Here is a 144179-nt window from a genome sequence, read left to right on the forward strand (position 1 = left end):
GAAAACATAAAAAAAGGGAAAAACAAAAAGGGAATCGGTGGTAGCTAATAGGCCGGTGACGACGACCGCCGAGCGCCACCCGAGCAGGAGGGGGCGCCACCGTCGGTAGGAATCGTGACAGAAAGTCAAGGGTTGTGAATACTTTCTGAAAGCACTGTATAGCCATGTTATTTTTACTTGTTATTTTTATTCACTATTCACTTTGTATTTATTCCTATTTATATATTTATATATATATATCTTATCTTTAACTCTGCATTGTTGGAAAAGGACACCTAAGTAAACATTTCACTGTTAGTCTTCACCTGTTGTCTACGAAGCATGTGACAATGTTAATTTTTATATTTGATTTATTCCACGTTGTTTCAATGTCATAACAACATTGAATCAACAAGTGTATGCCCAGTGGGGAATTTTGCTGTTTTAGAGCACATTTCTTGTAATTTTACCAATATTGCCATGGGGCAATCTTATCTTATTTTTTGGTTTGGGTGATCGAACCTATCATGTCCCCCATTGGCCTTGGCTTTGTCCCAATAGCTTTTTATTTTCCATACTGTTGTGTCACTAAAAGTGATACACCTGAGCAGGGGTATTCCTATCTTACCCTATGATCGAGGTGGGGAGTACTGCTGGTTCTGTTCTACCTGATAATGAATTGCAACTTCCTGGTGTCCCAGGTCTAAATCAGACCTTGATTAGAGGGGAGGAACAAGAATAATAAAAGAAGCAGTGAACCTGCTTCGAGGTCTAGATTATAATTTGAGGGACCTAGAGTAACTACTAATCATTTTGAGAAACCTTTTGTATTTGTTTCCAGAGTTTTCTGAACACTGTATTGGACTACCATGCCAATTGCTCTATTCATGTTGATACCAGTTCAACAAGGACTGGTACATGTTGAAGTGGCCAGTTTAAAGAATAATAATAATGACAAACAGGGAATATAAAACAAGAAGACTGGAATATATGTTGAAGTAAGGAGTTTTATTAGAAGGCAGACTTCAAAGTATTGCATTTGAAAGAAATCAATTTACTCGTGAACTACACAATGTCAACCTCAACTAAAACTGGCGGTGGAAGGAAAAAACATACTTGGAATGGAGATTTGTTTATTCTTTATGCAACATCAAAAGTAGCATCTTGTGTTTCTCTTGTATATATTATTGATGCTTGAGTCAGAAGGCGCATATACATTTTAATCATTATCTTTTCAAATATAAAGCAGTCACAGAGTTCCACCCCCATTAAAACCACCCCCATTAAAACCACTCCCATTAAAACCACCCCCATTAAAACCACCCCCAATCTCCTGTCCCATTTTGCCAGGTTCCAGCTAAATGGAACTCAATCTCTCAGACATCGACAAATGTGAAAAGTCACTTCCCACTGGGGACAAGCATCAATTTAACGTCTATTCCACATTGGTTCAATGTAATTTCATTGAAATGATGTGGAAACAATGTTGATTCAAGCAGTGTATGCCCTGTGGGTTGTCATAAAGGCCTAGATTTGTCAAGTAAGCTAAGTTACCCCAAAGTGCTGCTCTAGGATCAACTTAAACTATCCTCATCCTGACCATGACATTTAGGAGTAAAAAACACAGCAGGTCCTGGATCACAGGTCCTGGATCAATCAGGTTCTCAGTCAAATCTACAGTAGCTGAGAGAGGTGCACCGAGAACATGCAGTTGCCCAGGCAACCCTGAGGGCCAGAGTTGGCACTGCCACAGGCCTCCGTTTTGGAGTAGGTAGCTCACATGGACCAATAGCAAAGCTGGAAGCAACAAGGCAGGAATTAGCAGGAGCCCAGCTATTGATGACACATCTCCCATAGTGCAGGTGGGTCTTTCCTGTTCTGATTGTCAGTGCTCTACGAACATGGCTTTAAAGGTTGCTCCCAGAGACTTAAGACTGTCCTCCAACCTTCACTCTTACATTTTGAAAGATTTTTTTCTTTTATTATTTCTAAAGTGCTGGCATTATGTTCAAAGAGAAACAAACAAACTTAGTGCAGTTATTTTCCGAGTCCGTCTATAGGTTCACATGCACATCCATTACAGTAGTCAGTCTTACGATACCTCAAGCCTTACTGTAGTTATTACAATTTCTGTAAGCTGGGTGGGTTTATGCAAACGTTCAATAGGAGGTTTTGTATCGGTAGACAAAATGCACTCAAATATGGTCGTCTTCTTTGTCCTAGGCTCAGAGCCGACCATAGCAAAGAGCCTGATATACCTTTGAAATGAATTGCATGGTGCGTCTGTATCATAGACTTCAGTTACGTAGGCCTAATTTAATGGGCGTCTCACAGTTTTCGCATGCATTATATTACAGTCATTGAACAAAGACCTGTTGTTATTTCGTCACTGATCCTAAGAAGAAACACACAGGGATTTCCTGATGGATTTCGTCATATCGGCAATCCATATGAAATGACCTGTAGTTAGTGTAGAACCTCTCCTTCCAGGACCACCACACTGGAGGAATGAGCACTGTATAAGTGGGTACTGTAGGAATTGGGTAACCAAATGGCACACAAAGCAGTTGGTACGGGGAACACTTAACAGCTCAGTGTAGGCTACTGCGTGCAGACCTTCCACAGCGCGTTGTCAAATTGGTGGACCTCAGCACCCACTCGCTACAATCCCACAATCTTTCCTGCTCATTGTGTTCATACATTTTTGTTGGACAAGTTGAACTAAAATGCAGTTTCAGATTAGGCTTCTATTTGAAGAAATAGCAAAGTGCTACACTAAGTAAACATTGTAAACTAGAACATTATATCATGTTACATACATATGGGACAGCATTCTTTTCAGCCACCACAAACACAGAGCTCACTCTCTTTAGGTTAGCCACAACATTCTCTGAGTTTCACTCAGTTTTCTAGCGCAGCATCATTTCATTTCTAACTTCGACCTCACAAAAAGTGGGGTTAAGTTATTTTTTGTTGTGTGGCTTGGAAAGATTTAGGTACAACAGATGCAGTAAGGCAGGCAGGAAGTGAATCAGATATAAACAGGTTGAAGCATTAAACAAAGACAATGTATAAAAACAAGGGTTCCTATGGGTAAAGTTTGTACTACTGTAGCCTACTCCACGGCTCATTCGAAGCCTTTCCAGTCTGTAGTCATTCATGGTGATAACTGTTGAGTGTGTGATATATATTTAAGATTGATCAAGTCTACGTGTTATTCAGGTGGTTTTGAAATAACAAAGTGACACCAATAACTAAATATTCTGCTACTCAGGCAGTATAGATCACTACTGACAAGAAGTGGAGTAAACTTGGTTGCTATTTGATCAAGTAGCATGAATCTAACAAAGGTTTCTAATCTACTGTGTATGTGATAATATGCCACTATTCTAGCCTGTCAGAATCGCTAGACCTATAGAAGCATGCCCATGCAAAACGTCACAGTATAGTGTTTCTCGTGTTGACACACATTTTGTCCAGAATATGGAGCGATTTCAGTGTCAACAGAAATTGTGTGTGAATTCCATACTTTTGTATTTGTATTAGGATATTTCATTTAAATTTAATATTTTTGAATGTGTAATGCACAAATTGAATCATTGAATTCATAAATTGAACTTGTATTTCAAGATTTGAAACTGAATTGAATGAATATTGCATTCTGTTTTAAATTCTATTTCAATTGAATTGAATATTTAAATTCAATATTTATACATTCAGTTTCAATATGGTAGATATTGCATTAATTGTATGTGTATCAATTTGACAAGGTAGCATTTCAAGGGTATCAAAGTTTCATACATTCAAATGATCAGATGCATTCAGATTTAGTTTTCAAATTCTGTTTTTTAATTTAATTTTACCTTTATTTAACAAGGCAAGTCAGTTAAGAACAAATTCTTATTTTCAATGATGACCGAGGAAGAATGGGTTAACTGCCTTGTTCAGGGGCAGAAGTTCTCTAAATTCAGATTCAAAACCAGAGACAACATGCTGGTACTTTCCCAGCCAGGAAAGGTAGAGGAGAACAGATAGAATCAAACACTCTCTGTGGTAAACGGAAGCTTCTAGAGCCAATGTGAATTGAATTGATTTTCTTTCTATGAATTTGGCTCTAGCATTTGAATAAGATTTGGTTATAAGCTATTATGACTCGGTTCTTGAAAGCTAAGACCGTCTGGAACATGGACGTGCCTTCTGTTCACCTCTATAATGATCACAGGCCGCGCAGGACAGAAGGGAGTGTCACAAAAAACACAATTTGGCCCCCATAAGAATATAGTTGAATAGCCCCGGTCATAGCCCCGGTCATAGCCTTCCACTTTCTATTTAATATTGCTCTTGTGAGTGAAAGGATTCGAACCAGATCTCCTGCATGTCACAAGACTGTGTTAGCCCATTTAGCTAAAGCCTAGAAATTTGAATAGATTTTGATCTGATTATAGGTATAAATTCAAGAATTTCATGTAAAGGATGACTCGCTGCTTGCTTAAAGGAAAACTCTACCCAAAATATTTAGGATTTTTTTTATTAGTCCACTGTTCATACAATCCCAAAATGTTTTGCATGTCAGCAGTCAGGTTTACAAGATATAGGATTTTCATAAAGCAAAGTGTCACTTGCCACGTCTTTTGTGTCATATGATGCATTTGGCATCATCATGATGATGTGGCAATTGACACTTTACTTCTTGAAAGTCCAATATCTTGAAAACTTAACAGCTGACATGCAAAACATTTTGGGACTGTATTAATGAAAAAAATACAAAAATATTGTTTTTAGGTGGATTTTTCCTTTAACGTTACTGCTTCCCAATGATTCAGCTCATACTGAAACTCAAACTCAGGTTACTCATGAAAAGAGCGTGTTTGGTGGTTCATGCTCATTTGATGAGCCACCTTGCCTGAGACCTAAAGATTTGTTAGTTTGACATGTCTGAGTTTGTGTTAGACGTGTTAGTTTCAAGTCTCTGGCAAGGATAGTCATTACAAGAGTAACATGTGATTGACTGGGTTGACTGTGTTAGCCTGCTGAGCTAAAGCCTAGACATTGGTTCTGTGACTTGGAAGGGTCTCTTCAAGGAGGAAGTGAAAGGGGGGTGAAGTGTAAGACAGGTGGTTTGGTGACCACGCTCGCATAATGAGTAACTTGTCTGAGACCTGAAAAGTTGCATTGTCTGGTGCATAGGAGCCCTGGGTTAGAACCCCATCAAACAAACAAACACGTCATTAGGTCTCAGGCAAGGTCTCATCACATGCATGGATCACCAAACCAACTCTGCTGCACTCTCATTAAATGGGGTGGACAGATCCTTCTGCTTCTGTTTGCCACAGAATGTGTTGTGCAGTAGGCCTGATTTCGAACCCAGTTAGCTATATTGGTGCCGTGATCTCTGAGTATGAGGTCAAAGGGGGGTGAAATGTAACGGAGGTGGTTCAATGAACCACGCTCTTTTGATGAGTAACCTTGCTGAACACATTAAGACTTGTGTTAGCTTCCTGAACTCATCCCTTTGAGCTTTAGCTTAGAGGGCTAACACAGTCTTGTGACATGCAAGAGACCTGGTTCTAACCCAGTCAGTCACAAGAACAATAAGAAATAGGGAGTGGAAAGGCTATCCTTAGAAGGGCTATGACAGGGCTATTCTACTATATTCTTATGGGGACCAAATAGCATTTATTTGTGACACTCCCTTCTAACGTGTCCTGTGCACCTGTGATCATCATAGACGGGAACAGAAGGCATGCCCATGTTCCAGAGAGTCTTAGCTTCCAGGAATGGGGTTATAATAGCTTATAGCCAAAACGGCTGAGACAAATTCATAGGAAGAAAATTGGCTTTAGAAACCGCCAGAAGCTTTGGTTTACCACAGAGAGCATCTGTTCTCCTCTACCTCTCCTGGCTGGCAAAGTACAAGGATGTTGTCTGTAGTTTTGAATCTACATTTAGAGAACTTAATTTGAAAACTAAATCTGAATTCCTCTGAGAAATTGAATATATAAAACTTTGATGAACTTAAAATTATAGTTTGTAAACTTGATAAACAGACAATGAATGCAATATCTACCATATTGAAACTGAATGAATTGAAATATAATTTTAAAACGGAATGCAATATTCATTCAATTCAGTTTCAAATCATGAAATACAAGTTCAATTTATACATTTGTGCATTACAAATTAAAAAATATTAAATTCAAATGTAATATCCTAATACGAATAAAAAATTATGGAATTCAAATACTATTTCTGTTGACACTGAAATCGCTCCATACCAGAGTCTTAATATTTGTATTATTTGCTTACAGGAGCACACAGTAAATGGGGTAATTTTCTAAGAAAAAGAAAGTCCCCTCCCACATTCTAACCTCGCCTGCCAATGTATTCTGTGAAAACAAAGCCTATTTAACGCCAGCACTTATTTTACCTTAGCATTCAGAACTGTACATAAAAAACAATACCTGGCTCTCCATTCTGTCATCATGACTCTAATAAAGCTAGTTTAATTATTTGTCGAAGTCCCAAAACAAACAGATGATTAAGCACAATACACTCTTCCCCTGCAGTCTCGATTAAGGCACTGATCCCCACCCCTTCTTCAGAACAGGACACGCATCAACACTTCCCATCACAGGGAAACCCCCTACCTGATGACAGTATTGCACTGGAAAGCCATTTCACTTCCCCTTAGAGCCAGTAGTGGTTGCACATGCAAATCGACCAAAGGAGAAAGCAGTTATTACCTATATTACAGGCTTGGTATTCAGACCGTCTATCTTATTAATGAGTTGCAACAAGCAGGTTTAATTATGGATTAGATAAAGAACAAGGAACATAATTGGTTTCTTGTTGGGGATGTATATAGAATAAGTGAACAACCTATCAATAGGCCAACAAACATGGCAAGTTTGACTGTATATTTGGGTATTCACTGACATCGGCAGACATCTTCACAATCCTTCTTTATTGAAATCACACAGCAGCTCCAGTGCCCTTAAGACGGAAAGTCAGTCACCTTTCTTTCAAATAATTGTTAATGTTATTCCATTCTCCGGCCCACTTTATATGAGCAGATACAACAGTGTACAAGCTGCTAGAAAATAATTGTATCTTGTGGCACCAAGATCCTGTACTTTAATGTACAGTACTGTTCCTATGCTCTACCAGGGCTAGAAACCAGCTGAAGCAGTGCTACAGTTTACATTCACCCACAGTCTCAAACAACCATTCACTCATCCCCCTTCCCTGCAGGTCACATCTCTCCAAAAATACTCTTGTAAACGTATTTGTTTTCTCATTTCCTAGCTAGTGCAATTATAAATCTGGGCTCCTTATTACAGAAACAGGACCATGCTAAAGCTTACCCAAAATAACCATACGACAGGACATTATATATATTAAACACAACACAACTGGCCCAATCTTGAAAATGGCACATATAATAAAGCATTGGAAAGAGGAAATGTGATCTTGTTTGTCCTCTCTTGTTTCATTGTTATGTTATCCCAAGCATGCCAGCGTTTTGAAAGTTGGCCCAGTGTTGTTGAATGACATTGGGGACAAAAATAGATTTGTTTCTGAAACCAGATTAATCTTGTTTTTTAGTAAATATAGAATAGATGTTTCCAGAACAATAATATCTAACAAACATGATGTGCTTTCCCATCATGCAATTATAAAACAACAAAAAAAGGCTGTCCATTCAAATTACTGTTTTGGGAGTTGATTAAACCTCATGTTTTTAACCAGGTGTTAGATTAAAGTACACATTCTTAAACTATAACATACATACAGTGTGGGTGTCTGATAGGCCTATCAATATGTTACCCCAAGCAACCCTTCCATTTAGACTCCCTACTTGTGGCAAAAATGAACAGCTAGAACAGACTAAATATATAAAAAGAAAAAGTGCGACAAAACTAGTAAATGCCGCTGTGCAACATTTTGTCTCTCATCTCCCTAACTGTCGTCGTCAGCATGACCGACCGTCCAAGTCCACTAACCTCAAACCTTCCAAGATAAGGGGGCAAATGTCAGTTACTTCTTTAGAACAGTAATATCTCAGCAGCTCCATAAGTTTACCATCAATCCCTCCCTATAACCTCTTCAAATAAGCCAGCAGAAATGTCTCATATTAGTTTCATTCAATAATTTACAACAATTAAAATTGTCGGAGGATGAAAGGAAGCTGTAGGCTGGGTGCTGTAGTCTTAGTGCCAATCCTTTCTTCTCAGCATGTCTCTAGCATGCCTCCACCCCAGGCCAAGGCCAAACCCAGGTTACACAAATCTGGGCCAAACGTAGGCCAAACGCATGACTCTGAAGAGAAACACGTATACTAGTCTCTCCTCCTCGGAGTATTAATGATATATCTTCAGGCAACTGCTGATTGTTTTCTGAATGCAGATTCATAAATGGCTCTGTTTTGTTGTTGTTGTTGATTCTCTGTATTCATTTTGCATGGAAGCTTTGTGTTAGTACATGTTTGTGTCTCTGGCATTGTGATACTGTGTGTTTTTTTGTAATGTATGCTAAATGATGCAAACACTGTTAAGCTGGTTGGTCAGTGTCTCAGATGCATCTGTACTGTATCAGATGTTAAAATCACAAGGTGTGTGGGAACAGTGTGTGTATATACGTGAGTCTATCCGCCAAAAGACACAGGCAATGCATTGACTGGCTAATAGAAGAAATCATCTTGTATAAGGATGATCCATAGACAAAAAAGCCCTTCATATTTCCAGATCACTTGTTCAATCAGTTGGAAAACCACAACCCTTAAGCAACAGGATGAGAGGTTAAAAGTTTCTCCTCTCTGTCACAAAATCACATGCTTGGTTTTTCCCCACATGCAATTGTTCAACTGATTTGTTGCTCTGTATGTTGAGATGAGATCATATGATTTCTTCCAAGAATTTGTGTGGCACTTAAAGAAGGAATATGGTCATTTGTATTAAATACACTGATCCATGTTGTTCCTGTAGAGAACTGTATGTTCAGTCTCTCACACAGCCAGTGCAGTGTAAGCTGCTTCAACGTTACTGAGGTTATTTTCAGAACCCATTCTGCGTTCCTTTGAAAAGCGCAATACAGGTTAAATAATAACGCATTAATTATTATTATATCTGTAACCCAAGTATGCCTAGTAGTTTAGGTGTACTGTGTACCCTAGGATTACTATGTTTATGTTTGTTCATTTATTTAAGAGGATCACAATGGAGAACTTCAAACTTTTTGGTGACAAACTTGATGATTTTAAATGCATGTTTTAAATGATCAAATACATCTATCTATCTATTCCAAGAAAGAGGGCTATCATTTTACAGTCTTATCTGATCCATCCCATAGATGTACAGTAAACTGTTGTGTAGCAAGTTCTACTACTATGCAGGAATGATAACACAACAGCGTTACTTTGTTCAGTTTTCTACAATGGGGTCTTGAAGATGAACCAGAACACAAAACATTATCTGGAGAAATAGTAAAGTAATGTTTTTATATGTTTAAATGAGAGATTTCTTATATTCGCTAAGTCATTCTGCTTGTTCCCCAGCAATGCCTGTGTCTATTCAGCATAAAAATCTTGTACTTCTTGTACTCTCTGCCCTGCTAAAGAATACACTGCAGTGTGTGTGTTTTTGTGTGTGTGTTTGTTCATTGCACAGTACTGTAAGTTCTGCAAGCGTGGCTTCTCGTGCTGAGAGGTTCCCTTTGGAGAGCATGGAGGAGGACAAGAGATGGAGGAGAAAAGAAATAGCAAGCGATAGACAAAGTGTGGCGGTGGATGGATCGGAGACAGTAGTCAGGGGATGTTCACTATCAGGCCCTCTCAAAACTCCTCCCCTTCCTGTCCCGGGGCCATGACACCCCGCTCTCCGGCCTCGCCTCCCGGCATCATCGTTCCCTCCACACCATCCAACCCCATCTCCTCCTCCTCCTCCTCCTGCTGTTCATCCCCCTCTGCCTGGGAACCAACGATCTCCGCGTCCACGTCCTCCCCTACAGCCACCCCCGATCCCGGGCTGCCCATGTCCAACAGGGCGTGAGTCCTGAGCGGGTCCTTGAGTTCCGGGTACAGCCTCTGGTCCAGGGAAAGGCTAGAGGGGTTCAGGGATTTGAAGTCGGTTTCGAAGGGGAGCACCACCCCGGGTCCGGCGGCTCCCAGGGCCAGGCCCAGGCCAACGCCAGCGGCCACCCCCACACCGGCCCGGTAGACCTCCATGCCGTCGGGTAGCATGGACTTGATCTTGGGCAGCCAGCGTTTGCGGACGCGCCGCGCGTTGGTGCACATGTCGGCGGCAATCACGTTCATCTCACTCTCCTTGAAGTTGGGCGCAAAGTTCTGACAGTAGACTAGAGAGAGAAAGAGAGAGAGAGAGAGAGAGAGAGAGAGAGAGAGAGAGAGAGAGAGAGAAAGAGAGAGAGAGAGACGGAGAGAGAGAGAGAGAGAGAGAGAGACGGAGAGAGAGAGAGAGAGAGAGACAGGGACAGAGAGAGAGAGAGAGAGAGAGAGAGAGAGAAAGAGAGAGAGACAGGGACAGGGACAGGGAGAGAGAGGGGGAGTTGGAAGACATTCAGATTTGAAAATCTGTAGCCGTTTTGCCTGTGGCTCAGTCTACAGTACCAGTCAAAAGTTTGGACACACCTACTCATTCAAGGGTTTTTCTTTATTTTTTATATTTTCTACATTGTAGAATAGTAGTGGACATCAAAACTATGAAATAACACATATGGAAATGATGTAGAAACCCCAAAAAGTTTTAAACAAATCAAAATATGTGCTATATTTTAGATTCTTCAAAGTAACCACCCTTTGCCTTGATGACAGCTTTGCACACTCTTGGCATTCTCTCAGCCAGCTTCATGAGGAATGCTTTTCCAAAAGTCTTGAAGGAGTTCCCACATATGCTGAGCACTTGTTGGCTGTTTTTCCTTCACTCTGCGGTCCAACTCATCCCAAACCATCTCAATTGGGTTGAGGTTGGGTGATTGTGGAGGCCAGGTCATCTGATGCAGCACTCCATCACTCTCCTTGGTCAAATAGCCCTTACACAGCCTGGAGGTGTGTTTTGGGTCATTGTCCTGTTGAAAAACAAATGATAGTCCCACTAAGCGCAAACCAGGTGGGATGGCGTATTGCTGCAGAATGCTGTGGTAGCCATGCTGTTTAAGTGTGCCTTGAATTCTAAATAAATCACAGACAGTGTCACCAGCAAAGAACCCCACACCATCACACCTCCTCCTCCATGCTTCACGATGGGAACCACACATGCGGAGATCATCCGTTCACTTACTCTGCATCTCACAAAGACACGGCGGTTGGAACTAAAAATTTCACATTTGGACTCATCAGACCGAAAGACAGATTGCCACCGGTCTAATGTCCATTGCTCGTGTTTCTTGGCCCAAGCAAGTCTCATCTTCTCATTGGTGTCCTTTAGTAGTGGTTTCTTTGCAGCAATTCACCCCTGAAGGCTTGATTCACACAGTCTCCTCTGAACAGTTGATGTTGAGATGTGTCTCAAGTCAATTTCTGAGGTGCAGTTAACTCTAATGAACTTATCCTCTGCAGCAGAGGTAACTCTAGGTCTTCCTTTCCTGTGGTGGACCTTATGAAAGCCAGTTTCATCATAGCGCTTGATGGTTTTTGCGACTGCACTTGAAGAAACTTTCAAAGTTCTTGAAATGTCCTAAACGCAGAAGAAGGAACAAAATTCCACAAATTAACTTTTAACAAGGCACACCTGTTAATTGAATTGCATTCCAGGTGACTACCTCATGAAGCTGGTTGAGAGAATGCCAAGAGTGTGCAAAGATGTCATCAAGGCAAAGGGTGGCTACTTTGAAGAATCTCAAATAGAAAATATATTTTGATTTGTTTAACCTTTTTTTGGTGACCACATGATTCCATGTGTTATTTCATCGTTTTGATGTCTTCACTATTATTCTACAATGTAGAAAACAGTTACAAAAAAAAAACTTCAATGAGCAGTTGTGCCCAAACTTTTGACTGGAACTGTATTTGCATAGTTGACTGTTGTTTTATTATAATAAAACAAATATTACACTTAAACAAGTGATGTTAAAATGTACTTGAGCTTCCATAAATTCACACCTCTTCAGTCATAATCTCATAAACCATCTACAATAGTTTGACTCTTAAACAAGAATCATTCAACCGAGGCTGCCACCCCCATGAACCATTATCCTCCATTCTAAACAAACAGATATTTCACAATGTAAGATCAAAGTTTGACCAGCGCCAGACTCACGTTTGACAGCATTGAGCACACGGCTGTCCAGAGGTTTCCTACTGGGGTCACTGGTTGAAGAACGGATGCCAGTTCCACAGCTGTTGGCCAGGGTGTTCCTGCAGACACACAGAGCCAACACCAGAGGGCAGCGGTAACACCAAACCCATAGGATTACATGTCTCAACACGACTGACTGTGCTGCACTCCAAACCATAGATTTATGCTGACTTGAGAATATACATTCATACATATATATTACACTTTGAAAGCAAGAAATATAAATGTAAGTTGGATATGTGGATGGATTTTGAGTATGAATATGACCCCACATGAAACAGATCATTATAAAAACTATACTGATAAGGTTAACATCATCTGAATCTGAGTCACACCTAAAACATGTAAATAATGTCATTATTAATCAATACCCTTAGACTAGCTTTGACTTACCTGTCGAAGAACGTGGCGAGCAGGCGACGCAGTAGGACTTTGTGTTTGATGCCAGCACACAGGTGACAGTTCATCAGCTGGCCCCGTGTCATGAACACAGATGTACCTTGGGTGGTATGATAGAGAGCTCCCTGAGTGAAATAGGTTTCCCTATCACTAATTCATTACCCTGTGTTTCTATCACTACTCCATTACCCTGTGTTTCTATCACTACTCCATTACCCTGTGTTTCTATCACTACTCCATTACCCTGTGTTTCCATCGCTACTCCATTACCCTGTGTTTCTATCACTTCTCCACTACCCTGTTTCTATCACTACTCCATTACCCTGTGTTTCTATCACTACTCCATTACCCTGTGTTTCCATCGCTACTCCATTACCCTGTGTTTCTATCACTACTCCATTACCCTGTGTTTCTATCACTACTCCATTACCCTGTGTTTCTATCGCTACTTTAAACATTTATGCTGTAAAAGTACTCTATCACCCTGACAGTGCTATTTCACTCCATCACTTATTTTGTATCCCTTTATTCGCATCACTTATGTGACAACTCTTATGAATACGATTTCCAAAGTATTTATAGCAAATGGCAAATCAACTTGAACTTGAACATTTCATACAGCATTTGATCTAATCTCTACCTGACTAGGCATCCCCCTTTCCATTCCTTTTCCCTCAACCCTTTTACCAAAGACCAACAGAGACCTTGCACATTTGACCACTATTCATCAATCTCCCTCTCCCCTCCTGCAGCCTACCTCCCACCAGCTCCAGTTTCTCCCCCGGGTCTCCCTCGGTGTAGAGCTTGGGGTGGCAGCGGTATCCGATCTGGCTGATGAGGCTGGCGGGCAGGGCCACCAGGTCCCTACGGACCAGCACACAGGAGCGGTTCTCCAGAGACAGGGGCATGGCTGCCATCTCTGGCTTGTCCTGGACTGGAGAGGGACAGGTGAGGAGAGGGGGAGGGTTAACTCTGTAGTGTAGGAATTCATAGGGAAGAGTTATGGATAGAACTATAAACCCTTTCTATAGAGAGGGAGGCCCTACGTGAAATAAAGAGAGACAGAATGACAAAGAGAGTGAGAGTCACACACATACACACACTACTATCTAGTCGTGAGGGTGTTTAATAAATGCTAAGTTCCAGATAAGCAATGTGCTGTATCATCATCTTGAGGGACACAGGAGAGAGAGTTACTGGTTTCAGACTTTGGATTCTCTCCCAAAAACTTCCCATTAACCTCAAGATACTGTACATACAAACACTTACACCAGACACGTCCACACACACCAGATGTGCTCTCTCACACACACACCCGTTTCTTCTTCTATCCTTGTGGGGACCAAACAATTGAGTCCAGTTCAAAATCATATTTTCCCTAACCCCTAACCTTAACCCCAACCCTAATTCTAACCTTAACCCTATTTGTAACTCGAACCCTAAACCTAAGCCTAAAATAGCAATTGTCCTTGTGGGGGACAGCAAAATGTCCCCACTTGTCTGAATTGTACTTCTGGTCCCCACAAGGATAGTAAAAACACACATGCGCATGCACACGCACGCACGCACGCACACACACACACACACCACTCTCAAATATCCCACAATGTCACCCTGGGGTGCTCTGACTGATTGCAGATAGAATGCTGAAACTCTAGACTTTGACAAACCTGTCCAATAGCAATGCCTTGAGCAGCGAAAAATATGAAGCACTGCAGTAGGGACAGTGAAGTGTGTGTGTGCATTAGAGTTGTGATAAAGGAGCTGTTGTTGGTCACGATGTACAGTAAAATGTATAACTTCATACAGCATTCCCAAATGCCTATATAAAATCCCATGTACTATAAGCAGTGGCGACCTGTCATTCAGTGCCTGTTTTGAGCCCCACATTTTTAGCAACAACATTTTTCCATTAATACGTGTCACATATCAGTTTGCAAACAATGTAAAAAAAAATTAAAAATACATTTCATTGAGTTAATAAACCCTCCATACAAACATGGTCTTTTTTATGCTTTCTTGAGTAAGGCAGCTCCAAAGTGCAGGGGTTTCAGCCTTGCTCAGTGCTTTCTGTGGTGGTGGGGCAGCCAGCGGAAAATAGAGCGTAGGGGTTGGTAATGTTCTCTAGTTGCGCCCTGATTGGCTCAGTGTTCTGTCACTCAAGGTGACACTGCGTCACTGCCAAATCTAAGGGTAGAGCTCGAAAATTCAAGTCCCTTGGGTGCTGCCATAGAGTTACATTATAAGTGCCCATCCAAGTAGGCTCAAGATCATTGGCCACAGATAAAATCACGTTATATCTACAGTAGCTTTGTTCGGACTGATCATGTCAACATCATACTTTCAAATTCTTAGCTAGCAGTCATCATCATGAATCAAGTCAAATCTACTGGCAAATCCTTTTTAATCCTTGTCATATGAAGATAAATAATGGCAGTTCTAAACCGCAAATTCAACTATAAGTGGTTTGGAAGGAATCAGTGGCTAACTGTAAGCATCGCAAAGCAATCACTGGCCTGCAATTCAGTGGAGTGGGTGTGTGGTCCCAATTCTGGGTTTAAGGGTCTCTTTTCCAAGCTTAAAATGATAAACATTCAACATTAGCCATACTGTCAATCCAGCATGATTTCTGCCTCTCTCAAAACAACTGTTTACTCGGAACTGGGAAATCAGACTTAAGTGAGTTCAAGACAACTGGGAACTCAGGGAAAGAACGAGCTCCGACTGGGAAAATAAGTTTTGAACGGTCATCCAACTCGGAATTGTAAGTCGGGAACTCAGGACTCTTTCTAGAGCTACGACCTGAAGATCACTGACGTCATCATGATTCTACCTTGTTTCCCCCCCCCTCCAGAGTTCCCAGTTGTCTTGAAAGCACCATAAATTCAGAGAATGCCAAACTTTGATGACAAACTTTGATGACAAAATTAGTCCACGAAGGACGGCCGCGCCATCTTCCTGTTCCAAGTGAGCACAGCACCACAAGGTAAGTCAAAAAATGTATTGTATGCTGCTGCATAAATTATGTAATATGCCAGGGAGATATGTATACTGTAGATAAGAAAGTAATACCAAGTGTATGTTGTGTAGTAAGCTGTCAGTAGTCCATGTGCCTCACACTAATAATTTGGTCTATTTTCCTCTCTTAATTTCGCCTACTGTTCTGACTTGGTGGTGCACATGTAGCCTATAACCTGTTTCAGAGAAATGCAATCATTGAATATTTTAAGAGCTTTCATTGTCTGCTTATATGCCCCCTTTATTTATTCTACGGTTCTGATTTGGTGTAAAGGGAGAATACTGTAAGAATGGCCCATGTTCTGAATTCTGTCGCTGTACATTTCAAAAGTGCTGAACAAATAGTTATATTGACTACGTTCGTCCTAACTCGCTCATTAATGTCTTAATCGAAATTACAGATTGCCTCTTATCTGCTTGTTGTCCCCTTATGCCATAGTTTGTACATCTCAATTGTCAGTAGAAACCACATTTGTTTAAGCAAGTCAGCCATATCATCTATGTTTTTTTTCAAAGGCAGTAAATGTGGCTGAACCGTTTCGCTGCCAAACAAGGCCCCGCTGATAGCCAGGTGAAACAGTGGTAAGGTGTTGGGACTGCTGTAGGGACAGCTTTATGTAGGCCCTAGCAGTGTGTGGGCACCGTTTGTCACCGTTATAGTGCAATTAATCTATTGTTTAGTGTTGTATAGTGGCTTTGCTGGCATGCATCCCCCAACATTGTTTTGGGTTTTCCCCACCAAGATTTACATGCTAAAATCACCACTGACTATAAGCATGACATGATGCAATGCTAATGTTTAGTAGGCCTAAATGATGTATATCATTTATAACATGCTATGAGATAGATGCATTATATGAAACCCATTTTATGAAGCCAACGTGACATTATTTATGACACATCCATTCATGATTTTGTAAGAACAATGTATAGGACAGCCTACAAAACTGGCACGCTTGGCTATCAAATGTGTTACCTGATACAAGAATACTAACCTGATGCATTCTCCAGCTCACATGCAACATTTAGTAATACATTTCTTAAATACTGCCCCCTAAAACCATTTTTCTACATGGCTGTTTTTGTCTGTATAATATGCAACATATTCTTCGATTCTTACATTTCAAAATGAAAGGAATATTGCTTAATTTGACTCATGAAGTGAGATATTGCAAGGGAACCTTTGCTTTGACATCAAAGGATATTCTCATGCTAAGCGGTTATCAGAGAATTGGGCAGCACTTTATGTGATGCAGTCCTGGAAAGTATTTTCTAGAGAACTACAATTGTTAGCATGTAGTTCTAAGGTAAATACCAGGTAAAAGATATATAGTAACAGACAACTGCATTATCAAGCAACAGTTGATACTTACTTCCGTATGGGTTGGCTGAGCGCCCATAGATCTGACTGTAGGCCTCTTCCGTGATCCCGTCATACGGCTCTTCCTCAAACTCCTCATCCTCGTTCTGGTAGGAGGTGGGGCTGTCTGTGGTGGGCAGGCTGGAGGCCCCAGGACTGGACCTCTCTCCCCCGGCCACTGGGTAGGGCTGCATCCCCGGGAAGATGGTGGTCCCCACCGACCCTGTGTAAAACAATGAGCTCCCCCTGGAGAGCCGTCCCCCCAGCTCAGATGAAGAGGACCCTCTCTTATGATGACTCAGGCCGGGCAACCCCAGTGGGGTCGGATCGCATCCCTCCAGTTTGATCTTCCGTGTGGGCAGCACCAGGGAGGGGGACCAGCCCTGCGGTCCCAGGATGGAGGTCCCTGCCCCAGCCAGGGTGTTGTTGCTGGGACTCTGGGGCTCTGAGCCTGGTTGCTGCTCCTCCATAGCGGCCGTTTGGGAGTCGCAGTGGGGCGAGTTGGCCTTGAACATCAGGTCCATGCCACGCTCCACAATATGCTGGATCTGAAGATACCCGGCGGTGTACATCACCACCAGCTGCTCGCTGGCTGCCATGGTCAGCTTGCCCGTGTAGCAGAAGGATAATATAAGCTGGAAGCAGGCGGGAGTCACCGATGAGGGCAGCTCGAACTGGCTCTTGGATGAGCCGCTGAACAGGTCTCGGAAGTAGAGACTGCTGGCGGCTAGTACAGCCCGGTGGGCCTTAAAGGGCTGGCCTTTAACCAGGATGGAGACATCACAATACTGGCCCAGCAGGCGCTGCTCGTTGAGGGAGACCAGCACGGTGCTGCCGAAGCTGGGGATCTCCACGTGGAGCAGCTGGGACATGGTGGTGGAGGAAGAGGGGCTTTAAAGAGTCACCACAGACAAGATCAGTGAGAGGTACATCTGTAGAAGGAAAGGGATGGATTAGACAAATTGGAAAAGTTGAGAAGAAAGGAGGATACAGTTCAGTGTGTGAGAGACCGAGAGCAAAAAGAGAGGTGAGACAGACAAGTGAAAGTGATGTGTGAAAGAGAGGCTAGAGTGGGCTAGGGTGAGAGAAAGAAAGAGTGAAGTGTGAGAGAGATCAGAAAAAGTAGGGTCAGAGAAGAGTGTGTGAACAAAGAGAGAGAGAAAAGAGGGTGGGAAATAGACAGAAAGAGAAAAAGGCAGAGGAAGCTATTTAAACACATGAACATCGATTCATTTGAATGAGGGCATTGTAAATGCCAATTTTGGTTAAGATGGCTTGATTTCACAGAACTATAAAAAGCTGAAATTCTTAAAATAATACAAAAACAAATAACATTTTCTGTGAAGTATGAAATAATTAAATGATGTCATCACTTTGGCAGACCTCGCTGAAAACATAGAAACTGCAGAAATATGGTATAAAAACATGAATGAATAAATAATGTTCCGTTAATATGCAAAGTAAGAATTCAAAGTCGTAGAATTCAGTGATAAAAGGAAGTCAATATAACCAGTGTAATGATATAATTGACACATATTATTCACACTCGTAAGTATGATCCCTTCACTTTGACTGTATAAACTAAAATGTAGCCAGCAAGGAAACACATGCATAATTCCTGGAAACACATAACTTCATAGACACAAATAAATATAACTTTGATAGCTCCCTTTACAATAACAACCAGTTACAGGAAGACAAGCTCCCTGGACGTATTTACATATGCTCCTTCATTCCATGAACCTTATCTTTGTGTTTTGCTTCCCCACTCACTTGCCAGTTTCATTATTGAGCAATGCTACAGAAAGGTTTCCAGGAATACAAACTGAAAAGTGTCATCCCTCTCTCCCACCTCCACAGACACACACACATCCGTCTCTTCTCTTCTTTCTCGCACACACATGGATGGACACACACACACACACACACACACACACACACACACACACACACACACACACACACACACACACACACACACACACACACACACACACACACACACACACACACACACACACACACACAGACACACACAGACACACACAGACACACACCATCCATCGCAGACAGCTCTGACCTGTATAACCCAATCCTCAGGAAAGGAGAGTGGACACACCATGAAGCTTTCACCGCCAGCACCAGAAAAGAAAGCAGGAGGAGAGAGAAAAAAGCACTCTGTTGCTCTCTCTTATTCTCAAAGCCTCACTCTCTGACTCTATCTTGCTCTCTGTCTCACTTAGAGCTCGGAGCTTTTCTCTCTCCCTCTGTTTTCATTCTCTCTCTCAAAGCTTTTCTCCGTCCCTCCGTTTTCTCTCCCTGTCAAAGCTTTTCTCCCTCGCTCTTTTCTCTCTCACTCTCCTTTTACTCTCCCTCACCCTCTCCCAGGGCTGAATTCAACAAGTGCTGCTGCAGCTGGAGAGAGCGCATCAATGATGAAAGGAGTGGGAGGCTCTCTGTGTGCAATCAATGCAGCATCTATACGTATGTCACAGGGAGAGGGAGGGATGGAGCGAGAAAAAAAACAGGGTAGAGTTACAGACAAACAGAGACGGAGACTGGGTGGAGGGGGGAGTTGAGACATAGGGAACGTAGCAAAGAAAGGCAATTGCGTTGTAGCAACTTCAGCTCCTACCTGAACCTAAGCAATGGCCAAAAAATAGAAAACGTCATAAAAATTGCAAGTTAATAAAATGAGAGTTGAATGAGAAAAAAAGGAAGGAGAGAAAAGGAGTTAATTATACTGTCTGAAATGTGCAGTTGAAAGTAGCCATGTCATTCACCCTGAAATTTCCAGTTTGATGCAAGAACATATTGAGAATGTGACTCATACTTAAACAGCTCATACCATTACCACTACTGATTCTGAATGATGGAAAAGATTAAACTTACTAGCGTTTGTGCAAGTATCACATTGGGAGTGTCTGTTAAAACGCTGTGACTGTCTCTTGGGGGATTTTAAACATGAGTGAGTGACTTCTCCAAGTGAGATGTCACTGAGTTCACTATGTTAGCTTGTTCAGGTAGACAGCTCCCTCTGTTGTCTGGTTGCATTTTTGGACAGGCACTGAGCAGGTCTCCCGGACTGCTGTTTGTCAGTGGATTAGAGCGGGAAAAAGGACCCCAGACTTCATTGAGTTTGACAGAGGAAAGCCCAGGAAAACATTAGACAGCAGCTTACTGTACAGAGAGTGTCTCTGCTAAGGACTGTGAAGGAAGCTGTGAACATAAAACAACCATGACACAGATTGACACACGTAAGAGAGAGAGAGACAGAGAGGGAGAGATGAAAGGGAACAACAGAGTGAGAGGGATAGAGAGAGGGAAAGAGGGAGAGTGTAGTGTGTGGGCAACATAAAGTGTGTGTGTGTGTGTGTGTGCCAATCCTTTTTTCCCTCTTAACATTTGGCATATTATGAAAACTTTTAGATTCACTGGTAATTTACTCACTGCTTAGCAATGTAAATAACACCAGCTAGAATACACACTGTAGGCGCAATGACGGCACAAATACATGAATTTACAGATAATCGGAAATTAGATAAAAGTATCTTGTTATTCTTGTCATGTGGTATTTCCTCTCTCTCTCGCCCTCTCTCTCTCTCTCTCTCTCTCTCCCTCCCTCTCTCCCTCCAGCCAGACAACAACCCAGCCTGCCAAATGTAATGCAAATAGAGATATCCAAACTGGGCAAACTTCTCACTTCACATCCCCACAGGGAAAGACATCACCCCCTTTCTCTTCCCCCCTTCCTCTCTTCATATCACAGCACTTTCCCTCTGAGCTGCTGTCTTTCTGCCAATTAATGCACACAGGGCTGCAATGCAGTGAGTCCCACGCGCGCCACAGCACAGAGAGAAGTGAAGCATGCTGGGTATAGAGTCTACAGACATGCATGTACGTGCCAGCCTGGGCAGAGAGGGGGAGGGGGATCCAGAAATATGTTGAGTCAGGCAGACGGGAGGACACAGCACTGCGCACAGCACACCAGCTCTGAAACAGCCCACTACATTTAGACTTTGTACATCTCTGATAACAAATATAAAGAAATTAACTCCATCAACCGGCTGTCTATGTCTGGCCAATCTTGGTTAACCCAGAACTAAAATCTCATGTAATTTAGTCAGTTTTATGTTTACGTGGTCTGTCCACGAGAGATTAATGTTTGGCTGTCGTGTGCTCTGTGTGTGTCTATTTGTGTCTGTGAAGTTGAGAGAGGGAGCGGGATAGAGAGAAATATACATATATATATTTTAATATATATATTTGAGAGCGAGAGAGCGAGAGAGAAACAAATAGAGTACTTGTGTCAGAGTGTGTGTGTGTTTGTGTGTGTTTGTGTGTGTGTGAGCAAGTGTGTGTGTGTCCACGCCCGCACACTGCTGTACGTCAAAGCCTCATTGACAGCTCCCTCTCTTTTTTTTTTTTTTTTACTAGGTGTGTTTTTATAATCATGTCTTTATGTGTCACTGTGAGTTATGAGTGTGTAGGTGTAGTTTATGGAACGGGAGATTTGAATGCTGTTACTGCTCCTACCAACTGTATTGGAATGTGTTAATCAGGGCTGCACTCTGGTTTCTGCTGCTGATTATTTGTAATAGCAGGCTGGAGCATCTGAATATGCAATGCAGGCTTATAGACCAGATGGTATAGGTCAACCCTACTCCCTACTCTCCACACACACAACACTGAAATTATACAAGTTTAGAGAATATACACAAAGTGACAATATAACACAAAACATGTTTAAAAGCACAGAAGCACTTTTCAATGTTTGTAATGGGAGCTATTGTTTAAACCTGTGATGATTCTATGTCCCTTTGATGAGGCCATTCAAAGTCTATACAATATTAAACTGAGGCAATATATGCTAAAAGCTTTCCAGTGCAAAGTCTATAGCCACTGCTATAACGGTGAGGCTATACAATCTCAATAAGAACAATCCATCTATAAATATTCAGATACTGCAGTTGTTCTCATGTCAAAGTGTAACAGACAACAGATTCCATCCACGTTGTTGAGACGGCCGACTCCCTGGCAACAGTTCCACCAATCGGGACGGACTGACGGAGTGTCTGCCACGGCTCTCGTTGATGCATTGAGAGAAGAGAGAGATTGAGGAGGGAGAGAAACAGAAAAAGACAGACACAGACAGAGACAGAGACAGAGACAGAGAGAGAGAGAGAGAGGGAGAGAGAGAGAGAGAGAGAGAGGTGTCTGAGTGCTTATAGCTGCTTATAACACAACATCAGGCTTTGCTTGACTTCTCCCCTGGGATAAGTTGTCTATACAAAGTCAACGTCAGATCATTTTTGTTTGTCGTTGGAATCGGCTTATGAATCACCGGCTTATGTAATATGGATATAGTGATTTATTTGTTGGTGATATGATATTGTCTATATTTTTTTTCTAACATTGGATGGAAACAGCCAAGTTCCACGTTTTTTAGCTGTCTCCAAGCTCTCGTTGTCATCACAACGGGTACATATACAACACAACGTACAGTGTAAACGTATAGTGCATAATACAAATGTATCATACAACGCATCATCCACATATATCGTACCTAGTCTGGTGCATATGCTTATTGCAGTAACTAACTACCTTCAATTCCCTCAACCTAAACACTAACATTTCAACCACCCTCCACTTGAGTCCCTCTACACAGGTTTCTGACAGTGTACTCCTGTAGTGGTACCTGTCTCAATCCCTCAGTAGCAGAGATGAGGGGGTAGACTCAGAAGAGGGACTGCCAGTGAGTTCTAGGCAGGCAGACTGGTGTTAGACTAATGGACTCCAAGTGGGCGTAGGAGGTAAACAAACAAACAGTCACAGCAGCTGCGTCAGCCCCACTGACAATGACAGCAGGACATCAGGGCTTTTAGAAATACAGCATGAGAAAGAGGGGGGAGAGAGAGAGAGAGAGTGAGAGAGAGCGAGAGCGAAAGAGGCACAGTGAGGAATGAGAATGATTGAGATACAAACTGTAGTAGGCTATACGCATATCGAAATTGGAAAGTGAGCGAGAGAGTGAGAAAATTGTATTATATAATAAACACATACAAATTACAATTGGCTACACTTAAACTCTTTTAACACCATCCTTAGCTCTGGCATCTTCCCCTATATTTGGAACCAAGGACTGATCACCCCAATCCATAAAAATGGAGACAAATTTGACCCCAATAACTACCGTGGGATCTGCTTCAACAGCAACCTCAAGTAAATCATCTGCATTATCATTAACAGCAGACTCCTATATTTCCTCAGTGAAAACAACATCCTGAGCAAAAGACAAATTGGCTTTTTACCAAATTACCGTATGACAGACCACGTATTCACCCTGTACACCATACCTGACAAACAAACAAACCAAACCCAAAATTATTCTCATGCTTTGTTGATTTCAAAAAAGCTTTTGACTCAATTTGGCATGAGGGACTGCTAAATAAATTGATGGAACGTGGAGTTGGGGGCAAAACATACGACATTATAAAATCCATGTACACAAACAACAAGTGTTTCTGTTAAAATTGGTAAAAAACACACATATTTCATTCCTCAGGGGTGAGACAGGGATGCGGCTTGAGCCCCACCCTCTTCAACATATATATCAATGAATTGGCGAGGGCACTAGAACAGTCTGGTGCTTCTGTCCCCAACCAAGAATGGTATACAGCAGCACCTAGCTCTTCTGCACAGATTCTGTCAGACTGGGCCCTGACAGTGAATCTTATTAAGACAAAAAAACATGGTGTTCCAAAAAAAGATCCAGTTGCCAGGACCACAAATACAAATTCCATCTAGATACCGTTGCCCTAGAGCACACAAAAAACGATACCTACCTCTGCCTAAACATCAGCACCACAGGTAATTTTCACAAAGCTGTGAACGATCTGAGTGACAAGGTCAGAAGGGCCTTCTACGCCATCAAAATAAACATACATTTCAACATCTCATTTAGGATCTGGCTAAAAATACTTGAATCAGTTATAGAACCCATTGCCCTCTACGGTTCTGAGGTCTGGGGTCCACTCACCAACTAAGAATTCACAAAATGGAACAAACACCAAATTGAGACTCTGCATGCAGAATTCTGGAAAAACACCCACCATGTACAACATTAAACACCAAATAATGCAAGCAGAGCAGAAATAGGACAATACCCACAAATTATCAAAATGCAGAAAAGAGCTACAACCTGCTACAACCTTCTAAAAGGAAGCGATTCCCAAACCTTCAATAAAAAAGCCATCACCTACAGAGAGATTAACCCACAGAAAAGTTGGCTCAGCAATCTGGTCCTGGAGCTCTGTTGACAAACACAAACAGGACAGCAACACAAATAGACCCAACCAAATCCTGAGAAAGAAAAATTATTACTTGACACATAGGAAAGAAATAACCAAAAAACAAGGCAAACTGGAATACTATTTGGCCCTTAACAGAGAGTAACCAGTGGCAGAATACCTGACCACTCTGACTGACCCAAATTAAAGGAAAGCTTTGACTATGTACAGACTCAGTGAGCATAACCTTGCTATTGAATGAGGCCACCGTAGGCAGACCTGGCTCTCGAGAGAAGACAGGCTGTGTGCCCACTGCCCACAAAATGAGGTGGAAACTGAGCTGCATCTCCTAACCTCCTGCCAAATGTATGAGCATATTAGAGACACACAGACCCACAAACAATTTGAAAACCAATCCAATTCTGATAAACTCCCATATCTATTAGGTGAAATACAACAGTGTGCCATCACAGCCGCAAGATGTGTGACCTGTTGCCACAAGGGCAACCAGTGAAGCACAAACACCATTGTAAATACAAACTATATTTATCTGTCTATTTATTTTCCCTTTTGTACTTCAACTATTTGCACATTTTTACAACACTGTACATAACCAGTAATATAACATTTGAAATATCTCTATTCTTTTGAAACTTTTACTGTTGTGTATGATGTTTACAGTTCATTTCTGATTAATTAATTAATTTAACTTTTGTTAATTATCTATTCCACTTGCTTTGGCAATGTAAACATGTTCCCATGCCAATAAATCCCTTTGAATAAAGCCCTTTTAGCGAGAGAGAGCGAGAGAGAGAGAAAAGGCATTAGAGTGTGGGCTATGCCACTGCTTATAACTAACTATAAGTTAAGTATAACTATAAGAAATCTGAGACGTGTCAAATAAATGATATCCTGCTATGCATTTTGTTTGCTAACTTGCTAGCTAAGTGGCTAGATGTCAAGATCAAGCTTCTTGGTTACAGCACAGACATTAAATCCCCTTCCGGTAATACTGTATACCTCGGTATGAAATGGTATGACGGTATGAAAATCTGGACACCTCCCAACCCTAGTGTGTGTGCGTGTGTGCATGTGTGTGTCGTGTGTGTGCATATGTCCTTTGTGTGTGTGCATGTGTGTGTTGTGTAGAGTCACTGTGATGTAAGTGTGCACTTAATACTTGCGTGTGTGTTAGAGAAAGATGCAAGTCAGCATTTCACGGTACTGTTTACACCCTGTATTCTGTGTATGTGACCAATAAACTACCATCTAGAAGGCGGAGACAGTAGAGATGCATCAAAGCTGGGACTGAGAGACTGAAAAACAGCTTCTATCTCCAGGCCATCAGACTGTTAAATAATCACCACTAGCCGTCCTCCTGTACCCTGCCCTGAACTTAGTCACTGTTACTAGCTGGCTACCACTGGTACTCTACCCTGCACCTTAGAGACTGGTGTCCTATGTACATAGTAATTGAACATTGGTCACATTAATAATGTTTACATACTGTTTTATTCACTTTATATGTATGTACTGTATTCTAGTCATGGCTCATCCTATATAACTACTGCTATACACACCTTTTCTATTAACATACTATCTATACACACCATTATAAACTTATACACCGGCCAGTTTATTAGGTACACCCATCTATACTAAACAAAAATATAAACGCAACATGTAAAGTGTAAGTCCCATGTTTCATGAACATAAATAAAAGATCCCAGAAATTTTCCAGATGCACAAAATGCTTATTTCTCTCAAATTTTGTGCACACATTTGTTTACATCCCTGTTCGTGAGCATTTCTCCTTTGCTAAGATAACCCATCCACCTGACAGGTGTGGCATATCACGAAGCTGATCAAATAGCATGATCATTACACAGGTGCACCTTGTGCTGGGGACCAAAAAAAAGGCCCCTCTAAAATATGCAGTTGTGTCGTACAACAAAATGCCACAGATGTCTCAAGTTTTGAGGGAGGGCGCAATTGGCATGCCGACTGCAGAAATGTCCACCAAAGCTGTTGCCAGATACTAGCACCCCGCTCGTACAGGGCTACTAGTTCCAGCCAGGACGGGTTGTGCAGGAGGTGGGATCAAGACCGCCTGTGCGCCTCCATGGCCCGGTGTTTCCAGTTCCTGTCTCTCGTGCGGACCCGGAAGTGCGAAACCCCAGTCTGGCACGTCCAGTACCAGCACCACGCACCAGGCTTCCAGTGCGTCAGCTCAGTCCGACTCGTCCTGTTCCCGCTCCCCGCACTAGCCCTGAGGTGCGTGTCCCCAGTCTGGCACGTCCAGTACCAGCACCACGCACCAGGCTTCCAGTGCGTCAACCCAGTCCGACTCGGCCTGTTCCCGCTCCCCGCACTAGCCCTGAGGTGCGTGTCCCCAGTCTGGCACGTCCAGTACCAGCACCACGCACCAGGCTTCCAGTGCGTCAACCCAGTCCGACTCTGCCTGTTCCCGCTCCCCGCACTAGCCCTGAGGTGCGTGTCCCCAGTCTGGCACGTCCAGTACCAGCACCACGCACCAGGCTTCCAGTGCGTCAACCCAGTCCGACTCTGCCTGTTCCCGCTCCCCGCACTAGCCCTGAGGTGCGTGTCCCCAGTCTGGCACGTCCAGTACCAGCACCATGCATCAGGCTTCCAGTGCGTCAGCCCAGCCTCGAGAGTCCGGCAACAGTGTGCAGTCCAGAGTATCCGGCAACTGTGTCTAGTCAGGAGTCGCCAGAGCTGCCCGCCAGTCAGGAGTCGCCAGAGCTGCCCGCCAGTCAGGAGTCGCCATGGCCGCCTGCCAGTCAGGAGTCGCCAGAGCCGCCCGCCAGTCAGGAGTCGCCAGAGCCGCCCGCCAGTGAGGAGTTGCCAGAGCCGCCCGCCAGTCAGGAGTCGCCGGAGCCGCCCGCCAGTCAGGAGTCGCCGGAGCCGCCCGCCAGTCAGGAGTCGCCGGAGCCGCCCGCCAGTCAGGAGCCGCCGGAGCCGCCTGCTAGTCAAGAGCTGCCGGAGTGGCCCGTCTGCCTGGATCTGCCGGAGTGGCCCGTCTGCCCGGATCTACCGGAGTGGCCCGCCGCGCCGGATCTGCCGGAGTGGCCCGCCGCGCCGGATCTGCCGGAGTGGCCCGCCGCGCCGGATCTGCCGGAGGGGCCCGCCGCGCAGGATCTGCCAGAGTGGCCCGCCTGCCCGTATCTGCCAGAGTGGCCCGCCTGCCCGGAACCGAGGGGGTCTGCCTGTGACCCGGAACCGAGGGGGTCTGCCTGTGACCCGGAACCGAGGGGGTCTGCCTGTGACCCGGAACCGAAGGGGTCTGCCTGTGACCCAGAACCGGGTGAGTCTGCCTATGACCCGGAACCAAAGGAGTCTAGCAGCAACCCGGAACTGAGTAAGTCTATTAATGATCTAAAACTAAAATGAAGTAACTGTGTTTCAAATGAGTATGCCGACAGTGTGGAATGGAAGAGGTCTGCCTACGATCCGGAACGAGGGGAGTCTGCCTACGGCCCGAAACGGATTAGGTCGGTCTGCATTCTGGAGGACAGTAGGCCGGAACCTGAACCACCACCTGTATAGGTGGGTAGCACAAGTGCCGTCGGTGATGGCAGCCACCCTCCCTTCCCTCCCTTTAGTTTAGGGGGATGTTTTTTTTGTTTTGTGGTTTTGGGGTTTTTGTTTATTTATGAGGTGCATCTAGGGTCTGCACCTTTTGGGGGGGGCTACTGTCACGTCCGACCAGTATAAGGGTTATTTGTTATTGTAGTTTGGTCAGGACGTGGCAGAGGGTATTTGTTTTATGTGGTTCGGGGTGGTGTTTTTGTAGAAGGGTATTTGATTTATGTATTCCGGGGTTTTTGGGCACTGTTCTATGTTTATGTATTTCTATGTTTAGTCTAGTTAGTTGTATTTCTATGTTTAGGTTAATGGGGGGTTGGACTCTCAATTGGAGGCAGGTGCTCTCTCGTTGCCTCTGATTGAGAGTCCTATATATGGCTAGTTGTTTGGTTTAGTGTTTGTAGGAGATTGTCTCTTGTTTTGTGTGTCTATTCCTGACAAGACTGTTTTGTTGATCGTTCGTTCTTTTGTTTGTTATTTTGGTGTTCCTTTTGAGTTAAAATAAACTACAAGATGAGCATCCACATTCCTGCTGCGTTTTGGTCCTCCATTCCAGACGATAACCGTGACAGCTTGTTGCGACATTTTTGGTAAATCCCAGGAGGCCGGCCGTTCCTGAGATACTGGAACCGGCGAGCCTAGCAGTGACAATCATACCATGCTCAAAATAGCTTTGGTCACTTGTTTTTCCCATTCTAACGTTCAATCAAACAGTATCTGAATGTCTTGATGCCTGTCTGCCTGATTTATATAGCAAGCCACGGCGACCTGACTCACTGTCTGTTGTAGTGATACATTTTCATGAATGGGGTGGTGTACCTAATAAAATAACCACTGAGTGTATATATATTTACATTCTGGACACTGACATTGCTTGTTCTGATATTTCTAAATATATTCATTTAATTTCTTAATGCCATAACATCAGCAAAATATGTGCAATCGACCAATAAAAATGAATGGAACTAGTCGATCTTAATAACAGCTACAGTAAGATGACAGTTACATAGAGTATATGTCATAGACCTTGTGCGAATCCGGTGTAACAATCAACACAACAGATATGCACATGACTCCATGACCAAATACATAGGGCATTCATTAAGACCTTCAAAGGAAGTATCTGTATAATAAGATCCATATTCATACATCATCAAAGATGGCTTATGTATTCTTAGAGTTCAATTCAATCTGTATCGCGGAATATCCGTGTTCTAGCTTGATTTAAATTTAAAGGCAAAGTTCCCGCGTTCGAGGAGACTGCATTCATGGTAAACGCTGCATACAGTATGTCAGCTCAATTGTAAATGACCATTAAAATGTAATGCAGAACTTCTGCGATATGGATTGTATCCAGCCCTTAGTGATCATAAAACTGCAGTAACAATACGACGTAGCAACAGTATCCCCTAATAGCAATCTAGCCAGGGACACAAAGTTTGCTGTAAGCATTGGACCAATCACAGCAATCAATGGAGTAGTGCTTGCTCTCCTGGCTCGTCCTCTAGACATATTCCATGCAAATGTGTCATTATCATTTACATGTATACTGCCAATGGTATGACCTTGTGATTCAGGACAGCAGGGTCATCAACAGACTCAGGCAGGCAGAATGTCACTGTCTCATACAGGGATGTAGTTCCGCTCAGTCTGAGGTAATGGGAGGTGTGTGTGTATGCATGTGTGTGTGTGTGCGTGAGTATATGTGTGAGAGAGGTGGTGAGAAAGTGTAGCATGTGCATGAGAGTGAGTGTGTGTGAGTATGAAAGAGAGAGGGAGAGAGAGTGTTGGCTTGTGCTTGAGAGTGAGTGTGTGTGAGTTTGAAAGAGAGAGACTGTTGGCTTGTGCTTGAGAGTGAGTGTGTGTGAGTTTGAAAGAGAGAGGGGGAGAGAGAGTTTGGCTTGTGTGTGTAATATGTGACACACAGAGAGCGACAAGTGTAGACGTGTGTGTGTGTGTGTGTGTGTGTGTGTGTGTGTGTGTGTGTGTGTGTGTGTGTGTGTGTGTGTGTGTGTGTGTGTGTGTGTGTGTGTGTGTGTGTGTGTGCGTGCGTGTGGAGGACAGAGCTCGGGTACACTATCCTCTGCAGTGTTTCTGTGCCATTGAGTCACCTGTTTTTAAGAGTGGACCTCCCTGATTCTATATGAGTCAGCAGAAGAGAGGGGAGAGAGAAAGGGAAAGAGTGAGAAATGAGATTTGAAACAGAGCTACAGTACATAGTATGTGCAGGAAAAGTGAGTGTGCCAGAGAGAGAGGGGGAGAGAGAGAGAGAGAGAGAGAGAGAGAGAGAGAGAGAGAGAGAGAGAGAGAGAGAGAGAGAGAGAGAGAGAGAGAGAGAGAGAGAGAGAGAGAGAGAGAGAGAGAGAGAGAGAGAGGCACAGTGAGGAATGTGAAAGTCAGAGAAACTGTAGTAGGCTATATGCATATCAAGATTGGAAAATAAAGGTGTAAAAAAAATGGTAGTCAGTGAATTATATCATGTGACATATGTCTGACATCAGTGGGGCAACATGGCTGCTGAAGCAACGAGTGAAAGGAGGACATATCATTCAGCATCAACGGTCACTGTCAGTGCACTCCCGTCACACCAAAACTTACACAACACCCTCAGTATACTTCTGAACTGGGGCACAGAGAAACGGTTACAGGGAAACGACTATATTGAATTCCACATCCAGCAAGGTCTATCATATAACCTACAGAACTTTCATGATAAGGACTTGGCACACTTCTGCTGTACTTTGCTGTGGGTCTGTCCATCTAAAAATAGTTTTATTGCTTCCACTTGCTTTCCATGGACACACACACACACACAGGCACGCCGCTTTCCACGAGCACATAGATCGATATGTAGGCACTATTGCGTATTTTCCAGAACATGTGTGGCCATTATACATTTCAGACTAGCCAGCAAGAATAGTGCACTCTACATGTGCTCTGGGTCATTAGACACCATTAGACATGCACCTGTCTGGGGAGTGGACATGACTGTTTATTTCTGTACTAGTGCTATAGCCTAATATTTACTGTTGCTATGGTTACGCCTATTGGAACTTTTCCAGAACATGTGTGTTCATTTCTGAGGAGTTAGCAGGATGACATGTCTGTTTATTTTTGTACCATTGCTATGGCCTAATGTTTACGGTTGCTATGGTTACATCTATGACCTACATTCATGCACCTGTCTTAGGAGAGAACATGGCTCTAATGTTTCCATGCCCTAATATGAAACCAAACTAAAATTAGTGCAAGGCAAAAAGGATAACGGTGGCCACAGAGAGGAGGAATCATAAAGAGGAGTTACTATGTGTGTGATGTAAGGATATAACCTGTATAAAGAGTGTGTGCCAAGACTGGAATGGGAGTTGTTTTCATGAAACAGCTCGGCTTTTATTACATTGTAATAAAAGTCTATTTGAACTCACAGGCTCCGGTATTTGAGAAATATGATTGACTGAATATTTCCACGACAGCACACAAGCGCATGCACGCACGCACACACGTACACATACACACAGAATTTCACGTCAGCGGACTACCAGACTTGGCTAGGTACTGTAGCAGTTCCACCCCTCCATACTCCACATATACGAGTACTCAAATTACACGTCCCCTTAAATAACCTGTATACACCCCTGGTCATAGGAGCTGTCTTTTCCTTTAGACTTGGAGAAGGTTGCCTAAACACAATGCAAATAAACAGCATAGACAAACAATGAACTGGACATGTTTTTACATTAGATTTCCTTATATTTACATGGGATCGACCTCGAGTGAGCTTAGTTAAGGTAAGGAGGGAGATTCACGGGTTTTGCGTAATTTGGCCAGATGCTTGATGCTTATGCAGTCTGTCCAGAGATTAGTCTCCATGTTACATGGTAGGATTCATATTAGAGAATTGATTGTGGCAGCACTTTTAAATCTCTCAAAAGGTGTAGAATCACTGTTATAACTCAAATACAATGGAGCAGTAGCATATTGTAGTAATAAATACACTGAACAAACATATAAACGCAACATGCAACAATTTTGAAGATTGACTTCCTTCAATGAACTCAGTACAGTCAATTGAAATAAATTAATTAGGCCCTAATCTATGGATTTCACATGACTGGGAATACAGATATGCATCTGTTGGTCACAGATACTTTCAAATAAAAGGTAGGGGCGTGGATCAGAAAACTAGTCAGTGTCTGGTGTGACCACCATTTGCCTCATGCAGCACGACACATCTCCTTCTCATAGATTTGATTAGGCTGTTGATTGTGGGCTGTGGAATGTTGTCCCACTCCTCTTCAATGGCTGTGCGAAGTTGCAGGATATTGGCGGGAACTGGAACATGATTTTGTACACGTCGATCCAGAGTATCCAAAACATGCTCAATGGGTCTGGTAAGTATGCAGGCCATGGAAGAACTGGGACATTTTCAGCTTCCAGGAATTGTGTACAGATCCTTGCGACATGGGGCCGTGCATTATCATGCTGAAATGTGAGGTGATGGCGGCGGATGAATGGCACGACAATGGGCCTCAGGATCTCATCACAGTATCTCTGTGCATTCAAATTGCCATCAATAAAATGCAATTGTGTTTGTTGTCCGTAGCTTATGCCTGCCTATACCATAACTCCATCACCACCATGGGGCATTCCGTTCACAACGTTGACATTAGCAAACCGTCTGCCCTGTACAGCTGAAACCGGGATTCATCCATGAAGAGCACACTTTCCAGCATGCAAGTGACCATCGAATGTGAGCATTTGCCCACTGAAGTCTGTTACGACGCCGAACTGCAGTCAGGTCAAAGTTGAGGATGACAAGCACACAGATGAGCTTCATTGAGATGGTTTCTGACAGTTTGTGCAGAAATTATTTGGTTGCTCAAACCTAGAGTTTCATCAGCTGTCTGGGTGGCTGGTCTCAGGTGAAGAAGCCGAATGTGGAGGTCCTGGGCTGGCTTGGATACACATGGTCTGCAATTGTGAGGGCGGTTGGACGTAATGCCAAATTCTCTAAAATGACTTTGGAGGCGGCTTATGGTAGAGAAATTAACATTCAATTCTCTGGCAACAGCTCAGGTGGACATTCCTGCAGTCAGCATGCCAATTGCGCCCTCTCTCAAAACTTGAGACATCTGTGGCATTGTGTTGTGTGACAAAACTACACATTTTAGAGTGGCCTTTTATTGTCCCCAGCACAAGGTGCACCTGTGTAATGACCATGCTGTTTAATCAGCTTTTTGATATGCCATACCTGTCAGGTGGATGGATTATGTAAGCAAAGGAGAAACGCTCACTAACAGGGATGTAAACAAAATTGTGCACCAAATTTTAGCAAAATAAGTTTTTTGTGCATCTGGAAAATGATATTTTATATAATCTCATGAAACATGGGACCAACACTTTACATGTTGCGTTTATATTTTTGTTCAGTGTATACTACTTCTAAAGTGTTACTGCACATTTCATTTATATTTCTATAACATGTTTCCTATCCTAATGACGCTACACACAAACTGTAAAAAGCCAACCAATTGCTTAATCAGCGTTATTCTGTAAGTTGACTGGACTTATGAATTTGAACTAATATATTAAAGTTTGTTTACTCAACAAACTCTGCTCGAAGTGAGCTGAATTTGAACAAGCTTGTTGAGTAAAATTACAAATTCATTCTGAAAACCACTGAAAACCACACCCATCCTTATCATATTTCCTAGCATGCTCTATTACAGGTTGATTTTCAGAAGTGTTTATTTCAATACTTGTGTTTTTGCATGTATATTCATTAGTTGATTAATCTTATGCTACACAAAAATAAATAATAATCATTTTTCGAAACTAATCCAGCACAGATAACAGTCAAGACATCATTTTTTTAAATCCAGCAACACAATGACCATGACAGGATCTTTCGGAGCATCAGATAATGCTATGCTAATTTGCTGTGGTATAAGGGGGCTGTGTAGCAGAGACTGTGGCCGAGTCAGATTCCAGTCTTTTCCACTGCCCTGCACTGGCAGTCCACCAAGCTCTCTGGCACAGACTGAACATACAGAGTACATACAGGGCAGGACTCCAGAGCGAGGGTTACTGGTGCTAACTCCTGCTGAGGTCTGACTTCTCACAGAGGTTTGATTTAGGTTAATCATTCACTCTTCAGAGAAATTAGTTTGTTACAATGTCATAATAATATCATGACTGTGAGAGTCCAACTGCAAAAATAACTTCTACATATAAAGGCTTTATACACTGTATCATACTTGAAGTCTTCATAAGAACGACATAGATGCTTCAAAAATCATCTATAAGGTTATATCATACTTTACAAAGGGTGTATGACGGGTGACAAAACAGCTCCCTATGTAGGGTGCATTGCCTAATGTGACATAACCCACTATATCAATTCCCCCCAAAAGCTGTGCTTTAAAATAAATGCTAATTAAGCAAGGCTCAAAACTGCGACCAAAACACTGGCATTTGTGACCCTTTGACTTGGCAGCGCGACACTAATTTGTTATCGCGAGGGTGCCAGTGAAAAGAATGTAGTTGGTCACATTATTTTTTTGTTTAGATTTTTTTATTATCATGAATTAACAGTAATGTGAAATTTACCAAAAATAAACCATATGAAAGTATCTGCCTGCCCCTATTTCGCTGTCAGACTACTGTGCGCATGGAGAAGAGAGAGATGCATCCTAAGAAGCACAAGCTTATGACTGTTGCTCAAAATGCAATTGCGGGAAAAATACAGTTTTCAAAGCAACTACGGTTGTCCTAGTTACAGAAGGTTACAGCTTTCTGTGAGTATATCATTTATTTTGCACCTGTATTGACAAATAAATATTGAGTTCATGGCTTTACGACCAGAGTAGGCTATGGATATGGTTTTGTTGCACCTGCGGAGCGGAGCGCGCCATTTGCGGTGAATAGTCCTACATCAAGTAGCCTATATAGGCCTAGGCTTGGAAAGGTTTTGTAGGATATTACATTTACTGAAAGATTAATCAATTAGCTTACTTGGCTATCTAGCAACATGATCATATTTAGAGTTAACAATCTAGTGTTTTGAGTTCCCACTTCCTCAGGTGGTGAATAATATAGCCTAGTGCACTAGGTCAATATGCAAAGATATAAAGAGAAAGCATGCATGACTCCAATGCATTTACAAACTGCCAGTGAGAAAAAAAGTTAACGTTGAACCCTTTGTAAATCTATCCAAATCAATGTAAGAACAAAAGGGCATTCTAATTTAAAAGATGACTAGTCATTATTTGCCTGGTTCTGTAAAGAATGCAGGTACATTATGGGACCCAGGTCAGCCATTATCGTTGCGCAGTGGCGAATAATTTGTGCAACCAAATCATGTGCTGGGGCCATCAACTGAAAACGTTAGTCTAGAGCCCTGTTAAGATGCAATTGCTGATATTACATGTGAGATTACACATGACATTATGTGCCCTATAAACTTGGTGCTTACCTCGTGCTCTGGCCTGGAGCAGGGCAGGTGTAACAGTCATGTGAGGCCTACAGTGTGCTTTATGCTAAACTAAGGCTATAACAGCTAACAGTAAACTGGCCAAGTAAAATAAAGGCCTAGACCAGGGGTCCCCAATTACATTCAGCCGTGGGCCGATTACTCCTTGAGCGAACGGTCGGGGGGCCGGAACATAGTTGTAAATCATTTGTGCACCGCAAAATGACTGCAAGAATCCCAAACAGATAATAGTTTTTGACAAAAACAGAATCATTTCCAACCTTGATTACATTATATTTATGCGTGGGATTACTAACCCCTACCCTAACCATAACCCTTACTTAACCTTAACCCTTACCTTAACCATTTTAAATGTCAACTTCAATGGGGTAAGGACATCTCATGGATTCCAGATAGCAAGGACCATACAGTCATTGGCCTAGACATGTCACTACTGAGAGAGCAAGAGCAAAGAATCAGTGGCAATAGCGAGCAGTAGTTCCCCCGTGCTAGTAACGTTAGATAGCTTGTGCTGTAGTACTGTGACAATGGCGAAGGCGGCTGCAGCAGTTGTTAGATATCACCTGAAAGGTGGACGTTGTTGCTCATTTGTTAGCCTCACCCTTTTCTAGATACATAAATGATCATCATCTGGTGAGTGGCACTGTTTTTTATTGCAGCTCACTTGCTAACAAGCTATCTCTTTGAAAATAATGACTGTGAAACATTGTTGCATTTAAACTTTAGATCACCAGTTAGTGTGATGAACGTGATAAAATATATTTGCTATGGGAAGTAATAGCTGGTTTGTTAATTTCATTTTCAAAATTAAATTGTTATCTTTTTGTATTGTTATGATTGCATGGGGACTACTGGAGTGAATGGGCTGCTTATGCTTTAACATTATTTGATGCTGTGTGTGACTGCTGTCGCCTGTCCGTCAGCCGTGTCTATGTGTTTGACCAAAACTGTCTCTTCTTCAGCGCCATGGAGTGGACAGGTATTATGATCGCTGTCCGTTCAGCCCCACGAACCTGACACCTTTGATGTGTCACTTGTTGTCCGTATTGGTGACAGTGGTGTTAGGCTACCATAGGTTGTTTAAAAAGTGTGGTTTCTGTTTTGCTGGTCGCATTATTTTATGCTGTGTGTCAAATGTTTTGTCGGTGCCAGTTCGGTCTCTGTGTGATTCATTCATAATGTAATCAAAAAGCATTGCTCTTCCTTCATTAGGAATAGAATGGTCCAACGACAGTAGATAACATGTTGGGCGCATTAACTGATTTTATGTTTTCTGTTCTTTTCTAGATTTCTTTGTTTGACACAACATATTGGAAAATGTTTGGTCCCTCTGAAGGGGGTCCTACAGTTCCCCACTGGCATATACTATATAAAGCGTTTATAAGTTGTACTTTGTTTTAAGGGGGACTAAGATACTGTGCGGAGTGAATAACATGGTAATTGAGATATCTTAGCACACAATTGAGCCATCAGAAAAAGATGAGGTAAATTAAAATGCTGTCAAGACCACACAACCTCGAGACCCATTTAGTGATCGCTGGAGAGATGACTCCCATTTTATTGTGTTCCGCCTTAGAACAAATGAATTTACATTTCACATCAAGGTCTATGGACAGATAGGCTACACAAAAGGAATACCATTGACAGAGTGCTTCTGTATAGCCAAGTCTTATAGGTACTGTAGGGAACACTTCATTTTAAAGGTCTGCTATACGTTTTCTACATATTACTATAGTTTGTTCAAAACCTATGTAAATTAATTTACTATTATGATGACAAGTCCTCATAATAAATGATTCATATGTCGTGTATTGTATGTATTCACAAATGCTAATGATACTGTACATGAACAATGATTTAATGATTACACAACTAGTCATGGTCTACAAACTATTTACTGATGGTTTTATAAGTGGTTTACAAGTAAACCTTCAGGGAAAGTGAAAATAGATTCTACTGATTTCTTTTCGGCCACGCCAAGACAAATCTACTCTTGAGTTTTAGTATACATTGTAAAGGGAAACTGGACTTGTGATGCTATCAAAATGTCATTGGAATTCCATAATCATCCCACCACTCAGTGCTTCTCTTCATTTGCTGTAATGTCTATGTGCTGTCATTCATAGTGAAACACTTGGAACAGTAAAAGGCACACATGCTCTCTGCCGCTCTCTCATTCTCCTCCTCGAACGCACACGCACACAGACGCACACACAAACTGGCGTGACGTCCATGCCATGTGATCTTGCCAGGCGTTGTGCCAAAGGCCAACCATGTCACTTACCAGAAAACTCACACAGAGAGAAAGAGAGAGAGAGTAAGATTGAGAGAGTGTGTAAGAGTGAAAGAGAGAGGGAGAGAGAGAAAGGGAGGGAGAGAAAATGGCTTTTAGTTTTGCAAGAGCTACTTGTCATACCTCCACATGAAACACTGAAAAAGCATATGAAGCATTATGACATTTCTCTGTTATCGTCAATGTTCTTGAGGCAGTAGGTTCCAAGTAAAAAGGAGCACATTAGTTAGTTCTTACGTTAAATTAATATGGAGAGCATGTTTACTGCCCATTGTCTCAGTTCTTGGAAGACTTCCTCTAAAGCACAGAATGAGCCAAAGCAATCAAATCAGTTACATTTCAAGAATCTTAATAGCTCTCTCTCTCTCTCTCTCTCTCTCTCTCTCTCTCTCTCTCTCTCTCTCGCTTTCAGTGACTGTAATGTGTAGGTTAATAGTTTGTCAGTTTGTATGTGTGTGTGAGAGGGTTGTGTGTGTGTTTGTGTGTGTGTGCATGAGTTTATGTATATTGTACAGTAGGTGAACAGTTAAGACAACACACTTATCTTCTCTACTTTTCTTTTAAACCTTCCTGGTACAAGGAGTTACACTGCTAGGGACTTCTGAGGAAAACTGAAAAAAATTTCAATAAATATTAAGCACACCTTCCTAATATTGAGATGTACACCCTTTTGCCTTCAGAACAGCTTTGATTTGTCGAGGCATGGACTCTACAAGGTGTTGAAAGCATTCCACAGGGATGCTGGCCCGTGTTGACTCCAATGCTTCTCACAGTTGTGTCAAGTTGGCTGGATCTCCTTCGGGTGGTGGACCATTGTTGTTACACACAGGAAATTGTTGAGCATGAAAAACCTAGCAGTGTTGCACTTCTTGACAAAAATTGGTGCGCCTGGCACCTACTACCATACCCCGTTCAAAGGCACCTAAATCTTTAGTCTTGCCCTTTCACCATCTGAATGGCACACAATCCATGTCTCAGTTGTCTCAAGGCTTAAAAATCCTTATTTAACCTGTCTCCTCCCCTCCATCTACACTGATTGAAGTGGATTTAACATGTGACATTAATAAGGGATCACTTCTTTCACCTGGATTCACCTGGTCAGTCTATGTCATAGAAGGACAACGTGTTCCTAATGTTTTAAACACTCTTCTGTTTACCACCCCTACCTTGTCACAACGCAACTGATTGGCTCATTAAGAAGGAAAGAAATTCCACAAATGTACTTTTTACAAGTCACACCTGTTAATTGAAATTCATTCCAGGTGACTACCTCGTGAAGCTGGTTGAGAGAATGCTAAGAGTGTGCAAAGCTTATTTTTTACTATTTTCTATACTGTAGAATAATAGTGAAGACATCAAAACTATGAAATATGACAGGTTTGCACATTCTTGGCATTCTCTCAACAAGCTTCATGAGGTAGTAACCTGGAATGCATTTCAATTAACAGGTGTGCCTTGTTAAAAGGTCATTTGTGGAATTTCTTTCCTTCTTAATATGTTTGAGTCAATCAGTTGCATTGTGACAAGGTAGGGGTGGTAAACAGAAGATAGCCCTATTTGGTAAAAGGCCAAGTCCATATTATGGCAAGAACAGCTCAAATAAGCAAAGAGAAACAACAGTCCATCATTACTTTAAGACATGAAGGTCAGTCAATCTGGAACATTTCAAGAACTTTGAAAGTTTCAACAAGTGCAGTCACAAAAACCATCAATCGCTATGATGAAACTGGCTCTCATGAGGACCGCCACAGGAAAGAAATACCCAGAGTTACCTCTGCTGCAGTGGATAAGTTCATTAGAGTTAACTGCACCTCAGAAGTTGCATCCCAAATAAATGCTTCACAGAGCTCAAGTAACAGACACATCTCAACATCAACTGTTCAGAGGAGATTGTGTGAATCAGGCTTTCATGGTTGAATTGCTGCAAAGAAACCACTACTAAAGGACACCAATAAGAAGAAAAAGCGTAGTTCTTGGGGAAAGAAACACGAGCAATGGATATTAGACCGGTGGAAATCTTTCCTTTGGTCTGATGAGTCCAAATTTTGACCACCGTGTCTTTGTGAGATGCAGAGTAGGTGAATGGATTATCTCCGCATGTCTGGTTCCCACCGTGAAGCATGGAGGAGGTGTGATGGTGCTTTGCTGGTGACACTGTCTGTGATTTATTTAGAATTCAAGGCACACTTAAACAGCATGGCTACCACAGTATTCTGCAGCGATACACCATCCCATCTGGTTTGCACTTAGTCGGACCGTCATTTGTTTTTCTTCAAGACAATGACCCAAAACACACCTCCAGGCTGTGTAAGGGCTATTTGACCAACAAGGAGAGTGATGGAGTGCTGTATCAGATGACCTGGCCTCCACAATCAGCTGACCTCAACCCAATTGAGATGGTTTGGGATGAGTTGGACCGCAGAGTGAAGGAAAAGCAGCCAACAAGTGCTCAGCATGTGTGGGAACTCCTTCAAGACTGTTGGAAAAGCATTCCAGGTGAAGCTGGTTGAGGGAATGCCAAGTGTGCAAAGCTGTCATCAAGGCAAAGGGTGGCTACTTTGAATACTTTTTGTAAACACTTTTTTGGTTACTACATGATTCCATATGTGTTATTTCATAGTTTTGATGTCTTCACTATTATTCTACAATGTAGAAAATAGTAAAAATAAAGAAAAACCTTGAATGAGTAGGTGTGTCCAAACTTTTGACTGGTACTGTATATATCTGACCAACAATCCACTGTTGACCAAACAAGAACCAATGCCATGCTACACCATCTACAGTTTCATTTAATCTTCCATCCAATATGCCAACATGAGTTCATATAAGGCAACATACAACTTCGCTAGTTAGGCTCTGTTGGTAGGACAACCCATACTGTAACTAAGGCCAGACACAATCTGAGAAGGCAGAATTTCCTTAATTAAGCCCTCAGAAATTATTTGAAATTAACAATATAATCAACATATCAAATCAAACACTGCTACTACAAATGTACTGTAATGGTAACAGTATAACTACAAATTAATTGACTAGATATTCTCAGAATTCTTGAAAGACGGTGAAAAACATCTCTACAGATTCTGTCTCACCATACCAGATAAACATCTATCAAACTTTATTTTCAGTCCATTTTACACAATAATCCCAAAACACATATTATACAGGGAAAAAGTGGGGAAAATGGAAATAAAAAAGTTTTTGAAAACATACCAATAACTAAACAAACAGACGTCAAACAGAATCAGGCAGCACAGTATGACAGAACCCACTTCACATCTAAATTACAGGGACTGTGTACTGGTCTCAGTTGACCTCATGATGGGATCTGTGACAACACTGCTGGCCCAGAGCAACCGTACATACATACAGTAAAGATGATGAGGAAATAATGTATGTCTGCCCTGTATCACGTACCATGCACACTGCCATCCCATTGCCTCATCATCATCTCTAGATGGCCTCACAGAAAGAAGCCAGATGAACACTGTGAAGGGCCTTTTTACATAGAGCATTTGTAGTGTGGTCACTCCCTCCCTCCCCCCTCCCTCCCCCCCTCCCTCCCCCTCTTCAAGTGCACTAGTTAAACCAAGGAGCCAAAGAGACAGAAACCAAGGCGTTATTTTTCAGCTAGCACTGTCAACAAAGAATTAGAATCTCATCTCAAATATTGGCTGTCAAATTAATAACATTTACTCCCACATACTATAAGTGAAATATTTTCTCGCACTCCAAGGACCAAAACATAACTATTAGGTTGAATATTCACAGTACAGTAGTTACAGTAGTACAAAAATATGTACTGGTAGAGCAACATAGTGCTGGATAATAAACACAGAGGTGGAAGGTGACAGTAAACCTAAACATTTCCTTTACAGTTGATCGCCCCTATGATAAAGAGCCCATACTGTTCAGCCAAGCGTCTGATGAAGGGTGAAGCCAGTTGAGCGAACCCTACAACCTCTCTCTCTCCCTCTTTCTCTACCCTTTCTCCCCATGTACGTGTCTCTAACTGTGTGCCTCTCTCTCTCTCTTCTCACCGCCCCCCTTTGCCCCCTGTGGAATGTTTCGTAGTGTGGAGCCTATGGAGGAAGGGCATCCCAGGACACAGCATACACAAATACAGCTGTTGGGCGCCATCACAGCGTTTGGCAGCCATCCAACTCAAAGATGGGCGACGGTAAAGGCCTCGGGTTGAGAGAAAGAAAGAACACTCTTTCCATGTATGTTGTTGTTACACATTAAAGATAAGAACTTAGCAGTACACCTCGTGGCCCTCACTGACTTCCCAGCAATAAAGCAAAGAACTATGAAAGAGGTGTCATCGTGTGGAGTCTATAGACAGGCGGGCATGTACAGACCTACACACACATACACTGAGCCTTTAGGTTTAGATTGAGATCATAAGCAGAGTGTTGGGAGTCTCTCTGTCTGTATATCTTTCTCTTGTTTGGTATGACAGCTGAGATGGATTTCACAGTGTTGAGAGCTGTTTGTGAAAGGCAAACCTGTAGGCTTGGAGTGCTGGATGTCAGCCATGTTAGTTAAAGCTACACACACACACAAGAAGCAAATGAGGCCAACCTCTAACCCGACACCGCCCATTCCACCTCATATTGATGAAAACAACTGCCGAGACCCTAACATCTTGGAAAGATAAAATAGAGGGGCCATCTTGCAATGTACTGGTCTAAGAGTTATGAATCATCTTTTAACAAGAAACACTAAACAACAGAAAGTGTGTGTGCCTGCGTGCGTGCGTATGTGTGTGTGTGAGAGAGAGACAAAAGTAGAGAAAGACTGCAAGAGAGAGAGAGAGAGAGAGAGAGAGAGAGAGAAAGCAAGAGAGAGAGCAGGAAATGAAGAAATTGCCATGAGCTACATGCAAGGCCCAAACAGGACAGTAGGCATTGTGTGTAGTCACATGTCAGGGGTTTCATGGGATGCAGACAGTAACACAGAAGTCAGACCCCAGGTCATGGAGAAGCACTGATCCAGTATGTTACTGTCAGAGTAAATGGTTGTAAATCTGGGACTCTGTCAAAATTCTGTCATTTTTAGCCAACAAACAGCAAGGATGTAGCCTATTGATTCCATCGAATCAATAATGGACTATATAAACTGTACTATGCATTTATTCACAAACAACATCATTTATAAGTATCCTATGGAGACACGTAAATAAGGCATGCACATTCAAACGAGTACAGACCCATAATACAGTATCAGACAGAATTACAAGAAACTATCTTGGATACATTTATAAGCACTTCTCTAAACTGAAACCTTTATAGTCTACTCCTAAGGCTTTGACAGGTATAGACTGATTTTCTGTACACTATGACTTAACATGTTAATTTAGCACTGAGGACATAAAAGTACTAATATAGATAAGGTGGTTGAAGCCTATATTAACAGCACACAATATGCCGGTCTGATTGCAGTGAGTTACTGTAGCCTCTCTCATTTGGCTACCATAACTTTAAGATCCACAGCTATGAATAGGCTACATGGTATGCAACATATGTTCGGGTCTATGGTTAGGCGGCTACATGTGTGGTATAATTCCTATAGCCTACAGGGGTGCGTTTTTGATTGAACTTGATAATGACGCAATGACCGATATCATTCCACTTTCGCCACTCATCCTGTTTGAAACATTGCAGGATATCTTGTTGACTAATAAAAAGTCATACAGTTAATTGACAAAGTATCATAACATTTCAAAACATCTGCACAAATTCCTGTAGTCTACTTGAGGGTTATATTTTTCGGAAATTCAGATGCATTAAATCAACATCATGCTTCTAACAAAACCTCAAAATCTACGAAATTGTTATTCTACAAAACTATTAAAGTGAAATATCTGTTTAGCCTATGTCAATGTCCTCCGATAATTTATGTAGGCTATCATGCGATATGAAAGATGGGTAGATTAACTCTACACTACGAGGAAATAAAACATGGCAAAAACATATGCGTTAAATAAACACTATAGGCGTGTATATCAAACCAATATGAAGGCGAATGTTTACCCGGTATGTCGGTCCTCCATAAAAGGGTACAGTCAGTAGTCGGCACTCCGCACAGCGTTATTTCTTCAGATGTAAAGTTTGCAGGGTCCGTGGCCGTCTGTTAGCACAGGCAGGCCCCGAGTTCACCTCGTTTGCTAGCTCCAAGGACTGTATCGCTCGCTCTCCTATCTTGAACGATCGCCCCCCATCTCTCTCCTTTGCGTGCCTCTAGTCCTTGTGCAGGGTGTGAATTCCGATCACATGGACGCTATATGAATTGTGCGCAGACTGACATCGTATACATGCGATATACTTTCATTAAAGACAGCCTAGGCGTCTAGAGGCTACTGTATAGTCTCAGATGTTACTGTACTTTATTGTAAATACAATAAACGGTTGCCATACTGGGCATGTGGTAGGCTTACTCACCTTTTAGTTGACACCTTTACATGAACTCGATACACTCTGATGAGTCTTAAATGCGTATTTCCAAACCAAATGTTATTCATATGACAGAATTCAGGACAACGGAAGCAGCTATACCAAGTGAATTGTTTTACTCTATGAAGGGTGCGCTGTGGAGTAAATGTACATGCACGGTTAACTCACGTGGCCTATGCGACGACTGTTGCATGATGTGCATGTGTGTAGCTCATAACTTTGGGGACCGACTGCGGGCTACATAACATAACATGACCTCAAGTCAACTGTCCCCTAACTACTGTATCCGTTTTACTGTAGTGAATCCATATACCACCCCCTAATGTCAGAAAACAAAATGTATTTACATTCACTGACATGCCTCAGTCTATCCATGACTACAGTATATACTGTATTTCCATAAAATCTGATATATTTAATGTTTGTAAGCCATGCCCTTAAGCCTTAACTAACTGTGCTTTTCAAAACCAAAAGCAGTTGATCTTAACTATGTCTGATTGATAATTAAAATGAGGCAGAAAATAGTCCCACAAATCATTAAACATATTTTAATGTGTGCATATCAACACTGAGGGTGCAGTGTATACTATGCCCACTGGTTATATAGTCATTGGTAATGGTTAAAATGTCCCCATCATTATTACTGTATACATTTTAGAATGTATCCTAATACAAGTCAATATTGTAAAATCACTATCACAACACAATAGGGAAATGTATATATACAGTACCAGTCAAAAGTTTGGACACACCTACTCATTCTAGGGTTTTCTTTATTTTTTCTATTTTCTACATTGTAGAATAATAGTGAATACATCAATGCTATGAAATAACACATATGGAATCAAAGTGGCCACCCTTTGCCAAGAGTATGCAAAGCTGTCATGAACTTATCCTCTGCAGCAGATGTAACTCTGGGTATTCCTTTCCTGTGGTAGTCCTCATGAGAGCCAGTTTCATCATAGCGCTTGATGGTTTTTGTGACTGCACTTGAAGAAACTTCAAAAGTTCTTGAAATGTTCTGGATTGACTGACCTTCATGTCTTAAAGTAATGATGGACTGTCGTTTCTCTTTGCTTATTTGAGCTGTTCCTGCCATAAAATGGGCTTGGTCTTTTGCCAAATAGGGCTATCTTCTGTATACCAACCCTATCGTGTCACAACATAACTGATTGGCTGAAATGCATTATGAAGGAAAGAAATTCCACGAATGAACTTAACAAGGCACACCTGTTAATTGAAATGCATTCCAGGTGATCACCTCATGAAGCTGGTTGAGAGAGTGCCAAGAGTGTGCAAAGCTGTCGTCAAGGCAAAGGGTTTCTACTTTGAAGAATCTCAAATATAAAATATATTTAGATTTGTTTTAGAACTTTTCTTTTATTCCATGTGTTATTTCATAGTTTTGATGTCTTCACTATTATTCTACAATGTAGAAAAGAGAAAAAATAAAGAAAAACCCATGAATGAGTTGGTGTGGAGCTGGGTTCATCCAAAGTCTTGGGCATGTCCCAAATCATTCAAATGGTTTTCTTAACTCCTTTCCTTAATATTAAGCGCTGATCTGAAACAGACTGACTAGAGAAAGCAGTATGGTGGAAACGTAGCTCTCTTACCGTTTAAGTACTGAAACAGAAGCTGTGACTATAACTAGTGCTCCGTTTGTAACCAAGTGGGAAGTGGGAATTTACCACATACTACTGGAGAAATATCTACTTGAATGGCCTCTAACTGGTAATTACTAGTGGGAAACTCGTCCATCATCCTGAGCTCCCACATGCTGACCTCTGACGTCACTTACCTCAGAAATGACCTGGATAACAGAATTTTCTGCAGTTAAATGCAACAAAAACATTGCTTTTTATAAATGATCTATTAATATGTTTTTTGAACACTATAATTTCTTTACAAGCATGATAACTGCACTTTTAGTTTATGGTTTACATTGTTTGTTGGCCATTAGCCAATCGGCGTTTCTGAACAAGTTCAAAGCATGTGAATGCATCCAACTGGTATTTACGACTTCACAACTGGTTGATTCACACCTCCCACTTGGTTACGAATGCAGCATTTGGCACAGACCTTCTCCTGGACAGGCCCTAGGGTTGCATGAAAGGGAACAAGGAAAGGACAATATTTAAGGAAAAATTAAGCAGGATCTTGGTACTTAAAATGAACAATGAGACACAGTTATGATCACTGATAGATAAACGTTATGAATAGGTTTTCATTCTATAATTTCAGCCTGTCCTTATCAGATCAGTCCTAGTGTAGGAAAGAAGATGAGGAAAGGAGGCTATATAAGGCCATTGGGACACAGCCACGGCCATTGTTATGGTTGGCAGAGACCGAAGGTGTCTGGCTGTGATTGGCTACTGTGTTCTCAGGGAGGCAAAACAGAGCTCTGTCTCTGTGAGAGGGATTCTGGGACCATGTGAGGAACTATATTTTGATATTATGAGCACTTCACCCAAAGCCACTCACAATAACTAACTTGCATTGTTACAGACTCAATGACACAGCCCCAGCAACAGGCCATGTCCATGGCAGATATTATTGGCATCAATAAGACAATATGTACACAGACTTCCCCATATATTTTATAGCACAATACATTTGCTTTTTTTTCTCAACAAAGGATGTATAAAATAATAATGTTAGCTACAAAACTAATGTCTGTCACCTGGGGAGTCAATTTAAACACCCATACTGAATATATCCTTTATTTTTAGAATTCAACATTGTCACTTGTTTTCCTCCAGTCATACAAGACAGCATGTTTTTTTTCCTTCTAGGGTGTTAAGGGGCATACTATCCCTCATGCGCCAAACTAAAGTAAGGGTTATTATTACAGAAGTCTTAGTGATATTGTCACAAAAAGAGCCGTGTTGAATAGACCAAACTGCAGCGGGAATATGGATGCTCATATTTTAATTTAAAAAAAGGAATAAAGCATCCACTGGAAAAACAATACACATGACAGGAACAGTCTTACAGGCATACAAAACGCAGTGCAAGAACAACTACCCACAACCCCAAAGAAAAACACACCCACCTATATAGGACTCCCAATCAAAGGCAACTCAACACACCTGCCTTCAATTGGAAGTCCCAATCACCAACACAAACATTCACACACACAAAACTGCCACGTCCTGACCCCAAAACGAATACAATAGCTCCATCTGCTGGTCAGGACGTGACAGTACCCCCCCCTCAAGGTGCAGACTCCGGAATGCACCTACCAACAGAAAACACACAAAAAAAATCCCCAACAAAAACCCATTAAACAATAACCCCTAAACAATAAGGGAGGGAAGGGAGGGTGGCTGCCGTCAACGACGGCACTGTGCTACACCCTCCCTCCCTAACCCACCTATCCTGGAGGTGGCTCAGGTGCAGGACGTGGACCTCGCTCCACCTTCGGCGTCGCCCACTTCGGTGGCACCGCTAGCTGCGCCGGGCAGATGGGCCACTCGGGCTGACCCTGGCAGATGGACCACTCGGGCTGGGCCGGAGGACAGGAGGGCCACTCGGGCTGGGCCGGAGGACAGGAGGGCCACTCGGGCTGGGCCGGAGGACAGGAGGGCCACTCGGGCTGGGCCGGAGCACAGGAGGGCCACTCGGGCTGGGCCGGAGGACAGGAGGGCCACTCGGGCTGGGCCGGAGGACAGGAGGGCTACTCGGGCTGGGCCGGAGGACAGGCGGGCCACTCGGGCTGGGCCGGAGGACAGGCGGGCCACTCGGGCTGGGCCGGAGGACAGGCGGGCCACTCTGGCAGCTCCGGGCAGTCGGGCCACTCTGGCAGCTCCGGGCAGTCGGGCCACTCTGGCAGCTCCGGGCAGTCGGGCCACTCTGGCAGCTCCGGGCAGTCGGGCCACTCTGGCAGCTCCGGGCAGTCGGGCAACTCTGGCAGCTCCGGGCAGTCGGGCCGCTCTGGCAGCTCCGGGCAGTCGGGCAGCTCTGGCGGCTCCTGACTAGCGGGCCGCTCTGGCGGCTCCTGACTGGCGGGCGGCTCTGGCGGCTCCTGACTGGAGGGCTGCTCTGGCGACTTCTGACTGGCGGGCAGCTCAGGCGACTCTCGACTGGCGGGCAGCTCAGGTGACTCTCGACTGGCGGGCAGCTCAGGTGACTCTCGACTGGCGGGCAGCTCAGGTGACTCTCGACTGGCGGGCAGCTCAGGTGACTCTCGACTGGCGGGCAGCTCAGGTGACTCTCGACTGGCAGGCAGCTCAGGTGACTCTCGACTGGCGGGCAGCTCAGGTGACTCTCGACTGGCGGGCAGCTCAGGTGACTCTCGACTGGCGGGCAGCTCAGGTGACTCTTGACTGGCGAGGCTGGGCTGACGCACTAGACGCCTGATGCGTGGGGCTGGTACTGGACGTGCCAGCCTGGAGACACGCACCTCCATGCTAGTGCGTATGGCGGGAAACACCGGACCGTAGAGGCGTACTGGCGGTCTTGAGCGCAGGGTTGGCATCACCCCTTCCGGCTCGATGCCTACTTCGCCCTGGCACATGTGGGGCGCTGGTACTGTGCCTACCGGCCTGAAAATCCCAGGCCTCACCACAGCTCCAACCCCAAAGCACGGGACCTGTCCAGTCTGCCCTACAAGGGTACGGGGAGCTGGCCTGGGGCTCCAATCTCACCCCGCCAAATAGCCCTTGTGCCCCCCCCAAAAAATTATTGGGGCTGCCTCTCGGGTTCTATCTGCCTCCCAGGCAGGTTGTCACAGTGGGCCCGCAACTGCTCCCATGTCCAGTCAATCCTCTCCTCCAATACTTCCAGCGACCAGGAATCCATCTCCTCCCGAGCGCGCTGCTTCCAATAGTCCTCCTGTGGCTTCCTCCTATTCCGCTGCTTGGTCCTTTGGTGGTGGGTAGTTTTGTCACAAAAAGAGCCGTGTTGAATAGACCAAACTGCAGCGGGAATATGGATGCTCATATTTTAATTTAAAAAAAGGAATAAAGCATCCACTGGAAAAACAATACACACGACAGGAACAGTCTTACAGGCATACAAAACGCAGTGCAAGAACAACTACCCACAACCCCAAAGAAAAACACACACACCTATATAGGACTCCCAATCAAAGGCAACTCAACACACCTGCCTTCAATTGGAAGTCCCAATCACCAACACAAACATTCACACACAAAAAACTGCCACGTCCTGACCCCAAAACTAATACACTAGCTCCATCTGCTGGTCAGGACGTGACAGATACGGTATATACGCATCCACTTTTTGCAGGCAAATAGCACCAAAGCGTGTCACTCAGGGATTCTTGAAAGTCAGGACAATCCTTGCTGGCAGGGAAACTTTATTTTTTTATAGTTTTATACTTTATAAAGGGGAATTAAAAATAATATATTTTCAATATTACACATTTCCAACTGGAAATTCCCTTGTCCAGAGCAAAGGATCCCAATTTGAAACTCTCCAAAAAAAATACTGCCAATAATTAATGTTAACTGAAAAATGGTAATTCCTAAAAAATGTGTCCGGCGATGTTGTGAACTCCGTCACATGTTTAAAATCCTAAATTAATCAGGAATGAGCATGATCAGCTCCACCATAAGGACTCTATATTCATGTCCACATTACATGTAGTGCAACAAGACCACTCATGGTCTGTAACTTTTGATAGATTTAAACAAACATTGAAATCACCATGGTGTCAAGTTCACAACCATAAACTGAAAACTCCATCTGCCTGATATATATTTGTTCCAAAATTAATATCCTATCTTTTTATTTTACTTAACTAGGCTAGTCAGTTAAGAACAAATTCTGCTTTACAATGACGGCCTACACCGGCCAAACTTGGACGACGCTGGGCCAATTGTGCGCCGCCCAATACGATCCCAATCACGTCCGGTTGTGATACAGCCTGGATACGTTAGATTAAATTAGATTTTAGAGTCATAAAGCAACTCCGGAAGAACAAATTTGCTACTTTGTATAGCACTTTAATGAAGACGAAAAAATCGTAAAACATCAACTCTGTCAGATTTTTGTCTAACATAAACTCCGTCAGAGTGCTAAAAGATCTGATAGAATGGTTATATTACTATTGGGAGTTTTCAAATAAAACATTTTTGTACATTTTACAAATGTTTGTATTGAAGCAAAAATGTATATTTTGAGTATTTGTTGTGAACTCCGTCAGTGGCTTGTCAACTCCGTCAATGATGGCCAGCCCAATTAAAATCGATTTCTGTTAATATTCAGAAAAAATATTTGACATCACTGTTCTGCAACACATGCTTCAACTGTTGACACATTTGCTGTGCTAGACCGAAGGGATAATGTTTGCTTTATGAACGTTGTTTTATGTTTTAAATCAGGAAAAGCATGCCACAATGCTAACGAAATTAGCCCAGCGCTATAAAACAAAACAAAAAGAAGTTTGGAGATTAGATTATTCAAATATGTAATAATACCAGTGTTAGAATTAAACAATCAAGGCCTTTAAACACTTGTTGGACAATACATGTAAAAATGAAATGCCTTTTATGGTGTCTGACGGAGTTGACATAAATCCAGTTAGTTGCATTTTTTTATTATAAAAATACAGAATTAGGTTGTTCCTTTACATGGTTTGATAGCTCATACTAATATACACTACATGACCAAAAGTATGTGGATACCTGCTCAATGAAAATCTCATTCCAAAATCATGGGCATTCATATGGAGTGGTTTCCCCTTTGCTGCTAGAACAGCCTCCACTCTTCTGGGAAGGCTTTCCACTAGATGTTGGAACATTGCTGCGGGGACTTGCTTTCAGTCAGACACAACAACATTATGAGGCCGGGCACTGATGTTGGGCGATTGGGCATGGCTCGAAGTCGGCGTTCCAATTCATCCCAAACGTGTTTTATAGGGTTGAGGTCAGGGCTCTGTGCAGGCCAGTCAAGTTCTTTCACACCAATCTCAACAAACCATTTCTGTATGGACCTCGCCTTGTGCATGGGGGTACTGTCATGCTGAAACAGGAAAGGGCCTTCCCCAAACTGTTGCCACAAAGTTGGAAGCACAGAATAGTCTAGAATGTCATTGTATGCTGTAGTGTTAAGATTTCCCTTAACTGTAACTAAGGGGCCTAGCCCAAACGATGAAAAACAGCCCCAGACCATTATTCCTCCTCCAACAAACTTTACAGTTGGCACTATTGGGGCAGGTAGCGTTCTCCTGGCATCCACCAAACCCAGATTCGTCCGTTTGACTACCAGATGGTGAAAGCAGGATTCATCACTCCAGAGAACGCATTTCCATTCCTCCAGAGTCCAATGGCGGTGAGCTTTACACCACTCCAGCCGATGCTTGTCATTGCACATGGTGGTCTTAGGCTTGTGTGTGGCTGCTCGGCAATGGAAACCCATTTCATGAAGCTCCCAACAGTTTTTGTGCTGAAGTTGCTTCCAGAGGCAGTTTGGAACTCGGTAGCGAGTGTTGCAACAGAATGCAGACGATTTTTACGCGCTTCAGCGATCCCGTTCTGTGAGCTTGTGTGGCCTACCATTTCGTGGCTAAGTCCTAGACATTTCCACTTCACAATAACAGCACTTACAGTTGACCGGGGCAATTCTAGCACGGCAGAAATTTTCCGAATTGACTTGTTGGAAATGTGGCATCCTATGATGGTGCCACATTGAAAGTAACTGAGCTCTTCAGTAAGGCCATTCTACTGCCAATGTTTGTCTATGGAGATTGCATGGCGGTGTGCTTGATTTTATACAACTGTCAGCAAAGGGTGATCCTGAAATAGCCAAATCCCCTAATTTGAAGGGGTGTCCACATACTTTTCTGGGTGTGTGTGTGTGTTTGTGTTTGTTTGTGAAATAAAGTATGATTGTCTGGTCTTTCAAGAATCCCTGCACTATATAATCTGTCCACCTTTTATTCCTGGTCATCCTCACGCCTTCATCACGACTGCTGCTGTGTGTAGTGTTTTGGTACAAAATGGCTGCCGTGCATCACTCAGGTGGCTGTCTGACATTGGCATAAAACAGTGATCCATGGTCTGTCACCACCAGACGCTACATGTCCACAAACACCAAGAAGCACCAGCCCAGGCCTCCCACCAGGAACATTGTGACCTGCATACTGTAGATGAACAGGTTGTTGAGCACCCCAAAGTCAAAGCGCCGGTGTCCTAGCAACAGCAAGATCACGGATAGCTTGTACTGCAGCCGCAGGAAAACGCGGGCGCTCACGTACTGCAGGCAGAAGAGAGCAGACAGCGACACCCAGAGGAGGGAGGTCAGAAGGCTGCAGCCGAAGTAGAGCAGGAAGCGCAGGAAGCCGTACATGCAGCGCGAGCGCAGGTACAGGTCAAAGTTATTGTACTTGGTGCGCACAAGCTGGGTGGTGCGCACCGGCCCGCAGGCCGAGTGCATGCAGTTGGTGTGGGGGCCATGGAAGCTGCGCACTCGCCGAGGGATAGGGATCACAGGCATGAGTGGGTGAATTGAAGTCTAGGCTTCTGCGGGGAGTCCCAGCAACAGGCCTTGTCCTCTGCTTCAGGGGTGGTGAAGGTTAGCATCATTGGCTGGCTTTTAGCGCTTAGCACGGGACCACAGGCATGGAATGTAGGTCTCTGATTAGGCCTGTTTGGTGTATGTTGCTACGTGCATCCAAAAGACAACAGGGCTCTGTAAAGAGAGAACAACATATTTACAAATACACATGGACAAGGAGCTCTCCATCTCCCCCTCTCTCACTCACTCTCACACACACACACACACACACACACACACACACACACACACACACACACACACACACACACACACACACACACACACACCTCTATTATGGATGTAACCTAGACTTGGTCACTAGGCCTAATGTGCTCAAATTGTACACACCGTTCGTTTAGAAAATGGACATTGAGTTTTCTTGAAAGATGTCGTGAACACTGAATTCTCAGCATTCGATTCGATGCTGCATGACTTTCTCAAACGTCTTCCTATTCACCACAATGGTAGTGGTGCGCTCTGAAACGACTGATGCAAGTCAACATGTTATAACTCGTTGCACAAAGATATATACACAAAGTAACAAACTGAGTAGTTGCAGCAATTCCCTCGGATACATCGTTCCATTGATATAAATGGCTATACTTGCTAATGTAACTCAACAGCGGCGGTAGGGTGTTGCTCTGACAACCGGTGAATACGTCCTGTCGTAAAATATTTGTCATTCTTCTCAAGACAAAATCTGAAATTTAAAGGAGAAGAGCTGTAATTATTTGGGATTTTACTGTAGCCAATAGAGTACCACAGTATGAGTCATAATACCTAGCAGTCAAATAGGGAAATGGTTCCAATCGTTTTTCCCATTCATTTTTTTCCATAGGGAATTTAAGAAACACTTAAAATATGGTCTGTGTTTCGTGTAGGCTTACCCTGGTGTGACCTTTTGATAACCGTGTAAATCTCTCTAGGACAAGGTGACTATTATCAATATATTTACCTGCAAAAAATGAAATGCTAATTAGCTGCTAATGGGGCTATCATAAAGAACTGCAAATAACATGGTGATCTGAACAAGACTGCCAAATCGAGGCAATGGTAAATATCTCTGTATTAACTATCTAATGTTAGCTAAATGTAGTAATGAATAACTTGGCAAAATGTCTTTCAATTGACAAATTAGTTAGCAACAGCTAGCTAAATTGCCATAAATGTTTAATGCTTTTCGACCTGTCCCCAAATTAATATAGTTGGTTCAGAGTTTGTTTTGATATTTCAACCTACGTGTCCTGATTGCGTCTGGTCTGGGTGGACAAAATCAACAAGGCGTGTGATGGCACACGCGGTCGCACGCACTCAAGCGGTCTGGTCAGCATGCAAGCCTACATGAAACACAGCACTTATTTTAAGTGTTTCTAAAATCCGCTATGGGAAAAAATGTATGGTCTAAAAAACGGTTGGAACCATTTCTCTGTTTGACCGCTATGTTTTATGGGTATTATGACACCTCCACTGTGGGCCTCTATTAAAAATGTTCTTGGTTCTCTTACCTGTATTTGCAATAAATTCAACAACACCAAACAACTGTAAATTATGAACAGGGAAAAAAAACATTTTGATGAATAAACATGTTATTGTGAGAAATGGGCATGCCAGGCTACCTCCCCAAAGTTCAATTTGCTTTAAACTTGACAGGCTAATAATTTTCATGAACGTGTGAAACCTAAAGAAATCAAGCCAAACTGTAATATGATTTTGAAATTAGTATTTGAGAGAGATTGGAGGTAAAATACATGGCCACCTCATGTGATAGCCTCACAGACAAAGATTACCCCCAATCTGTCATTGGAATAGTGGGAGACAGCGAACTGATAGTGTCACCCAAACATAAAAGGCCTAAACTCTAGGTTTATTCATAGCCAGCCCATTGCAGTCATTCCTAAAACATGTAGGCCTAGTAAGTGTGTTTGAAACTTTAAAATGTATCAAATTGATATCTAAATATGTTTAATAAATGATAGCCTACTTCAAGGGTGTCAAACACATTCCATGTAGGGCCTAGTGTATGCTGTTTTTTCCTTTCAATTAAGACCTAGACCACCAGGTGAGAGTTTCTTACTAATTAGTGACCTTAATTCTTCAATCAAGTAGAATGGAGGAGCTAAAACCTGCAGACACTCGGCCCTCCATGGAATGAATTTGACACATATGGCCTACTTTAAAGTTTATCTAAGAAATAACTTATGGCTTACGATCAGTAACCATAAGTTCTACATAGCCATAAGATCCTCAAAGACAATACAGTATTTCAATGCACTGAGACACATTTAGGAAGCAATGCAGCTTCTGACGTCACTAGGTCCTGGAGGGGGGCACGTGTCACCCCGGTAAACTTGCTCTAACCTCTCTATAACTTTTCCAGCAGATCAAGCAACCTTCATTGGGCAGATTTACGAGGTGGTCGAATGATTACATCCTGGCCATTTGTCAACCGGCCAGACGGCCAGGGGAGAGACAAGGCAGCTGCAGATAAATCATAAACAGAAGCGTTTTTAAAGAGTTTATTACAGTCGTTAATGGTGCGCCGGATCACTTTGTGCAGGATTTAAAGGTATATTATGCAAAATCAGAAACACTAACCTTATAATACTTGATCAAACATGCATAAAGCTGTCGCCAGGGCTGAATAAATTCTCCCAATTAACTTGCTTCCAGATTGTGATTGCTTTTACTAATTAGATCAACAGTGTAATAATTTGAGTGTGGCTGATCTGATGTCAGATTTGGGAAAACATAGATAAGGACTTCTGCTGAGACCTCTGGTGAGGATGATTAAAAACAGGAGGGCATCTATTCCATCCATAACAAAATGCTTTATTTCTCTACATGTCCCATTGTCGCCCAACTGAGCTGCTTTGTAGGGAGGTCTCTACTAATCATATTAGGTTATCACCACATTGTCACGTGGTCACATCACAACCAACCTTCTCACAGCTTATTTGCAATGTTGTGACAATGTCATGCAGCCTATTACCGGTAGTAACAAAACCATGTCAACTGTACAAATGAAGAGATGTGCCATGAAAGATTGTAAGAAAGAGACCTAGAGCCTCAGATTTGTAGGCTAGGCCTAATGGATGGCACTGGCGACTAGAGGGTGTCTGTAGCCCAGCTCAGTTGGTAGAGAATAATGCTTGCAACGTCAATATAGTGTGGGTTCAATTCCTGGGACCACCCATATGTACACACATGACTGTAAGTCACTTTGGATAAAAGCGGCTGCTTTTATATAATATATTTTAATATATTATATTGTTGTAGAGTGGAAGGAGGGAGTCGCGGCACCAGGAATGCAAGTTTAGTTTTTTTTTTCTTGTAGGACTCCAAAGAGAAAAAGGAAAAAGTCTTGCAGGAACTTTAGTAAATTAATAAAGTATTTGCACATAAAGCAAATCTAAGTAAACGGCTGGTTTAAATAATGACAATTATAACCTTGCAGTAGGCCTACAATAAGCCTGCATTCACTTGGACACATTCACATGCTTTGAACTCGTTCAGAAATGCTGATTGGCTAATGGCAAACAAGCTGCATCAGCCATAAACTAAAAGTACAGCTATCATGCTCGCAAACAAATTATAGTGTTCAAAAACCATATTAATAAATAGCTTTTTATAAATAATGTTTTGTTGTTGCATTTAACTGCCGAAAATGCTGTTATCCTTTAGTAGGTGACGTAAGAAGTCAGCATGTGGAAGAAATCGGAGCTCAGGGATGATAGACAAGTTGCCCACTAGTTCAAGGGGCGTTGAAGTGGATTTTTCCCAGTTGTATGTGATAAATACCCCCTTCTCACTTGGTTATGAACACAGGGAACACTGGCCTGTTGGCTCCGTAGTCAAACTACTTCAACAATAATCAGATTCTGAATCTGTCTTCTTCTATGGTATTATGGCGGTCCGCAAGCAAGCGTTAATAATAATTTCTAACATTTCTATAGCGTTTTTCATAGAATCTCAAAGTGTTTCAAGGGCAAAAAAATGAACAAACAAGCAATATATCATGACAGGTCAACCAATAGATGTCAAATCTTTTAAAGCTGCATCCTCAGAAGATAGAGAGGGTCATTGCTTGAGTTTGTCATCTTCGCTAGGAACACTCTGTCTCAGCACTCCTCTCACGCGTCAGGCAACTCCTCAAATTATGTTCTTAGAAGATTAGGAATTGGCAGACAGGTGAAACAAAAAAGCTGGTACTGTGTCCAGATTCATTTTTCAAACAAAAACATTAGCCAGCTAGCTAGCTAGACAATCCAAAAACTGTTAACCTGTCAGTCAATCTGTTAGAGGTGCATGCCACCACCTATTGTACGGGTGGTAAACGCTAGAAAAAATATCCATTGTAGGAAAAAAGGGGGAAAGACCAACATAATACAAAATACAAAAATAGACACATAAAAAAATGAATCCCACACCTTCAGTCACATTCCAATGTAAGTCACATCCCTACACAGGCTCAGGGGCCTGTGAGGCCAGAACATCCTTTGACAGGATTTCTTGCAATGCCTTGGCTGTAAACTCACTGAGTCCCAAAAAGCGTTCTGCTGCACTCACAATAATTAACATTTTCTCAGATTTCTTCTTTGTTTGTGCTGTGCAGTTTATGATCATTGCAATTAATGCTACAAAGTCCATATTTTTCACATGTAACATATCAGGTTCCCTTGATTGCCGAGCAACATTCCCTGGTGCAGTCTTATTTACCAGTGCGTCTTCAACGTCACTCGCTCCTTCTACTCTTCTCACCGCCTCTAGGTAGGAAACACGCTGGACATCCCTTATTTTTGCTACCTCGGCCTTCTTCATCCTAACAGGGCAATCCAGGTGCTCAGGCGCATGTTCGCCACCACAGTTGCAGCATATAACTTCATCTGGCATACAATATTCTTCCCGTCTGCATACACTTGATACATGCCCAAATCCTTTGCATTTATAACACTGGAGGGGCTTGTGCACAAAAGCTCTTACAAGGTACAGTATCTCATAAAGCCTATTTTTACATGAGAAAGGAGAGACTCATCAAAAAACAACAATATGGATGAAGTGGATTTCCTTGCTCAATCCACCATACAGGTCAGTTGACTTGCACCAATCCCTTTACCTACTTCCTCAGGTATATAATCTGCATCCACATCATGCGCAATCCCAGAAATAACCTCCTTGACAGGCACCCTGCTTCGGAAATCCATACACAACATTACATCAAATATTATTGGGCTCCCAAGTGGCGCAGTGGTCTAAGGCACAGCATCTCAGTGCTAGAGGTGTCACTATAGACCCTGGTTTGATTCCAGGCTGTATCACAACTGGCCGTGATTGGGAGTCCCATAGGGCGGCGCACAATTGGCCCAGCGTCGTCCGTGTTAGGGTTTGGCCGGGGTAGGCCGTCATTGTAAATAAGAATTTGTTCTTAACTGACTTGCCTAGTTAAATAAAGGTAAAATAAAATAAAATAAATAAAAAGCATGCTTCTTCTGTTCTGCGGACACATCAAAAGATCTGAATACGACCAGCTCTTGTGACTCTCACTGACGCCACCTCACTCCTCGTGACTTCAAACGGAACCCCCGGGTAACATTGATCCAAAACCCTTACTCCAACTATAAACTAATCTAGGGATTTCTTAGTTTCATCACAACTTTACTTATTTTGTTTCCTTTCTTTTTCATGACTGTAGCTGGCTCACTCTCTGTACTCTCATCTTCACCCGACCCAGCATCAGTTTCAAACAGAACATCCGTTTTCCGCCATCTTCCCTCCACTTCTCATCTACTTCCGCCACAATGAATCTGTGTCCATGCCAGATAGTTGCTTAAGTATCCCCGCCGATACCTGGAAGTTACCAAAGCAGTGGTGGAAAAAGTACCTAATTGTTATACTTGAATAAAAATAAAGATACCGTAATAGAAAATGACTGAAGTAAAAGTGTAAGTCATCCAGTAAAATACTATTTGAGTAAAAGTGTAAAAGTATTTGGTTTCAAATATGCTTAAATATCAAAAGTAAAAGTATAAATAATTTCACATTTCTTATATTAAGTAAATCAGACAAAAACATTTTTTACGGATAGCCAGGGGCACACTCCAACACTCCAACACAATAATTTACAAACTAAGCATTTGTGTTTAGGGAGTCCGCCAGATCAGAGTCAGTAGGGATGAACAGGGATGTTCTCTTGATAAGTGTGTGAATTGGACCATTTTCCTGTCCTGCTAAATGTAGGGATTACTTGTAAGGAAATGTAATGTAAGGAGTACTTTTGTGTGTCAGAGAAAATGTATGGAGTAAAAAGTACATTATTTTATTTAGGAATGTAGTGAAGTAAAAGTAAAAATTGTCAAAAATATAAATAGTAAACTAAAGTACAGATACCCAAAAAGATACCATTCCGTCTCCAAGGACAGAGTAGCAGCTGCGCAGAAAAAAATATGCTCAATTAGCTACGCCCCACGCCTGAGTACCCCAACAGTTCCCTTTATTCACCAATCACCACTCTGTCCTGGAGAGAAAAACTTAGACAAAGACAAGATGCAAGTTAATGGTAGCCTAATGTTAGAAAATATAAATGAATGTATTACAAACAGGAATAAATATCAAGAGTTGCTAACTGTTTAATGAACTAAACTTCTCCAAGTAAGCAAACAAAACAATGCCTCAGGCGCTAACCCGTTACTGCAGCTACCGATAATTTGGACAGCTATGGGTTTCTCCATAAAGTATGAGAGTAAAGAAGAGAACAACTATTTTGTAGGCCTACATTTCTAGTAGGCTACTTCTATCTGATGCATCAGGGGTGTATTCACTAAGAACCAAACAAACCAAACAGAAGCCAACAGAAGCAAACAGAACGAGACGGGGAGGGATCTACCTGAATTTGTCCAATAAAAACACTTGTTGCGTTGCAAGACGTTTTGCAAATGTTTGCAACTATTTGCTATGGTCTTGATCTAAACAAATACACCCCAGATTTAGGCCTAAGAAAGCGACAAAGGCATGCTGTAAAATCAATATGGCTGCTCTTCTACTAAAACTATATGTAAGCAACATTGGGTCTGGACATTTATAGTCCTAAGAGCTAGGCATTGCCTCATCGAGAAGCTATGGTCAACTAGGTTCATACAGATAATTTAGCAAGTGTTGTGGTTACATGTTGGCATTTACACAGGCTATGAAGATAATCTTATGTGGAGAGTATAGATAGAGGAATGGAATAGTTCACCCCCACACACCACCTACAAACCTCATAGCCTGTAGGCCTGTTGCATTTGCTTAGTCTGACATTGCCCTGTAGCTGTACCTACAGTATACCAGTTAAGCCTTCCTGAATGCCCTTAACATGTTCATTCTAAGGCCTTGTGTGATACATCTACATCGTGCGTTGTGTTTCGTGCAGTATGGGTTGTTGATTTTCTGCTCTTTTCCCCATAGGAGGAGCACACACCTGGAAAAAGAGAAATAACACCCTGTCTGTGTGTACTTTCACCACTAGAGAGAGCTATTTGTCCAGGTTTTTTGTCCACTGATCTCTTTCAGTGAGTAGAATGTGAAGTTGACGTGCAGTGAGAGACTTATGGTGAGCTCCACTTTCTTATTTTAATACGAATGGACATTATAACTCACAGCTTCTATGTGTAGCATATTTCACATTTTGCTTTCTGGTCTGTTTTTGGAATAACATAACTTATTTAATTAGCCTACAATTAAAACGTTCCCATCCATGCACACACTAACTTACGCACACACACTCATTCACGTACAAATGAATGCACCAACACATACTTGGGTCAATGGTAAAGAGTTCTTCTAAGGTCATGGCAGCAAACTTCCTTCGTTCATGTTAGAGGGCAAATTTGAACAATGTCCAGTTTATACAGTAGTAACAACATCTCCTTTGATAATTGAGCAGATTCAGCAACCATTTGAGTTTCTACCTCTTTAAGGCAAACAGTACTAAAATGGTGCCAAGAGTTGATGTCCTCTCATTCTACAGCATCTTCTTAATAAATGCATTTAGCTGTGGAAGTCCAGTGCCCACACTGTTATCAAGAAAAACGACTTCCATAAACCAGTGTTGGTGATTTGGGTTTCCCAAGCCCCTCATAAAGGAGGTATTCTGGTCCTAGACATTAATTATGGAAATATTAGAGCATCACTTTTTGTTCCCTATTCTCTGCTGGCTACTGCCTCTTTCCAAAGTAATAGGGCTACAAATACTGTATGCGTTTTTCTTTGGGATTGAAGTTGTTCACATTCACAACATTCACAACGCTGTTCACAACACTCCGATTTCAACCCCGAATCACTTACAAATACGTTTATATTTCTATTGCTGATATCTTTACTTTTCCTGATGCGAAGTTTGCAGTTGTGTGAAAGGCCTGAGAATATGGCCTTGTAAGTTGAGCACTGTTGGCCTAAATCTACAGCAAAATCCCAGTGGCATTTCCCAATACATTGCTGTCCAGCCCCAGAGTGACCACATGCACAAGATTAAAGGGTTAAGATGTCAGAATCCTCTTAGAAAGCCCAAATACACTTGGGGTAAATCAATTAATTAATTAACTAAGTAGAGGTCAAAGCCAATAGTTGAGAAAAGACAAATTAAATCAATTAGGATGGCCTAATAAGAAGAGAGACTTTAATTAGAGGAAGTTTAATTAAAAGTGTGTTTGGGGATGTGGTGCTATGAGCTAGTTCAATGCATCTCCCTCTAAAGAACCATGAGGCCATCTACTGTTCTGTGTATAGGTGTATTGGCTGTCTCCTTAGAAACCTGGGTGTGGTCTTAAGTGGAATTTGTATTTGGATTTTCAGTTTTTGTCAAATTGTTTTGAGTTTTGTGTTGAGTTTTCTTTGTTAGTTTGTTATAGTGTAAAGATGTGAAGTGTGTGTGTGTGTGTGTGTGTGTGTGTGTGTGTGTGTGTGTGTGTGTGTAATAATGTATGATTGTTTTTGTATTTGTGTGTGTGTATCAGGGGTTGGAACTGAAATAAGTTTTTTTAAACAGAACCACTATTTGTTTAGAAAATAAAGTTCTGACCAGTTCGAACAAAAAAAAAGTACTGGTTTATATCGTTCCTTTCTGTTCCTTTTTGAAACTGTGAAATCAGCCATTTCTTCCATTTAGCTCATTCAATGACTTCACCAATCAGTGTGGATAGAACAAGCTACACTACACAAAAATAAAAAAACATTTCTAACATTTTACTGAGTTACAGTTCATATAAGCAAATCAGTCAATTGAAATAAATAAATTCTTTAGGCCCTAATCTATGGATTTCACATGACTGGGAATAAAAATATATATCTGGTGGTCACAGATACCTTTAAAAAAAGGTAGGGACGTGGATCAGAAAACCAGTCAGTATCTGGTGTGACCACCTCATGCAGCACGACACATCTAATTTGCATAGAGTTGATCAGGCTGTTGATTGTGGCCTGTGGAATGATGTCCCACTCCTCTTCCATGGCTGTGCGAAGTTTCTGGATATTGGAGGGAACTGGAACATGCTATTGTACATGTCGATCCAGAGCATCCCAAACATGCTCAACGGGTGACGTCTGGTGAGTATGTAGGCCGTGGAAGAACTGGGACATTTTCAGCTTCCAGGAATTGTGTACAGATCCTTGCGAAATGTGGCCGTGCATTATCATGCTGAAACATGAGGTGATGGCGGTGGATGAATGGCATGACAATGGGCCTCAGGATCTCGTCACGGTATCATTGTGCATTCAAATTGACATTGATAAAATGCAATTGTGTTTGTTATTCGTAACTTATGCCTGTCCATACCATAATCCCACTGCCACTATGGGGCGCTCTGTTCACAATGTTGCCATCAGCAAACCTCTCGCCCACATGACGCCCTACATGCTGTCTGCCATCTGCCCGGTACAGTTGAAACCGGGATTCATCCGGGAAGAGCACACTTCTCCAGCATGCCAGTGGCCATCGAAGGTGAGCATTTGCCCACTGAAGTTGGTTATGATGACGAACTGCAGTCAGGTCAATGGTGAGGAAATCGAGCACGCAGATGAGCTTCCCTGTGATGGTTTCTGACAGTTTGTGCAAAGATTCTTTGGTTGGTTGTACAAACCCACAGTTTCATCAGCTGTCCGGGTGGCTGGTCTCAGTTGATCCCGCAGGTGAAGAAGCCAGATGAGGAGGTCCTTGGTTGACTTGGTTACACGTGGTCTGCGGTTGTGAGGCCGATTGGACGGACCGACAAATTCTCTAAAACGAGAATTGAGGCGGCTTATGGTAGAAATATGGACATTAAATTCTCTGGCAATAGCTCTGGTGGACATTCCTACAGTCAGCATGCCAATTGCACGCTCCATCAAAACTTAAGACATTTGTGGCATTGTGTTGTGTGACAAAACTGCACATTTTAGAGTGGCCTTTTGTCTCCAGCACAAAGTGCACCTGTGTAATGATCATGCCGTGTAATCAGCTTCTTGACATGCTACACCTGTCAGGTTGATGGATTATCTTGGCAAAGGAGAAATTCTCACTAACATGGTTGTAAACAAACATTTTTGAGAAATAAGCTTTTTGTGCGTATGGAACATTTCTGGGATCTTTTATTTCAGCTCATGAAACATTGGACCAACACATTAGATGTAGCATTTATATTTTTGTTCAGTATAGTTGTTCACATGTGTGATGGACAGACAAGTATAGCCTATGGCGCAAGATGTGACCGAAATGTTGTATTTGGGGAGAGAGCAAAAGAGGGTTGGAGAGGAGGCTTGAAGCACTGGGCATCTTGTTATGACATGCATTATCAGAATTAGACCCACAGAATTATACTTTGGAGGAGTGGCTTCTATGGAGGAACTTTGAATGTCCTTTGAGCTAGCTAGCTAACAAGCTTGTGTGTGCAGAGTGGCACCAGAATAAAAAACACGTCTTACCGTTATGTAGTTAATAAATCCATAGTGAGGGCTTTGCAGAGTGATGGTCAAAGTGTGTGTGTGTGTGTGTGTGTGTGTGTGTGTGTCTGGGGAACAATTAGTTTGGGCAAAAAAACAAATGAATTTACAATTTTGTTTAACAAGAAAACTTAATTTCCCTTTGAAAGATTGAATGTCTCCTCCTTTCCTCTACTATCCCACAATCTTGGCTGGTGGTTGTCCATGGAATTAGGAGCTGGGAATAGGTTAAAAACACACTGATCTTTTTTTGTTGCAGGAATTTGAATTGCTTTTCCATGTGTAGCGCTGCCTACCCATGACATATTGGATTTTATGGGGACACAATCAGGAATATCTTGATATTATAGAGCACTGAGTCCTAAATCCAGCATGCCTGTCCCTCACCAATTATTACTCTCTCTCTCACTCACTCACTCACTCACTCACTCACTCACTCACTCACTCACTCACTCACTCACTCACTCACTCACTCACTCACTCACTCACTCACTCACTCACTCACTCACTCACTCACTCACTCACTCACTCACTCACTCACTCACTCACTCACTCACTCACTCAATCACTCACACACTCACAACACCATCTGTTGTCATTAAAACCTGCATGGCACTACTGGAAATAAGACTCTGTTCTCATCTCCAGATGTTATTCATTGCTATTATATCAGCCAATCTTTTTAAATGCTGCATGTTTTTTTTAGCATATAATGGAGCTGTGTAGCTTAAATGAAAAATGTACACTATGTGAAATTGTTTTCATGTCTGATCAAATTCAAATTTTGGCAATTTTCAGAACAGTGTTATAGCACCAAAAAAGTTATGCAATAAGTAATATGTGTTTAGGGGTAAATACATTATTCATGATTGAATTAATTGCAAATATTTTTCCTGCAAATATCCTGTGTAATTGATTAATGAGAAATAATACATTGAAGGCCTACTTGCTTTATTTTTCTAACCACTTTTCATTTGAGTAGAAAACAAGATAGATGTCAAGATGTTAAAAGAAAATCAATCTTTTCTTTGGTTTTTTTGGACAAGAACAGCCTTGGTTTGGGGCGAACGGGTGCAGAGACACAACCCCTCCCTCCTCTCCTCTCTGACTCCTCTCTCCATTTCTGTCCCCTTGGATCAACCAGATTGGGCCTGGTGTTAATCCCTGGCATAAGGGGGCTTGGCTGGATTAGAAGCTGATGTGGTAACATCTGTATGGTGGCTGGATTAACAGGGAGAGGGCCTGGGGTCGGAGTAGGAGTAGGGGTGTGTCTGTGTGGATGTTGGGGCTATGATGTGACAGGAAGGGGGGGCTTGAGCCCAAGATATCCTGGATTTCCTAGGATGTCAATTATATTGGGGATGTCTATATGGTCAGGAATTACAGCCTGGATCTATTTCTGTATTCAATCAACAACCTGCTTGGCAGTTCACATGGTCAAAGCGTGTGTGTGTGTGTGTGTGTGTGTGTGTGTGTGTGTGTGTGTGTGTGTGTGTGTGTGTGTGTGTGTGTGTGTGTGTGTGTGTGTGTGTGTGTGTGTGTGTGTGTGTGTGTGTAATAATGTATGATTGTTCTTGTATTTGTGTGTGTCTGTGTAGATAGGGGGTGGGGGGCAGCTGGATACTTTGACATTTGACCCTGTTGAGCTTGACATGTCAATATTTGTTATAATAGCTTCAGTATTGTAATGCAATAATCAATAAATATATTTATGAATATTTAAAATGGGAGTGCAGTGTATTGTATTTTGCAGGTTTGGTTTTTGTATGAAAATAGTAATGAAAGTGGAATGAAAGTGACAGTAAATGACTGCCCTTGCATGCTACATTTTTTTTTATTCATAAATCTTTATTTGGGCTTTTAAATAATCATAGTTTTACTATATTGAATCTAAAGAAAAACAAAATGACACAAAACATATTTCTAAGCTATGATGGATCCCTGTGAGTCTTTGTTTATTAAGAGAAAGATCTCTGTACAGTCTATAGATTGTTATTGAGGTGTACCTTCAGAATGTCATTGTTAATTATTTAAAAAAACTTTTTTACCTTAATTTCACCTGGTATGGTAACCTGTATTCACCTACATTAGTAGGTAACGGAGAACACCAAAAAATATTGTCCTTCAAAATATTAGTTCAAAATATTAGTTCAAAAGATGATCAATGTGTACCACATCCTGTCATGCTCTGACCTAGGAAAGCTGTGTTTTCTCTGTTTAGGTAGGTCAGGTTGTGGTGGGATGGTGGGCATTCTATGTTTTGTTTTCTATGTTTTGGCTGGGTATGGTTTCCAATCAGAGGCAGCTGTCTATCGTTGTCTCTGATTGGAAGCCATACGTAGGCAGCCTGTTTTTCCCTTTGTTTTCGTGGGATCTTGTTTTTGTGCAGCTGTGTGTGAGCAGCCCCAGAACGTCACGTTTGTTTCAGTTTCACCTGTTTATTGTTTTGTTCAAGTTCACAAATAAAATATGTGGAACTACCGGCATGCTGCGCCTTGGCTAATTTATGATAGGGAACACGAAGATAGCACTCGTGACACATCCAGACTTTTTGTTTGCTTAATCCAGTCCCACAAAAATAGTCTGTACATAATCACTAGCCCCCACTCTCAGAACACAATCCAGTTAACATACAAAATACACCATTTGAAATAGGACTATTTGCTAAGAACACAATATCCACAATTGATTCATTAGAAACTGCTGGTTTATACTGAGACCACACACGCTAGTGTAGCATGTAGCATATATTCATATTTTCTAGATAATATACAGAGCCATTCATATCTCAGGATGATTTAGAAGCCAGGGGGGACATGGGGATTAGACTTTTGGCTGCCGTTGTAGGTTTGCATCCAAAGGAGTAGGTTTGCATCCACAAGACCTGATTTACGTTGCGGAGCAGATGGCGGAGAAATTGCTCTGTTTGGAAAAGATGTGCAGTTTATTCCTGTTGACATAGTCTGTATAGCCGGAGAAGGCTCTCTTGGCATGCAGCAACACAGAAACACAGTTGGAGGAGAGAGAGAAAGGTTTTTTGTTTTGGTGCGTGTGATGATGAGTAAAGCCAGCTTTGGGACCATTAGGTGGATGTCAGGGAAGAAGGATGGGGGGGACGAGGGAAGAGACATTCGTGAGAGAGTGGTGAGGAGGCTGTGGGTGGGTGGTGCGTTGCAGTTGTGTGTGAGTGTCTGCAGTGTGGCTGATGCACCACACACGCGTATTCACATACATGTGGGAACACACCCGCACGCACGCACGCACACACACACACACACGCACACACACACACACACACACACACACACACACACACACACACACACACACACACACACACACACACACACACACACACACACACACACACACACACACACACAACCTGCGCAGCTGTCCCACACTGGACAGCTTAAGTCCCTCTGACACGTCGCCTGCCAGGCTGGAGGGCTCAGGAAGAGAAGACAGATCAGTAAACTTAGTGTGCAGCTTACAGTGGCTAATCCTCCTCCCAAGCCTCCAGACTGCAGCCACACAGCTCCTCCTCCACCACCACCTCCCCTAACCCAAATCACTGGGATTTACAGTACACCCTACCAGCCTTATTCCACCACTCGCCAACTAGTGCTCCTTCCACATCCCGCAGGCAGGAGATGACCTGTGGAGTGGAGGCCTTTCAAGTCCTGGTGTCAACTTGATGCTGGTCCTGTGGATCCTTGTTTTCCTCATATAAAGGGCTGGAATCCAACCAAACCTGCATTGCAGATATATGATTGTTTTTGCATTGTGAAAGTGATGCTTTTGTGTTGTTCATTTTTTAGACAATGCTCAGTATCTGTGTCCAACATGAAACTGCACAGTTTCCATATAGGGCTCTATGTTCGGCTGCCACTATGGAGGCACAATTGTCCAACGCACGTTAGTTTGCAACTTTGTCATGTAAAAACTGCCACACTGGCATTTTCCCAGCCCTAACGCCAGATTCTGCAATTTACCTGTCAAAATCATCTCGCATGCGCTGAGGTGGGAGGGATGGCTATATTTGAGGTGTGTCCGTTTTGCACTTGCTTTTAAGGACAATTTCATGCAGCACTAATAGGAGATTTTAAGACTCACAAAATGACATGGATTTTCAGAGCGGAAGCGCAGCCTAACCATCCATGACACACAGTGCCCATGGAGGTTTTTGCCCTCATGCTTTTTTGTTAGTCACAATTCACATACCTGCATTTCGCTTGTTCAAGCAAGCTATCCATCCCCATTTTCAAACAGTGCCCTTCATCTGATTACCAAAGACTTGCTCATCCAAACTATAATAAAATATAAATATAAATTACAGTCCTCTTATAATGCCGTATCAATATCAGATTATTTTGAGAATCTGCCTCGCATATAGGCAACAATACAATTGACAGGAGCCTAGTATTTTGTATAGATGCGCGAATGTTATGTATAAAAACATTTAGGCCATGGAACGAGATGATTTATGATATCATGCTTCTAACCCGATCCTATTTAGAAATATTGTTGTTAGTTTAAAAAACAGTAAGTGTTTTTCATTTAATTTGATTAAAAACGCCAACGTATTAAAAAGATTCACCAACCATGGGTTTTAAGAACGTACATGGCTCGAATGCAATTATATTTTTTCTGTTATTTCTGGAGAAGGGAAAATATGATCTGTAAGATGGTTTCATAATGTTTGTAAAACATTATATTTGCGAGCAGTATAATGATGAGTGGACATTCCCCCTTTTTCTTTATATTGGATCTTTTTCCAGTTCCTGTGAGAAGTTTGGACGTACGTAAAACCCTCCATAGTCTACAGTTGAAGTCGGAAGTTTACGCACACCTTAGCCGAATACATTTAAACTCAGTTTTTCACAATTCCTGACATTTCATCCTAGTAAAAATTCCCTGTCTTAGGTCAGTTAGGATCACCACTTTATTTTAAGAATGTGAAATGTCAGAATAATAGTAGAGAGAATGATTTATTTCAGCTTTTATTTCTTTCATCACACTCCCAGTGGGTCAGAAGTTTACTTACACTCAATCAGTATTTGGTAGCATTGCCTTTAAATTGTTTAACTTGGGTCAAACATTTCGGGTAGCCTTCCACAAGCTTCCCACAATAAGTTGGGTGAATTTTGGCCCATTCCTCCTGACAGAGCTGGTGTAACTGAGTCAGGTTTGCAGGCCTCTTTGCGCACACACACACTTTTTCAGTTCTGCCCACAAATGTTCTATGGGATTGAGCTCAGGGCTTTGTGATGGCCACTCCAATACCTTGACTTTGTTGTCCCTAAGCCATTTTGCCACAACTTTGGAAGTATGCTTGGGGTCATTGTCCATTTGGAAGACCCATTTGTGACCAAGCTTTAACTTCCTGACTGATGTCTTGAGATGTTGCTTCAATATATCCACATAATTTTCGTTCCTCATGGTGCCATCTATTTTGTGAAGTGCACCAGTCCCTCCTGCAGCAAAGCACCCCCACAGTATGATGCTGCCACCCCCGTGCTTCACGGTTGGGATAGTGTTCTTCGGCTTGCAAGCCTCCCCCTTTTTCCTCCAAACATAACAATGGTCATCATGGCCAAACAGTTCTATTTTTGTTTCATCAGGTCAGAGGACATTTCTCCAAAAAGTACGACCTTTGTCCCCATGTGCAGTTGCAAACCGTAGTCTGGCTTTTTTATGGCGGTTTTGGAGCAGTGGCTTCTTCCTTGCTGAGCGGCCTTTCAGGTTATGTCAATATAGGACTCGTTTTACTGTGGATATAGATACTTTTATACCTGTTTCCTCCAGCATCTTCTCAGGGTCCTTTGCTGTTGTTCTGGGATTGATTTGGACTTTTCGCACCAATGTACGATCATCTCTAGGAGTCGGAATGCGTCTCCTTCCTGAGCGGTATGGCGTCTGCGAAGTCCCATGGTGTTTATGCATGTGTACTATTGTTTGTACAGATGAACGTGGTACCTTCAGGCATTTGGAAATTGCTATTGCAATTAGCCTATCAGAAGCTTCTAAAGTCATGACATCATTTTCTGGAATTTTCCAATCTGTTTAAAGGCACAGTCAACTTAGTGTACGTAAACTTCTGACCCACTGGAATTGTGTTACAGTGAAATAATATGTCTGTAAACAATTGTGCATGACACAAATTACTTGTGTCATGAACAAAGTAGATGTCCTAACCGACTTGCCAAAACTATAGTTTGTTAACAAGAAATTTGTGGAGTGGTTGAAAAACAAGAGTCCAACCTAAGTGTATGTAAACTTCCGACTTCAACTGTATGTTGCCCTATCTGTATTATATGCCCACTGGGAGCAATTATGGTGTCTGTCTGTAACTGTATTTAGACATAGCCTATTTAAATCAAGTTGTTGTTTTGAACTAGGCTATAACGGACTAACAATCAAAATGGAGTTGATGACAACGGTATACATAAAAGACCGTAAATACACAACTTGAAGCAACCACATATTTAGCAATGGAGCATGTTCTGATCGTCCAGTGAGGGGCCAAGTCTCGACACACCTACAACTTGTTTATAATTCCACATGCTGCTCCTACCAGGTGACGAGGATCTGTGTCTGCACCACGTACCTTCACTACTGGTGTCCCCCAGTGCTCGGCTCTAGGTTCTAGTCCCTCTTCTCTCTATACACCAAGTCACTCGGCTCCGTCATATCCTCACATGGTCTGTCCTTGGTATGCAGATGACACTCAACTACTTTTCTCCTTCCCCCTTCTGACACCCAGATGGTGACACGCATCTCTGCGTGCCTGACAGATATCTCAGCTTGGATTTCGGCCCACTACCTCAAGCTCAACTTTGACAAGACAGAGCTGCTCTTCCTCCAGGGAATGGCCTGCACGCTCAAAGACCTCTCCATCACGGTTGACAACTCCACAGTGTTGCCCTCCCAGAGTGCAAATTAATCTTGGGGTAACCCTGTCATTCTCAGCAAACAGCAAAGCAGTGACTAGCTCCTGCAGGTGCAGATCTTAATCCAGGCACTTGTCATCTCCCGTCTGGACTACTACAGCTCGCTGTTGGCTGGGCTCCTTGCTTGTGCCATCAAACCCCTGTAACTTATCCAGAATGCTGCAGCCTGCCTTGTTTCAACCTTCCCAAGTTCTCCCATGTCACCCTGCTCCTCTGCACACTCCACTGGCTTCGGGTCGAAGCTTGCATCCACTACAAGACCATGGTGCTTTTTCATTATGCCCCTGCACCTGCACTGTCTACCCTACCTGTACTCACCTGCTCTGTCTACACTACCTGCACTCACCTGCACTGTCTACCCTACCTGTACTCAACCGCTCTGTCTACTCTACCTGTACTCACCTGCTCTGTCTACCCTACCTGTACTCACCTGCACTGTCCACCCTACCTGTACTCACCTGCACTGTCTACCCTACCTGTACTGATCTACTCTGTCTACCCTACCTCTACTCACCTGCACTGTCTACCCTACCTGTACTCACCTGCACTGTCTACCCTACCTGTACTCACCTGCTCTGTCTACACTACCTGCACTCACCTGCACTGTCTACCCTACCTGTACTCAACCGCTCTGTCTACTCTACCTGTACTCACCTGCTCTGTCTACCCTACCTGTACTCACCTGCACTGTCTACCCTACCTGTACTCACCTGCACTGTCTACCCTACCTGTACTGATCTACTCTGTCTACCCTACCTCTACTCACCTGCACTGTCTACCCTACCTGTACTCACCTGCACTGTCTACCCTACCTGTACTCACCTGCACTGTCTACCCTACCTGTACTCACCTGCACTGTCTACCCTACCTGTACTCACCTGCACTGTCTACCCTACCTGCACTCACCTGCTCTGTCTACCCTACCTGTACTCACCTGCACTGTCTACCCTACCTGCACTCACCTGCTCTGCCTACCCTACCTGTACTCACCTGCTCTGTCTACCCTACCTGTACTCACCTGCACAGTCTACCCTACCTGTACTCACCTGCACTGTTTACCCTACCTGTACTGATCTACTCTGTCTACCCTACCTCTACTCACCTGCACTGTTCACCCTACCTGTACTCACCTGCACTGTCTACACTACCTGTACTCACCTGCTCTGTGTACCCTACCTGTACTCACCTGCACTGTCTACCCTACCTGCACTCACCTGCTCTGTCTACCCTACCTGTACTCATTTACATTTACATTTACATTTACGTCATTTAGCAGATGCTCTTATCCAGAGCGACTTACAAATTGGTGCATTCACCTTATGATATCCAGTGGATCAACCACTTTACAATAGTACATCTATATCTTTTTTTGGGAGGGGGGTTAGAAGGATTACTTTATCCTATCCCAGGTATTCCTTAAAGAGGTGGGGTTTCAGGTGTCTCCGGAAGGTGGTGATTGACTCCGCTGTCCTGGCGTCGTGAGGGAGCTTGTTCCACCATTGGGGTGCCAGAGCAGCGAACAGTTTTGACTGGGCTGAGCGGGAACTGTGCTTCCGCAGAGGTAGGGGGGCCAGCAGGCCAGAGGTGGATGAACGCAGTGCCCTTGTTTGGATGTAGGGACTGATCAGAGCCTGAAGGTACGGAGGTGCCGTTCCCCTCACAGCTCCGTAGGCAAGCACCATGGTCTTGTAGCAGATGCGAGCTTCAACTGGAAGCCAGTGGAGTGTGCGGAGGAGCGGGTTGACGTGAGAGAACTTGGGAAGGTTGAACACCAGATGGGCTGCGGCGTTCTGGATGAGTTGTAGGGGTTTAATGGCACAGGCAGGGAGCCCAGCCAACAGCGAGTTGCAGTAATCCAGACGGGAGATGACAAGTGCCTGGATTAGGACCTGCGCCGCTTCCTGTGTAAGGCAGGGTCGTACTCTACGAATGTTGTAGAGCATGAACCTACAGGATCGGGTCACCGCCTTCATGTTAGCGGAGAACAACAGGGTGTTGTCCAGGGTCACGCCAAGGCTCTTAGCACTCTGGGAGGAGGACACAATGGAGTTGTCAACCGTGATGGCGAGATCATGGAAAGGGCAGTCTTTCACCGGGAGGAAGAGCAGCTCTGTCTTGCCGAGGTTCAGCTTGAGGTGGTGATCCGTCATCCACACTGATATGTCTGCCAGACATGCAGAGATGCGATTCGCCACCTGGTTATCAGAAGGGGGAAAGGAGAAGATTAATTGTGTGTCATCTGCGTAGCAATGATAGGAGAGACCATGTTGAAGATATGACAGAGACAAGTGACTTGGTGTATAGCGAGAATAGGAGAGGGCCTAGAACTGAGCCCTGGGGGACACCAGTGGTGAGAGCACGTGGTGCGGAGACGGATTCTCGCCACGCCACCTGGTAGGAGCGACCTGTCAGGTAGGACGCAATCCAAGAGTGAGCCGCGCCGGAGATGCCCAACTCAGAGAGGGTGGAGAGGAGGATCTGATGGTTCACAGTATCAAAGGCAGCACATAGGTCTAGAAGGATGAGAGCAGAGGAGAGAGAGTTAGCTTTAGCAGTGCGGAGAGGCTCCGTGACACAGAGAAGAGCAGTCTCAGTTGAATGACAAGTCTTGAAACCTGACTGATTTGGATCAAGAAGGTCATTCTGAGAGAGATAGTAAGAGAGCTGGCCAAGGACGGCACGCTCAAGAGTTTTGGAGAGAAAAGAAAGAAGGGATACTGGTCTGTAGTTGTTGACATCGGAGGGATCGAGTGTAGGTTTTTTGAGAAGGGGTGCAACTCTCGCTCTCTTGAAGACGGAAGGGACGTAGCCAGCGGTCAAGGATGAGTTGATGAGCGAGGTGAGGTAACGGAGAAGGTCTCCGGAAATGGTCTGGAGAAGAGAGGAGGGGATAGGGTCAAGCGGGCAGGTTGTTGGGCGGCCGGCCGTCACAAGTCGCAAGATTTCATCTGGAGAGAGAGGGGAGAAAGAGGTCAAAGCATAGGGTAGGGCAATATGAGCAGGACCAGCGGTGTCATTTGACTTAACAAATGAGGATCGGATGTCGTCAACCTTCTTTTCAACATGGTTGATGAAGTCATCCGCAGAGAGGAGGGGGAGGAGGATTCAGGAGGGAGGAGAAGGTGGCAAAGAGCTTCCTAGGGTTAGAGGCAGATGCTTGGAATTTAGAGTTGTAGAAAGTGGCTTTAGCAGCAGAGACAGAGGAAGAAAATGTAGAGAGGAGGGAGTGAAAAGATGCCAGGTCTGCAGGGAGGACAGTTTTCCTCCATTTCCGCTCGGCTGCCCGGAGCCCTGTTCTGTGAGCTCGCAATGAGTCGTCAAGCCACGGAGCAGGAGGGGAGGACCGAGCCGGCCGGGAGGATAGGGGACATAGAGAGTCAAAGGATGCAGAAAGGGAGGAGAGGAGGGTTGAGGAGGCAGAATCAGGAGATTAGTTGGAGAAGGATTGAGCAGAGGGAAGAGATGATAGGATGGAAGAGAAGAGAGTAGTGGGAGAGAGAGAGCGAAGGTTGCGACGGCGCAATACCATCTGAGTAGGGGCACTCTGTCTACCCTACCTGTACTCACCTGCTCTGTCAACACTACCTGTACTCACCTGCACTGTCTACTCTTCCTGTACTCACCTGCACTGTCTACCCTACCTGTACTCACCTGCACTGTCTACCCTACCTGTACTCACCTGCTCTGTCTACCCTACCTGTACTCGCCTGCTCTGTCCACCATACCAGTACTCACCTGCTCTGTCTACCCTACCTGTACTCACCTGCACTGCCTACCCTACCTGTACTCACCTGCACTGCCTACCCTACCTGCACACACCTGCACTGTCTACCCTACCTGTACTCACCTGCTCTGTCTACACTACCTGTACTCACCTGCACTGGCCACCCTACCTGTTCTCACCTGCTCTGTCTACCCTACCTGTACTCACCTGCACTGTCTAGACTGCCTCATTAATTACTGTTGTTGTCATGTTCTGTTGCATGATTCAACAAGTGTGTCAATAGCAGTATACCCCCGGATAAAAAATCAACAGGTTTATCTACAGTAGATTCCTCCTATCTAAACATACTTTACATTGTTTGCGAGATCAGACATAATGTCACTATAATCCGAATGTTAAGTTTCGGGAAGTTGCTTTTAGTCAGCGCATCTAATTTGTAAACATTTCAAACTGTATTAAATTTCAACTGTATGAAAGACCATGTATTCCACTGAGCCCATTTTAGACCATTACCGGGGTGTGTTTGACACGTCATTACAAACATTTCCACGGTCGTAACGTCAACCCGGAAAAAACAACAGCCACAAGCAAGAGTATGAAAGAGTCGCAGGTAAAATGAAAGCAATCAATCCAGCGAGATCTAAGCAGAGGAAGAGGAAGAGAGAGGCCTAACTCTGGAACATCTGTCTCCCTCCAGCAGGTGACATTTCTCTTCTGTTTCACCCACCAAGCAGGGGGTTTTGGTATGGAGGTCAATGAGTGTCAAATTTGTAAAATAAAAACATTTATGGCATATTTGCTACGTGAGGTTTATTTGATCGAATATACGTTTCGTAATGCTTAAGTTGTTACGAGTGTACTGATATAAGTAGAACGTGACATCTCCGCAACTTTGAGAAAAAACACTATATATCGGAGTTGACTCAAGATGGCTATGCACATTCATGGAATGAGGCTAGCAGCATAGCATCTCCCTCCATTGAATACAGGTGGTTGATGTCAACAACCCTCATCGAATATTCTGAAAAGGATTACAATAATGAGATGTGTCCACCAATCCAAAGAAAGGATACGAGCGAGCTAGACAGCCCGCCGTGCCGCTTTGTGGACAACGACTCCCATTGTTAGGGCGAAGAAACATATATCTTGTCAGTATAGCCATAATATTTTATTTAACTGACCAGTGGATTTTGCACCCCTTAAACACAGTAAATAGATGGCTGAAAAAGTCCGATCCTCATGTGGGCGGGGCATGCACCTTGCTAGTGACAATAACGAACTGCAGCCACTGTTCTACTATCTGTCCATTTATCCTATCTATATGTACATATCTACCTCAATTACCTCATACCCCTGCACATTGACTCGGTACTGGTACCCCTTGTATATGTAAGTTATCATTACTCATTGTGTGTCTACTATTACTTTTGTTATTATGTGTCGTGTCTTTGGCTATGCCGGATTAAGTGATATGACATGCTAACCTATAAAATCCTTTCTCTGTAATTAATATTACCTGATTAAGCTAATCATGTAAATGTAATTAACTAGAAAGTCGGGGCACCACGGAAGAACGTTTATAGAGCCGTTGTCTTCCGAATAAACTCTTAAAATACTTAGTAATATTTTACATTGATAGCAGTCAATATTAACCCTTATCTTATTTTCAGTCTCATAATGAAAGTTGTAAATTCTTGGCTATCTTCACGAACCGTGGCTAACAAGTTGAATCAGCAATACAAAATTGGGTTTAATTATTTATTTACTAAATACCTAAACTAATCACACAGAATTACAAATACACCGAATACAAATGATGTCATACATGATGGCTGGTTACACAAAGGAAAGGGGGTTGGGCTTGAATGAAAGAGCGGGAAGACTTAGGAACAAAGAAACAGCAGCTATGCTATCATAAATACATTATCTTATGCATTCTAAATTACCGCCCATTTGGAAAAGGAAAATGCAATAAATATTTACTCTGAGCTGCACTTCGGTAGATTGGTCATAGATGCTGGCCGGGTTGGCCAACAGATCTTCCTATCCTCGGAAGAATGTCTCTGGTGGTAAATTGGATACGTGGTGGTATCTTCGTCTGTCTGTTAGACTGGAGCCGTCGTCTGTCCTTTCCTAGCCCCCGTCTACAGCGGCCGCTGCTAACTCAACGGCTAGGAAGTATCACTTCTGTAGTGAATAAGCTCAAAGTTCATACCATTCGCCACCAAAGCTCACGCCGAGGTTGGCTTAGTTCTGTACTTGACATGTGTGTCCTTCTAACGTAGAGGCTGCAGACCTCACGTACTGGAACATGTGGTTATCTTTTCATCAAAGGCTTATATAGTGGAGAGGGGGAAGGATGTGTTTCATCGTTTATAACCCCTGTCTCTTCACAGGGGTGGGCCACTGATCAAGCAGGGCACTTCACTTATGAAAACCCAATTCTCTCATTTGGAAGCTAAAATTACATTTAATCTCCTAACAAACAATTTCAATATCAAACATTTCAATTGCATAACAATTCCATGTGACTCTGATAACTAGAGGGTGTATACTTTCCCAGGTACAGTTTATGTCGTCCTGTCATCAGTCATAATGTCTCAGATGACAACCGAACTGACATCCATACTCATTACGTTCCAAAGCATATTTCCAACTGGTTTTATTACCAAAATATGGTTCCTTTCCCCATTTGTTTGATGTTCCCAGACTCTCTATATTTAACAGGACAGCAGTCCTTCAGGACAGCAGTCCTTCAGTAGGGTCAGAAAGAGAGGGGAAGGGAGAAAGGTATTTATGGGGGGGGTCATAAACCTTACCCACAGGCCAACGTCATGACATATGCGTTTTACTTTTCTATTATTTCTCTATTTTCTTTCTCTCTGCATTGTTGGGAAGGGCCTCTAAGTAAGCATTTCACTGTTAGTCCACACCAGTTGTTTATGAAGCATGTGACAAATACAATTTGATTTGATTTGATTTGAATAGCTAAAATATTTCTGACACCCCCCCGAACCTATAATGATACCGACAGCACTAAGATTTACCATTGCGTTAGGTTTGTTCAAATTAGAGCCTATAGTCTCTAATCAATGGGCTGTAATACTGGCTGCCTTGCCACAGTCCCAAGTCCTCACAAGTCAATTCTCCAGCCCGTCCAATTCCCTTAGTTTTATGGTAATTTATTTATGCAGAAATCTATTGATCCGTATGAGATGGTCTGGATGGAATATGGTTATTTCAAGGTTTTATGGCACACCTTACGATACACAAGTGGTTATTGGGATTCACCCTCAAATCTCACTGTCTTGGCCTAGAAGTTTGCTTTGAACTGACACTTCTCCTTCCTTTGTAGTGTAGACACTAGTGAAAGCCCATATGGTTTAACTAGTCTTTGGCTGCATTATTATACAGTGATCGACGGCAGGGGCTGTTAATTTTAACTGCCATGCATAGAGGGAGAGAGGTCAGCACTAATGAGACTGCCTCAATGAAGCAAAGCGCCAATACAGGCAGTTAAAGTGGAGACGGGTTAGAGACCCAGGATGTGAGATCACAGGGTAGGGTGAGAGGTGTGTGTGTGTGTGTGTGTGTGTGTGTGTGTGTGTGTGTGTGTGTGTGTGTGTGTGTGTGTGTGTGTGTGTGTGTGTGTGTGTGTGTGTGTGTGTGTGTGTGTGTGTGTGTCTGTGTATGTGTGTGAGTGTATGTATGGTAAGGGAGGGTCACTGAGGTCTAGCCCGGACCTTCACACCACCATTAGCCTGATTGGCCAAAGAGGTCAACAGAGGTCAATCAAGGGGTCAACCACATTGTTGATTGGGTGATCCGTCCCATTGCAGTAGTGCACGGAAGGTCGGTCCTTTAGTTCCTTTAGCTCCCTTAGCCTGAGTTATTTGCCAAGACCGGGCTACATTAACACAGAAAAATCTATCAGGTCACTTATTGTGATATATGCCTGGGCTACTGAGCCCCACAAGCCTCTTGACCAGCTCAAGTGAACATTTTAAATGCATGCAGATTTATGTCTTAGTTACTTGACTGTAGTTAGACTTGGGGGAGTGTTTTGATATCTGAACAATGTATGTTTTTGATGATAGTTGACTGCCTCTAAAAAGAAGACTGAATTAAATAGTTGTTTGTCAAAAAATGGTAAGTGGCAAGTAACAAATTATAAACTCTAGCTTTGTGAAATCTGTCATTAGTTTTCTAAAATATGCATAATGTTAGATTCTAATAGAATAAACCCAGTGAATGCTGTTGTGAATCTTCCTTACACCCTAACCAAGCTCAGAAGTTCACCCATGAATAATAAACTAATCAAACCCACATGAGATATGAACCAAAACATGACCTGGCTAGATATAGAAAGCATTGGTTTTCGAACAGAGCAACGAAATCCATCGGCCATGCTATGGGATCTATTTTCATCAGAGTCCATTAAAGTTACAGCAGGTACAAAAGTATCGCGGCTCGGATACCACTCTTCCTTTAACCCGTTCAAACCGGATCTCCTACAGCCACTGAAGAAAAAAATGAACTCCACACTCCGCTCTGACCAAGGGACATGAGGTCAGAGGTCAGCAGGTTAAGGGTGGGGAAACGGCCTAACGGGTGACCTAACCCTGTGGTTACATCATCCTGAATGGAAGGATGAAGGGATGAGGGGACAAATGAGTGGAAGATGAGGGGAATGGGGACTGGTCTTTCTCTCTCTTCCTTTTTTTTCTCATTCTGTCTCATTCTCATTTCATGCTTTACTCATCTCTCTTTCTCCTTCAATCCTTATAACACTTATCCCTCTGCCTACAGTATAACTCCTTTCCCTCCCTCTTCTCCCTTCCTCCCTTACTATCTTACTCCCTTTCCAGCAGCACCTGACTGAGATTTTACCACCTCTCCCACCTCCTCTTCTCCTCCTCCCCCCCTCCCTCGTTTCAGACGTCAGCGTGGGGCTCTAAGTATCTGATTGATCACTCTCTGTGGTCATATTTCTCCACTCCGTGGCAGGAGATTACCGACGGCAATTTGTGTTTATGGGATTCCCGAAATTCGCTTAACAACTGGCCTCTTATTAAAAGGTCAGGCTGCGAGGTGGGAGGGAGATGTTTTCCCCTCCTGTTTTCTCTCTGTTTCTCTATGTCTCTGTCTGTCATTCCAGTCTGCAGATAGATATGGCTCATAAATGGGTGGATTGGTTCTGTCTGACCTCCAGAGTTAGGGCAGTCAAGATACCAACCACAGGGGCAGTCTGTGAGGATTGGTCCTTCTGCAGGTGAACCACCTGTGAGTGTGTCTCATCACTGGCTTATTGGAGACATTTTCTCAAGTCATAAATTCTTTAGGACTTTGACAGGGGCTAGCTGAAAAACTATAACCTCCAGAACCTGTAAATTGTACGCTGAAGCTATGCATGCTTCATGTTAATGTACAGTAGCATCTGGAACATCTGTCTTGTGGTATAGTAATGCCACTCTGTATTAATACAGTAATCTAATCCCAGTAATTGGAGGAAAGATTTCTAATGCATTCAGGTATATGAGAAAACAAATATTGTAAGCGTATACAAATAAAACCAAAATCAGGTTAAAGATATTATTCCTGTTTTTCGCTGTGTTTAAAATGGCTGCAGGTCTGGTTTCAGGCTTCACACGTGGTGCCCCCAGGTTGGCAGGTTTGCGGTTACCTCAGCTCCTCTAATATTAATCACCCTCCTTATTATCTCCTTTTGGGCTCCCTTTACACAGGCAGGGGCGAGGTGCTCTTTAACACACACACACACACACACACACACACACACACACACACACACACACACACACACACACACACACACACACACACACACACACACACACACACACACACACACACACACACACACACACACACACACACACACAACCTGCGCAGCTGTCCCACACTGGACAGCTTATGTCCCTCTGACACGTCCCCTGCCCAGCCCCACAAGTGTGTGTGAACCGAGGAAGATGGACAGGCTAAGGATGAAATATTTATAAAAGCACAGCATAGATAAAGAAGAGTGAGTGGAGTTATACCTTGACATGCACAGTGAAACCCCTTGATGGTGTGTGTGCTCAGTGTCAGTGTCGCTGATGCATAGCTGTACAGTGTTCAAATAAGCATTTCCTTGGTTTCTCCAATGTACAGTAGAGCTAAAACAGCATCTCCACGGTATGGCTGTGGGCTTGCAGCTGAGCTCTTGTGGCTTAGTGGGCCTGCAGCTAGTTTTGTCCCAGTCAGCTTGATACAAAGAGCGTTTAGCCGTTCCTGAATAATCCAGACGGCCAGAGTGAGCCACCGGCCGGCAGATGGGGATCTGGGATTGGTTGAAACAGGAGAGCAGAAGGACACCTGAGGAGGGACACAGGAGAGACCCGGGGACTGGCTGGTCCTTGGGTGTGGTTGCCCAGCGTGTCACCTGATCCCATGCATCCCCCTTCTGCTTCCCCTGCCTTCCTCTCTTCCTCTCCCAGGACCACTGTAAGGAAGAGAGAGACAGAGGATCATGACTGGGTTAAATGTACCCATCCACCTGGCTATGTGAACAGTGTCTGGTTGCAGTTGGTCGTCTTGGGATGCTTGTTGTGCCAACTGTGTGGTGGTTGTCTTTTACATGTGTATATGTGTTGAAGGCTTGGTGGTGTTTTTGGTGTTATTAAAGTACCAAAAGGGTATTCAACATGTCTCAGGTATATTGTGTATTATGGTTTGTAATTTATTCTGAGGTGCATTACTTCCCATTTTTGGATGAAAACTATTTTTGAGGACTATTGATGACAATGCAAGGTTGTTCTCTGCATCTTTTACGTGTGTTTCCCACCAAACGGACCATATGTTCTAAGCTGTCAAGCCATCACATTTACTGTATCCGCTATAGCCTGACTGCAACGACCCACCCGCGCTGAAGGCACAGCCCAGCTCAGTAACTTATCCCCATGTCCCTAACCTTTCTGTGCAGGAGGGGTATCCATCATCTTAAAGTGCGATCCATTCGAGCCCAACTTCAGCCGGTGGAAAGGCCTTAGCCAGCGTGTGTGTGGGTACAACTTATGAGCTGTCACTGCAAAGTGCAGAGCCTTGCTGGAAAATGACGACCAGCGAATGACTGACACTGACATTGCAGCTAGAATAAGTGTGTGCGTTTGTGAGTGCATGTGTGAAGGCCACGCGCTCGCTTTTCTCTCTTTCTCCTCTTTTACATTTCCCCCCTCTTCCCCCCCCTCCTCTCTCATCCCTCCTTGAGATGCTGTGCACAAAAGTCCCACTTATCACAGAGACTGCTCAATCAGTGTCACCTCCTGAACTCCCACTGAACTGGGGCTAGGGAGGGCAGCAACACACCCACTGAACTGGGGCTAGGGAGGGCAGCAACACACCCACTGAACTAGGGCTAGTGAGGGCAGCAACACTCCCACTGAATTAGGGCTAGTGAGGACAGCAACACTCCCACTGAACTAGGGCTAGTGAGGGCAGCAACACTCCCACTGAATTAGGGCTAGTGAGGGCAGCAACACTCCCACTGAACTAGGGCTAGTGAGGGCAGCAACACTCCCACTGAACTAGGGCTAGTGAGGGCTGCAACACTCCCACTGAACTAGGGCTAGTGAGGGCAGCAACACTCCCACTGAACTACGGCTAGTGAGGGCAGCAACACTCCCACTGAACTAGGGCTAGTGAGGGCAGCAACACTCCCCCTGAACTAGGGCTAGTGAGGGCTGCAACACTCCCACTGAACTAGGGCTAGTGAGGGCAGCAACACTCCCACTGAACTACGGCTAGTGAGGGCAGCAACACTCCCACTGAACTAGGGCTAGTGAGGGCAGCAACACTCCCCCTGAACTAGGGCTAGTGAGGGCAGCAACACTCCCCCTGAACTAGGGCTAGTGAGGGCAGCAACACTCCCCCTGAACTAGGGCTAGGGCTCAAACTCCTCAACATTCATGTATCAGATCCTGGGTGCGCTCCAAGGAACTATGTTGTTACCTTTCTTTTGTTTAGTTTTAGATAAATTAAGAAATATACACTTGTTGGAGTCATTAAAACTCGTTTTTCAACCACTCCACAAATTTCTTGTTAACAAACTATAGTTTTGGCAAGTCGGTTAGGACATCTACTTTGTGCATGACCCAAGTAAATTTTCCAACAATTGTTTACAGAAAGATTCCAATGGGTCAGAAGTTTATATACACTAAGTTGACTGTACCTTTAAACAGCTTGGAAAATTCCAGAAAATGATGTCATGACTTTAGAAGCTTCTGATAGGCTAATTGACATCATTTGAGTCAATTGGAGGTGTACCTGTGGATGTATTTCAAGGCCTACCTTAAAACTCAGTGCCTCTTTGCTTGACATCATGGGAAAATCAAAAGAAATCAGCCAAGACCTCAGAAAAAAAAGTAGACCGCCACAAGTCTGGTTCATCCTTGGGAGCAATTTCCAAATGCCTGAAGGTACCACGTTCATCTGTACAAACAATAGTACGCAAGTTTAAACACCATGGGACCACGCAGATGTCATACCGCTCAGGAAGGACACGCTTTCTGTCTCCTAGAGATGAACGTGCTTTGGTGCGCAAAGTGCAAATCAATCCCAGAACAACAGCATAGGACCGTGTGAAGATGCTGGAGGGAACAAGTATAAAAGTATCTATATCCACAGTAAAACGAGTCCTATATCAACATAACATGAAAGGCCGCTCAGCAAGGAAGAAGCCACTGCTCCAAAACCGCCATAAAAAAGCCAGACAACGGTTTGCAACTGCACATGGGGACAAAGATCGTACTTTTTGGATAAATGTCCTCTGGTCTGATGAAACAAAAATAGAACTGTTTGGCCATGATGACCATTGTTATGTTTGGAGGAAAAAGGGGGAGGCTTGCAAGCCGAAGAACACCATCCCAACCGTGAATCACTGGGGTGGCAACATAATGTTGTGGAGGTGCTTTGCTGCAGGAGGGACTGGTGCACTTCACAAAATATATGGCATCATGAGGAACGAAAATGATGTGGATATATTGAAGTAAAATCTCAAGACATCAGTCAGGAAGTTAAAGCTTGGTCGCAAATGGGTCTTCCAAATTGACAATGACCCCAAGCATGCTTCCAAAGTTGTGGCAAAATGGCTGAAGGACAACAAAGTCAAGGTATTGGAGTGGCCATCACAACGCCCTGACCTCAATCATATAGAAAACTTGTGGGCAGAACTGAAAAAGCGTGTGCGAGCAAGGAGGCCTGCAAACCTGACTCAGTTACACCAGCTCTGTCAGGAGGAATGGGCCACAATTCACCCAACTTATTGTGGGAAGCTTGTGGAAGGCTACCCGAAACGTTTGACCCAAGTTAATTAAACAATTTAAAGGCAATGCTACCAAATACCAATTGAGTGTATGTAAACTTGTCACCCAATGGGAATGTGATGAAAGAAATAAAAGCTGAAAGAAATCATTCTCTCTACTATTACTCTGAGATTTCACATTCTTAAAATAAACTGGTGATCCCAACTGACCTAAAACAGGGATTTTTTACTAGGATGAAATGTCAGGGATTGTGAAAAACTGAGTTTAAATGTATTTGGCTAAGGTGTATGTAAACTTCCGACTTCAACTGTAATTCCTATCTTGACTAACGTTTATCCTGCCATCCCCTGTGGAAAGAGAGGAGAACCTCTTTTAAGCTACTGACGCGTCTATCTCTGCTTCTTAGTGCCTTCTTGTTCCGCCCTTTTCCTTTCTGCTTTTCTCAATTTTCTGCCTTTTCCCTGTTATTCCCCTGTTCATGATTCCGCCCAACTCAGCCCCCACAGAATCACCCCCCAAACCACGTGATCCCCACACCTCCCCCCCCCCCCTTCAGCCCCCTCCCCCCCCTTCACCCATCCCTCTTCCCATCAGCACCAGGGGCTGATGAATGCATGGCCTCCTATTGATCGCGATGGGTGATGGATGATGGGCCTGAGATGAGTGATGGGGTGCAGTGGAAGGTGCCGATAAGGGAGCTGTGCGGGGGCGGGGCATCCCCCGCCGAGCTTAATGCCACGAGACTGGGGGCCACGACCGCTGTGGAAACCGCTCTGCCCCGCCCCTTAACCCCCCACCCTCACACACATGCACACTCATCCGTTTGCGTTTCTTCCCACACATCATCCTCATTTCTTCCTCCACTCTTTCTCTTTCAGCTCTGTGCTATCTGGATCTATTGGGGAGGGAAGGGTGCGAGGGGGAGGTGGGTAGAGGTGGAACATGGTGTGGGAGAGGGGCGATGAAGAGTAGGGGGAGGGAGGGGGTAGTGGAGTGGTGGGCTCACGAAAAGATGATGGATGATGGGGCAGGGGGGGAAGACTGCTTCTCCGCTCCAAATTGATATCCAAGCAAATGTTTTTGTCTGCTGTGAAAAATGGTGCCGCAACTCTCATCTCTACTACCCCTCCTCCTCCCTCTCTTCTCTCCTCTTACTTCTCTCTCTTCCCCCTCTCCTCTCCTTGCCTGCTCCCCCTTCCCTCTTTAGCCATCCCTGACTGCAGTGAATCAAATGCAGCAATCCATTCCCGGCCCTTGCTTCTCCCTCTTGCGTTCCGATAGTGCCAGATCATTGCGCTGGCTTCCCGACTTTCTGCGGCCATTCCTCACCTGCTTTTATTTCCTTGTTGTCATGGAAACCTACCCGGATTATTGCCCAGCGCTCTTTGTTCCTCATCCTCTCCCCATGTAGCCGTCTTGATGTATCATTTACAGACAATACCTTGCAAAGCATGCTATCAATTGCGGGCAGAGAGTGGCTATTGAGGGCCAGACCAGAGTAATGCTAAAAGGCCACTTGGGGATAGAGTTGTTAATTTGCAATGTTTTCTATTTCCCTACTAATAGTGGTAGATGAACGGAAAGTTTGGTTAAACTTTTCAAAGCTTTATCAGGGTACATATTTAGAATACAGCCTTTTAGGTGATCGACATTTCTTGTGGTTTGAAGGTTGCTTCATTAAAATCATGTAGTCTGTCAGTTGTTTGACTGTAGGTAGGTTTTGGGCTAGATTGGCATGGAGAGGCCTGACGCTTCCACCTCTTGACATCAGGGATCAGGGAAGAGAGGGCGAGGGAGAGAGAAAGCAAAAGAGGATAAAAATACAGTGTGCTCCAAATGTATTGGGATATTTACACATTTTTTGTTGTTTTGGCTCTGTACTCTAGCACTTTGAATTTGAAATTATACAAATGAATGATAAATAATGTATTGTGTCCTTTTGGAGACACTTTTCTTGTAAGTAAGAATATGTTTCTAAACACTTCTACATTAATATGGATGCTACCATGATTACGGATAGTCCTGTAAAAATGTAATGAATCGTCCAATTCACATACCGCCCCAACAGATCCACAGATGACGCAATCTCAATCGCACTGCACACTGCCCTTTAACCTGGACAAAATGAACACCTATGTGAGAATGCTGTTCATTGACTACAGCTCCGTGTTTAACACCATAGTGCCCACGAAGCTCATCACTAAGCTAAGGACCCTGGGACTAAACACCTCCCTCTGCAACTGGATCCTGGACTTCCTGACGGGCTGCCCCCAGGTGGTAAGTGTAGGCAACAACATGTCTCCCACGCTGATCCTCAACGCTGGGGCCCCTCGGGGGTGTGTACATAGTCCCCTCCAGTACTCCCTGTTCACCCATGACTGCGTAGCCAAGCACGACTCCAACATCATCATTACGTTTGCTGATGACACAACAGTGGTAGGCCTGATTATCGACAATGATAAGACAGCCTATAGGGAGAAGGTCAGAGAACTGGCAGTGTGGTGCCAGGACAACAACCTCTCCCTCAATGTGAGCAAGACAAAAGAGATAATTGTGGACTACAGGAAAAGGTGGCCCGAACAGGCCCCCATTTGCATCGACGGGGCTGTAGTGGAGCGGGTCGAGAGTTTCACGTTCCTTGGTGTCCACATCACCAACAAACTATCATGGTCCAAACACACCAAGACAGTCGTGAAGAGGGCACGACAAAACCTTTTCCCTCTCAGGAGACTGAAAAGATTTGGCATGAGTCCCCAGGTCCTCAAAAAGTTCAGCCCAGTACATCACTGGGGCCAAGCTTCCTGTCATCCAGGACCTATATAATAGGCGGTGCCCACAAAATTGTCAGAGACTCCAGTCACCCAAGTTTTCTATGCTACTGCATGACAAGCGGTACCGGAGCGCCAAGTCTTGGACCAAAAGGCTCCTTAGCTGCTTCTACCCCCAAGCCACAAGACTGCTGAACAATTAATCAAATGGCCACTGGACAATTTACATTGACCCCCCACCCCACCCTTCCCACCCTCCATTTGTTTTGTACACTGCTGCTACTCACTGTTTATTATCTATGCATAGTCACTTCACCCCTACCTACATGTAGAAATGACCTCAACTAACCTGTACCCCCGCACACTGACTCGGTACCGGTATCCCCTGTATATAGCCTCGTTATTATTATTTTATTGTGTAACTTTTTATTATTTTTTACTTTAGTTTATTTGGTAAATATTTTCTTAACTCCTCTTGAACTGCACTGTTGGTTAAGGGCTTGTAAGTAAGCATTTCACAGTAAGGTCTACACTTGTTGTATTCGGCGCACGTGACAAATAAAGTTTGAAACACAACCAAAACAAACAGCAAATGCATCCAACAAATTTGTACAGTCACAAGCTTGATGTATTCATTGCATGCTATGAATATGAGACCAAATACAAAACTTTTGACTACTTTAATACTCATATAACTGAATTTGTCCCAATAATTTTGGTCCCCTAAAATGGTGGGACTTTGTACAAAAAGTGCTGTCATTTCTAAACGGTTCACCCAATATGGATGAAAATACCCTAAAATTAAAGGTTACAGTCTGCACGTTAATCTCATAGTCACTGTATAATTTCAAATGAAAACATTTGTCACTGTCCCAACACTTTTGGAGCTCACTGTAGAGCGAGAGAGAGGGATGAGCTCAGTGCAGTGCTTCAGGAGGGAACCATCTGCAGGAGAGATTCAGGGTTAGATTAGGAGAAGCTCCAGCACCAGGATTACGGGTGCGAGACAGCAACAACACGATTAGGAGACAATCCAGCTGCCTGGAACAAGCTCTGCCACCCATCCACCCTGGAACACACACACACACACATGCACACACTCTCACACACACACATACACACACACACACACACAGCCGGACATCAATGGATTTGGCCAGCGGTGTGTGTGTCTGTGGCATCAGCAGCAGTGTGGCCATGGTCCAGGGGTCACATCTGGGTGATAAATATTTATTAATAAGCAGAGACGTCATAAAACAACCTCATAACGCCTTACCTTCATTATTATAAAATTGAGATGACGTGCTAATTGTTATTTATATCTTGGACTTTGTCCTTATAATAGGATTATCGAACGTTCATTGTTCTACATTATATATTAGTGTAAAGACTATCAGAGACAGGGTCAAATGAATGAACGCAGTGACATCCACATTTATAATAATGTTAAACAACTTGCAAATACAAATTGGTCACCTTATGAAATATGTCAAGTGTAAACAGTATAGTTTTATGCATCTTAATGCATGATCAGATATGGAAGCAGGGCACCAGTTGTGCCAGGGCACCAGATGTACTATAACCATAATCCCAGTTCACCCACTGGGCAGCCCACTGAAGTAAGGGACCAGACAGGAACAGGATGCCACCATGCTACTCCCATAAAACAAATCTTCCTGACATCTGGGCCTCAGCCTTTCTCCTGACTTCAGACAGATGTTAGCCTCTGATGCTGCATCTTTTTTAAGCTCAGCCTCTTTGGGTGCATAAAGACTTTACTGTTCTTTACTAAGGTTTACCATGAGGTTTACCATGCTTTATACTCCAGCAACCTATAGGGTCAAGGTCAAAAGGGTACAGGAGGGATTTAAAATAAACTGTAACATTTGGTGTCAGCGGTTGATCCCTTTTTACTGCTTCCAGAAGGTTCCTTAAAGACATGGGTGGATGCAAAGTACAGTAGGTGGATGTGTTCTAGGTCTTTGTGTTTTCTCTGCTGTAGTTTAGTGTTTATATGCTGTGTGTATTATGTACAGGTATTATAGAGAATTAGGGCAGATGTAGCAGAGGTCAGATAGTCGTAGCTAGCTTAGCTTGGTGCAGTGACGTCACCGTCCCTAAGTAACGTTTGCCCCGAAGTGAATAGTTTTCACGGTTTAAACTTTAGGGGTACTGTTGATTGACTTTGGAATATGCAGTGCTTGTATTGAATATAAGAAGGTTTGGTACATACATAGTACACAAAGTTGATTGTTTTAACCTATCACGTATAAAATACCATAATGAAAACAAAATTACCTTCCCCAAAATCAAACATTTTAACATTGGTAAAAAAAAGTATTAGATCCGTATCCCTCCCTTCAGCAACTTTTTCAGCCCCGACCAGATTTACAGTTGGGGGTCAAATCCCTTGTTATACCCAGTCTCAGTGGATTTATAGAGTTTTGTCCAGTCTGTTTGGTTGGCCACCACAGTAAAAATTAAAGGGATGATTTGTTGAGCTGAACTTAGGGGTCAATTATCACCATAAATCTTGCTTATGTAATTAATAATGAATGCAACCATCCAACACACACACACACACACACACACACACACACACACACACACACTGTAATGGTTGTCGTCGGGAATAGAGGACCAAAACGCAGCAGGAATGTGGATGCTCATCTTGTTATTTATTTTAAATAAAGAGAACACCAAAATAACAAAACGAAGAACGCACGAACAACAAAACAGTCTTGTCATGCTCACACAGGCAAAACAAGAAACAATCTCCCACAAACACTTAACCAAACACATACCCATATATAGGACTCTCAATCAGAGGCAACTAGAAAACACCTGCCTCCAATTGAGAGTCCAACCCCAATAAACTAGACATAGAAATACAAAAGACTAGAGACCACATAGAAATACAAACCTAGAACATAACCCCAAAAACCCGGAACTAACTAAACCAACACCCTACTAAATAAATCACCACCCCGAACCACATAAACAAAATACCCTCTGCCACGTCCTGACCAAACTACAATAACAAATAACCCTTATACTGGTCAGGACGTGACACACACACACATTCAGATGCAGTTTTTATCCGTTTTGGCCATGTTGTGGTGCTCATTGCTATGAATTGCGGCAATGTGGGTGGAACTATCAATATATTTTTTGGGGTGTGTGAAATAAAGGGATACTTCAGGATACTTCGGGATTTTGGCAATCTACTTCCCCAAAGTCCGATGAACTCATGGATTCCATTTTTATGTCTCTGCATTCAGTATGAAGGAAGTTAGAGGTCGTTTCGGGAGCCAATGATAACTAGCGTTAGTGTAATGACTGGAATTAGCAATTGAGCTAATGCTACTATAGTTAACAACTTCCTTAAAACTGCACACAGAGATATACAGCAGTGGAGGCTCCTCAGAGGAGGAAGGGAGGACCATCCTTCTCAGAGAATTTCATAAAAATATATATTTTTATACATTTCAAAAGTTATCCTTTCTATATAAAACTATACTGGACATATTCACATCACCAAATTATTTATTAAAACACACTGTTTTGCAATGAAGTTATTCAGTAGCCTCAACAGCACTCTGTAGGGTAGCACAAAGGTGTATCTGGAGGACAGCAAGCTTCTGTCCTCCTCTGCATACATTGACTTCAATATAAAACCCAGGAGGCTCATGGTTCTCGCCCCTTCCATAGACTTACACAGTAATTAAGACAACTTCCGGAGGACGTCCTCCAACGTATCAGAGCTTTTGCAGCATGAACTGACATGTTGCCCACCCAATCAAAGGATCAGATAATGGATCTAGTACTGAAGGCATAAGCTACAGATAGCTAGCACTGCAGTGCATAAAATGTGGTGAGTAGTTGACTCAGAGAAAGACAATAGTTAAATAGTTTTGAACAAATTAATTTCTTCCAAAAACGAAGGAGACGCAAGAGAGAGAAATTGTCATTTGTTTCAGTTACTTAGCTAGCAAATGCAGCTAGCTAGTTTAGCCTACTCAAAAAGAGGGATGCTATATTAGCTTGCTGGCTATGACTATCCAACACAACACTGGAGCTCTTCCAAGTCAAGGTTAGCATTTGGATTTACTAATTTATTGCCACCGGGGCCTGCCGGTAAGTGCTAAACTGCTTACTGACTGTACCGTTACTGACTGTACCATTACTGTATGATTGTTGCGGGTTTACTAACGCAGTAGTTCTATTAGCTATGATGTTACTTTAGCTAATATGATGACAACGATGTAGGCTGTGTGTAGCGGTTATGATATGGTTTGGTTTGGAAAGGTTTAGCCGCCTGGTCACATACAGCTGATGTGTTGTGCATTGAAGTCCACAAGCGAAGGGAAAAGGTGAGAGGAGGAGGTAAGGGTTAAGGTAAGGGTTAAGATTTGGGATAGACTTAAAACTAAAATATCAAAAAACAACTTTCCATCGCTGGATTTGAACATGCAACTTGACTCTTTGGCCCTTTGGAACCAGAGGCAGATGCTTACGCTCATCCATCATCCCCATCCACAAAATCTAAGCCTACTTGAAATTTCTGCCTGTTTTGGTGGGATGGAGTTCAAATCAAATCACATTTTATTGGTCACATACACATATCTAGTAAATGTTGTTGCGGGTGTAGCTCAATTATTAAAGTGGCCAGAGTTTTGGCCAAATTGATTAATTGGTGAATAGAGTTCCAAACCTCTCTGCCAGTAACAGCTAGTTTTCAGTTTCCCCCTCCACATTCAGACCACTCCCAGACAGTCTTATCAAAATTCTTGCTTGAGAAATTGCTGTTAACTAAGAAGCTATTTTTGTTTCTTTTTGAACAGTTTAATTGAAAACGATCTTAATGGTTTCCAAGAAATTATTTGATATTGAGATTTTTTTTTAAAGGCTGCATTGGACCTTTAAAGCCAGACTCAGTAAGTCCCAAATAAAATATATATATTTTTTATTGTTTAATATTACATTTACATTTAAGTCATTTAGCAGACGCTCTTATCCAGAGCGACTTACAAATTGGTGCATTCACCTTATGATATCCAGTGGAACAACCACTTTACAATAGTGCATCTAAATCTTTTAAGGGGGGGGGTTAGAAGGATTACTTTATCCTATCCTAGGTATTCCTTAAAGAGGTGGGGTTTCAGGTGTCTCCGGAAGGTGGTGATTGACTCCGCTGTCCTGGCGTCGTGAGGGAGCTTGTTCCACCATTGGGGTGCCAGAGCAGCGAACAGTTTTGACTGGGCTGAGCGGGAACTGTGCTTCCTCAGAGGTAGGGGGGCCAGCAGGCCAGAGGTGGATGAACGCAGTGCCCTTGTTTGGGTGTAGGGCCTGATCAGAGCCTGAAGGTATGGAGGTGCCGTTCCCTTCACAGCTCCGTAGGCAATCACCATGGTCTTGTAGCGGATGCGAGCTTCAACTGGAAGCCAGTGGAGAGAGCGGAGGAGCGGGGTGACGTGAGAGAACTTGGGAAGGTTGAACACCAGACGGGCTGCGGCGTTCTGGATGAGTTGTAGGGGTTTAATGGCACAGGCAGGGAGCCCAGCCAACAGCGAGTTGCAGTTATCCAGACGGGAGATGACAAGTGCCTGGATTAGGACCTGCGCCGCTTCCTGTGTGAGGCAGGGTCGTACTCTGCGAATGTTGTAGAGCATGAACCTACAGGATCGGGTCACCGCCTTGATGTTAGTGGAGAACGACAGGGTGTTGTCCAGGATCACGCCAAGGTTCTTAGCACTCTGGGAGGAGGACACAAGGGAGTTGTCAACCGTGATGGCGAGATCATGGAACGGGCAGTCCTTCCCCGGGAGGAAGAGCAGCTCCGTCTTGCCGAGGTTCAGCTTGAGGTGGTGATCCGTCATCCACACTGATATGTCTGACAGACATGCAGAGATGCGATTCGCCGCCTGGTTATCAGAAGGGGGAAAGGAGAAGATTAATTGTGTGTCGTCTGCATAGCAATGATAGGAGAGACCATGTGAGGATATGACAGAGCCAAGTGACTTGGTGTATAGCGAGAATAGGAGAGGGCCTAGAACAGAGCCCTGGGGGACACCAGTGGTGAGAGCGCATGGTGCGGAGACAGATTCTCGCCACGCCACCTGGTAGGAGCGACCTGTCAGGTAGGACGCAATCCAAGCGTGGGCCGCGCCGGAGATGCCCAACGCGGAGAGGGTGGAGAGGAGGATCTGATGGTTCACAGTATCAAAGGCAGCAGATAGGTCTAGAAGGATGAGAGCAGAGGAGAGAGAGTTAGCTTTAGCAGTGCGGAGAGCCTCCGTGACACAGAGAAGAGCAGTCTCAGTTGAATGCCCAGTCTTGAAACCTGACTGATTAGGATCAAGAAGGTCATTCTGAGAGAGATAGCAGGAGAGCTGGCCAAGGACGGCACGTTCAAGAGTTTTGGAGAGAAAAGAAAGAAGGGATACTGGTCTGTAGTTGTTGACATCGGAGGGATCGAGTGTAGGTTTTTTTCAGAAGGGGTGCAACTCTCGCTCTCTTGAAGACAGAAGGGACGTAGCCAGCGGTCAAGGATGAGTTGATGAGCGAGGTGAGGAAGGGGAGAAGGTCTCCGGAAATGGTCTGGAGAAGAGAGGAGGGGATAGGGTCAAGTGGGCAGGTTGTTGGGCGGCCGGCCGTCACAAGACGCGAGATTTCATCTGGAGAGAGAGGGGAGAAAGAGGTCAAAGCACAGGGTAGGGCAGTGTGAGCAGGACCAGCGGTGTCGTTTGACTTAGCAAACGAGGATCGGATATCGTCAACCTTCTTTTCAAAATGGTTGACGAAGTCATCCGCAGAGAGGGAGGAGGGGGGGGGGGGGGAGGAGGATTCAGGAGGGAGGAGAAGTTAGCAAAGAGCATTAAGAGAATTTAGAGTGGTAGAAAGTGGCTTTAGCAGCAGAGACAGAAGAGGAGAATGTAGAGAGGAGGGAGTGAAAGGATGCCAGGTCCGCAGGGAGGCGAGTTTTCCTCCATTTCCGCTCGGCTGCCCGGAGCCCTGTTCTGTGAGCTCGTAGTGAGTCGTCGAGCCACGGAGCAGGAGGGGAGGACCGAGCCGGCCTGGAGGATAGGGGACAGAGAAAATCAAAGGATGCAGAAAGGGAGGAGAGGAGGGTTGAGGAGGCAGAATCAGGAGATAGGTTGGAGAAGGTTTGAGCAGAGGGAAGAGATGATAGGATGGAAGAGGAGAGAGTAGCGGGAGAGAGAGAGCGAAGGTTGGGACGGCGCAATACCATCCGAGTAGGGGCAGAGTGAGAAGTGTTGGATGAGAGCAAGAGGGAAAAGGATACAAGGTAGTGGTCGGAGATTTGGAGGGGAGTTGCAATGAGATTAGTGGAAGAACAGCATCTAGTAAAGATGAGGTCAAGCGTATTGCCTGCCTTGTGAGTAGGGGGGGAAGGTGAGAGGGTGAGGTCAAAAGAGGAGAGGAGTGGAAAGAAGGAGGCAGAGAGGAATGAGTCAAAGGTAGACGTGGGGAGGTTAAAGTCACCCAGAACTGTGAGAGGTGAGCCATCCTCAGGAAAGGAACTTATCAAGGCGTCAAGCTCATTGATGAACTCTCCAAGGGAACCTGGAGGGCGATAAATGATAAGGATGTTAAGCTTGAAAGGGCTGGTAACTGTGACAGCATGGAATTCAAATGAGGAGATAGACAGATGGGTCAGGGGAGAAAGAGAGAATGTCCACTTGGGAGAGATGAGGATTCCAGTGCCACCACCCCGCTGGCTCGATGCTCTAGGGGTATGCGAGAACACGTGGGCAGACGAAGAGAGAGCAGTAGGAGTAGCAGTGTTATCTGTGGTAATCCATGTTTCCGTCAGCGCCAGGAAGTCTAGGGACTGGAGGGTAGCATAGGCTGAGATGAACTCAGCCTTGTTGGCTGCAGACCGGCAGTTCCAGAGGCTGCCGGAGACCTGGAACTCCACGTGGGTCGTGCGCGCTGGGACCACCAGGTTAGAGTGGCAGCGGCCACGCGGTGTGAAGCGTTTGTATGGCCTGTGTAGAGGGGAGAGAACAGGGATAGACAGAAACATAGTTGACAAGCTACAGAAGTGTTGTTTCTTGTATTATTGTCTCTTGTGTCTTTAGAGAACTGTTTCACTTTGATATCCTTTTTCTTCTGTCCTGATTTTCTCTTTCTTTTCTTCTGTTAACTAGATATTATATAGATAATATATCTCAAAATGGATACATGAAAGCTTCATTTGCCATTTGGGTCACTTCAAAGTGATACAAAATACGTTTTCGCGAGTTACAAGTACAGCAGCTTTATTTACAAACTGCAGGTCCGATTTCTCTAGATAATTATGATGCATTTTTGTCACGTTCTATCTGTTGCTCTGATGCATTCACTACTAAAGCAACACATCAACAATACAAACAGGGATTCCTCACTCACGACTAGTGCCAGTATCATGCTGCTGTGGACACTGCCAATAATAATCACGAAAGCCTGAGCTAGCTGGTAAGTGAAACTACAGTACAGTAGTTACACAGCAAACTAGCGAGATAATTTAGCTGGCTAGCAAACAGCTGTCGATATATTAAAGCATTGCTAAATGTGCAAATTGGTGGTGTAGCCTACTATAGTAAAACCAAACGTTTGTGCACTTACTTGCAAACTTTGCTGGAGTTGTTAGCTGGCTAATTGTTCTCCTCCTGGGTGTTTTGTTTACTATTGCAACCTTTTGATGGCTTATTTATTTTATAGTTGCTAAGGGTCGACTTTTCCAGACAAGGTCTTGCACTGCAAGACTGAGATTGAGCAGATAACGGCACTACTGCATTATATTGTTGTCTAGCTATGTACATTTGAATTTCATTTTACTGCTATTACGTTCGTGGCTGACTTGTTATTTTATAATACAGCAGCCTTATGCTTGTTGTAACTAGAAGAGGCATGGTTGATATGGATCAAAGGGTGGCTATCCCAGCAGCTGCTTAAAAGAACTCTCAGGTAGCCTAGACTCTAGAGCATGTTATGACGTCTTGCCTGGGTTTGTTTTATTGACCCGACAAAACAAAATATAAAATGTAAACAAAATGAGGAAACTGATTTACCAATTCTGGCTTTAAGTGTTCCATACACACAGTAGACAAACACAGGTCAATTTTAGATACCTCACATCACATCACATCAAAACATTTTGTCACTGAATACAAAGAGTACCTAATTTCAGCACTGGACAGCTCCTGTTGATGTACAGCCTGATACAAAAACAGCATGCCTGGCCTGGTGATGTCATATTATTATGTGGAGTGGGTCATGTTATGAGAGTGAGATAATGGAGGCTACTGTAGATGAAATGGAAATGGATAGGTGTTATGCAATAAGAAAGGAGACACCATCAACCAGTGGTGAAATAATAGCTGGAAGGGGTTCTGCTTATCGGTGCTTAAATCCTCCCTGACTCACACTCCCGCTCACAGTCTCTCTCTCTCTCTCTCTCTCTCACACACACACACGCACAGTCTCTCTCTCTCTCTCTCACACACACACACACACACACACACACACACACACACACACACACACACACACACACACACACACACACACACACACACACACACACACACACACACACACACAAACACACACAAATGCAGTGATCCACTCAATTCCCCTATTGTACATCTGAAATCTACCACCAGCCTGGCAGACATTGCCTGCAGGGCATATCTCTCTTCACAATGGCCAATCTCTGCCTGTAGCTAAAGAAAACCAGTTGATCTATCCATCCCCAGGGTCATCCAGGGTAGTCCCAGCCTCAGACAGAATCTCCAAATCATCCGCTGCTGAAATCTATGCTGCTGTAAAGTAAGGGATTACACTGGTACTGGTTATAGGAGATCCCTCAGTACTTACTCCCTGCTCTTATATTCAGAGATGGAACAGAAATCTTTGGGAGGAGAAGATTTTTCAAAACACATGTTCATAGATGGGATTACGTGGCTAAATTCTGTCATGTGTAGTTCTTTAAGTTTTCTTCTTACACTGATCTGTGTATTGCTTTTCTGGACGTCATATCTTATCCTGGGCATATCTTCTTTGTTGACATAGGTACAATATATATATGCCATTTAGCAGACGTTTTTATCCAAATTGACTTATAGTCATTCGTGTATACATTTTACATATGGTGTTCCCAGGAATTGAACCCACTATTCTGCCGTTGCAAGCACAATGCTCTACAAACTGAGCCAAATAGGACTACATGAGTATTCAAAAGTCAACTTCTGACTTGTCACTCACAGGGACCTATTGTGCCAACCCTTCTACAGATAATACAGATGATACAGTTTGATTGGCGAATTAAATGACAACTCCTCCTTCAAGTCCGCCTCATCGATTCCCTCCCACCGCCTCCCTGACCCCCTTTTTAAAGGTGAGGTAGAAGCTCACTCTGATAAATGGCCTAGGATTGATTTGTATTTAATTAACAATTTGCCCGAGACGTTTGAAAACTCTCTCCCTCTCTCTCTGTGTTATTGGCCTGGTCTCTGAGGGTTGGCGAGGCACGGACGGGGAGGAGAGGGGATGCATGGGTAATTTATGGTGTGATCGATAAGTCCTGGTCTAACATCCAAGGGCTGGGATAAGAGGGCCGGGAGGACTGTCAGGGTCTACACACTGAAGGGAGTGTGAATGGAGAGATGAGAGAGGGAGAGGAAAAGGGATAGAGGGCATGTATATTTGAGATGAAGAAAGTGCACATTAAAATGGAACAGGAAGAGGGACACAGGAAGGTTCACTAGGGGAAAGAGGAGAGGTGGAAGAAAGAACGAATTGTGTGAATGGAGGATAGGGAGAGTTTGAGGAAGGTAAAGGTGGAGGGAGAAAGTGAGGAATGAAGAAAAGAGCCATTCTGATGGTGTGAGAGGCAGGGAGAGGGATGAGTGGGAGACAGAGAAAGATGGAATTTACATCAGAGGAAGCGGGAGAGACCAGATGAGGATGGTGGGAGAGGAAACGAGAAGAGAAGAATAAATTATGAATGGGACGGAGAAAAAGAGAGTTGAGAGAATAATAATGTTGTAATCTAGGAAACCATATGCTTACCAAATATCATGCTTATCAGCATACACAGCACAAGAGAGCCTACATTACGCCTACATTACTCACACTGCCATGGAAGACAAGTCAGGTGACTGCAAAGCATGTAGACCTGGCTAAAACATCTGATAACACTCTAAAATCAATGGCTACTTGTGTATCTAGTCTAGCAAGTTAATCTCTGGGAGACTGAGAACAATTTGTGTTCAATCCAAATACAAAGATGTCAACAAGCTAGTGTAGTTGAAGTATGCATACATATTTATCTACTATATGATTTACCTGCCATCATCCTGTTATACAGTGTTATTCGGTGACGTCCCCAATAGGGGGCAATAGTGGGTTTGGGTACCAGTATCCCCATCCCAGTACTGCACTCCTCCAGAGAGCGTCCTCTGTGCAAAGATGGATGGCACAACCGTCTCTCTCTAAATGGACAAACTAAACACCTTTAGGGGCCAACCTGTACAAACCTATATATCGCCTCCTGCGCGCTGTAAAATGAACGTCTCATTATGGTAAAATCTCCTTAAGAGAGAAGAGACGCCTGTAAAATTAATGCACTTCAAGACACAGACACAAAGTGACATATCCTCCATCGAAGAGGCCCATAACAGGTTTACGCACACGCCGAGTAATAAGGCAAACCGTTTATGCTGCAGAACTTGGGCCAAGGTGAGAACAAAAACATTAGTCATAGGCAGCACTCACCCCGTAGATCGCCGGTCGCTGGTTCCTGACCCATTTTGCGGGTTCGGCCTTCAAATGGGGCCCTGAGCAGGCACGGTTTGGGACGACACCGCACCTTTTACTACCAGCCCATAAAAGTGTTTTATATCATATCTTGTAATGTAGCACATTAAGGTTGCTGTTGTTCTTGCAAGGTCATTTTTCCTCCCTCCCTCGAACAACCCCCCCTCTCGTCTTGCTGGATGGACATACTTAGAATGCTGTGACACTGTGATGTTATTACTTATAAAGAGATGAACATGGAGAAAATATACACACGTATGAATAACTATGAGGACTATCTATAGTATCAGACGCAGATGTCCTGTGTTGAGCAGCCACATAGTAGCCATTGGTTAGTGGGCCTGTGTGTGTGTGTGCTTATGTCTTTTGTCTTACTTCTAGCTAACCTCCACCATTCGAGTTTAGCTAAGGATTAGCACTCTATCCACAGTAGACCTAGTTCTCCTACCTTTTTTATTCATAGCTTTTCATAATTCATATTTCTGCTTTTCTCGTCTTCATACTTTTTATTATTCCTCTCTTCAATATTAAGTCCCAGGGTTTTTCTCCTAATCCCGTCAGTCAATCCACCCCACCCCCCGTTCTGTCGAGCAGTAATAAAAGAAATACATAATCCAGTGTTGAAAAATATGAGATTTGCTTGTTGGAATGCAGCGGCGCACATTGGATTACGGGTGGCCTTGGCCTGGTCTGGCGTGTCTGGTGAGGCTGTGGGCAGGGGGTTTACCGTTATTTATGACTGCCCGGATCTGAGATGATGGGACTGGAAAACCCGACGTTTTTTTCTCCCTTTTTTCCCTCCTTTTTATTTTTACTGCGCCACACTCATTTCTTTAATACCTTCTAAAATGTAAATCCGTATCAGACACATACATCCCGGACAATGCGCCCGATATGAATTTTATGTAAAACGTACCCATAACTCTAGCCCATGATGGAACATATGACTCCTTGAAATTTCATTAAGTAAAAGGGTTGCGTGTTTGTGGGAGAGAGTGGGAGGGGGGTGGGGGTTGTTGGGAAGACAGAGGGAGGTCTTATTAGCAAAGGTTTGTGTATGCATGCGTGTTTGTGTGTGTGTGTGGGGGGGGGGATTGTGTCTGCATACGACTGTGCATGTGCGTGCATGCAGGTGTGTGTGTCTGTGTGTTTGTGTGTCTGTGTGTCAAGAATGAAGTAAGGAGGGGGATAGCATCAGGATCAGTGAAATACAAAGAGGACCATCATATTAACTAAAGGGGAGAGCCTTTAACCAACATTAGAATAATCCAAGCAAGGGTAGTAGCCTAGCATGGGGGGCTCGGCTTAGATTTAACATGCACTTATGCAGGTGACCAATCTGAATACAGGACTGAATAAATACGGACAATCTCAATAATTATAATATTTTAAGAAAAGCAGAAAGGGGACTGAGTGACCTTGGTCTGATCCTCAATCAACCTTAATAATAAAACACACAGAGAGTGGATGGGATGGAATGTATACTCCTGTGTGTAAGGCTGTGGGCTGTACTGTACCAACTGTAGCTAATGTTAAATTGTGACAATCCATGCATCTACTGTATCTGTTCATCTATACTGAAAATGTACATGTCTGCAAACATTTGTTGTTCATGTTCAGTGTCTTATTGATACCTACTACTCAGTCATGTGAATTCCCCATGTAAGGTTGAAAGCCATAAGTTACGCCATGAAGGTGTGTGTGCATATGTGTGTCTATAGCACTGTGCGTGTGTGTATCAATGTGAGAGAGTGTATACTGTGTGTTTTATTCAGTAAGTGTGTTGCTGTGAGCATGTGAACATGTGAACATGTGTGTATGTCTCTGTGTGTGTCTGACACCATGTTGGGGTGGTTGCCTCTCATTCTATTAGTAGACGAGTGGGACTGTGCCTCTCTGTCTCCCCCTCTCCCTCCAAGGCCCTGCATGCATTTGACTTAAAGCTGCTGTTTGATGATGTCCACTGAGCCGTCCATTGGGCCATCTGCCCTTTTGAACTTGGAAGTGGCCCAGAAGAATTAGTCTTTGAAAGGCTGCTTGGATTGGAAGATCAAATAGCCTCTTCAGTCCAGTGACAGACAGGTCCACTGTCACCACACAGAGTAGAATAGGAACTCCTCTGGCCCACAAACACATATAAGTCCTGAAATAGTTTAGTTTGGTGTTCTGGCCAATAATATTTATATGTAGATTTACAAACTGAGCTTGAAACTATTTTAATTACTTTTTGAAATGATCCCAATCCACTTTTGTAATTCAGATTTTTGCTACATGTTATATGAATATTACTAAGAGGTGTAAAAATGTGAAGATCATAGGACAATATGCAACATGTAGGATTCAAGAATTTGTAAATGTTGCAATGTGTACAGGATAATGGGCATAATTGAATGCAGAATATGAAGTAACGATATGGGCAGACACACACACACACACACACACACACACACACACACACACACACACACACACACACACACACACACACACACACACACACACACACACACACACACACACACACACACCCCTATTCTATTAATAAGGAGGCTGCCAATCCATAATGTGGAAATCATGCTCCAGCGGGCGAGAAGGGAGTGTGTATGTGTGATGGTGGTGGGGGGGGGCGGCAAGGAGCCCAGACACTCCAGTCTATTGGATTGAGATTCATTCGCTATTTAAGGGTCAGAGATCGGGCCATGGGCGCTGTGGAGCCTCTCTGATCAATACCAACGCCACACATCCTGCATTTCGTCACCGTAAATCCACTGCTTGCTTTTTCTCCTCCTCCTCCGCCTGCTCTTTTTTTCTCTAAACTCAGTCATTTAAAAGAAGAGATGGAGTCAACCGGGACCATTTTGTAAGATCTCAATCCATCAAAAAATCAAATCAAATCAAATCAAATTGTATTAGTCACATGCGCCGAATACAACAACCTTACAGTGAAATACTTACTTATGAGCCCCTAACCAACAATGCAGTTAAAAAAAATAAGAAGAATAGGAAATAAAAGTAACAAGAAATTAAAGAGCAGCAGTAAAATAACAATAGCGAGACTATATACAGCGGAATACCGTTACAGGATCAATGTGCGGGGGCACCGGTTAGTTGAGGTAATATGTACATGTGGGTAGAGTTATTAAAGTAACTATGCATAGATGATAACAACAGAGAGTAGCAGCAGTGTAAAAGAGGGGAAGGGGGGGAGCAATGCAAATAGTCTGGGTAGCCATTTGATTAGGTGTTCAGGAGTCTTATGGCTTGGGGGTTGAAGCTGTTGTTGTTTAGAAGCGTCTTGGACCTGGACTTGGCGCTCTGGTACCGCTTGCAGTGCGGCAGCAGAGAGAACAGTCTAAGACTAGGGTGGCTGGAGTTTTTTTTACAATTTTTAGGGCCTTCCTCTGATACCGCCTTGTATAAAGGTCCTGGATGGCAGGGACCTTGGCCCCAGTGATGTACTGGGACGTTCGCACTACCCTTTGTAGTGCCTTGCAGTCGGAGGCCGAGCAGTTGCCATACCAGGCGGTGATGCAACTGGTCAAGATGCTCTCGATGGTGCAGCTGTAGAACCTTTTGAGGATCTGAGGACCCATGCCAAATCTTTTCAGTCTCCTGAGGGGGAATAGGTTTTGTCGTGCCCTCTTCATGACTGTCTTGGTGTGCTTGGACCATGTTAGTTTATTGGTGATGTGGACACCAAGGAACTTGAAGCTCTCAACCTGCTCCACTGCAGCCCCATCAATGAGAATGGGGGCGTGCTTGGTCCTCTTTTTCCTGTAGTTCACAATCATCTTCTTTGTCTTGATCACGTTGAGGGAGAGGTTGTTGTCCTGGCACCACACGGCCAGGTCTCTGACATCCCTATAGGCTGTCTCGTCGTTGTTGGGGATCAGGCCCACTGTTGTGTCATCGGCAAATTTCATGATGGTGTTGGAGTCGTGCCTGGCCGTGCAGTCATGAGTGAACAGGGAGTACAGAAGCGGGCTGAGTGCGCGCCCCTGAGGGCCCCCTGTGTTGAGGATCAGTGTGGCGGATGTGTTGTTACCTACCCTTACCAGCTGGGGGCGGCCAGTCAGGAAGTCCAGGATCCAGTTGCAGAGGGAGGTGTTTAGTCCCAGGGTCCTTAGCTTACTGATGAGCTTTGAGGGCACTATGGTGTTGAGCGCTGAGCTGTAGTCAATGAATAGCATTCTCACATAGGTGTTCCTTTTGTCCAGGTGGGAAAGGGCAGTGTGGAGTGCAACGGAGATTGCATCATCTGTGGATCTGTTGGGACGGCATGCAAATTGGAGTGGGTCTAGGGTTTCTAGGATAATGGTGTTGATGTGAGCCATGACCAGCCTTTCAAAGCACTTCATGGCTACAGACGTGAGTGCTATGGGTCGGTAGTCATTTAGGCAGGTTACCTTAGTGTTCTTGGGCACAGGCACAATGGTGGTCTGCTTGAAACATGTTGTTATTACAGACTCGGACAGAGAGAGGTTGAAAATGTCAGTGAAGACACTTGCCAGTTGGTCAGCGCATGCTCGCAGTACACGTCCTGGTAATCCGACTATGAATGTTAACCTGTTTAAAGGTCTTACTCACATCGGCTGCGGAGAGCGTGATCACACGGTCTTATGGAACAGCTGGTGCTCTCATGCATGTTTCAGTGCCATTTCCCTCGAAGCGAGAATAGAAGTAATTTTGCTCGTCTGGTAGGCTCATGTCACTGGGCAGCTCTTGGCTGTGCTTCCCTTTGTAGTCTGTTAGGGTTTGCAAGCTCTGCCACATCCGACGAGCGTCAGAGATGGTGTAGTACGATTCGATCTTAGTCCTGTATTGATGCTTTGCCTGTTTGATGGTTCGTTGGAGAGCATAGCGGGATTTCTTATAAGCTCTCGGGTTAGAGTCCCGGTCCTTGAAAGCGGCAGCTCTAGCCTTTAGCTCAGTGTGGATGTTGCCTGTAATCCATGGCTTCTGGTTGGGGTATGTACGTACGGTCACTGTGGGTACGACGTCGTCGATGCACTTATTGATGAAGCCAATGACTGATGTGGTGTACTCCTCAATGCCATCGGAGGAATCACGGAACATTTTCCAGTCTGTGCTAGAAAAACAGTCCTGTAGCTTAACATTCGAATCGTACTACTTCATCTGATCACTTTTTTATCGATCTAGTCACTGGTGCTTCTTGCTTTTATTTTTGCTTGTAAACTGGAATCAGGAGGATAGAATTATGGTCAGATTTGCCAAATGGAGGGCGAGGGAGAGTTTTGTATGCGTCTCTGTGTGTGGAGTAAAGGTGGTCCAGAGGTTTTTTCCCTCTGGTTGCATATGCTTATAGAAATTTGGGAAAACGGATTTAAGTTTCCCTACATTAAAGTCCCCGGCTACTAGGAGCGCCGCCTCTGGGTGAGCGTTTTCTTGTTTGCTTATGGCGGAATACAGCTCATTCAATGCTGTCTTAGTGCCAGCCTCTGACTGTGGTGGTATGTAAAATGTTACGAAAAATACAGATGAAAACTCTCTATGTTGCATAAGATATTTCAGTTTTGAATGTCCCGTTGCTAGTTTAATCTTGCGTCATCTATTTTATTCTCCAAAGATTGCATGTTTGCTAGAAGAATGGAAGGAAGTGGGGGTTTATTCGATCGCCTACGAATTCTCAGAAGGCAGCCCGCCCTTTGGCCCCTTTTTCTCTGCCTCCTCTTCATGTAAATCACGACGATCTGGGCCTGTTCCCGAGAAAGCAGTATATCGTTCGCGTCGGGCTCGTCAGACTTGTTAAAGGAGAAAAAGTATTCTGCCAGTCTGTGGTGAGTAATCGCAGTCCTTATGTCCACAGGTTCTTTTCGGTCATAAGAGACGGTAGCTGCAACATTATGTACAAAAATAAGTCACAAAAAACGCAAATAAACAAACAAAAAAACACAATCCGTTGGGGACCCGTAAAACATCTGCCTTCTTCTCCGGCGTAATTTTTCACCCATTTAATTTAACTGAGGACGGCTGTTGAATGTTGGACGGCCAGTGCTGGGCTTCTCTTGGAACAACAAGATCTCATAGCTCCCTTCGAAATTCGAAGTATTATGGATGAACGTCTATTTTTTGCGCATTCATTCTGCGTGGTTACAGGGTTAAGACAGAAACAACTCAAAGGTCAACAGTTTAAGCATTAATTCTGAGTGGTTAAGGTTAGAGCTATGGTTTGGGGAAAGCTTTACAAAACTATTGACCTCATACCATCAAGTATCATCAAGAATTCTCACGGCTTGCTAGAGCATTGTGAACTGCCGTAGTGCAGTGTTCTGAGCAGCGTTTTTCTATTTTTGTATCGGCTCCGAGGAAGGCCTTCAGAAAGTATTCATACCCCTTGACTTATTCCAAATTTTATTAAGTTACAGCCTGAATAAAAAATGTATTAAATCGTTTTGTTTTTCTCTCACCAATCTTCACCCAATACCCCATAATGACAAAGTGAAAACATGTTTTAAAAAATCTTTCCAAATGTATTGAAAATGAAATACAGAAATACCTCATTTACTTAAGTATTCACACCCCTGAGTCAATACTTTGTAGAAGCACCTTTGGCAGCACTTACAGCTGTGAGTCTTTCTGGGTAAGTCTCTAAGAGCTTTCCACACCTGGATTGTGCAACATTTGCCCATTATTCTTTTAAAAATTCTTCAAGCTCTGTCAAATTGGTTGTTGATCATTGATAGACAACCATTTTCAGGTCTTGCCATAGATTTTCAAATAGATAGTATTTCATTTAAATCAAAACTCGGCCACTCAGAATTATTCACTGTCTTCTTGGTAAGGAACTCCTGTGTAGTTTTGGCATTGTGTTTTAGGTTATGGTCCTGCTGAAAGGTGAATTCATCTCCCAGTGTCTGGTGGAAAGCAGACAGAACCAGGTTTTCCTCTAGGATTTTGCCTGCAGCTCCATTCCATTTAATATTTTATCCTGAAAAACTCTCCAGTCCTTTTTTACCCATCCACCAATAGGTGCCCTTCTTTGCGAGGCATTGGAAAACTTCCCTGGTCTTTGTGGTTGAATCTGTGTTTGAAATTCACTACTCGACTGAGGGAGCTCACAGATAATTGTATGTGTGGGGTACAGAGATGAGGTAGTCATTAAAAAATCATTTAAAACCCTATTATTGCACACAGAGTGAGTCCCTGGAACTTAGGTGACTTGTTAAAGGGAAATGTCCAAAATGTTCGACTTCATATTCATCATCTCCAGAAAACACCCCAACATCAATATATGTGAAAATTGCACGTTTCTATGTTTTGTAGTAAGAAATATTGAGGAAGATGAGTGCTTCCAATGACGACATCGGATTGCATCGTGTAATTTTAACCAATTATGAGTAGGCATGCCTACTAATTGCCTACTAATTGATTGATGATGTCATTGGGAACACTTATCTTACTCTATATTATTTACTACAAAACATAGCAACATGCCATTTTCGCATATATTGACTTTGGGGTGGTGCTGGAGATGATGGATAGGAAGTTGAACATTTGAAATGTCCTTTTAAGCAAGTTTTTACTCCTGAATTTATTTAGGCTTGCCGTAAAAAAGGGTTTGAATACTTATTGACTCGAGACATTTCAGCTTTTCATTTTTTATTAATTAGAAAAAATTAAGAAAAACATAATACCCCATAATGTCAAAGGGGAATTATGTGTGTAGGCCAGTGACAAAAAAAACCATTTAATTAGTTTAGAATTCAGGCTGTAACACAACAACATTTTGAAAAAGTCAACATGTGAGAATACTTTCTGAAGGCACTGTACTGTATAAAACTTAATTAGGACATTTTCAAACGTCTGAAATCTAAGTCTATTTCTTGTGATCAGGCTGCTTGGAGACCTAGCCTTGGAACATTTGAGCTTGAAAGAAACCTGTAATTTTATTCCTATTACATTTATTTATTTTCATTCTTGACACCAGATTATCATTGTATATTTTTTGACATGTGGATACATATGGTATCCTCAAAAATATCTGACTGTGTGTTTTGAATTAGGAGTTGTTGGTTGCTTCTCTCAAACCCTTCTCTTACTCTTAGGATCAGAGGTGTGTTTTTGTCCCCTTCACATTAATATATATCTCTATCTCTGTAGTGGCTTCCCCTCACCCTGTCTTTGGCCACACACACGTACGCAGGCACACACTCATGCACGCATGCTCACAGACACGCACACGCACACGCGTGCACACACACACACACACACACACACACACACACACACACACACACACACACACACACACACACACACACACACACACACACACACACACACACACCTCAGTGTCCTTCACACACCCTTCAACTCCTCCTCATTTCCATACGGAATGCAAACAAGGTGTCCCCGCCACCACGCTCCCCCCTACCTCTCCTCCTCTACATGCTCCCTCCATCCCTCCTTCCCTCCCTCCTTCCTTCCCTTCATCCCCCCATCTACAGGCTGACAGTGGCAGGCATCAGACAACACAGGTTTCCTCTCAGACTGCTTGCCTGTCTGCCTGCCTGACCTGATATATTGCAGTAGGATGAGATTTCGATGAACACCAAGGTCTGGGACGACGCATTTATTCAATCCACTCACTTATTAGGGATATACATTATTTGGATTGGGACTGAACCTTGAACCCTGAAACCTTACCCTGAAAGAGAATGTATATGTTTTCAATTTTTTTCTCTACTACCCCTCTATCTTCATCCCTTGCTCCCTGGCCCGGCGTGCATGCCACTGATCCATTAGGAGGATGAGATGGACACCATCACTCTGCATATGCAATATTCACAGACACAATTTCAATATGGCGAGAAAATAAAATATTTTCTTCTCCACGCACCGTTCCTGGACAAGTAGGTTAATATGGGACTATTTATGGTGCTGTGTTTATGGGGTGAATGACCTTTTCTAGAAGTCCCAAATATAGGAGAAGAGGGGGTGGGGGGGAATTGAAGAAACGTAACACCTCTAAGGGGAACATTTATGGTCTGTGACAAGATGAACACAAACAACGGTGTCCCACTGCTCCCTATGTGTTAAGTTTCAAAGTGTCAAGTGAGAAGTTTTACATGGGACTTGGGGCTTTAAAGATCTTAATTTCACCAGGAGGATAACGGCCTGTTGAAATATGCATATGTCCTTAGAGATATAACATTCTATTGTTATGAAAGGTCAGGCTCGTTTTTTACTTTCAGTATGTTGTATTATCAGAGAGGGGGGGATGATATTCATAGTTACACGTCATGTCCCGTAAGGCCACATAAACCTCTCTCTGTACCTTTTCAGATATTAATTTTGTTCCCTAAAGCTGAAAATCTTCCTCTTTGCCCCCTGATCCTCTGTGGAACAAAATTATAAAATCATAGAGAGCATGATGAGATTGCTGCTCTGTTATTAATCTTCAATAAATACATCTTGACCCAGGGATTAACTCCGCCCCCTCCTCCTCCATCCTCCCCCCATTTCTCTACAGATAACGCAATCTGATCATGCTGACATGAATTATGAAAAAACAATGGATTGGGGGAACAAATGTTCCAACCTGGGTTGAGTGTTGGGACTAGTGGTGTCTTTGAAGCCTTGGTGTGTCTGTAATACTTCTGCTCTAGGAAAAAATGTTATCAAGGGAATACTAGTACTTTGGCGTCTTTGACTTGTGTGGGTGTTGATACAGTATTAATAGCATTTTTATTGCATACATTTTTTTTCTGCCCAAACCCCAAATAGAAACAACAGTCAAGGATGCTAGTGAAATGGAATAAGACACCATTTTGCATGGCGTAATTACTCCAAGGTAAAAAAAGGAAAATGGTTTACCAGATATGTTGTAGATACTGGTAGTTACAAAATCTACCAAACGTTTATTCTGGTTTCTTACAATTCCCAAAAATGTATACATACAGTATTACTCCTCCAGAAACGATTCAAATCTCAATGAATTCAAATAGCATTCGGAAATGATCAGTCACCTCGCCATGTCGCCTATGTATCCATCTAGCATGTTAATGATGTCCCCATGTCTCCTCTAGCCTAATGAGAGAAGACCTGGGCCCTGCCTGCTGCCGCTGGCCTCATCGATTACCTGTCTCCCCGCCACAACATGCTACTAATGAATATGCTGCAAGTTGGAAACACAGACAATGGCTTTGCTGAAAAACTGTTTGCTTATGTTCACTAGTCAAGCTCTGACGACTGTGATGGAATATACTGTAAATGGATTATGAACATGTATTTTGTTGCTTGGCTTGAGTATCTATACAAATGAAAGGACTTCCACAGTTTGGTTGGAGTGTTCAGTGGTGTGGTATTCCACTTACATTCCACTCTAGCCAAGATATGTGGTTATAACTGCCAAAACTCATTTAATGGAAAATTGAAAATGAAATATAAAACAAATATTCCTGTTTCTAGAACAAGCTGTTAGCTGTATAAACGAGGTCTTATGAATTTCTTAGCCAAACATTGGATGGTGAAACCAAGACAAATTTCAGGTTTAGAGTAAGATTTTTTGTAATTTCATGGATAAAATTGATTGAATATGTTATTGAAATAAACTGTAAACTCATTGTAAAATGTACAGAAGGCCTGGTGATGTTATGCTCAGAAATATTTTTGGAACTATTTAACCTTAAATTAAATTACGAAAATTGGATCACACAAAAGAGGCCTGGGGGGTAGAGACCTAATCCTTCATAATGCATAAGGGATGGACAATAACCATTCTCAGAAAAACAGATTCACATAATCTTGTTTTCATTTAAATGCTGGCACCTATCCTCACTGTCTTCCAGGATAACACTGTGATTATCCCCTTCAACAGCCTGCGGTCAACAAGAAACTGGCCTCTTAGGAGAGGGAGGGTCGGGTTATGGTGGAATGGGGGGCTGAAAAATAAGAGTCTTAAACTGCTTTAACACTCCCAAGCCCTGTAAAGCCATATTTGAATTAAATACTAACGAGCGTACTCAGGGGTGTCAGCTGAGCCCATGCCCCTTGGGCCCCACCCCGGCACCCCAACTCGCTTTCTCTGCCTCGGAGGACACATGCGTGGGCAATAGTGCTCAGACCTCCCCTTCCCTCCTCCCCTCCTCTTCTCTGGAGCAACAATCCCACTAAGTGATTTATCACCTCCTTCAGTCAGATATCAGGCTGATACTAGGCTTGGAAGGCCTCTTTTGTTCCTGGACTGAGACACTCTACCACCCACCAAAGACGTGCTGCTGCTCACTTATACCAAACAATGTGATTCCCCTGTTGTCAACATGTCGCTGCTTCAGTCCCTCTGCTACAGGGGGAATGTGTAATCTATGCAGATCAATATACTGTCAGCTGTGTGCTGGGCGACGTGCTCTCTTTTTCTCTCTCTCTTGTTCTCTCTTTTCTCCCTCACCTCCTTTTTTTCTGCATATACTGTATCTCCCTTTTTCCTGCCCCCATTTTCCTCTCTCGTCTCTCTTCAACCATTCCTCTCCCTCCCCTCTCCCTCCCTGTACTGTCACAGAGTGGTGTCTGGTGAGGAATGGCCTCTGCCGGGGGGTGGTAATTGAAAAGTGTGGTGGATGGAGGACGGCTGTTGGGCCCATCTGTGTCTGAGCTGTGGGGTCTGGGCCAGACAGGGCCCCCCTGGGAGCTGTTAACACCTCATAGATGCCAGGGGCCCCCAGGGACCCGAAGAGCAGCACTGGGGCCTTAATGAGAAAGCTGTTCCGGTGGCATGCATTGAAACACGTCCCCTTATCTTGGCTATCTTTTGAAAATTAGTATGGATTAACAGACTTAATTCCTAAAAACCTGTCAATACTAAATATCATATTAAGGTGCAGGACATTATTAATTGTGTGACAAGAAATAACTAACAGGTCTATTTTGCTTCAGTGGCTAGAATTTGTCCGTTCACAATTCAACTGTGGGAACATGGCGGCTCTCAACACTAGACAACAGAAAGAGCTGGCCAGTACTATACGAGAGGTTGTTTGTAAGATTTTTTTTAAATACATTTTTTGGGGGCAAATTACCCCAAACATTGCACACCACACGGGTTAACTCCGCAACGGATCTCGCTGTATGAGTGTAAGGATCCACAGCTTTGAAGTCAAGCTTGCAGTGAAATCCGGGGGTCTGACCTATGCAGGGAAGAGGATCAGCATCTACCCAGACCTGCGTGCCGAACTGCTGAAACAGGGAGACCTACAACGAGGTGAGACCCAGCTAGGCAAGGTAAACCTGAGATGCAGCTTCATCCACCTGGCAAAACTCATCTTGACCTTCCAGAATATAACACACACGTTTTCCACTACCAGGGAGGCTCAAGAATTCCTGGAGAAGCACATCAAACCCAACACACAAGGGGACAAGCCGACTGATGGAACCCCATGACTAGCTCATTATTCAGGTATGCTATCCATGCACAATCAAACAGCCTATCCTATGGTTGTCACGTCCTGACCAGCAGAGGGAGTAGTTGTTTAGTATTGTGGTCAGGACGTGACAGAAGTACTGGGTATGTGTTTGTCTAGTATTTCTGTTTCTATGTTGGTCTGTGTGGCTCCCGATCAGGGACAGCTGGTTATCGTTGTTCCTGATTGGGAGTCATATATTAGGAGTGTGTTTGTCACCTGGTTTTTGTGGGTTGTTATATTTTGCACTGCTAAGCATTCTGGAGTTAGCATGTAAAACTGTCATTCGTCGTTCTTGTTTTCTTGTTTTTTGTGTACGCTTCATTTTATATAATTAAAAGATGAGCATCCACATCCCGGCTGCGTTTTGGTCGATTCAACACGGCTACACCTGTGACAGAACAACCCACCTTAAAAGGACCAAGCTGGTGAGGACCGGGGAACACGGCTGGTAAGGGAGCCCGAGAGGCAGCCCCAAGAATTACGGGACAGGCAATACGGACTTTCAGCTCCCTCCAAAGATTTTCTATTGGGTTCAGGTCTGGAGACTGGCAAGGCCACTCCAGGACCTTGAGATGCTTCTTACGGAGCCACTCCTTAGTTGCCCTGGCTGTGTGTTTCGAGTCGTTGTCATGCTGGAAGACCCAGCCACGACCCATCTTCAATGCTCTTACTGAGGGAAGGAGGTTGTTGGCCAAGATTTCGCGATACATGGCCCCATCCATCCTCCCCTCAATACGGTGCAGTCGTCCTGTCCCCTTTGCAGAAAAGCATCCCCAAAGAATGATGTTTCCACCTCCATGCTTCACGGTTGGGATGGTGTTCTTGGGGTTGTACTCATCCTTCTTCTTCCTCCAAACACAGCGAGTGGAGTTTAGACCAAAAAGCTCTATTTTTGTCTCATCAGACCACATGACCTTCTCCCATTCCTCCTCTGGATCATCCAGATGGTCATTGGCAAACTTCAGACGGGCTTGGACATGCGCTGGCTTGAGCAGGGGGACCTTGCGTGCGCTGCAGGATTTTAATCCATGACGGCGTAGTGTGTTACTAATGGTTTTCTTTGAGACTGTGGTCCCAGCTCTCTTCAGGTCATTGACCAGGTCCTGCCATGTAGTTCTGGGCTGATCCCTCACCTTCCTCATGATCATTGATGCCCCACGAGGTGAGATTTTGCATGGAGCCCCAGACCGAGGGTGATTGACCGTCATCTTGAACTTCTTCCATTTTCTAATAATTGTGCCAACAGTTGTTTCCTTCTCACCAAGCTGCTTGCCTATTGTCCTGTAGCCCATCCCAGCCTTGTGCAGGTCTACAATTGTATCCCTGATGTCCTTACACAGCTCTCTGGTCTTGTCCATTGTGGAGAGGTTGGAGTCTGTTTGATTGAGTGTGTGGACAGGTGTTTTTTTATACAGGTAACAAGTTCAAACAGGTGCAGTTAATACAGGTAATGAGTGGAGAACAGGAGGGCTTCTTAAAGAAAAACTAACAGGTCTGTGAGAGCCGGAATTCTTACTGGTTTGTAGGTGATCAAATACTTATGTCATGCAATAGAATGCAAATTAATTACTTAAAAATCATACAATGTGATTTTCTGGATTTTTGTTTTAGATTCCGTCTCTCACAGTTGAAGTGTACCTATGATAAAAATTACAGACCTCTACATGCTTTGTAAGTAGGAAACACTGCCGATTTTGCAGGTTATCAAATACTTGTTCTCCCCACTGTATGTCTTTATAAAAAATAATACAACTGCATTTGCATGGAAGAAGATATCAGAATTGGAAATGTTGTTAACTGTGTTAGAGCATTCTCAACAAATATTCTTTCAGACCAGGTATATTCAGACCAGGTAGCCAGGGGCGGAAATCCCGGGGGGACGGGGGGGACACGACCCCCCCATCCTGGGAAAAATATGATTTGTCCCCCCCAATATATCACTGAAACATAACTATGTAATTTAAATAATATTAATAATACGCAATGAAAGCAATTGTGCTGATTATAGACACTTAATAGCGCGTTTTTAAGTTTCAAAAGATTGCGACCCCCCCCGCCCTTTGCCACAATGGTTTGATCCACTGCCAGTTCCTTAGTTTGCACGTAACTGCGGTGAGGTTCATCCAGTCAATCGCGCACACACACACTAGCTGAATATGCAGAGCTAGCGCGCAAATATTAACTATTAAGCTAGCTAGTACCTATTCCATTTATGTGGCGTCGTCAAAGATGGAATCAGCATGCAGATGATGTAAGTTAGTGCTTCAAAGTCCCTGTGATAAGGTTAGCGATAAACTGAACTCCAAACTGAACAGAACTACACTCTTCTACCATTGTCTTAAATATATTTAATGGTCTTGTTGCAAAAGCTAAATTGTCGCAAGGGAACTTGTATTTATTTATTTTATTTCACCTTTTTTTAACCCGGGTAGCAAAGATTATAGCAAACACCACTGAAACTGAATTGGTGCTCGCTAGCTTTGCAAATTCAGCTATTGTTGGAAGCCAGCCAATATGAAACAAACTATTACAATTACAAAAGGTTGCAGTATATGTTGTGTAAATGGTGAACTCATACAGCTGTCAACTCTTGTCATTTTAATCCGTTTCACATTTGCTAGCTACCTTTTAGATCGAAGCCCAAATAGAATGATTGAAGATGACAGAAGCCCATCTCCTACTGTAAATAACCTACCTGTGTGTGTAGCCAGCCAGCCAGCCAGGGAGAAAAATGGCAGAAAAATAAAAGATGGACATCAGAGTATTTTTCAATACACCAAAACGCATAGTAAGAACCCTAGCAGCCTAATATCTCAAAGACTAGTTGATAAAATGTTCATAAGAAAGAAATGAAATTCTAATGGAAATGTTTCACAATGATGTCATTAGGCAGAGCAGGCAACAGATGGCACACAGACAGCAGAGTTGGGGACAGATATGCAGGGACAGACTGGCAGAGACAGGGAGTCTCAGGTAAGTTTGTTGAGTCTTTGTTTGGCAACATTATGAAAGGTTCTCCATTTTTTTTACTTGTAAAATAGGAACATAATTGGAAAATGCCATGGATACCCCCACTCTCAACTTAAACTGGTGACTGAACTAAGATTTGTTAAAGGCAATGATATTGCTGTTGTGTAGTTTTGGGTACCGGTAGTTAGGAGTACGGCAAACACCTTATTTCTTTGATTCCTCAATATACATTTACCATATTACAATGTAGGCTATGTGTTACAGCACTACTTTTGGTGTCCCCCTCAGGAATTGCTCTTGAGAAAATGTCATGTAATTGTCCCCTCCAAAGTGGATATCAGATTTTCGCCCCTGCGGGTAGCTATTACTCTTTCCAAAGTCAAGACATAATTTATTGATAAGACAGAGAGCAGAATTTGCCATCCATCAAGTTAGACTCAACAATTACTTATTTGGCAATCGTCTTAGTTGTTCACTGGCCAACAAGCTATGCAGTAATGATCAATTAGCTGATATAACAATTATTTAATCTGAAACAGGGGAATTACTATCATAACCAAAAATTATCAATCAAAGATTCTCCAGCTTCTAGAAAGAACTGTACACCTCTGATTGTAAATCCACACCAAGGCAGACTAAGTCCTTTCTAGAAGAATGAAGAACTCCTCTTCTTTCAACAGAGGAAGCCACCTCGCTGGGAGCCCACATCTCTCTCAAAAACTCAAAAGGCATTAATAAAGGCAAATCACCTGGATGGGATGGTATTCCTCCTGAGGTCTATTTAAAATGTTGAATCCAATTAGGTCCACTATTGCTCGAAATTATTAGCACAGCCGTTGACAATGGTTCATTTGGGAGAGATGTGAATACAGCACTCATTTCGCTTTTATAGAAAAAGGTGAGGATGACACCCAGTGTTCTCACTATTAAACTGTTTTCCAAAATGTCATACCGTCTCGAGACTTACACCAATTGGTCCATACAGACCAAAGCGGGTTTGTTAAAAAACATTTATCATCGGATAACCTCTGTCAACTATTACATACACTTTAACAGAAACAACAGTTACTCTCTCGATGCAGAAAAAGCTTTTGATAGACTAGAATGGTCATATGTCTGGTCTGTCTTGGAACATATAGGAATTGGCTCCAATTTCATTAATATGAATAAAATGCCAATCCCTCAGCCATAGTTTATAAGAGGCAATAACTGCTCTATTCAGATTTTTTTTAACTCGGCAAGTCAGTTAAGAACAACTTCTTATTTACAATGACAGCCTTGTTCAGGGGCAGAATGACAGATTTTTACCTTGTCAGCTCAGGGATTCAATCTAGCAACCTTTCGGTTACTGGCCCAATGCTCTAACCACAAGGCTACCTGCCGCCCCCTCTAAAATCACTAGAAGAAGCAGACAAGGCGATCCAATTTTGACTTAGCTATTTTTATTGTCTATGGAACCCCTGGCCCAGGCAATTCATCAATAGAAGGAAATAACACAAATATCCCTCAAATCTACTGAGCATTTTATCTCATTATAAGTAGACAATATTTTACTATATCTAGACAATATATCTCAATCGCTCCCAAATGTATTGAAGATCATAGATAAATTCAGCTTCATCTCAAGTTATAAAATGCATCGAACCAAATCACCCCTACTGCCTCTCAAGACCCTGATAGAGTACTCCATCTCTACTCATGAAATGTGAAATGTCAGAATAATAGTAGAGATAATGATTTATTTCAGCTTTTATTTCTTTCATCACATTCCCAGTGAGTCAGAAGTTTACATTCACCCAGTTTGTATTTGGTTGCATTGCCTTTAAATTGTTTATCTTGGGTCAAACGTTTCGGGAAGCCTTCCACAAGCTTCCCACAATAATTTGGGTGAATTTTGTCCCATTCCCCCTGACAGAGCTGGTGTAACTGATTCAGGTTTGAAGGCCTCCTTGCTCGCACACTCTTTTTCAGTTCTGCCCACAAATTTTCTACAGGATTAAGGTCAAGGCTTTGTGATTGCCACTCCAATACCTTGACTTTGTTGTCCTTAAGCCATTTTGCCACAACTTTGGAAGCATGCTTGGGGTCATTGTCCATTTGGAAGACCCATCAGACCAGAGGATGTTTCTCCAAAAAGAACGATCTTTGTCCCCATGTGCAGTTGCAAACCGTAGTCTGGCTTTTTTATGGTGGTTTTGGAGCAGTGGCTTCTTCCTTGCTGAGCAGACTTTCAGGTTATGTTGATATAGGACTCGTTTTACTGTGGATATAGATACTTTGTACCTGTTTCCTCCAGCATCTTCACACGGTCCTTTGCTGTTGTTCTGGGATTGATTTGCACTTTTCCCACCAAAGTACGTTCATCTCTAGGAGACAGAATGCGTGTCCTTCTTGAGCGGTATGACGGCTGCGTGGTCCATGGTGTTTATACTTGCATACTATTGTTTGTACAGATGAACGTGGTACCTTCAGGTGTTTGGAAATTGCTCCCAGGGATGAACCAGACTTGTGGAGGTCTACAATTTTTTTCTGAGGTCTTGTTTGATTTCTTTTGATTTCCCCATGATGTCAAGCACTGAGGCACTGAGTTTGAAGGTAGGCCTTGAAGTACAGACTGACGAGCAACCCTAGTTGAATGGAGACATGTTGACTGGCTAGGGTTGGGGGAATGGGTTGGGAGGTTGTTTGTTTTCTTTTCCTGTTTATACTGAATTTATTATTACTTAAACTCTGTATGTATTCCTTACAGTTTGAGTGGCAGCCTACAGGTACATGTTATGTAAACTTATATACCTGTAAACCCCCCCCCCCCCCAACAAAAAATAACAAAACACATTTTTTTTAAAGAAAGCAGGTGATTATCCCACCTTGGAAAATAAACATATGCTATTATAAATTGTGATGACAAATCTGAGGAGCGACTCTGTCAACCACAGCATGCAGCCACAGAGTTATGAGCTGTGTGTAGTGGCAATAGGACCCATATTGTAATGAGTGCACCAGTACTGTAACATGATACAAGTTCACTCCTGATAGGCTAATAAGTACATGGAACAATGCTCCACATTTTTTGGGGAAAACCATTTTAACAATGGTAAGTGTTTTATTTTACTAGGCAAGTCAATTAAGAACAAGTTCTTATTTACAATGACAGCCTACCCTGGACAAATTTGGCACTGTGCACAGTCAGATGTGATTCAGCCTGGATTTGAACCAGGGACTGTAGTGACATCTCTTGCACTGAGATGCAGTGCCTTAGACCGCTGCACCACTCGGGAGCCCAAATGTTACATACATGCATTCACTAACATACTTGTTGCATGTTAATTATTTACGTTGTTCACTTATAGTTGCCCTGGTATTATCCTGTGTAATATATGATGTGCTTCCCTGTGATCTGACATCAATGAAAAATGGCCGACATCTGAGTGCCAGCTTGAGGGCGAGGGATCAGATGATACATAGCTTACACATTTGCAATATGAATGGTCTTGAATGTATTTCAGTCAACCATTCTAGACAGATGAACAAATATTGCATTCCAGTAAAAGTATGAAATGAAGAGATAATTATGCTGAGAGCGGATGATTGAGAGGCACGCCCATAATGGATTTGATTAAAGTCGTCAGTAAAAACATGCTAATGGGGGTGTTGATTAGTTGGATCACTCTAACGATGCTGTGAACATTAATCTGCAGTATAAACAAAAGTGTTGATGCTGTATTCACAGTTTTTACACGTTTGTGTGTGCACGTGTGTATTTGGCATGAACATGCCAGAATGTTAGAGCATGCATGTAAGATACTGTGCATGACTTACAAATTATTTTCATTTGCAATCATTTGATCATCATGATGAGGAACAAAACTACATCCAAACTCGGCAAAACTGTATTTTCTAAAACTACAATATGCTTTAAAATGATGATGCCTGCAAAATTGTTAAGTAGCAACATTCCTGTCAAACCACTTTCAAACCATTTCTAGAAACCAAAACTCGTAACCTCGGTTTTCTGATAATATGAGTGAGATGTTTCATATATGGGGTATTCGCTTCAGGCGGATCACTAACGAAGAACCAATCACACAACGTTTGTCGGAGACAGACAGGTAGAGTGGCAAATGAGGTGAGCCCCTCCTTTTTTACAAGGTGCTACTCGCCCATCATCTGGTCATTCTCAAGCGTGCCTCTATTCCTTGCGCTCTTACGAGCAGGGAAATGTGGTGATACATCTCACTCATATTATCACAGAACCGGGGTTTACAAAAGTAAGTAACGTGTGCTTAGCCGTGAGGCTTTTGTATTTGCTAGCTAGTGTTCACCCATAGGGCTTATAGCTTTGCTAGTGTTCACCCAGAGGGCTTATAGCCAGAGGGCTTATAGCCTTGGCCAGCAAACTAGCCAAGTTAGCTTAAGCCTTGCAGAGTGAGCTAACCAAGTCTTGATAGTTAGCCGTAAGCTAGCTAGTGTTCGCCTCATGGGCTAATAGCCTAGCTAGTAAGCACAAAGTTAGCCGGAGAAAGAGCGTGTTTTCTTGGTCTCTCAACTAACAAAATTGTTTCTTTCGACCATCGAGCTGTGAAGCTAGGGCAGTCGGTCAGTCTAGTCAACACAACATGAGAGAACGTGTGCTGAACTAAATGAGAGAGGAGAGCTTGCAAATCTACCTTTCCAGGTAGAACATTTAGCTAGTACAGTGCAATCCAAAGGGAACCGTGTGGGGGCAGGGTTCGACTTCTGGTTAGTATCTCCCACAACTGTGGAGCCGTGAGGCTATACCAGTCTGTCTAGTTAACACAAACGTGTGAACGCAGGTTAAACTAAACATGAAAAGCTAGGAATGCGGTTTGCTTGCTTTCCAGCGAGCTAGCCAAGTTAGCTTAGCCTTGCAGCGTGGGCTAACAAAGTCTCGATAGCTAGCCGCGTGAAGCTAGCTACCACAGGAGACTGAGAGGTAGAAAACAACTTCCACTCTAAGAAAAACTTTCCTTTTGGTCAGTACTCAACACTATTGTCAGGAGCAGGGGTCCTACGTTCGGCAGCTTCAGGAGCCGTAGTGATTCTTCCGCAAGGAAGAGAGGCGAGAATGACCAGAGGATGGGCGAGTTGCGCATTATGAAGAGGGATGGGCTCACCTCATTAGCCACACGACCTGTCTGTCTCTGATAGACGTTGTGTGATTGGTTCTTTGTTAGTGATCCTCCTGGAGCGAATAACCCATACAGTAGGTGATACATTGAAACTAGTATTTGAAAGAGAAATTCAGTATATCCTTGAAGCCTGTGATTACACCTTTACCAAACTCCGGCACAGCACATTAACCTATCTCAGCAGTCTCCCCCTCCTCAACCAACCACTAAACCACTGCATCTGTGCTGCTACAGGACCACAGAGACACCACCACCACACCACACCACAGGATCCTATTTTGGGTTAATTGATTGTTTAGTTATATCAGCGCCTGGGGTAATCCTCTGAGCCCCTCATCACCTCTTCCCTTTCCCTCCTCCCCCTCTCCCTCCAACCTTCCTCCTCCCTACCCAATGCAACATGACTGGCTGGTGGCCCTCCCCCTTATGGTGCACACACCCACCCACCCCAGAGCTGCTCCATTAGGCCTGAATTGTTGTTGTGACGTGTGGGGCCCAGGGGAGGTGTTACTGTCAGGCCTGATTTACTCCCAGCCATCTGACACGAGGTGGCCGCTCGCTGGGGGCGTGGAGGGAAGGAGCGAGAAGAGAAAGCCAGCAGCCAGGCCTCAAGCTGCCTATGGCAGGGATAGCTCAGTGCAACAGCCTGAATCAACAGTACAATGCAACAACCTATTATAGCAATAGAAAAATACAAGAGCCTAAAGCAACAGTCCAATATAACAGTAGGCTAAAGTGCAACAGCCTATAGCAAGAACCTCATGCAAAAATACAATGTAACAGTCAACTAATATAACAGCCAAGAAACAACTGACATCAAAGTCAAACTGACATTATATCCTAAAACCACTGACTGTGACTGACATTTTTGCTACTGAATATCTTGTCAAAAAAAATTGGGGGTGAAATTAAGAATTATTATATAAGTGTGTGGATGTCAGTTGTATTTAATTCTGTTTTTTTACATTGTCAGTTTTTATTTATTTGTGCATATCTGCATTGTGGATTATATATCTTTACTCTACTTTATTACGTTTATTTTTACAGGGACAGTGCACATTAATTAGCATTCCTGTTGCCGATTTTATCCAGCCGATACAACACATTTTCGTCCGCAGTCCTTGGGCAGGTTATTAAAAACACTTAAAATGACATACAGATAGACAATAAGCACATAAAGAACAACATATGACAAGCAACTCTAATCAATGCAGACAGACAGAGCAATAACACAAAAAGCAAGCAAACAAAATAGAAAAATACAAAATAGAAAAAAACAAAATGTCTGACAGGCAACATGGAAAACGGCTGTACACAGCTAGAGAATGTGTTCACACGCCTGATTGTTCTTATCTGTCGCATATCTGGTTGAGTAGCCTTCAATCACAGGCTCCTACTGCCAACAGCAATTTAGACCTCCTGGGAAGTGGTCTACAGGATCCAGCTATTGTCTGCTAAAGAATATGTGCCAGTCACCTGTCATGTCAAACATAGAACACAGACACATACACATCGAGGCCTTGAACCGTACAATTAATGATTATACCCTAAATACTTACAACGTACACCTGATATCATCACACATTCACTGTCCTCAAAAGATAACACACATTTGTCTAATTCCTTTCTCACCATTTCCTCCATCCACTTAAAACTACCCAGCTACATTCAAACTCCCACAATCACTTATACATACAAAGCCACTGGGGAAACTCAAGTTAATCTGAAAGAGTGGAGGGGATAATCTCACTTGTTTATATTAAGAGTTCATCCTGAGGTCATCCTGATCGCACCTTTTTTTCTCTCAGGGTTCCTCACACCTGTCGAGGGAGGGGAGGGGAGGGAAGGGAAGGGGCTGCGACATGTTAAACCAGGAAGCTGGTAGGATTTAGAGAGTCTGTTGTGGAGGCTTCAGACTTCCTGATGTGTTGTGTTCCTCTGTCTCATTGACAAATCCTCCTGGCTCAACCCAAATGGAAACTGCCCAGTAAACTGACCATGGCAGGGATCGAGGGAGATTAGTACTGCCTTTGACACTTCACTCTCACCCGCACTGACTTTGCAGGGCACCCTGGGATAGGGTTACACACCTGTCGCCTTAGTACAGCAATACTGACAGCCGCCACTCAGGTGGAAGGATTTGATTTTAAGTCGAAGTGTTATGTTCTTGTTCTGGCAACCTGAGAACAAGAGCCAGCAGTCCAACCCTAAAATGAAGAAGTTAAGGACCTGTATCAAAAATCTAAAATACCAGTGTGAAAAAATTATATTATAAGGCCATTTTTATTTTGGAACTTATGGTATGTGTCTGTTTCTAAAAGCATGGATCTTCCAACCCCTGGATTCGTTTTTGTTGTTGGAGTAATTATAGTAAGTGCTTGGGTTAAATCTGACAATCCACAGTTATTCAAACACAGAGCCTATTATTAATCAGAGGTCTTGGTATTCTACTCTCATATCAGGGTGAGGGTGGGGTGGATCCTCATGTTGCTGTGTTGCCATAGCCAGATCATTTTTATAAGACTAGGGCGGTGTGACTTTTAGACAAACCTCTGTTTTTGAGTTTGTGGAGAATTTTGTTTTTAATTTCACAAATATTTAGATATTTTTTTTAGGTTATAAAGCTATAGTAAACTAAAGTCCAGAGTTGTTCATAATCAGGTCTCCTGGTTCTATAGAATCCAGATTTTTCCAATTATGCCAGTTCATTTGCATTGTCAGTACTGTAGTTCCTGTTGGAACTGCATATTGCTGAAAGATGGTGAAAGGATCCATCTATAAAGAATGTACAGATTGATGGTCTTGGTCAAAGTGAGGATGGTTTTAAATGTGCCGTCTGTGATGCTATTCCCAGATGAAACTGCAATGCAAGTCTTTCTGTCACTGGTAGAAAAAAATGAAAGACATTGACGGTCACTTACACAGTCCGAGCACACACACACATGCGAACACCAAGCACACATGCACGCACACATGCATGCACACACTACACACTGTTTAATCTATTTAATTGAACCCGACTTTGAATAAGTAAACAAATTAGGAAATTCACAAGAGGCATTCGATCCCTCATAAGCTAATGGATTGAAGATTTCTATCCCGTAGGGGCATTTGGGCAAACAAGGCACCGTTATCTCCAAATCGACATGTTGACTCTCAGTCTGCATCAAATTTCTGCACTAAAGAGCCGTTGAACTCTTGATACAGCTTTGGTAATTAGCCAGACAGCCAATCTGCAGATTCAACCATGTCTCTGGATCGCTCTGGTTCCCCTACATTATCTGTATTCTGATGTAAGATCAATGTGATTAATACTTCAGGAAAATAAGGGATGATATGGAAGATTAGCCACCACCCCAATTACCCTAGCTTCTGTCAGTGTTTTGAGGAATTAAGATGTGTATATACTGTATAGAAAAACGACATTTTTTTGTTATGTCTAACGTAGATAGTGTCACACCCTGATCTGTTTCACCTGTCTTGTTGTTACGTCCTGACCTTAGAAAGCTGTTATTTTCTATGGTAGAGTAGGTCAGGGCGTGACAGGGGGGTTTTCTAGTTTAGTTTTTCTATGTTGTCAGGTTCTAGTTTTGTATTTCTATGTTGGGTTTTGTTTGAGATGATCTTCAATTAGAGGCAGCTGGTCCTCGTTGTCTCTAATTGGAGATCATACTTAAGTAGGGTTTTTTTTCCACTAGGGTTTGTGGGAGATTGTTTCTGAGTTAGTGTATGTTTCTACTCTGCGTCACGGTTTGTTGTTTTTGTTTGTGTATGTATTACAAAGTTTCACAGTGAAAATAAAATGTGGAACGACACACACGCTGCACTTTGGTCCGCTCCTTCCTACGACAACCGTGACACTTGTGCTTGTCTCCACCCCCCACCAGGTGTCTCCCATTTGTCCCCATTATCTCCTGTGTATTTATACCTGCGTTTTCTGTTTGTCTGTTGCCAGTTCATCAAATCCTACCAGCATGTTCCCGTGTTTCCTGTGCTCTAGTTTTAGTTTTTCCTAGTCTTTCCAGTTCTGAATTTTCTGCCTGTCCTGACCCTGATCCTGCCTGCCGTCCTGTACCTGCCTGACTCTGATTTGTATTACGACTCTTTGACTGCCTTGACTTACCTTTTGCCTGCCCCTTGTACTGTTATAAACTCTGAGACTCGTACTATCCGCTTTCTGTGTCTGTATCTGGGTTTTAGCTTGAGCCTTGAAAAATAGAAGAGAACCCAAGACAAAGTCCATAGTCAACATAATAAAGATCTGATACACGAGTCAGTGGTCAGTTTGGATTTAGCTGACAAATTTATTAAAGACCTGTATCACTTAATCATCATCAGAGAGAATAAATAAGACATAAAACATCTTCCACATAAACAAACACGTACACCAGCCTGGGTTTCAGCATGCCCAGGTAATTTCAATAGAATGAAACAAACAAGATACATCTGAGAACACACAAATGCATAGAAGTAACTGGACCTCTAGTTATCGGTGGGAGGCGACATCTACAACTTGTCTAGATCCCTAGCCGTCAATGTACAAAGTCCTAATATCTGTGGTATTCATGTTGTCGAAGGGGTTGTATAAAAATAAATTCTCCACAATGATAAACCATAATATACATAGACATTTGGCAACAACCAGACACATAAAAACTCTGAACCAAAACCTGCATCGGTACACTTTTTTTTTTTTGAAACAGAGAGAAGAGTAAGGTGGAAAGGATTGGAGTCTAATAAAATCCAATTGGGCAAAAGTCTGAATTTGCTAAGTTGTCACAATGATATCACAGCTGGAAATGGTGTGTATCTGTGAGTTTCCTCTGGTGTAATATTGATGACACCATAGGGATCAAAAGCATGATGGTGGAAAGTTGCTGTACACATAGTTCAATGGTGGAGGGCTGTTTGATGAGTGCTGTGAAGACTTCAGGCTGAGAGATGGAGTATGTCTGTCTGACCGTTAAAGTTCAGATTGTAGAAGTGAGGGGCTTTCCTTTCACACCCTACTCTTGACGATATTTGAGCAACATATCAACACTTCGTCAGTAGCTAAATGATCATTCAGAACAGGCCAGCACTCCATTTCTCTCAGTCTTGTTATCTTTAAGGAATGGTGTGTGAATTCCAAGTGCTACCATTCATATTTTTTGATGGCCCAATCCTTCCTTTCAGTCCACTCAGATCAGGAGAAATTAAAAATATTCATTGACAGTTCATTGACAGAGACAGAGTGATCCAAGGAGGGTGAAAGACAGCAACCGTCTGACCCGGTCTCTCTGTTTCACAGGTCTTGCGTGACTGTCTCTTTTCCAGTTTTTGACACCCGCAGGAGAAGACACAGAAAAAACACCTTTGAGTCCTTAGACCACGTTGACCAATCAACCCAGCTCATCAAAACTGTCCGTGGTCCACTTCATCCAACCAGGAAGCTGGACTCGCTGGGAAGTCTGGGTAGCCCCCACTGCTGCCAGTGGACAGATCCGAGCTGGGGCCGTTAGTGCCCCCCAACACTCCTCTCATGCCTGGGTTCAGCCCCGGGGCCCCGCCTTGGGTCATGATGGACAGGCCGGAGTCAGGGTAGACCAGGCTGGAGATGAGGGGCTGGTGCCTGGGCAGTGCCTGAAGCGAACCTGGGGACTGGGGTAGGCCGTAGGGGCTGCTGGAGCGGATGTCACGGTACTGGTCCTGAGAGGGGAGGACTCCATGCTCCAGGGGGAAGGGGCCGTGGCTGCCCCCCATGGCTGGAGACGACTCGCTCAGGCCGCTGTAGATGCCATTGGAGTGACTGAGCTCCGACATGGGTGGCTCGTCTGGAACACAAGGGAGGACACTTGGTCATGGTGTGGCATTATAGAAGCCTTATGGAATATAGTGCTGATATTATTAGTTTGATTCTGGTCATTCATATAAAATTTGATTTATACAATTTTTCCCTCATTGGAATTATTTGGGTTTCATTCACATTTGAGTGGGTATAAACCAAAATGTGTGGTTTACAAATGTGCTATGTCCATTTCCACTACGCACTTCAGGGGCTAATAAATCATATAAAAAGAGTTGGTATTATAATTAGGATAATAACTCATTTTTTATCATCTCTCATAATTCCTCAAATAGGAACTTAAAGGTGCCCACTGTATCCCATTCCCTTTAATTTGATTATTGTGAATACATCATCTCAGATATTTCTGTCTGTTTGTTTTCTCATCCTACCTGTAAAGGAGACCTCAGCGTCGCTGTCCATGCCCTCCTCCTGGATGCTGTCCTTGTCTGATTTGGAACTACCTCGCGACCTCTTCATGTTGCGGAAGTACTGTCCCCACCTCTGTCTGCCTGCATCCTTCTTCAGCCTCTTCTCTTTTGCTCGCCTGTTCTGAAACCAGACCTGGAGGACAGAGGTGTTGTATGGTTAGGTACATATGTTTTGTTCTATTTATTTTAGGTATACAATTGGGAAGTTGGGAATTTCCTGTTGAAGGCAGCTCCTCCAATAAATATCATATTTTTCTAAGTAGAAGCCTTTCCCTAAAATAGAATTATGAGTAAAGTGAAACTGATTTCTTAAAATGAGAACTCTATAATGTACTGTTACATTTGCAGAGGACACAAGTAGTCTGTTTTATAACATTATCAAATGTTTTATCTTTTGAACTGAATGTTTCATTCATAGCCTATTGTTGGACATGCAAAATGACATTCCTAACCCCTTACTAGACCATTCCAGACATAATTTTCCTCTACTCTTTCTTCAGTGCTTCACCTGCTATGCTTTTAAGTGGTCAGGTACATTAACATTAAAACAAAATCATTTTCAAGGACTGTCTGGGGACTGGGCCATGTCTTCTTTAACACAAGTGGGAGATTGAAACAGTGGGACAGAACACTAATCTTGGGACCACCATGCCCTGTACAAGATTTATCACGCGCTTAATTAACTTCATGACAGCTATAAGTTGTCCTTAACCCTGAGAGCAGACAAGTTACCATGCATGTTACCCTCTCACTGGGATTTAATACCTGGAGTTGATGTTAATTATTTAAATCTCACTTTGTCCACGTTCTAAATTGTAGCTGTAAAATTGTGTGATAAAATTGGAAACATTTGTATTTTTATTTTTAAGAGACAGTTATGATTGACAAACCATTCAATGTAAGCACGTATTTGTTTAAATCTACATCACGCAAAGCATAATTGAATTAAAACAGGTAAAAATGTTCTCCTTTCTACCCCATATTTAGGAAAGGTCTATATTCATTAATGATATGGAGCCAAAGTGAACCCTCTTCACCCCCATTTCCCCTTCAGTGAATAATGAAGCGATAGTGGCTTCCTAACTACTTTAAGTGTCCTTGCAAATAAAACGATATATACAGAATGACTAATTGGCCATAGTCATCCACAGTAGGGCTCTTTCACAGACAATATGCGAGGCTCAGCGTTGTTAACGAGCTCTCTTGTGTGGACTTTTTTTTTACTCCATCTCACTGTAAATTCTAACCATCAAACCCCAACTCTTCTGTACCTGGGAAGCCATTTCAAGCACTATTTCAAAAGGAAACCCATGCATGACCTTAGATAATAATACAATAAGAACGCTAATGAAATTGTCTATAATGGAGGGGAATGGATAGTTACCTGAACAACCCGCATATCTAGGCCAGTTTCTGACGATAGCTGTTCTCGTACGTGGCGGGCCGGTTTGGGAGAGTTGTTGTAAGCGTTTTTCAGGGTCTCGAGCTGTTTCGCGGTGATGGTCGTTCGTGGCCTTTTCGCTGTTGAGTCAGCTTCTAAAAAGAAAATACAAGACATACAATGTAAGCCATAACGTAAACAAAAATGCACCCCAATTCTTTATGCTAATAGGCCTAATATTCGATTCAAAGCTGTATCCAAATATTGATAGATATTCAGTTAGATCCACCGAAAATTGTAAGCCTCGTAAAAAATTGCTTTTTGCGTGCCCAAAAAAATGTATCTATAAAGAAATATATATCTGGAAATATAATTGACAGTGCAATGCTTATTAAACAAATGATTGAATTATATTAATTTGATTATTCAGCATCCTTTGCGAGTTAGAGGCTGTAAATAAACTGTTAATGAGTCGGATTACTCGTGCATTTGATGATTTGTTATTATGTGCGTAATTGATCGCAAATATATGCTAACTCATAAGCAAACAAATAGTATACAGACAAAAAAAATGCGAGACCATCCTCCAATGCCCAAGTAATGGCGCCCTTTCATTAACAAAATAAACGTGTGTGTTTTTCTATGAAAACTCACGTTAACTCAATGTGTAAATCAGCAGGAGATACAGGCAGTAAATTCCCCCAAACAGATGGGGTAGATAACACTTGAGTAATGCATTAACTCTTCACAAAGAAAATACCCTGCGTGGGTGTCGTTTTGTTTGTACAGAGCTTCTGTGAGAGGTCAGATTGTAATAAATTTGCAATAAATACGCATTTACATAAAATAAGTGATTTTAATCCGAGGCGTTAGGGTAGCCTATGAGTTACTTTAGCAAAACATGGTAACCAGCGCTTTTAACACCCTTGAAACAAAACGAATATGTTGTGCAGATGAGGCTGAATTTAATCTTCTTAGTCACTGTCGGTCTGCTAATAAAATAAAACAAAAATGAGCTACGTTTTCTCTCTTCAATGCAATTGGACAGGCTTTAGGCCTATCTATACATAGGTTATTGCTATCTATTGGGACGCGGGCTACGACGCAACTAGCGCAGATGGGTCAAGTGTTTATGGGTGACCTCATAGTCTTGGAGATCAAGTTCACAGCTCCAAACAATACATAACGTATTGGGTGATGCGGTGATTGATAACATATTATAGGCATACTCCTTTTTTTACGTTGAAGTTTAGCAGACAGAATGAAATGAAGATGTGGGCCTTGTAGGATTTCCACATTCTTCGATATCGCTGAAATAACGACTGTGGATGCATGCGTAATTAGGCGTTAGAATCTAGGAACTCTGATCTTGGGGACCCTAAATCGGTGTGATATGGTTTTTTAATTTAACCTTGATTTAACTAGCCAAGTCAGTTAAGAACAAATTATTATTTACAATGACTGCCTACCCCGGCAAAACCTGGACGACACTGGGCCAATTGTGCGCCACCCTATGGGACTCCCAATCACGGCCGGATGTGATACAGCCTGAATTCGAACCGGGGACTGTAGTGACGCCTCTTGCACTGAGATGCAGCGCCTTAGATCACATACAGTGATTTCTCACCTCGCTGTTTGGCGGTCTCGTAGTCAGCCTTGCACACGAGCCTGCTGTCCTCCATCAGGTAGTACTCGTCACCTGTCGCGAGCTGCCTCTTGCACACGATGCACGCGAAGCAGTGCAGGTGGTATACGAAATCCTGTGCCCTCCTCACCACCTGCGTCGGAGGAATACCTTGCTGACACGCGGCGCATTTGGTCCCAAATCTCCTTTTTGGAAATAAGAAGGTTATCATCAATAAATTGACAATAGTTTAATCACGTTCACAACCTGCGATTCTATAAAATAGTTTGGCTTGTTTTCAATGAACTATTAGGCAACCTACACACCTGCAATATTTTCAATAATTTGTCGATCATGAAAGAATATGTATTTAATGGGACGGCCTATTTCTTGCACTCACTTAAAAAAATCTTCTTTGCAGTAAACGCTATCTCCCCGGCTGAAGCACTTGTCCGCTAGTTGGGATTGGCAGTCGCTGCATTTCAGGCACTTGCTGTGCCAATGGCGGTCCAGCACTTTGAGGATGAAGCGGTCCACGATGTGTTGATTACAGCCAGCGCATACAGGAATTTCTGTAGAAGACAGGATAACCATGAAGCCATCTTGAATTTAAACACTGCTTAAGAAATCATGTTGCACCGAGACAAATTATACTGTGATCAAATTGTTTTACGACACAAAATAGCAATTCATACAATTGTCAAATGTAGACATTTGTTAATGCATTTGATTTAGAAAAGGCTTATTTGGGATAATATCTAAATAAGGAGACTAATTCGATACAAATTATCTAAAAAAATTGTGATAAATCATACTTCATATTTTGCATATTATAAATAGGTATTTTATTTATACATGAATCACATATTTATGCCATTTGTTTTTCAGTAGATAGTACTAAAACCTCAGATATAGAAATTCGCATCGAAAGTGATGAGTAAATAGAAATGAATGGAAAAAACCCAAGGCAGTCTATTTCAGGGAAAATATGAGACAATTTTTTTCACTGAGCTAGTATCTAGAATATTGTATATTTTTTATTTTCATCGATGTATATTGATTGCCATGTAGTTGAGTATTGCTATAATTCAATTAAAAAGTTGTAGGCCTAATAAACAAATCTGGTTGAATGAAAAGCATAGTTGAAACCATCACCAAAAGGTAGATTTCGAACAGTGCATTTAAAGGAAAATTCAACACAAAAACGATATTTGGTATTTGTTTCATTAGTCCATTGTTGATGTAGTCCCCAAATGTTTTGCTTGTCAGCAATCAAGTTTTCAAGATATATAACTTTCAAAATACAGAAATACAGACAGTATGATGCATTTTGCATGGGCTGTATTTCTGTATTTTGAAAGTTATATACCTTTAAAACTTGATTTCTGACAAGTAAAACATTTTGGGACTATCAACAATGAACGAATGAAACAAATAACAAAATATAGTTTTGTGTTGAGTTTTCCATTAAGTTGAATAAGGTGTTGTGGACTCTATCAATAAATGTAGGGACATAATTATTTTAATAGTCTCAGATGTAAATACACTGCTGCCTATAAATTACAGCCATTCATTCGTTTGTCAGCACCACCATCATCATCATCTTCATCATCGTCGTCGTCATCATCACCATCGTCATTTTTTTCACAACCCATAAATTCGAGTAAAGGCCTGTTTTTTGTATGATTATCGAAACCTGGCAACATCCGTTAACATTTTCCAAGTGTGGGTGCCAGATGCACTACAAAAGAACACAGCGAAAATCAAACTAATAGCATAAAATATTACAAAGACAACAGCCAACACAGATTGACTGTTGGCTGATTGAGGTATCATGCTGGAACCATTATGGTTGACCTGCGGAATGAATGAAGAAGACATAGGCCTATAACCCCCCCCCCTTCTACTATCACTCCTCGAAAAAGCGCATTCCATTAATTAAAACACTTACTTTGCATGGTAACCAACTGATCCAAGTCCCCCAGACCATCTCTCTCTAAGCCTTTCCCTCTCCATCTCTCCCCGTTTCCCTTACTGATTCAACATATACAGTATGTATGTATCTCTTCTCTCGTTCCTGCGACCATGCATGGGCTATCCTATCCTCGTGTTTGAGATTACCCACTGGGCACACACTGGTTGCATCAACGTTGTTTCCACCTTATTTCAATAAAATGTACGTTGCACTAAAGTGGAATAGACGTTGAATTTACGTCTGTGCCCAGTGGGTACAACAGGCGCATGGGTCCCTCTCTCTTTAAAACACTGGTCCATTGTTTCCCATTTAATAATCACTAGTGATAATAAAAAGGGAAGAAAAAACAAGCCTTCTGTAGCGACACAGTCAATCCCCATGTCCATGCTCAGACTCCCCATCAACGCTGGCCCAAAGGCAGTTTGAGGTTTTACTTTGCATCTGGTTTCCAAATCATGCAGAAGCAGGCCCGCTTCGCTGAGTGGGAAAGGAGGGTTTCATTCATGTTAACGAGACCACAGCAACATTTGATCCAGGGTTCGGACATTGAACATGTTGCCAATATTCCTGAATTCAAATTGTCAAAACACCATCCAAGCCTTTCCCACTATAACGCATGAAATTACGCTGAAAGTGCACACTTGGGTGGATGAGGTGAAATGTGTTTCGATGTTATCAAATGTAGCTTCCTTCAGTCACATACCTAATTGTTACACGTTGTGTGTTAACATGAGTTTATTGACAATTTAGATATGCTGATGATACCGTGCACATTAGGCTACTAGAAATGGTTTCGGTGTTGGGATGATGAACCCGACCGTCCATATGGTCAAATTTGCATAATTGTATCTTGACTAATTTACACATGACATTTGACAATATCCCTCTGATACCCAATCGTTCCGACGTACAGTTTACAGATAATAGTAAGCCAATGTCTTCATCAAGTTCAGGATTAGCTCTAATTCATATAATTAACTGAACATCAATAGACATAATGTGACAATTTGCAGGCCATTGAACTTTTAGGAATAATCCACTCAAACATACTCGCATGGCCAACTTTTAAGCATGCCTTCATCAAGACAAGACAATACACGAAAACAAAATGGCCATCTTTCAGCAAACAAATAACTTTTCATTGCAGGAAAAAATAAAATAATGTATGAAATGAAATGTATGCATTCACTACTGTAAGTCGCTCTGGATAATAGCGTCTGCTAAATGACTAAAATGTAAATGTAAATGTAACTTATTATTAAACTATCAACAAACATGTATCGAGTGAGACGCATCACTGGCAACTTAAATGAGGCTTGAAATGTTAGCACTTTTATTTATTCAAGTCGAACCACGTTTCATTCGTCCAAGGAATCGCATTCCTATTGTTAATTTGTGGGCAATTTATGACAAATGTACGGAATATTGTTTTCTGGGACCAAGAGCAAGCAACGCACAACAGCGAGGGAGCCACGTCACCAACAGGTGCATCAAACTCATTATTAATTCAATAGGTTCTGTAAAACTAGAATACAACGGTCAAGTCTCACGCCACAATCCAGCGATTTGATCACCTTATAAAAATATTACCAGTATAGATATACGCCCATGAAAGCCAATTCAATCCCTAGAAATTGCAGTAATATTGATAGAAACCTCGTTAAAACAAATACGTTTGTCCCATGTAGGGCAGGTTGTTATATAGTTGTTACAATTCACACCATCCTAAATAAAGAATTCACACTTATCTTTAAACATTTAAGACAATAATGTCTACAATGTGTATTTTTAAACGGTTTACTAAATCCTTAACCCTCATATGCAATGAATGGAAAAATTGCGACAAGATTAAAACTTCATAAAAGTGTAAAAAAATAGCTTTGGAGCAAACAGATAAGACATATGCTATTTCGTAGATTCGCCGTCTTTAGCCTTAATCCTTCGCCATACAGATTTAGCCATAATCCATTGTAATACAGGGGACAGGAGCGAAAAGTGGAAAAAACTGAAAAGGTTAGTGTCCACTGTTTCGGCTAACCAATGACTAGTCTAAAACTGATGGTGTATGAGCGAATAATGCATGCAAGAAATAGCGTTCTATTCCATGTAGGAAATATAAGCATTTCATTGCATTATAAAAATGTTCATAAATACAAAAGAGGAGACAATTCGAATAAAGTTATATTGTGTTCTTCATACAGCATGCGATACATGAAGGTGTTGTAATGAAATAAAACAACATCCCTTATTCTGACAAGTATAAACAGCGACAACAAAGTACTGATTAAATATCTGACCATTGCAATGTGCCTAACCAATATCAGATTAGATTAAAACACACATTTAGACATGCGTTGCCCTGTTGTATACCTTTACGTAATTCCTCGCTCTGGGCCAGCAAGGCAAAAAGCATCTCCGTGTTATTCGGTGCTCCATTTGGAGAGTTCTGTTCATTATGTCCATCCATTGCTCATGTTCTCCTCACACGATAACGAAAAACGACTGTATTGCTGTGTTCTAGCTGTGCACCTATCACTCACAACGCCATATTATGCAGTATATCAAGGGAAGAATACTAGAATTCCACGCACGGTGTGACTGCATACGCTTGAGTTTGCTGTATCCCACTGTGATGTGCACTGCGCAGGATTACGACGCGTGGTTACCCTAGCGACTGGCCTGTTAAAGCAGGGAGATAGATTATCATCAACGATCAGAAACTTGGAAACGGTGCGGGTATTAAGTGCTCTTCGGAGGGAGGTAAAATGGAACAAGATAACATTTGACTATGGTTTCGGCCATGTGTGTTTAGTTGATGCACAGGCTATGCTATTAAATGACATTTTATTGCAAGAAGCTCCTATTTGACCTTTAGCTGGTTCATTTACACTAACATATTTTGCATGATCTTATGAAAATACATTTTCACTGCACGAAAAGTAGCCTAAGTGGTTTTAAATAGAACTTTGCACGCACGTTTCTCTAAAACAGTGTGTAGGCCTATTTCAAATCGAATCACGGCCATAATAAAGCCGAAGCTACACAAATAATCAAACGCAAACGAAAATGGAACCTGGTACATATATTTTTTTAATGAAGTCCTGAAACGGTTGAGTTCGAAAATTCATTAAGTTAAATAAGTTAAAGTTAAGTTAAATAAAGTGACATTCCAAATATTTGCCTGTAATGGATAGTTTATGTTATGGATACGCAACACAGGGCCTGCTATCGAAGATTTAAATAGGCCTGTACATCATTTTATATATAGGTAGCTATTGTACAATATATTTTGGCCTTGTTGGATTTCTGTGGTTGATGTGCAGTTGACAAGGCAGAATGCAACTCTAATATTTATTAAACATTCCACCATTACATAGACCTAGTAACTTATTACAGTACAGTATAGTTTTAAATATGTTTAATTCGTTTTTTACCTTTTCTAAAATGCACAATAATAGAACGACGTGAGGTGACCCCTATTTACTAACAAAAAAAGATGGAATACTAGGAGGCATATGTCACTAGAACCATTAGCCTACATAGGAACATAATAGGATCCCCATTTAATAATAAATAGCTTGATGAAATGAACACTTTTCTTTTGAAACATCTGGATCAGATGACAAATATTCCTTTACCAACGTTACTGTTATATTTGACAGGTATGATTTAATTACATGCACTATTTTATATTGGATATTTTGGATGTTTCACATATTATGTCAGCCATCGCACTCATGGTATCTTATTAACTCAAAAGCAAAAGAGAACATCTCCTTAACTTGACGTTGTGTTGGGGTCACGGTAGATAACACTACATTCGTAATAAAACCAAATCTACAATTTCCATCACGTAACGAGAACGTATAAACCTGGCGTGCGATTGACACGCGCGCGCGCACACACACACACCATATTGTAGAACTATAGCCTATGCTGACTTCACAAAGACAACTGTTTACTTAGGGGAGAGATTGGCCGTTCAATAACATGTTGATCGAGGCAACACCACGATGAATTTTATCGACACTGATCTCAGGCGCAAAAGGGCGCCTTGGGAAATCACGAGTAGTGCCATGGCTGCGTGGACCCCTGATGAATCTAAAATCAATGCCCCATTTGCCAGTATTTTCTGAGTATATGAAATATATTTTGGTGAAAGGTGTGGGATGCTTCAGTGCTCCCTCTTACATTTCAGCTATATTTTTATGTCCTATTGATCGCTCCCTTTTGAGGGGCGAGGAGACAGTAATGGGGTAACATGAGAAATGCTCTATGATCAACAAAACAGAAAAGTGATCCGTAAGAAAGAGGCGGACATGGGCTAGTGGTTTAGTAAGAGATCGTTATTGCTTTTATTTCTAAAACCATTGCTAATCTATTGGTTTTTGATTTGGCCATGGAATAGCCCACTTACAAGCCTTATTCATTTCCCCGATACGTAAGGCAACACAATATATTTTGTGGCATGGATCTACTTTATTAGATTCATAATTTACAAATATGAAGTAGGACTTCCATTGCTACAAAAATGCTTCACATTTTCGAACAATAATTTGTGCCTGGGATGTAATAACACTTCACATAATGAATAGCCTATAGGCCTAGATGTAATGGAATCATTCACAAACCACATGCCGACTGGTCTACATGGTTTACAGTGTGATCAAATAAACAAAGTTATGCCAGGCCTTTTCAGAAAGACATTTTCTGTTTGCAAACTTTTTACGTATATACCTATCATTTCAAGCGTTTTGTCTGTAACGGACCTCAGGTGCCGCACCTGTCGAAGGGAACCTGACACTTCTTAAGCATTTTGCACAGGCTGTTGACTAGGGAGGGCGGGGGGCGGCCTGTGTGCAGCCGAGCTGTCGCCTTGTTGGGTACACAAGTGGTTGGTGCAAAGGCGCTCTTGTGGTCTCGTTACTCGCGTGACAGCCAAGAGAGATGGCGTAAAATAACAGCACACGCATAACATCTGTTCTTATGATTTCCAACAATGCAGCTCATTACATATTCATAACGTCTCCCGCACGCAGGGAAACATACATTAAAGCTTTAATGTCCCACCTCGAAACCGTATGAATACCCTGTTCAATTGTGTTAAACTGGACACACATTTAAGTGCTATTCGCCAATATAATGAAATCCATTCCATTCGATATGTAGCCTATCAATTTTTCTCTTTTCACAACTTCTCCCGTCTTGAAAGGGAAGGCACAGCCCATTGTAACTCTTCTTTCAGCATATAATGGTGATATGTCAAACTCTTATTTCAGAAGTTTAACTGATGATGATAGGGTGTGCTGTGAGATACAATGGGCTATTTCATGCATGTTTGGATCCTATCGGTAAAACTTTGAGCTGCAGGCGGAGCCCCCGCTGTGCTGATTTGCTGTATAGCTAGATATTTCATAGCTAATTATGAGCCATTAACAGATTACAGGGGACTAAACGGCGTCAAATAGACTCGATGGTAGGCTGGCTACATTTCCATATAAAGTTAATTTTAAATCTCGATTAGAAGTGCAAATGACTCCAAACAAACAAGAAAGCCGGCTTCTTACCTTGACCTGCACTGTATCGGGAGAAATTCACTGGATTTTGACAACTTGATCCAGGATGTTCAAGCAACATTCTGAGCAGTGATGCTTTTCAGCTCAGATGAACATAAAATCAATCGGAGGTTGAGATAGGCCTATACAGAGGAAAGGAAGGCAAGATGCGCGCCTGCTGAGCTTAGGCTAATGATAAGTGATTATTATGAAAAAATAAAAACCAAAACGCATGATCCTATTTCTTTATCCTTCGAGAGTCACAAAAATAACGTGGTTGTAAGAGGCTAAAGTACGCCTGTCGACCTGCTCTCTGCGTCGGTCACCCTGCAAGGAAACTTTCAGAATGCAGCAACTTGCTGTTTGATTCCGTGTGTTGGTCGAGAGGAGATAGAGAGAGGGGGTGGGGATACTGCCTGACCATTACCAGCGTCAGCTGACCTCAGGATGGGACGGGTGTTCGTTTTTAACGTAACAAAAGTAACAGCTGGAGTCGAGATGCCGGGTGTGGCGCGTGGAGGACTATACCCTGTCCATGGTGCTGAAAAGGGGAGTTTCTGTATGTGCGCGAGGCCGGAGGCGTGTGTTGCGTGTAACCCCCCCCCCCCTCCACTCCACTGTCTTCAACCCCCCCTCTCCTCCTCCCTTCCCTCCTTATCCATTTAGAGGTACACGTGTCCATCTTTCATCGTACACAATAGGGTAATGGGCGATTCGTCGGGACATTGTTGTCATGCGTTTTTATTCTCCTGCCCGTCTTTTGTTCGGCCAAGAATAGACCAACAAAGACAAGTGGATGGAGCGTCATTGTTTGTCCCCCACGAAGAAAACGGTAGGGGACTCTGGAACTGTCTCCCGTTTGTTTGTACGTTAGTCACACGCGATATCTCAGTCTCAGACAGCACTGTGCCGATTTTGACGGAACTTGGGTGAATGATACGTCTTGCCAAAGAGATCCGGCATGTACAACATTTAAGGCGGGAGCTATAGTAATTAACTGAAATGTGATAAAGCGTCAGCCAAAATGCATCATTCGTGGGGGAGGACATGCTTACGGTTGGCTAGTTCCATTTTGCCATTGTGTTTTTATTCAGACTGTCCATGCTATCTGTGGCGAGCTACCAGCATCTATTCTCCTTATTATGCCCTGAAGAGAACGCCAATGGTATTCCAACACCAGTTAGCAAATTCTGACATTTCCATACAGATTTTTGACAAGGGCGTTTCGTTTGAATCTGATTGTAATAGCGTACAGGCCTACATACATTTTTTTAGGAGTTCCACAGCATTTCTGAAGCATTGTTGAAAATTGTATTTTTTTTAATTCTAGCCAAATAGGATATTTTTTATTCTAGCCTAATAGGATATTTTTTATTCTAGCCTAATAGAATGACAATTCTAACTAATTTCAATAATGACAAAAGCTTTGTTACATGGAAACTTTTTCACAATCACTAAAACTTGTGTGATGACAGTTTCAGAATTTTTTGAAATGTTATACAAATGTGAATAATTTGGAGATTCTTTGTCTTTCTTACTTTATATCTCTAATTCCTCTCTCTCTCTCTAAAACTAGCTGCAATAGTTTAGTCTGACATAGTGGTGACGTTGTCCTACAGCTTTGATTTCAGCCGTTCAGCATGCTTACTCACCAGTGGGTCTAAGCCAATTACTTAATTACTTAATTCATTAGGCTATTCCTTACAAGGCAATTATAAACTTAAAAAACATCACATAATATCATAAGCCTCCCCATTCATCCAAGGTCATTATCGATCTATCATCTCATCTCATCTCTTCACCCATGAACCATCCACCCTCTAAGTCTTGCTGTAAATATAGCTTTTCTTACTGTTTACACTTTTTCTATAGGATAAACGCGCTTGTTTTCATCTCTCCAGACGAGTTTTTGTGTTCCGCAGTAATCCCTGGTCAACAAGTCAGTCTAATGTCTTTATGGAGATTAAGAAGAAACGCCAGTAAATCTGGAAGGAGCCATATACTGTAACTAGGATCCGAAAGCAATTGCTGCCTCAAAGGAGCTCATAGGAAAACAACATAACAACAGAGAACCTTCATGCATTACTGTTTTTCTTCTCTTTTTCTCTGCCTGACTTTTAGATACCTGAATGTGTTTTGTTTTTATTCTGGGATTTTTACAATAGGCCTGCTGTGGGGTCACACTTGAAGTTAGATTGAAGCACTAGTCACCTGTAGGATAAAACCATGCCCTATGCCGACACTGCTCGTCAGAGGGCCATATCAGGACCAAGGTCTCTGTCTGCAATTCCTCTCTGTTAGAAGAAAATAAGCAGAAAACAGGACTACTGAAGAGTTAGCAAGCCTGCTGAATTATGCAGCTGATGATGATTGCAACAATGTAATAACAAAAACATCTATGATAGCAACAACAACAACAATAATAAGAAGAATAATGAAGGTTTTAGTTTTCATAATAATCATGAAATGAAATGAGCTTTTTAATAGTGATGTTTTAATAGTCTTTGTGCAGTGTGTACAGTATAGCTATTATCTACTCTGTATCTCTGTAAGATTACACATACTGTAATGTTGGACCACTCTATACTTTTCTGTTGTAAAAGTAGAAAAACAGTGCCAGCGGCTCCCTTGGTCTTGGTCTTAGCCCCCATATATAAGGCCCCAGACATGATTTCATTAAAGGGGCAACCTTAAAAGGCTGATGCTCTTATTCCACCACTCTGTGCACTGGGGAGTATCATTACAGGAGATTGGTAAAGTGTTAATGCACCTGGGACCCACTTGACAGAGCGCCCGCAATCAGGTTTTAATGGTCCTCCACCAAAGGCTCTAGCGTTTACACCGCTACGTACGCCTGCCCTCAAAGTCTAGAGGTCTGGCCTGGCTGACTGTCGGGGATACATGGGAGATATGGAGACATGACACATGCCCGTCTTCTGAAAGCATGAGAGTCTCTCAAAGACTCTCTCATCTTCCATCTCAGTGTTTGGTGTGCGATGTTTCCCAAACAGATCAGTCTTCTGTATGACCCTCAAGTACTGTTGAGCCAATTGGGTTTGGAGAGTTGGTTTTGGGTGTATTTGGATTGAAGCATCCCCAAAAGCCAGAGTGTGTTTGGATGAGTTTGTCTTATTATAAGAACACAGTGTCCTATTAAAACAACCCTCCTAGGGCCAATTGTAACATGTCGGGTTCCTATTGTATCAGCAATGTGAATGGATTGATTTTTGGAGTTAAAACAGATAATAATATGTCTTTTGGATCTGTAACTCTCTAGCAGAGGAACCCACTTGTCATGAGAAATGTCTCCCTTGAGGTACATTATGTCTTACAGGTCTATCTCAGAATTTATTTTAAGAATTGTACATGATGACATATGTTTTCATGGAAGCAAATTAATTCCAAAACAAATACAAACAAAACAATTATATAAATCAAGCATGTGTGCACCCCCCCAAAAAACGGAATTAAATACAGGTAGTACGTTTGGTTTATTCACATTTTGAATACCACTCTTCAAACTGCACCATTGTGAAGGTTTATTTTACCTCTAGGCCTACATCTGGCCTGTCAGGATGGAATACGATGTCAAAATATAACAGCTCAAGCATGGCGCACTCACCACAAATCACTTTAACAATCTGTAACGATGACTTGCAAGTATTGAAAGGTAAATATGAAATATGATGATTTCTCATTTCTTCTCGCACTAATGTATGTGTGTTGCTAAATATTGCTTGCATGATTAATTTGAGCGGGGAGAAAAGTTTTATATATTCCGTAAATCTTCCTCTCTCCCCCTGTCAATACCAAGCAGTGAACTTCTTTGCATATGCAACCGGCTTATTATGCCATGGTAATATTGATTGCGGAGCTATTCTGAATTTATGGCTCACTCAAACTTGATATATAAAGCAATACATAATAACAAAGTGTAAGTGGTGGGGAAAATGTCACATTCAGCCAACTGCACTTGGGAAGGCACAAACACGACACAAAAATTGAAACACAAATGCTTTGTTTGTAAATTATGACTGAGTGTTGGAGTGTGTCCCTGGCTATCCGTCAATGAAAAATATTTGCTTAATATAAGGAATTTGAAACGATGTATACTTGTACTTTTGATACTTAAGTATATTTAAAACCAAATACTTTTAGACTTTTACTCAAGTAGTATTTTACTGCTCACCCCCGCCGCATGACTCGGCACGCCTATGCCACCCCTCTGACACCATGTCTCGATTGTGTGCCTGTCATGATCAATCATGTCCTCCAATGACTGGCCTTGTGTGGGAGGGAGGGCACCAATCACACGCCTCATTACCCTGGCTTGGTTACCCCGAGCCCTAGTGGTCACTCTAGTGGTCCTGGGACACTCAGCCTGTTGAACCTGTTGCTGTGTGAGGTGTTTGGCCTTCACGGAGAGAGAAAGTACACTCAGCCTGTTGAACATGTTGCTGTGTGAGGTGTTTGGCCTTCACGGAGAGAGAAAGTACACTCAGCCTGTTGAACCTGTTGCTCTGTGAGGTGTTTGGCCTTCACGGAGAGAGAAAGTACACTCAGCCTGTTGAACATGTTGCTGTGTGAGGTGTTTGGCCTTCACGGAGAGAGAATTTGTTTCATTAATTCATTGTTGATATAGACCCCAAACTTGATTGCTGACATGCAAAACATTTTGGGCCTATATCAACAATGGACCATTGAAACAAATACCAAAAGATAGCTTTTGGGGGGAGGTTTCCTTTAAAATAAGACCACATTTCTGTTCTTGACTTTTCAATGATTACTATTACCACAAGAGCTCCTAAGGTCAAGTTTACAGAAGCAGCTCGAGAGAAAAAATAAACTTGCTGGTATAAGCAGAAACAGCCCAAGTTTAGCTCTAAATAGGAGCAAAAACATTTTCAGATGCAGCAACTGTATTTTGCGGAGTCAGCTTAACTGGGCTATATTGGCAGCCGGGTCCACACACACGGTGCCACTAAATGCCTGAAGTCAGACTATTGAGGGGTAGAGTGAATCATCTGTGGAAAAGCTAGTCCATTTCACAGCTGCAACACTCTCTTGGGAAACACTGTAATGTATTGCCATGCATCCTGCTTCCCCCATGGAAGAATACTGGCTTCTCTCCATGTTGCCATGTTGGCACTTTTTAGCCAAGAAATTGTGTTTTGTAATGTCACAGTATCACTTACCTACAGAGGCAGAACTTCTGAGGAGAAATGTGCCCGTCAGGAAGTCACTTAAAACTCAGTCGAAATGTCAAGTCAGTGCAACTAAATTGGAAGGAAGGACGTTGTGCTTGTGTGTGTGTCAGTTTGTGTATGTGTAGGCCAGTGAGTGTTTGAGTATGGAATATGGAAGAATTTTTGTCTTTGCATTTGCAAGCTTATGTGTTCTCTGCCCGTGTGTGTGTCCATCCACACATATTTACAAGTGTGTCCTCTCAAGCATATTAGTGTATTTGAATATGTGTGCACACACAGGGTTTGCATACATATAACTGCTGAGTTTGGGGGAGCTCACCCCCAGTGGTGTAAAGTATTTAAGTAGAAATACTTTAAAGTACTACTTAAGTAGTTTTTTGGGGTCTCTGTACTTTAATTTACTATTTATATTTTACTTTTATTTTTATTTCACTACATTCCTTAAAAAAACGATGTACTTTTTACTCCATACATTTTCCCGGACACCCAAAAGTACATTTTTAATGCTTAGCATGACAGGAAAATGGTCCAATTCACGCACTAATCAAGAGAACATCCCTTGTAATCCCTACTGCCTCTGATCTAGTGGACTCACGAAACACAAATGCTTTGTTTGTAAATTATGTCTGAGTGTTGGAGTGTGTCCTTGGCTATCCATAAATGAAAAATATTTGCTTAATATAAGGAATTTGAAACGATTTATACTTGTACTTTTGATACTTAAGTATATTTTAGCAATTACATTTGACTTTTGATATTTAAGTATGTTTAAAATCAAATACTTTTAGACTTTTACTCAAGTAATATTTTACTGGGTGATTTTCACTTTTACTTGAGTCATTTTCTATTAAGGTATCTTTACTCTTACTCAAGTATGACAATAGGGTAGTATTTCCACCACTGCTCACCCCCGCCACATGACTCGGCGCGCCTATGCCACCCCTCTGACACCAGGTCTCGAGTGTGTGCCTGTCATGATCAATCATGTCCTCCAATGACTGGCCTTGTGTGGGAGGGAGGGCACCAATCACACGCCTCATTACCCTGGCTTGGTTACCCCGAGCCCTAGTGGTCACTCTAGTGGTCCTGGGACACTCAGCCTGTTGAGCATGTTGCTGTCTGAGGCGTTTGGCCTTCACGGAGAGAGAAAGGCTAGAAAGATTACTGGGGCTCATAGCCGTATGTTGTGCTTTGGTCACATAGACACTGCTGAAAGGAGGAAGGAGAAACAACACGTGTAATATATGATGGGCTCTAGTTTTTTTTTTCAGCATTGGAGTGAATATATCAAAGAGTTGTTGGGGGGACATGGGGAGGCTCACAAACAGCATTCAGATCTTGACTTGTCTGAAACAGCTGCTGTTGTTTGTTAAGAGAGGTGACCTAGGGTAAGGGTGGGAAGTTTTTTTAAACTTAGGCTGGGAGGGGCTTAACTTAGGACAGAGGTTCTTAGGTTTAAGGACACTACCTTCCTAAGTAGCTGGACTTGCTAAACCAGGGTACAGCCAAAAACTATCACTACTCAAATCTTAATGGTCTAGCAGTCAGTCAGTATAATTAGCCAGAAAATGATCATATCAGATTCTATCACCATCTACTGTAAGTTAGCATAGTAGCATACATGCGCCAGCAACTCCTAGCTTTAACCAAAGCAAACATCTCTCATTGTTTTGAAATGCCTCCATCTGGCAGGTTTCATTGGTCGGCAACAGGCAAGGCTCCCCCAGCAGCTGGCTAAACTGCCCAACCGCTTTTCGGCTTGGCCTCAGTGTAACCGCCTTGCTCCCTCCGGCCGGCCCACACCGCTACACTAACTGCCCCCCAGCACCAGCCCCAGCCGCTGGCCTGTCAGTCAGGGGGTTAGCCAGCCAGCCAGAGAAGGGGGGGGTAGAGGGGAGAGGGATTGGAGGGGACGGGTGACACCATTGAGCCCTTTGTTACTCATCCCTGGGCAGGGAGTGGGTGAGGGCAGAATGGGGGAGTGGAGTAATTTTTTACAACAATTTAATGACATGATATGATGAGCAGAGATAGTAAAGTATTTTCAATGTTGTTAGCTGCCTGATGTGACTCATAAAGAGAGGATGTTATAATATATATATATATATATATATATATATATATATATATATATATATATATATATATATATATATATATATATTATAACATCCTCTCTTTATGAGTCCGCCATGGCCTCTTCTACAGTTGTGTCTTATCAATGATCTCCACAAGTGTTTAACTCAACAGCAGTTCCTCAGTGCCTGTGTGAGAGAGTGTGCTCAGCTCGGTCTAAAGAGGCTGCCACCTCTACCCGACATCAACCTCAAATGAATATTGAGATGCTAATGACATACAACAGCGGACAAAGGCCCAAAGCTACAGGGGACAAAGGACCAACGCTACCACTGGACACCAATACAATGGTCCTTAACTCAGGCCCTGACACCTTTACAACCCAACATGTGTCACTTGTTTCAGGCTCAGACAATGAAGGGACCAACAACGGTTCATCCTTTGCAGAATCTTGCGTGCTCACTTTTCCTTTTTGTCTCATTTATGTCGCTCTCCATGGCTGGACGAGACTAATTTAACCTTCTGTGGACTCTTGGGTTTTGTTGTGTTTTGCGTGGCTTTGTCTCGTGTGGAGTATCTGTCTCTTTAGTGCAACGACAACCTACCCCAGGGCAGACATAATGCTGTGAGGTCAGGGTTCAAAACTCTTAGGCAGAGTTAAGGCTCTTCGCAGCTTTGGATTGGGGATGCTGACCGGATGAGGATATGTCTGTCTGGTTTGTAGGTGGTTGTTGTGGGGTCTTCTGAGGGGCAACTAGGGACACAGGCAGACAGACATACAGACGGACGGATGGACAGACAGTTAGACAGATGGACAAACAGACTGACAGACAGAAATAGGGCTTGTTTAGCTTTACGTCAATTTAATGCGTTTAGATCAATTCATAACGGACATGGATCAGATTGTGAAAAATATGGCCCATAACCCCCATATTTCTGTGGCTAACTTAAATAGACCTGAGTTACAAAATATGAATTGCTAACCTTCATCCTAACCTGGGCAAAGATATTTGCAGATCAGGGTAGCCAATTAATCTCTGGCCAATTATATTCCACTTTGTCCTACAAGAGCTTTGAGATTCTTTCTGTAATGAAAAGCAGTATAGAAGTTGAATAAATTATTATAATTTATATTATATTACTCATGTATTACTCAATGATGACAGACGAAAATAATAAGAAAGGCCGATAGGAGACAGGGATGTTGGTCCTTGGTACCAAAAATATTTCAAAACACTCCAACCTCAAAAATTGTACACAAAACAACAAAAACAACCCTTTATCATTACAAATAACAAGAGTTG

General features: G+C 42.9%; 3 protein-coding genes across 9 annotated transcripts; all 3 read right to left on the reverse strand.

The window, feature by feature from the left end:
• Positions 1–968: 968 nt before the first annotated feature.
• Positions 969–44455, reverse strand: LOC106565718 (nucleus accumbens-associated protein 2). Of its 4 annotated transcripts, none has more exons than XM_014133152.2 (7): positions 44191–44455; positions 43783–44029; positions 17081–17999; positions 13447–13623; positions 12684–12789; positions 12252–12349; positions 969–10332 (listed from the first exon to the last, which is right to left on the reverse strand). In XM_014133152.2, the coding sequence occupies exons 3-7, from the start codon at positions 17937–17939 to the stop codon at positions 9809–9811; spliced, it is 1764 nt and encodes a 587-aa protein (XP_013988627.1). In that variant the 5' UTR covers positions 17940–17999; positions 43783–44029; positions 44191–44455; the 3' UTR covers positions 969–9808. The 4 variants fall into 4 exon arrangements, with proteins under 4 accessions (XP_013988627.1, XP_013988617.1, XP_013988637.1 ...); XM_014133142.2 differs by having other exon boundaries at positions 43783–44049; positions 44191–44438; XM_014133162.2 differs by lacking the exon at positions 43783–44029 and having other exon boundaries at positions 44191–44438.
• Positions 44456–51930: 7475 nt separating this feature from the next.
• Positions 51931–53366, reverse strand: LOC106565885 (transmembrane protein 250-like). The gene is made up of 2 exons (XM_014133526.2): positions 53077–53366; positions 51931–52860 (listed from the first exon to the last, which is right to left on the reverse strand). The coding sequence occupies exon 2, from the start codon at positions 52663–52665 to the stop codon at positions 52246–52248; it is 420 nt and encodes a 139-aa protein (XP_013989001.1). The 5' UTR covers positions 52666–52860; positions 53077–53366; the 3' UTR covers positions 51931–52245.
• Positions 53367–123082: 69716 nt separating this feature from the next.
• lhx3 (LIM homeobox 3) lies at positions 123083–136065 on the reverse strand. Of its 4 annotated transcripts, none has more exons than XM_045716048.1 (6): positions 135605–136065; positions 128463–128634; positions 128066–128265; positions 126442–126593; positions 125019–125190; positions 123083–124615 (listed from the first exon to the last, which is right to left on the reverse strand). In XM_045716048.1, the coding sequence occupies exons 1-6, from the start codon at positions 135672–135674 to the stop codon at positions 124197–124199; spliced, it is 1185 nt and encodes a 394-aa protein (XP_045572004.1). In that variant the 5' UTR covers positions 135675–136065; the 3' UTR covers positions 123083–124196.
• Positions 136066–144179: the final 8114 nt, after the last annotated feature.

This window comes from Salmo salar, chromosome ssa01 (assembly GCF_905237065.1).
Source record: "Salmo salar chromosome ssa01, Ssal_v3.1, whole genome shotgun sequence".
Classification (NCBI taxonomy): domain Eukaryota; kingdom Metazoa; phylum Chordata; class Actinopteri; order Salmoniformes; family Salmonidae; genus Salmo; species Salmo salar.

Coding starts and splice junctions, on each gene's coding strand:
- LOC106565718 (XM_014133152.2), bottom strand. CDS start 17,939: ATGTCCCAGCTGCTCCACGTGGAGATCCCCAGCTTCGGCAGCACCGTG. Junction 12,790..13,446: donor GAAACTGGAGCTGGTGGGAG/GTAGGCTGCAGG, acceptor ATACCACCCAAG/GTACATCTGTGTTCATGACA. Junction 10,333..12,251: donor TGTGCTCAATGCTGTCAAAC/GTGAGTCTGGCG, acceptor TTCTCTCTCTAG/TCTACTGTCAGAACTTTGCG.
- LOC106565885 (XM_014133526.2), bottom strand. CDS start 52,665: ATGCCTGTGATCCCTATCCCTCGGCGAGTGCGCAGCTTCCATGGCCCC.
- lhx3 (XM_014128380.2), bottom strand. CDS start 132,504: ATGGATGGACATAATGAACAGAACTCTCCAAATGGAGCACCGAATAAC. Junction 128,269..128,462: donor TGCAAAGAAGATTTTTTTAA/GTGAGTGCAAGA, acceptor ATTTCCAAAAAG/GAGATTTGGGACCAAATGCG. Junction 126,594..128,065: donor CGAGACCGCCAAACAGCGAG/GTGAGAAATCAC, acceptor TTTTCTTTTTAG/AAGCTGACTCAACAGCGAAA.